The 144179-nt window shown below is 39.4% G+C and overlaps 2 protein-coding genes across 5 annotated transcripts; both read left to right on the forward strand.

The window, feature by feature from the left end:
* The first annotated feature begins 1803 nt into the window (after positions 1-1803).
* On the forward strand, positions 1804-120700 carry CCNY (cyclin Y). 4 transcript variants are annotated; one of them, XM_041408680.1, is made up of 10 exons: positions 1804-2351; positions 74596-74670; positions 80348-80382; positions 90929-91029; positions 94040-94075; positions 97863-97920; positions 98023-98142; positions 109117-109283; positions 111747-111909; positions 117722-120700. In XM_041408680.1, exons 1-10 carry the CDS (start codon positions 2198-2200, stop codon positions 117836-117838), a joined length of 1026 nt encoding a protein of 341 aa, XP_041264614.1. In that variant the 5' UTR covers positions 1804-2197; the 3' UTR covers positions 117839-120700. The 4 variants fall into 4 exon arrangements, with proteins under 4 accessions (XP_041264614.1, XP_041264615.1, XP_041264618.1 ...); XM_041408681.1 differs by lacking the exon at positions 80348-80382 and having other exon boundaries at positions 2287-2351; XM_041408682.1 differs by lacking the exon at positions 1804-2351 and having other exon boundaries at positions 94045-94075.
* A 14190-nt stretch (positions 120701-134890) lies between these two features.
* Positions 134891-138834, forward strand: GJD4 (gap junction protein delta 4). Its single transcript, XM_041408862.1, has 2 exons — positions 134891-134954; positions 137651-138834. Exons 1-2 carry the CDS (start codon positions 134891-134893, stop codon positions 138832-138834), a joined length of 1248 nt encoding a protein of 415 aa, XP_041264796.1.
* The last annotated feature ends 5345 nt before the right edge of the window (positions 138835-144179 follow it).

The following is a 144179-nucleotide window of genomic DNA, read 5'->3' on the forward strand; positions in this document are numbered from 1 at the left end:
TCTAAATAATAAAATAATAACATTTCTAAATAATAAAAATGTAGTGGGCTTGATACTGCAAGACAACAGTTGCCCAGTTAGCATTACCCAAAAAGTACCTAAAAGACAATGGCACTGGTGCCCTAGGAGTCGTGACACAGGTTGAAATGAGCACATGTCCCTGATTCTTACAGGAAGGTGGAATTTAACAGGGCAGGTCAGACCAGTCTTCCACGGAGATCTCACTGGCTTCAGGTCCTCTTGTAAGATGTGGTAAGACAGGTGTTTCAGTAACAGTACTGTTCTGTTCTATATATACTGAGATTACTTTATTCTTTAAAAATTGTGTTGAGATTTTCTGAGTGTTGCTTGTGCCAGTTTCAGATTTAACCTACCTTGCTGCCAGGTTAAGGTCAGGCCTGGTCTAAGCAGGCTCAGGCTCAGCTGGAGAGCAGGTGAGCTCCAGTGGAGGGCAAGCGATGGCATGGTGGTGGAAGGCACTAGGTAGCATGACATCCTCCTAGAGAACATTTCTAAACCAGAGCTCAGCAAAGACTTTCCTTTTGTCTGGATGTAAACTACTGAATACACTAACACAAAAAAGATGCTAAACCTATCCTTAATTTATCTTGAGTTACTCAAACACATAGGGATGATGTTAACTCCAAATCTACTGATATAACTCCAAATCTACTGCCCATCCATGTTTGGGGAGGGGAGTGTCCCAAAACTAGTTACAGAAGACATTCCCAAAACAGTGTGATTTTGAAAAAAACCTCACATTCTCTTTCCTTCTCCTTGATTCTTTGTATCCCACTAGAGTACATTTGCATCAATAAACATTCAAAAGGCAGTTGAAAATTAAAAATTTGATTTTCTTTGCAATGTGTGATCTGAAAAAAAGGTAGGATAAAAACTTAAGTCTTTCATGTAATCATCTGACTTGAGCAGATCTTGTGAAAACATCAGATATCATGAGATGTCTGATAGATTAAGTAATGGCTCCCTGGACACAGGGCTGTAAGTCAAAGCATCTTTTATAAACACAGAAAAGTGCTTTTCTGTTGTCAAATTATCAGTGTAGCCATTCAACTACCATGACTCAGACCTCCAGCAGTCAAGAGATTTGCTTAGATTACAAAGATTAAAAAAAAAACCAAAACAACCCACCAACAACAATGACTAATGAAGCCATGCACCATCCCCATCTTTAACATTACTTTGAATAGGGCAAAAGGGGATTTTGACTTGGGAAAGCCCTAAGCACAGGGAAGGTGGTACAAGGGGGCACTCAACACCCTCTCATTGCTCTGTGGCCTGTTATCTTTGGAACGGTCAGTCCACAGGAGAGTTTAACAAGTACTCAAAGACTTCTTGCAGTCCCCACAAATCCCTGGGACACCGGTGACTCTCTCCGTCTGGATGCGGGTCCCCACGGCGGGGGCAGGCGCGGGGCCAGCCAGGCTCGGGCTCCGGCCTAGATCCGGGCGGCCCGCGGGATCCCCGCCGCGGGCAGGAGCACGGGGGGTCCCGAGGAGCCCCCGGGCCTGCCGGGCCCGCTCCTCCGGCACCAGCGTGCTGAGCTCCCGGCTGTGGGAGAGCGTCCGTGCCCGTGTGCGGGACGCTCGAGTGAGGAGGGCCGGGGAGCCAGGGGCCGGCGCGCCGGGAGCTGCGCGGCCGCGGCTCAGGGGGGCTCCGTCGTGAGGCAGCCGGGGCGGCCCCTCGGCCGAGCCGGGCTCCGCCGCCGCTCCCGCAGCCCGCCCGGCGGGAGGTGTCACCGCCCGCTTGAACCGGAACCGGTTCGCGGGGGCCGCCCGGGGCGGCTGCTGCTGCCGCCGCCGCTGCTGCTGCGGTGTCGCTGCCGCGGAGGCTGCGACGCTGCCGCGTGGGTGCGTGCGCGGAGCGGGCCCGGCGGCTGCGCGGGGGCGGGGGAGGATGGGGCTGTGCCCCGGCGGGCCCCGCGCTGCCCGCCCGCGGAGGAGGGCGGCTTAGCTGCCGCAGCCCACGCCGGCGGGCCGCGCTGCGGGGCCGCCTCCGCGGATGAGCCGCCGGGGGGAACCGCCGGCGAGTGCAGCCGCAGGGCGCCGCAGCCGCCGCCTCCTCCCCCGCCGCCGCTCCCTCTTGTCGCCGCTGCCGCCCATGGCTTCCCGCCACCCCCGCTGACCGGCCGCCCCTCGCCTCCTCCCGAGCCGGGCCGGGCCGGGGCCGGGCAGAGAAGATGGGGAACACCACGTCCTGCTGCGTCTCCTCCAGCCCCAAGCTGCGCCGGAATGCCCACTCTCGGCTGGAGTCCTACCGCCCCGAGGCCGAGCTGAGCCGGGAGGACACGGGCTGCAACCTGCAGCACATCAGCGACCGGGAGAACATCGACGGTGAGCGCGGGCGGGCACCCCAGGGAGCCCCCGCAGCCCTTCCCTTTCCCTCCCCTCCGCTCCCTGCGGCGGGCACGGCTCTGCTCCGGCGGCTTCCCCGCGGGTGGGGCCGGTCCCGCTGCCCCGGCACCGTGTCCCTCCGGTCCGCCGCGGTCTGTGCTGGTCCCTGCGGCCGCGGGGCTCACGGGGATGCCGCGGTACATTCCGCCTCCAGAGCTGCTGCTGTCCCCGGGGAGAGCTGTGCGGGACCCTTCCAGCGCGGGCTGGGAGCATCCTCGCACCGCGCCGCATCCTCTGGCAGGATGTGCAGCCCCGGGTCTGCGCTGCCGAGACCCTTCGCCCTTCAGAGTATCGTGAGGTGACATTACGGGCAGTCCCGGCGGGCTCGGACACCCGGGGCTCGGCTGTGCCCCAGGGGAGCGTCCCTCGCCCTTGGCAGGGCTGGCTGTGCCGAGCGCACGTCACCTGCCGGGATGTCACCTGCCAGGCCTCTGCAGGGGTGAGCGTTTAAAGGACAAACCCTGCCAGCGATAAAAGTGGGAGAAATGTTTCCCATGACAACCTTCTCTTCCAGTGACTTTTTCTTCCGTTACTGTCATGATGAGGCGCAGTGCTCATCATGAATACTGCCTTGTCCTCTCTTTCTCTGCAGAGATATTAAAAAAGCCATGTTCTCTTGTTTTAGTCCTGGCTGAATGTGGTGCCGTTCGCCCTGGCCAGAATACAGCTTTATTTTAAAGATGTGGGCTGAGTTAATGTATACGTGTAATTTAGTTTTTGATTAGCTGAAGTATTTAGTCCTAAAACTTTACTTGCTAAAAGGTCAGCTATCTCATGGGTTTGTTCACTGAACAAACCCATGAGGCTTTTGGTAGAAAGCCAGAAAGAAGGACTTTGGTGCCCTTCAGTTTGCCGTCCACATTTTTTTCACAGCTTATTACATTGTGATTTTAGTGCAGAATTTAATGTTCTATCACTTCTTGACACTGGTAAAGTTGTGAATCCCGTGGAAGCATATAGGTACTCTCACTGGTTTCCTTCAGTGAGGTACATTCTAGAAATAGGAATGTTTTTCAGATGTCTTTGCTACATCCAGCTGAAAAATGGAGTGTAACAGGACCAGTAGGTGGAAAAAAATACATAATGGTCTGATCTGAGAAAGCCAGGGAGATGAAAGAACCAATTGTTGATCTGTGAATGATTAATTCTTCCAGCATCAGTGGTGTGCAGTGTAGCAGGATGCAGCTCTCTCTGATGGTACGGATTTCTCCATCTATAACAACACAGGCTGCAGTAAACTTTTTGGTCAGAGATGTGTGGGTTTTGTGCCTTGTTCTCAGTGTGCTTTTTTTTTTAATGGATTGGAAGATAAGCTTTGATGGAAATAGTAAGTGTGTGTGTCCTTGTTAAAATGTGCATACAATGTAGATAAGTTCTGCATCTTAGGTAGATATTTACAAAAAAACCCAGGAGATCTTTGTTGGTTGCTTGTTTCATTTGTTGCATCAAGGTACATGTATGTTCTGTCTCTCTTCTTCTGTAAACTGGCATGTGTCAAGTGTAGAGTTGTAACCTGTTGTTGGAACACAGAAAACACCTCATGCATTATTTATTTTTACGTTTTTTTGGTTTTCATGTGGCGCCACTGTCAGTGCAATGCCACAGTTTCAAATGGGCAAGCTGTCTGCAAATTTGTGAGCAGTTATGGGTTTCCTTTTTATGCTTTACTCCACTCTTGGCCTTTTTTATGGACAGAGTCTGAGAAGTAAGTTTTCACTGGGGAGGCTGATGGGTAATAGATGTCTGTACATTCAAAACAACTGGACAGACTGGGATAAAACAACTTTCTGAAGTGTGCTGTTTTGCAGGTCTGTTATCCTGGAGTCATGCTCATTGATGGTCTCTTGGTTAAAGATGATGACTGAGTATTAAACGTAATAGGGTGATTCTTTGTTTCTGAAATTTTATTTTGTATTAGATCAGCTATTATGTTTTTGTTGTTAGATTGTTTGAAGTTGTATGGCATACAGACATTTATGGATGTGCCAGTGGGATGGGAAAAACCCTTCACAGTAGAGAACTCTGATGATATTTTTGCCATTTTAGAATGAAAGAACAATAGTCTGGTTATCTGTGTTGTGAAGAGAGAATGCTGGGTGTTTATTCCTTAGTATTCCTGCAAGCCATAAGGTTTCTCAAATTGGTAGTGTTGCCAAATGTGCCTTTTTTTATTAAATAAATGGTGACAAAGACTAATGCACTGAAAGAAAACTTTTTTGACACTTCAGATTTATTTCTCACTGTTCTTCAAGTGAGAGCCCTTCCATCCTGCTTGGGTGTATGTGTCAGTGACAGGTCTCAAAGTGCAAATTCGTGTCTCTAACAAGCATTTACTTTGTCACTGGTACTTTTAGGAACTGTAAAAATCATGTCATGCAGTGTCTTAGTTACTGTGTTTTGTGTGGAAGTTGTTTTCATGCTCGTATTGATGGAAATTCAGGAAACATTTTAGTTTTTGAAGTGGGTAAAGCTACTTGAATAAATCAAGAACTTTTAGAACCTTTAAATCAGCTGTGGGCTATTTTAAGCTTTTAAGAGATGTGTGGTTTTCACTGTTCCAGGCCCTGTTTCTGACAGTACGAGAGAGAAAAAAAAAAAAAAGACAGGAGGGATATGAAATCTTAAAGAGTAATTTAACTGGAAATTTTAGTACTAGTGGAACTGTTTGACGTCTGCCTGTGTTATGTACTTCATAAGGAAATACTCATCCAGTCTGCCTTCAAAATCATGCTTTTGAATTTTCTAAGTCAAGTTCCATACCCAATCCATTAGTAGTTTTTCAAAAACAGGTGGAGAAATTATTTTCTGGTAGGAATTGGTTTTATAACAAAATACCTCTACATCATTGGTACTTTGCCAGAAAAACCTCAATTTCTGCAATATTTTACAACTGTTTGTAAATTGGTGTCTGAAAGAGAAGTGGAATTTGGAAAGAGTTTTGATGAGGAGGAATTTATCAAGAGGCTTATTCTGGAAAATAGTAAAGTTGAATTTACCTCTCTTCCTCTTTTTTCTTTCCCTCAAATTTCTAAGAAGGTAGTGGACTTCTACAGAAATCCACGGATGCAAAATTTCCTTTCTGAGTGTTGTGCAGTCACCAGAATGCTTTGTTTTTGTTTGTTTCAGAATGCTTTTTTGTTTATTTTATTGTTAGTTTCTACAGGCCCATGATAATGAAGAACACTTAACAGATTTGTAATGTTTTTCTCTTTTGAGGAAGAGCAAGAACTTAACTAACATACAGAGGTTACCTTCTGTTTTTGATGATTTATTGCTTAGGGTGAGCTTCCACATTTTTCAGTGCTTCACTTTTAGAAGTTTACTTTAAAAAATTGTGGCAGTGGATTCGAGCTTGTAGTTTCCCACATCTGTTTGTGATCAAGACCTCTTTTACAGCAGTTAATGGCAGCTATAAGTAAAAATGGTTGAGACCTTTATGTGCCAGATTCTGTATCTCTTTGGGTGCAAGCTTGGCCTGTGTGAGCCGTGTCAGCAGCTTGGTGTGTGCATCCTGTAGGTCCTCGCTGCTGGGCTGGCCACAGCCCAGGCTCCACGCACTCCTGACAGCAGCAGGGCACACTCAGAGCCAGCGGGGTTCAACGTGGGAAAAGGCAGCATGTGCTCAGGTGGGATTCCTCTGTTTGGAGCATGATTTCTGCAGTCAGCTTTTCAAGTATGGAGCTGTAGTGAGGCAGTGAAAGGGAACGTCTTACCACAAATATGATGGTGTGAAGCACAGCTGATACCGTAAAATGAAACTGGCCAAAAGGCTGTTCTTGAAACAGAGACTAGATGGAGAGTCTAGGCTATTTCAAGAAAAGATGGTTCTTAGTGTTCAACTGCTCCCCTTTTTATTCCCTTCACCCCACAAAAATCAGATTTATTTTTTTCCCTTGTTAAACTTCTCCTAATATCACTAGGTGCACTGCTACTCAGCTGATGTCCTGTGCAACTGTGCATCACTGATAAACCTTTTCAGCCCTTTTCGACTAGATGGAGAGTTCTAGGCTGTTTCAAGAAAAGGTGGTTCTTAATATTCAGCTTCTCCCCTTTTTTCCCCTTCATCCCACAAAAATCAGATTTATTTTTTTTCCCTCTTTGTAAACTTCTGCTAATGCCACTAGGTCATGCATTGCTAGCTCAGATAATGTCCTTTGCAACTGTGCATCACTGATAAACCTTTTCAGCCCTTTTCATAATGGGTTAAGCCTGTTAATTTTTTTTGCTGCATAGTGCACAAGCTCCTAAGAATGGACTACTTTTTATAAAGCTATTTATTTGTTCATTTATGTATTTTTTTTCCTCCAGCTTCTTGGAGCTGGCATAAGAGGGTCTCTGACATGGGATTAGTTACTATCTGTGTATTTCTTGTATGCTGGGTTTTATAAGAATGATGATAGAAGGAAGTTTTAAAATGTCTGCCCCATATACCTAATGGAATTTTGCTGAAAGGGAATACTGGTGTTTTCAAGAGCTGGGGCATGATGGGTTGCACATTGTGAAGGAACTGACCTACTTCACAAAAGTCAAGACATAAGCACTTCAGAAGCAAATTAAACATCTAGTGTGTTGCACACTGACATTCCTGCTAAAACACGGATGGTGAAAAAATTGCCCTTCTTTAAAAACAAAGCCTATTTGGTTTACAGGAATTCTCTTTCAAAGAATGTTTTTTTCCTTTAGCCAGAACTCCAGCACAGAGGTGATCTATGTTTCTCAGTACTACTGTTTAGGTATTTGGCGTTATCTACCTAAGCATTTGTCAGAGGTCGTGTATCAAGGTACCCCTGTATTCTGATGTATCAAAAATTAAAAATGCAGCTTGCTATGGCCTACATTGGTGAACTTAGGCCTATATTGCACCTTGGTAATGATGCCTCCTGCACAGCTTTCTTTTTCCTGTTACCAGCCTCATCTGGTTATTCTGTCTATGCCGTGCTTCTCCTCAGAGACACCATCGTGTCGTACAGAGCCTTCCTAAAGCCTCATTTTTACATTTTTCACGTCAAACCAATACATTCACACCCGGTATGAAGTCAGTTTTTTGATATTTAGCTGCAGAAACTTTCCAAGGCACACATACTATGGCTAGTAATATCTGAACTTATCTCTGAGAAATTTTATTAGTGCTACCTGATTAATATCTTCTTGGAGAGTTACACAGTCTTGGTAGGGTAAATTGGTACTTGAAACAGAAGGACAAAACTTAAAATTATAGATGTCAGAAAATGGAAGGACTACTGTGTTTTGAGTTGTTTTGGATATTTTTGAATTTATATTTGGATTTTTTTTCCCTTGGGTTTTATAATAAGAATAATGTATTTAAAATGAATGAAAACTTCTTCACTGTGTGGTCATAGCTGGTTTACCTAATTTTATGTGCTTACTGAAGGTTTTTCAGACTTCTAGGATATGTTTACTGCATCTTCAGGCCTTGCTCAGGTCAGATGATACAAAAACCAATTCTGGTGGGACACCATACAGCTGCTACTGACATTGTGAAAGCCTTTTTCTAGCTGCTCTTGTATCCTGAGGCTGGAAGGAAAATAAGTGAGCAATGTCTAGCCCTACCCGATGGCTGTCCTTGTCCTGCCAGCCAGCTGCACATCAGACATAGTCTAAATATCTTCCTTGCTTAAAATCTTTGCAAGAATATGAAATACACTTTACAAACTGAAAGCATATATATAGCCCTTCTCTGAACTTTCCATGTAGAAATGAATTGACATTACTTTTGCTTCTTTTCCATTCCTTTGGACTTGGATAAATAGAACTTTTAAAATTTATTAATTTTCTATGTGCATTCTGACATATGGAGTGATCTTTTTCACTTCATCCTGCAGAATATTTAATATATGTGCCATACCTCTCTGAAATGTATGTGAAGAGTGAGTAAGCATTAATAAATCTTTTAGATCTAGAACTACAGATGGACTAAAATAGATGGACTATAGATGGACTAAAATCCTAGATGGACTATTCCAAGCAGTGTGCATAGGTGGTGCCTTCACTGGAGTAGTTACCACTTCCTGTATCTTCTGTAAGAAGAACGGGCAGTTGGTAAGGAGTTTTATCTCTTTAAAAGCAAATATTCCAGAATTGCTGAAATGGACCATTGGGATGTTAATTTCCTTTGCTGAAGCTTTTTGCAAAATTGACCAAAGTTCAGAGATGGTTTTACTGAGCTCAACTTAAACTAGCTTTTGTTGCTGATTTTGTAGGCCCCAGTAGGAGCATCACCAACTCTTGTGCTGCTTCTGGGAGGACTGGTTTTAAATTTGGAGCAGTCAGTAGCCTGAACTGGGTTGAGAAAGAACTTAGTCTTCAGGCCAAAGCTCCTGCTTCTAATCCTTAACTAGTATAGAAACTGGCTAAAGAGCTGTGGTTGGTATTAATGGAAAATTACTAATGAAAACTGGTTGGAAAATTTGCACAAAATCCTGGTTTCCCCTCCTTTTGTTTTAATTTGTTTGTTTCCTTTCTCTTCCTTCTTGTTACATTTTGGGCCTGCAAATTGGAAAGGATTTTTTAGATCATTCAGCTAAGACAAGATTGTGAGATCATCAAGATTCACATTTTCCATGAACTGGTGTTAGAATCGTAGAACATCCTGAGTTGGAAGGGACCCACAAGGATCATTGAAGTCCAACTCCTATTTATTTACTTCTCTCTTTATTTCTTTGGAAATGAATAGTGTTTGTTTTAAGTCAGGTAATGCTGTAACCATGTTGCTGAAATACCTTTGGTATGACATCCACAGGCGCAGTTTGCACTGCAAAGCTGTGTCCTCCTCCTGTAGCTTATGGTGGTTTGAACAAAATGTGTCAATAAAATCAATGTTTTTGGTGCAGTGAGTGGCACTTTATTACTGTCTGTGTTGGTGTGAAAATGTTGCAGAAAACTGCAATAATTGGATGCTCAGGCAAGGTTATGGAATAGAGCTAATCCCAAGATTAGAAGCGAATTTTCATCCACTTTGTGTGACATTTCCCATGCTCTTTTCTACTGTGATTCTTAGAGGGAGAATCTGCACTGTAATATCCTTCTCTCTGCAGTCAGAAGAGTCAGCCTTCAACTACTGACTCCTAATTTTCTTTTAAATAAAAATCCACCCGGCCTTAGTTAAAGAAGTTGTATCTCAAACTTTTGGCTTATCTCTTTTTGTCTGCAGAATGATTCTTAGCTGTGGCTGAGATCCAGAAGATATCAGATGGGAAGTGAAAGTATTTACTTTCAACAGTATTGAAACCAATATGAGAATGTGTTGAAATTTTGAAAGATTGTTTTCTTTGCTGTGTTGGTATTTCATTAAGAGTGGTAACTGATGAATTGTTCCTTCATCTGAAAGTTGGATTGTAAGGAGACAAAACTTACAGAAGATACAGAGTACTCCAGGGCTTTGTAAAATCAGGCTACACAAAGTGATGTGATAAAGGTGCAGTATTACTAAATGAAGATGCAAGACTTAATGGCACAAGGGTTCTTTTCTAGATTCAGAATTGTATACAGAATTTAGAATTACTGGCATGCTTAAAATTGTTTCTGTTCTGCATTTTATCACTGCACATCAGCATTCTGGGAAGCGGTACCTTTTTGTTGCCATGTTGTTATTTGTTTAATGACATTTTAAGGGACACTTCCAACTGAAAAAGATACTTATTACCATCTTTGTTCCTGGAAAAAATACATTCATTTCAGATTTTGAAGGTAGCGCTGCATGAGAAAGAATCTGTGCTTGGTCAGCAAAGATATTTTGCAGGGCTATCCTACACTTTTTCACTTCTATGCAAGCTCTCTGTGGAGGGGGTAGTTTAGGAATTGTCAGTAGATGTGTGTGTGAAATGACTGGCAGTAGTTATGCTTTTGTGCTATTATCAATGGTTCCATTTTAAAGCTAAGTATATGGTGGTTTCTTTATCCTCCTTCCTGACCTTCCTGTGGAAGGACATTGCATTACATTAGAAGATTCAAAGTTTGGGAATTGTAGCTGATCCTGAGCACAGCAGACCATGCTTCCCTGCTTTGACTAAAAGAAGCTTTCAGGCTGTGGTCAGTGAGCTTTACAAGCAGTAATTACATCTCTGAAGTACTTGGTGAGCTATGTTGTGCTGTAAAGTGATGCAAGTGATCTAAAGACCTTGAAGAAGGTCTTTCAACATTTGAAGTGAATTAGATCTCTTCATTCCTATTAGATCTCATCTGTTTTTCTAGCTTGAAAAACTTTGAAAAACGGCATATCTCTGTGTTATATATGCCGTTTTCATTCAGTAAACTGTGGTCTCTACTAATTTGGTGTGGGTGTCCCCCCACTTCCTCCTCTTCAAAGAATGCTGTTAGAATAACCAGTGTGAAACACAGGTTGGAAAAATAAGAAGTTACAATTAATCCTAAAAGAAATTTTGATTTCCAGACAGTTGGTTTTCTTATTATAGAACTGCAGTTTACTGTGTGTTTGGGAGGTAGAACCACAGCTATTAGGAATTTGGATCTTTAAAATCTCTTTTTATTCCTGTTTGTTTTGCTTTCTCTTTATTTTGGAGAACTTTGAAAGACTCATTTTGTTTTTATTAATTAAGTTTATGAAATATATAACTGATATTAACAGAGTTAAAATTCATAATGATAAGTCCAGTGGCAGAATGTTTTGCCTAACAATTCATAGCATTATTCTGCTTTGTTTGTAATTAGGGAAAAAACAGTTTCAGATTTTATTAGAAGGAATTTTATTTCTAGTTGCTGGCAAAGTTTCAGCTGCTGCTATAGGCAGAATCTTAAATCTGTTGAATTTCCAAACTCAGTGAAATCTCTTGAGGACTACCTTTAATGTGAAATTCTCTGCCCTATTCACAATCACTTTTAAAATAAGGATTGTAAGTAACCACTTGACACAGTTGTTCATACATGTGGTTTGAAATCCTAGTATTTCCATTTTTAAATAGTAATCAGTGATTGATTTATTTGCATTTGGAGTGAACAGTTCCTAAAAAGGGATTCTGAAATTAAGATGCATCAGCTTTTTCTGGTTAGTATCATGATATTTCTTGTTAAAATCATATGCAGATTTCAAAGTTCAGATAGTAAAATAAACATCAGGGTAAAATCCAGTTTCACAAGTGAACAGCAGGATCTTTTGCATGTGCCTGTGCTCTGAGCTGTGTGTCAGTCCCACCTGATGCTCCCTGTGAATGCACAGCTCTCAGCGGCACCTCCTTGGAGCTGCCTGTTGTGACTGTTCCTGGCTGGCAGAAATCCATATGCATTTATTCAGTCAGCCAGTGGAGGCTGAAAGTGTGTGAAGAGTTTGGAAGTGCAATTGTGTTTTAAGCTTCCAAATCACACTTCTGCAGCTAAATGTCCTCCTTTCTTCTAGGATAATTCACTTGGGGTAAGTGTCTAGAATGCTGCATTCACAATATAGTTACTCCCTCTGTGTCAGTCATAGAAATTGTAATTGTATTTAGGATTTTCTGTACTTTTTCTTGGGATTAGGGACAGGAAGGATTCCTGTGACTGAGGTGGTCTTAGAGATCAAGTCTATGATAAAAAGAATAAGAAGTAGGAGAGATTTATTTGTTTAATGGAGAGAGAAAAAGAAAACAATACCGCCTTTGAAAGCTAAAGGAAACAAAAAAGTAATTCAAAATTCCATGTATAAGCAGTCATGCAAATTCTAAATCTAGAAAGTGGTTTCCCTTGGGCAAAAATGGATATTTAAGTGAAGGGGACAGTGCCAAATTAAATTGGACTGGAGATGAATGTTTTGTGAAAAGTAAGCTCTCAACATTAAATCACATTTCTTTTAAAAATATTATGGTAAAGAATTACTTTGTAACAAATATTTGAGTCACAGTTCATGCAATTCAAGCGATGAGGTTTTATATCACTACATGAGAACCTGAACTTGTGTTGTACAACTGCTCTCATATTTTCACCTATTTGGTTGTGGGGTTTTTTGTGGTTGCTTTTTTTTTCCTCCTTACTACATCTTTTAATTTTTGAATATAAATTTGCAGTTCAACAGCAGTGAAAATATGTATGACCGTGGATTGAAAAGGAGAAGAGAACTTAAGGAAGCACTTCCGTAGTTCTTTTGTCTCTGATTTTGTGTTGATTATCTCAAAATGGGCTCCCATGGATGTACCAATGTATTTGTTAATGTACAGATTGAGAAAATGAAAAAGAAAAGGAAATGTACTCATACTGACTGTACAGGGTGGTTATTCCAGTGAGGAACAGCGCTGGCACTGTGGCTGCTGCCAGGCCTTGGTGCTGCAGAGAAGGAGCTGGCAGTGGGTGATACCTGCACCAAGGAAGGGTTTGTGCATGTCCCCCTGTGCCCGAGTGTCCCCCTGCCCCTGTGTCTGTGTGTTCCCCTGTGCCCGGGTGTCCCTTGCCCCTGTGTCCGAGTGTCCTCCTGCCCCTGTGTGTCCCTCCTGTGTCCGTGTGTCCCCCTGCCCCTGCCCCTGTGTATCCCCCTGTGCCCGAGTGTCCCTTGCCCCTGTGTCCGAGTGTCCTCCTGCCCCTGTGTGTCCCCCTGTGCCCGAGTGTCCCCTGCCCCTGTGTCTGAGTGTCCCCCTACCCCTGTGTGTCCCCCTGAGTCCGAGTGTCCCTCTACCCCTGTGTGTCCCCCTGTGCCCCTGTGTCCGAGTGTCCCCCTGCCCCTGAGTGTCCCCCTGTGCCCATGTGTCCCCCTGTGCCCAAGTGTCCCCCTGCCCCTGTGCCCGAGTGTCCCCTTGTGCCCCTGTGTCCCCCTGCCCCTATGCCCGAGTGTCCCCCTGCCCCTGTGCCCGAGTGTCCCCTGCCCCTGGTGCCCGAGGTCAGCTCAGGGCCTGCTCTGGTGCTGGGTGACTGATGCCAGCCCAGCATGCCATTTGTCCTTGGGGTATCTGTGAGCTTCAGGAGGCTCTGGGTTTTGGTGGAAGAGCAGGCTACAGTTAGGTAGCAGATTCTGCCCCCAGTTATTTTATCTTTGTGTGTGTGTGGTCTTGAATGGAAACTTTGTTCTTAAGGTCTTATGTTTAATGAACACGTTGGAATATGGTGTTTTAAAAGTAAGAAGTTTATCGTTTTTTGGCATGTTGCTAGTACAATGGTAAAAGCAGCTTTGAGCTGAAAGAGAAATATATTCTTTTTTGATCATTCTTCCAGTGATTTTTGATGATTCCTCCATCCTTGTTGCTTTACCAAGACTATCTGATTTTTATCTCCTTTCCCTTCTTCCCCTTTGTTTTGTGTCACTGTCATAATCTGCCTTATTTGCCTCCTGCCTGTGCTCAGCCCAGCCTTCTTCCCCCCTCACCACACAGACATCCTGTCCCTGGTCTCATCTCCTCTTACTTGACCCCTTCTGTTTCGCAGCTCTTTTTGAGTGATCAGAAGTGCACAGCAATTACAGTTTGTTCTAGTGCTGGGTCAGTGAAGATTCCAGGGTGGCAGCATAACTGTCAACACTGAATTCAAAGCCCTGTATTATCTTACATCATGATTTCATTTCAACATTTGCTGCACATTCCTACTTTCCTCCCGCTCCTACATGTTTTACAGACAAGCAAACAGTCCTTGTTCTGTTAGATCTTTGTCATGGTTATCCACAAATTGGTAAGAGTTCTGTGTTTCTGCATTGTTCTTTGGACTTCCAAATGCATTTTAATATCTATAATTTCCTTAATATCTTTTGGAGATGTGTGTTTTATGATGAATGTATGTCCTGCATTAGAGTTTGGGATACCAAATAAACCATGGTGCATGAGTTACAGTTCTTAAAACAGGCTGTGAAGCTGTGTAGGTTTTTTTCTTTTTAAGGAATATGGAATGCATATACACTGCTTTCTTCTGAATAAAAAGCTGAAAAGAGAGTTAGTCGGTAGGAGTCTTAAGATCTGCATTTCATGGAAGAAATTTCCTGGTAATTACCATCTTTGTAATTGATACTCTGCCCATTATTCAATGTGTCCAGCTGTATGTAAATCTTCTCTAACCATGTGTTTTTGCATTTCTTTCCTCATGCAAATGAATAACCTTCTTGGTTTCTATTAGGGGACTCAAATCTGACTGATTTGGCGTGTCCTAAGTGAAAGACAGGGTCTCTTGCTGGAAAAGGTTTTCTTTCTGTTGAAGGAGTGGAAATATGCTTGGGCTCAGCATTGCCCAGTGGGGTTGGTGGCTGGCCTCTTCTGGCCAGGGGTACCTGGCTGAGCAGGTGTCACCCTGAGGGGCTGGAAGGGCAGTTGTGCTGTCACTATGGGGTCCTGGAGTCCAGCCCAGTCCTGTCCTGCCAGGTGATGGTGGCACCATGTCTGGTACTCTTCCTTCTCTTGGTTTTGTTGGTCTGGGCTCTTGGCCATATGAAGGTTTTTGTTTGTAGGTCAGAACAGCTCTCTATCCCTGTTGTCTGCTACTAGAAAGTGTTTTGCAGAAGGCTGCTGAAATGGTCATGTGTGCTTGCCGTGCTCCCCTTGCTGGCTGTGCCATCATCTCCACCGGCAGTTCCTTCATCCGTCCCTCAAAGCTGGGAGGAATGTCACATGCTAAGTCAGCACACTGTCAAATGTAGCTGTAGCTTTATAACTGGTCTTACATATGCCATAGAAATTATGTTTTATTGCAACTAGATTTCATGAGAGTGTGCTGACTTGCTTGAGCCATTGCCAGTTCTTACATGGAGGTTTTAATCCTGGTTTTCATTGAGGTAAAATAGCTTTGATGCAGGTTTACCAGTAGTAAGGTGTTACAGGTAACTGTCAAATGGAGGGTGGTATAACTCATGATGAAAATGCTTTGGCAGGGGTGCAGCAGTAAATAATTAAGTGTGAAGTGTCAGTTCAGCAGTGCATGTAAACTGTACACTCAAGTGCATTGCTGGCTGTGAAACACATTTGCAATGATAGTAAAGCATCTAAGCTTGTTGTTATCAAACAGTTAACTCCTATGATAAATTTTCTAACTAGAGCTCCTGTGAGAGTAAGTCTTGTTGAAGTAATTCAGAACATGGAACTTGCTCTTGCAATACTCTAAGTATTCAGCAAAGCACTTGTTGAAAGAGGATATTGCATCTGATTTCTAAATAGTCTTATTAGCTTCCTGTTGCTTGCTGCAGATCTCTTTCCTCAAGTAACTAAAGTATTTTTTTATTTGTATCTGATACAAAATAAAAGGGCAAGTATGCACTGATAAAACTTTATTACTGATGTCTTGTAGAGAGTTGGTAATATCTACTTGTAATGTGGAAAATAAATTTTACCCAGGAGCCTGATTGATCTCTGGAAAGATCTCTGTGGCATCTTTCAAGTAAGATTTGACAGTATTTACTTATTGTTTGCAGAGAATCCCAAGACTTGGTTAGAAAAGCCAGTTTTATGCCACTGCTAAGTGGAATTACTTGTCTATCTTTCTGTTTGGGTCTGGTGGTCTTTTTTCACATTCTAAATTTTTTTTGTATCCTTCTCTTTTGTCTTCTGTTTATCACTTTTTGGCAGGGTCTTTTGTTTTGCCGCAAGTAAGCTTTCTTATCGTAACAAGCTGAAGTTATTATCCAGGACTTGGTCACGATAGCAGTTTTTGGTGCCATAACTAAATTTGGGTTGAGTATATCTTCTTAATGGAATTTAAAATAGATGGGAGGAAGAAGTCAGAGTTTCCTTCTGATAATACATAGCAGCCATGTCCAGGCACATGCCTTTGTGTTTTAAATAAATAGCTAGTATATTGGTAGTTAGCATTAATTATTTCCATTAGCTTAATTCCTTTGGTTTAAAGAGATCATTGTCATCTCTGTGGTGCTACATTGACCTAGTAAACAATGGAGAATCAGAAATTACTTGCAAATGAAGGTTGTTGTTATGATGAACAACACTATGTGTTCATGCTTGTGCTTATTAGTATAATATACTAATAATGGGTAACTTATGTGTTTTCAAGCTGAGACAACAGTAAGAAATGTCCTTGGCTCTCTATTTATCAGAAATATGAAATTAAAAAAAACAGAGGGATTGGTGATATGAACAAAGAAAACTGAAAACTATTTGAATATCAAATAATTTGCAAATACTGTGCCTGACTCTTGGGAACAGAATTTATTTTTAAGTTAATATATGTTCTCTTCCCCTTAATGGAAATTCATTTATTTCCCTGATATGAAATATTTTTTAGAGACAATATCTTGATGCTGCAAGCTAGAATTAAAAATATCAGTTGGCATCTTTCAAGCAAAGCAATCTCCATGTCAACAAGTAATATTTGTGAGAGAATGAAAAGCCCTTAAAGCATGCTAGAAGACTTACAGTGGGTGGGGAAATAATTGTTTTATTCACTGGAACTGCAGACTGTAGTAGAAGTTGCAGCATCCCTAATTTGCTTGTTCTAATACCCTTCTCAGGGAATTTAGTGGAATCACATTTAGGAAAATTTGTCTCTTCATTTTCCAAGGTGATGTATCAAGGCAGCTCTTGAAGTTAGATCTGAGGTTTGGCAGTTCCTTCAGGATGTGGAATTTTTCAGAAGCCTGCAAGAAAAGAAATGGAGAGGTTTTCTGCCAGTTTAGACCAAAGAAAAAGTTAATCTAGTTCTTGTAGTAAAATTTATTCCTTGAAAATAAAATAATGCTGCAAGATTTGGAATAGATTTTATTCTAGGTATGAAGTTGTTTGTTTTGATTTTTTCTGTATACATGTACATATGTATCCTTGTATTTATGTATGTGTCTTTATATAAAATCCCTCACAATTAAAACATTTTGGTAAAGGAAATTCAGTGTTCTGTGTGAATGTAGAAACTCTTGGGACACAAATTCCTGCCAGGAACGTGTAAGCTAAATAAACTAATATCAGCCAAACACTCACTTTGCTAATTCCTTTACCACTCTGTACACTGTACAATTGCTCTTCTTGACTTCTATTGTTTGTTCTCAAAAAGAAAAAAAAGAAAAACAGAGAGGAAAAAAAAGATGAGAAATAACCTTCTTGTTTGCAGTCAAAACCAAGGTATCCTTTTGGGGTTTGGTCCTCAGTTCCTGGCTCATATAGGAGTTCTTCATTCTCACCAGTCCTGGCTGAAAATCCCTTCTCCTGTGCTGACTGTTAAGATGGGAAGGACACACGCTGAGGGGCGCCTTATGGGACCTGCAAGGTGAGCAGCATGTGCTGGGCTCACTTGGCTGGGATGTATCCAAGCCAAGGTCAGCAAGTTTGGTCTTCCTTTGAAGATTAAGTTGGCATTGAATTATACATTTGACTTGCTGTTTTCTTTTAGAGTGAAGTTCAGCAGTGTCTCTACTTGGAGTTTAATTTATAGCTGTTTTTATAATAGCTACAACCTTGAGCTGTGGAAAAAATCCTTTTTACTTTTTCAACCACCTGGGTTTTAGCAAAGGACAGATCTTTTTACTGTCTCAAATATTTTCTCTGTGAAAGTGTATTTAAAAGGTAGCTGACAAACTGGTCTCCTGTCTCCCTCCCTGTCTTCAGACTAAGGGTCCATTTCTGCCTCTGTCTTTTTCTGATGAGTATTTGCTATGTGCATTTTATGCTAAGATACTCACTAAATGAGACTGACTTTTAGAAAGCCAAACCTCTTGATTACTTGATAAAGTTAAAAAACAAATGCAGAATAAGCCTTCATTAAATGTTATTTCCTTCCATGAAGTGCCTTACATACTTGTCTTCAAGTGGTTGTGTTTGCATATAGCAGAGAATTTGAGAAATCCCTGTTGGCCAAGACAATGTCTCTGACAGCAGCAGCTGCTCAGAAAAAGTACATAGGACCATCTGCACTGTGCTGTGTTAGAAGAGCTTAACAGAACTGGAGAAGACCTGTAAACATGTAAGACAGAGGCAAGAATTACAACTGTCTTTAGATGCGACTCTTTTTTTTAAAGGGAAGATAGCACTAGCCTTGAAAAAAAAAAATCATTCCTTGTTTATAAACGTGTGTATAAGATTTGGATTGCTTCTGGTACAGGAAAGTAAGTTTGTCTGTGGGATTGTATTTGGAGTGCCTGTATTTCCCAGGCAGAAGGGCATGTGCTGGAGTCCTACAGAACTGTGCTGGTGTGTGAGCAGCAGACATCCTTTCATATTTGATACTTTAATTTTACAAGGCCTAGGCTACATTGGTGGTCTAGGAGCACACAGTGACAAGTTTTCAGATTTGACTGAAATAATTTTTTGTTTACTTAATTTTTGTTTACTGATAATTTTTTGTTTACTTAATTTTGTTCTTAAAAATATGATATGTTAATTTGACTAGAATGCTAAAACATACTGATAATTTTTTGTTTACTTAATTTTGTTCTTAAAAATATGATATGTTTTATAAGGACATCCAAATCAAGTTGAATTTTCAGTGTGAAATATGTTTTTAGTGCTTGTGCTGCACAGTTGCATGCCCATAAAGGCCGATGTTTGATTTGGACTTAAAGGGAGGAGCAAGGGGGTGTCTTTCTCAGTCAGCTATGGAAATAGGGTAGGCTTTCTAAAACTCAGTAATGAGTATATTTTAGCCTTGGTCTCCTGATTTCTGAAGGGGCTGTACACAGCCTTATGGTTTCTTTAGGTCTCAGCTTTTTTGCATAGAATGCTGGAAGTGTCTTGAATATTGCTTGTCCTATAATTACACTTTGGTAGGAATGCTGTGGGGTCATCAGCTGTGTTTCATGGTCTGGGTTTTCCTTGCCTAAGCAGTGTGTGAAGGGGAAAAGAAACTGGAAATTTGAAACTTCTGTTAACAGTTAGAGTTTTGCTGCTCTGTGTGTTGGGGAGCATTGTTAGCATACACTGAAAAGAAAACTGGATTTATATTGGGAAATACATTGCTGCTGGATAAAAGGAAGTGTTTTCTTCTAGAAAAGGTGTCTTCCAGAATATACTGTACTTGATTATATGGGCATCTTTAGTAATTGCCAGAATTGCGTACTGGAAAGGTAAGTAAAAGTCAGACGTTAAACTAAAGTTGAGGAACTAGCCACTGAGTTGTGTATATCAAGTCTGATGATGCCTTAAACAATAGATTAAGAGGAAAAAAAATCCTGTCCTCCCCCGTCCAGAATTCCATACTGCATTTTTTCAGAGGACAGATATTCAAGGAGGAAGCAATATTGCAATTTGAAACCGCAGCCAAGTGCTCATGCATTTTTGGCGTTACTGTTTCAGTTCCCCTTCATTTCCAATGAATAGAAAAAACTCCTGAAAGATTGTATTTCACAGAAAATTAGTATCCACAATATTCACTTTACAATAGTCAACAGGTGACATTCTACACCATAATTTTTATGGATTTTAGCTGAAGCCTATCCAGAGCACTGATTAAGAAAATACTTTTACCTTGGCGATTTTGGTTCAGTTAAATTGAAAATGTACATGTGTGTTTGCATATCTTGATTTGAAGCCTAATGAGGAACCTATTAGATAAAACCCATAAAATGTAGGTATCAGTATTTTCAAACTGCCCCATACCCAGTTCACTTTCTGAGGTTTGAAATCTTGTCCATTTTTAATCTGTTCTGTCACCATTTTGAAGCTGTTTCCAGTCATTACTGAAATTCCAAAAAAGTCTCTACATTGTCTGATGCTTGAAAAGTCTGGATATAAAAGTAAACAGACAGAAGGTGATATTATTCTGTGATCTCTCTGTTATTGCTCACTGCTATCTATTTGTAGTCACTGCCTATGACTTCACTGATGTCTCAGATACTCACTTCTGTTTGTTTCCTAAATGTAAATGTTTTTAAACATGTAATAAGCAACCATTTGGTTTTTTGCCATTTCTTGTATCTAAAGATAAGAACCAGCTGATCAGTACCTCCAGTGCAGGTGTACAGTGTGACAGGGGGTATTATTTGGAAAATGGGCATTTTAGCAGGGTCTCTGCCCAGGGCTGTTCTCTGGGGTGGATTCTCTATCTTGCTTTCATTAGCTGTGTGCAGCAGTGGCAGCTGTGTTGGGGACAAGGTACAGCAGCACATGTTGTGTTTCTGCCTGGAAGTGGCTATATTTAATTGATGGATGAACAGAGTCCACTGTTGGCAGTAGTCCTGTTATTGTTTTTTTAACTAGAAATTGTTCAGTGATGGGCATTGAAATTCCAATGAGGCAGATGGAAAAGCAGCAGAAAGCTTTTAGATTTAACAAAATTAAAGTCTGTTTTGGCAAGACTCTCAGTTCTTCTTTCTGTTTTAACTTTGTCATTAGGGAGGGGAAGAATGTTGCTCTAGTTTAAGAAATTAATTGCAAGCAGGTGTTAATATGGTTAATTCTGGTTTGTGTTGATCCTTTCAGCTGTATCTGCTAACAAAGCTGTATAAGCATTTTCTCTGTGAGGCTGCTCTTCTGTCATTTTGATGAGATTAAGTTAGCTCTTTGACTATTAGTATGTAATTCCAGTTTTAATTGTATTGCCCTTGAAATAGTATTGATGTATTCATCATAGATTTTCATGCTTAAAATAAAAAGTTCTGGTACTCATGAACACTGCTTGTTTTCCATTTCAGCTGGACTGTCTTACCTTGTTCTGACTGCTGTAGAAAGCCCTATAGACTATTAAAGAATTGTCAGCTTTCTGGATGACTGTTCTTGTTTCTACCTTGTTCTGAATAGTTAAAATATTCTGGTTTTGAAATTAATATATTTTCAGAAGTTTCTTGTTGCAATTGAAATCCTATCAATTTACTTATAATGTTTTCCATTTCAGGTGATCCTTTATAGTCCTCTTGATTATGTATTTTCAGTTTGTCTTTTCTCTGTTGTTGTGAGAAAAATGCCCTTATGCATAGGGTAGTTTTACTACGTGATGCTGTGGTCATTCTTGCCTTTTAAAAAAGATTGCATGATCTTTCTAGTAACAATGACATTCCCTACATATTCCTGTTTGTGTATAAATGTGTGTATTCTTAAAACAATGGAGAATCATTTGGGAGTTTTATTCATTTATACACTCCAGGATATTGAGATATATGCATAAATACAGCAAGAGGCCAAAACTATTCTTGCAGGGATTCTAAGCAGATACAGTGTCTCTGTCCCTTCCTCTCTGTCTGTATTACCATTGCTTATTAAATGGTTGATATAGGATGAATATTTAGAAAATAGATGCATCACCTTGAAATGTAAGTGTGCTAGGAAGTGAGACCAACAATGTTTAATTAATGTTTTAATGTTTCTTAAACTGATCCAAGTTAAGAAATAGATATTTTATTGTAATTTTGATTTAGGAATTGATGCCTAATCATGCAAATTAACTTTTTTTCACAAATATGCATCTGCTGGTTTTGCCATAAATGTGATGTGATAAGTTATCTGAAACTATAACTTCTATAAATAATTTAATTATATTCCCAAAATCTCTCTGGAAAGAGTAAAACTCAGATTGCCATCAAGAGCAAAGACAGTCTGGATTGGGTACAGAAGTTAGACAGGACCTGCTGTGCTTATTATTTTGTTTAAGTAACTTGCTGGGACGGCACTGTGAAATCAAGATACAGGAAGCCAATCTTTAAAACCTCTGTTACAGTGTTTAAATGTGTGAACTATTTGACTAGGTTATTTTCTTGTCCTCCGTGAAGAAAGCAAATGATTCAGTAGGCTTCAAGCATATGACTGAATAGCCTTTTTTTTTCCCCAGAAAATTTGAGATATGTTATTTTTAGGGAAACACCAAATCACATCTGTATGCCTTAGCATTTAAATGTTTAAAATACTAGTTTTGTATTGGTTAACAAAATTGCTGGAAACTGCTTTTTATCACAAAGAAATGGAGCTTCTCTTTTTAAGGTTGCTTTAGCCTGTTGCTGGATGCTGTAATGCCGTGATTGTTCCTTTTCTAGCTAAATTGAAGTCAGAACAGAATTGCAGTATGCTGAGAGCAAAACAGCTTCAGGGTTAACCCTGGTCTCTGTGGGCACATTGATCCTTTGGAAGGGAGTGTCTGTGTGTGCTTTGTCTAGTTCTAATCTTTGCTTCTTTAGTGGAGAAACATAACTGCCAGGTAATTAAGTTTTTTTTTTTGACAGATTGTTTTCCTTCACTGGATTAATTTATTTACAGATTTTAAACATTCTAAATTCTCCGAAGTCCCAAATTCTGATGCTAATTCCAGCTAAACCTGTGACACCTGTGCTCATTTATCTCAACCATGCAATCCCTTTTAAGGGCTTGAATTTTCCTTTCTAATCTGCCAGCTCAGATCACAGTGTCTCCTTTCAAAGCCACTCGTGTGTGCTCTGAAGTTGAACACTGATATCATCTGGGGCTGTGGCAGGCTGGAGCCCCATGGGTTTGTCTCTGTCTGCCATAATGTGCCGATAGTAGGCAAAATTTCTGGTATGATCATATTTTGTTTGCATTCTGAAAAGACTTTGTCAGTTGGTTTATTTCTAGGACACAGTTAACCAACAGGTAACCAATACAAAACTGTAATTTTAAAACAGTTGGTACAAAGCTGCCATGTAAATACTGGACTTCAGAAATGTGTGAGAGACTTCAAATTTTATAACATTTGGGAATTTGGGAAATGACTGCTGTTTATCAAGCAGTGGTACTGTGGGACATAAAAGGTACAGTGTGCTTTGGTTTTATCTTAGGGGAGTGTTTGCAAATTGTATATTTGTTTTCAGAGTTTTATGATATGAATGAGACTGTGAGCTTGAAGTCTGCAGCTCCATGAAGAATTCCGTGCCCCAAAGTGGAGATGCAGGAAATTTGCATCCTCTGTGTTAGTCCTGCTTCTTGGAGATTTAATATGAGGGTCTTTCAGTCCCTAGAAATATTAATTATCAGAGCTGGCTTTGAGATCTTGGCATAATTACATGAGGTTCCAGCATACTTTAAGAGAGAAATTGGATAGTCTTTCCTTACTTTGCATTTGAAAGCTCCTTTATGTTTTGTCTGTGAAGTCACTGTGTCACTTTTGCAGGAAAAGGGCAGTTAGGCTGGGTTTTTTTACCACTATGAATTGAGTTATTGCTTCTTTCCTCTGGGAATCAGTTGGGCATGAGTTTGAAATGGAGTTCTATGAAGCTCCAGCTTTAGGGCTTCCCATATCTGAGTCTTTGTCATAAGAGAATTGGGTAGGTTCTAAAGTTCCTGTAAAGCAAGAACAAATCCTAACCCGGTTATGTCTCTTCAGAAAGGTGAATGGATAACCACTAGAAGCTGTATTTAATTTTGTAGAACAACAGTCTTGACAGCCAGAGGGTGAATAATTTGTTTGAAACAGACATACAGCTTTCAGATAGCAAGGAATTGCAGTGTCCTGTTGAGAGGCAAAAGTAGACATGAACTATTAAAATATACAGCAGATACAATAACCAATGTATTAAAAACTCTTTAAACATTATATTGGGTTTGAGTCTCTTAAACCTTTTTTGTTTGTTTGTATTTTTTTTTCCTGTTGTGGGAGTTGTGAAAACAGAAGGATTCCAAAACCTTGGTATGTACCTGACCACTGAATTAGCAGCAGCATATGCCTTTTCTAAAGAAGAGATTTGGTTTGCATTTCTTTATATATTTTTGTCTTCAGTGTGTTAGAAATATTTTCAGAGGCCTTTCCCAAAGCAGTATAACACCTGCATTTTTTAACCCAGAACAATCGATACCTTGTTAAACATCAGCAGCCAGCTGAGTTTGTGGTTCCTGTAATTTCCCCGTCTGATTTGTGGAGTTAGCTTGTTGCATACATACTTGTTTATTTCTGAGATATTTCAGGAACAGATCCCCATTAGTGTTTCAGTTTCAACATCAATAAAATTTTAATGGTTTGATTGACCATTCATATATCATGGTATGTCACATGCTGAGAGAGCTGAAGTATGAAGTATTAATAATAATAATAATTAAGTATTTTCCCCCATTCTGTCTTCTGAAAACAGGAGTGCTCTGTAATTGGGCTTTAGGAGTCATCTGGTAGAGGACTCTGCATAGCTTATTCTTTAAATTTGACATGGTTGTTGTAATTTTTAAGAATGAGCAATTTGCAGCTAGGAACTGTTTCCCATAGGATGGGAGGAAAGGAAGCCAAATTCAGCCTTTTTGTTGAATTTATGTTTTCTACATGTTTTTATGACTGGGGAAGAATATTTTCAACTTATTTTCTGTTTGCAGAAATGCCTATCTTCTTTGTGTAAATTAGTTTAACATTTTACTGGGTGACTTTGAATAGGCTTCCTCCTTCTTTCCCTGTCCTCAGATAACCCGTCTTTCAAGTTTGGTGCATTTTAGCTTCATTTTTGCTATCAGGGTTTGTAAATAATATTATTAATTTCAGTGTTAAAGGGTCAGTACTGTTAATATTTTAACTTACTGGTCATGCTTCCCCTTGGCTGAACACTTTGTGATGGGAAAGAAAACCTTAATGTCTGTGCCTGGCTGATCCAATGGCCTGAGCACGCCAATATTCTCCTTTTTCATAGGGACATGCTCAGTGCTGTTGCAAGCCTTGGAGGCTTCTATTATGGGCTAATATTTGGTAACATCATCATAAGAATGTATGGGTGGCCAGTGGCAGACACGTGGGAGTTTGTCAGTTAATTGTATGTTCATAGGGGAAAGTGTCTTGTAAGAGAGAAGATGTTTGCTGAAGGAGTGTTTGTCTGGAGAGCTCCCTTGCTCCAGCAAATTTGTTCAGATGTCTGACCATTGTTGCAAATGGTCATCCTTCCCAGTGTTTGCTGTTCCATGTGTACAAGTTTATTTTTCTTTTGGGTTGAAATAAACCAAGTGTTGATTTGACTCTGGCTATATTTTCATTACCAGTTTTTTTGAGTTTGTTCTCCCCTCTGTTTTCTGTATCCAATTTCAGCAATAATGTGATGTTGGAGGAAAAAGACAAAAATATAACATTGCTTGCATTTTTTGTCTCTTGTCGTTTAGTTCTCTGGTTGAACTCACTGTTGATGGTGGATCAAGAACTTCTTCCTTCTTTGTCAGAGTAACTTGACAAAACAGAGGAATAGAAATGGATGAATTAAGATTTACCATTTTCTAGTATGGTAAAGTTGAAAACAAAGGAGGAATACATTTGTACTTGGAGGTGGAAGTGAAGGACTTAACCTTACATCATCTCTAAGGATGTATTTTACTGATAAGCAATGAGGTATGCCTGTAGCTCGAGGGCTGTATATAATATAATTCAGCATACATACATATTTCAGTGGAAACCTCTGTCAGACAATATCAGATATAGAATGCTGAATGTACTGTGTTATACATTAAGCAAAGACTTCTGTTTCTTCTTGGTCATAGCTAAACCAGTCTTAGGTATAGTTTTGGTTCAAGCGTGGCTCCCCTGCATGCAGACATACTCCCATGAGCCAACTACATTTTATTTTTTGTGGTTAAACCACAAAGTGTGTGGTAAACGGAACTATTTATCTTGGTTTCCTTCATACTTATGGAAATGTACTATGAGGATTTTACTACGTAAAAAGGAGGTTGCAAATTAAGAGGCATGTGATTCCCTAAACCTTTCCTGTTCCCCTCAAATGTGAGGGTTGTAGGGTTATGTTTAAATCATGTCTGAAAAGTAAAGATTTCTATTAATCCATGCAAACATCAATGTCTCGTCCCCCATCTTGAATAGGAAAACTGAACAAATTTGAAGTCTTTTTGTTTATCATCTGTCTGAGATTGAATGAAGGACTGTGAAGAGAGAGTCACAGCCCAGTAAATACAGTCACAGAGATAATGACAAGTTTTCATAGCTGGTTGAAAATAATTTTCCATTTGACAGGAGTTCTGGTATTTACTCTTAGTTCCTGCTGCTTTCCCATATGCAGTTTAACTGAAGTGGTGTTAATTATGATGCTAGATAATGAACATCCTGCAGGCAATGGGGTGGTTGTTCTCAGTTCCTTAAACTAGCACAAACGGAGACTTCTCCAGCTTTTAGCTGTGCTGTGAAGTTGTCAGTGCTTTGATTTTCCTACTGCCAGTCTTGTTCAGAGAAACACAGTTTCTTCTCACATGTCCTACTGGGAAGTCAGCTGGTCCAGATTAAATGAGATGAGCTTTGGTCATGTGTGGACTTGGGCTTTTGACTTGCATCTAGACTATGCTCATTTTATTTTAGACTTCAAAGTAAACTCTCAAATATCTTTCAACCCACACAGCTCCCACCATATGGATCAATAACATTATGTTTTTTGATTATTAGGTTAATTCTGAGGAGCTACGTCCAATAATTTTTCTCTTTCAAATGACTGTATTTCTGTATTTAGGGTTGCAAACTGACATAACGTACTTTAGTATCACAAACTGTTCTTCAAGCTTGAAGGTACTTTTCTAACATTTACTTTGGTAAACTTAGTATTTGGAGTTAGTAACTCAAGGTTACATCAGGGAGGTAGATGCTCCTTGGTGGCATCTTTCTTTTTATTCCTCAGTGGCAAATATGACGAGTACAGAGTGTTAGTATCCTAGAAGAAAGTGGAAGACATGTTACATATATATGATGAATGGTTTGATTTAGTTTTTTCCAACAGTCTTCCATCTCTTCCTCCTGGTTTCATTCCTTCTTCTCTGCGGCTTCTCTTGTTGTCACATCCTGTATTTGCTTTTAGTATTGCTTTTGCTTGTGTATGAGGGAAGCCATTTTGGTATTTTTAATAAAAACAGAGATTCATGCTTTCAAGGCCAGGTGCTTGAAATTAATCTCTTAAATTAAAGGGGCCCAATTCTTAATGTGTGTGCTGAGTGTATATAATTTCTGTGGAAATTGTACATGACCAGTATTCTATCCCTCTTTGATTTAGGATACTAATCTTAGGCAAGGGTTCAATTTTGAAACAACTTGCTATGCTTATCTTTTAGTAATATTGAATGGCAAACACATTTTTGTTCTTATTTTTAAAAGACATAAATACGACAAAAGCTAAGCTTTTAAGCATTTTTAAACTCTCTCTGTGATGAGGCTTTCAGTCATTTCCCTTATTTATCTAGATTTGATAACTGATCTCTGGGTTGTCTGGTAGAATTTCCTTAAATGTTAGTGTGCAGCAGGAGCAATATGTGTAAACTGTTAAGAATGATAATTTGCAGGCTAAGTCAGGAAAGCACAGACCAGCTTCTGCTGAATGGGACCAGGATGTCACCTTCTGTTCTTAGTCTGCTCTTTTTGTGTGTCAGGCAGGTGGCTGGCAATGTCTTTGGTAAGTGGTCTGCCCTCAAGATTGCAGCATAAACAGCTCCATTAAGACAGAAGGAGGAATAGCATCTTCTGTCTTTTCACAGTAACGTAATTTGGCTGTTACAGTTCTTTCTTAATGTACAGTCAGCTAGGAAAGTCTCCTAATGCCCTGTGCAGCCTGGGAATTTTATCTCCTCTCCTTTCTCATAGATTAATGGAAATGGGCTTTCCAAGAGCTGTGAAACAGATGTCAAAATCGCAGCACAGAGCAGTGACAAGCTCTGCCTTCTGTGTTTCTTGTTATCGTTGGATCTCAGCATGGTTTCAAACCAGGATGAAAGGAGCCACATCAATATAGCAATTCCTTTTGCTTGTGGTGGATGTTTGTTTTAAGTGTTGGCTTCAGAATATTGTTGGTACATTCAGCATTCAGAAATCTGTCTGTTAGAAGAGCAGGAGAGATTTGGTTTGGGTGCGTAGCTGCAGTGTGCTAGGGAGTCTCATGCCTTACAATTGGTAAAGTGCATGGTAGTGTGTAAGAAATCAAACTGCTGCCTGCAGTTCTCCAGCTTTCCTTTTTCCTTGGCTCTGGAAATAAAAAAAAAAAAAAAAAAGTTTTGTAAACTTTAAAAAATAACTTAGTTCTTAATTAGCTTACATTTTTAATGTTTATTAAAAGCTGTCATATAATTCCTCTCCCCTCCCCCTGAGATGTAGAGCTCAGATCTTAAGGGATTTGTTAGTCTGGGAGTTTGCAGTTTGGAAAATGTGCAAAGGTAAAGTACACTTCCAGTTTTCTTACTGTTAGGGAATGTTTTTTCCCCAACACCTTCTGCAGTCTAGTCTGTTCTTCTGAACAGACTATTATTCTGAAGCTAATGTTTTTAGGGCTTGGGAAAGAGGAAGATACCACCATAGAAAGACTGTGAAATAAAAACAGGCTTAGAAAGTATTCATAAGGAGCGTTCTGTTGTGAATAGCCTGAATTTGTATAGTGTCTTGGTTCATAGAACATCTACACATATGGGGCAGTTATGGAGTAGGTTAATGAAAGGTATTTTTATCCTCAGTGCCAATATTCATTGTCTTGTTTCTCTTAATAGTATCAGAATGGGTGAGTTGTTACACTGAAGGTGTAGCTAAATTGAGCATTCCTGCAGCTGTTCAGTTGTTTCATTATGTTCTAGCTAAAGGCAATTCCATTGCAATTTCATTTCTTTGCCATGACTTTGTTCATACTTAAATTTTTTCCCATTATTTTAAATTAAGGTGCAAGATTTTCTGAGCCTCTGTGGCTTATTTTTTTGCTGTTTGTATCAGTCTAAGCAGGCAAGGACTCTTAAGGAGTGTTTTGTTCAATGGAGATTAGATTGACGTTAATTTACCAAGAAGAAAAAAAATTTACCAAGAAGAATTTACCACCCATGCTTACTCTTTTGGCCTTCAACTGAAACAGAACCATGCTACTAATATGTTTGCAAAAGTTTTCAGATAGCCTGCAGATAAGTATTGGATTATTAAACAGGTTGTTACTTGTATCATGATTGTCAGTGGCTGTGCCCCTGTATTGGCAGTGAGGGATGTGCCCAGTTTCTACAAATAAAACATCAATTGAAAACATCAGTTTGAATTTACAGTATAAATGATTGTTTATACCCATTACTTGGATTTTTTTAAAAATTAGTTTCTAAATTCCTGCCTTAACAAATAAGGTTTTGAACCCTTGTGGCACAGTGAAATAGGTCAGTGGCAAATACATGGGAAGAAAACTAAAAATGTCTCATCGCTGTCTTGCTGTTGTATTTCTGAAATCGTGAAGCCACCCCTGCTTAGTCTTTCCTCCAGGGGGTTTGACATGTGTTGTCTTGCTGTTGTATTTCTGAAATCGAAGCCACCCCTGCTTAGTCTTTCCTCCAGGGGGTTTGACATGGAGATGCTTCAGTGATTCACTGATGCTATGCAAATGGTTCAAGTATTTTGAGGCACTTTTCCTTCAGTTATTCCATGCTGTGTGGCAGGTTCAGATGTTTTGAGACTGTAGGAAGTCTCCCCATCAGTTGAGAGGTCAAAAAAATCTATGTTGTCCCCAGGTACACTTCTCCAATCTGCAGTTACAATTGCAATGCAGGAAAGTACTTCTAAATTCACACTATTGGATGGAGAAAGATTTTGTGGAAACACTGTTTTAAGGTCAGTCCAGAGAATTTTATATTGCTCAGATAAAATGATTTATTTCAGTACTGGGCAAATCCAAGCATGTATTCTCATATATTCCTTTTTTTTTTGTTGTTTTGTTCTTAGAGCCAGCTGATGAAGGTGTTTACTCTTAACGTATAAAGGCATTCAACTTCAATTTGAAGACTGTAGTGAGTTGACCCTGGCTGGATGCCAGACACCCACCAAAGCCTCTCTGTCATTCCCCTCTGCAGCTGGACTGGGGAGAGAAAATATAACAAAGGGTTCATTGGTTGAGATAAGGACAGAGAGAGGTCACTCACCAAATTCTGTCATGGGCAAAACAGGCTAGAATTAGAGATATTAATTGAATTTACTATTAATGAAATCATAGCAGGATAATGAGAAGAAAAACAGACCTTAAGAACACCTTCATCCCTCCCTTCCCTCCTTCCCAGCTTTACTGTCTCTGCCAGTGGCACAGGGAGATGGGAATGGGGCTGTGGTCAGCTCATCGCATGTTTCTCAGGCTGCTTGGGGAGAGGAGCCCTTCCCCTACCCCAGCCTGGGGTCCCTCTCAGAGGAGAGAGCTCCCCGTGAACTTTTCCAGTGTGAGTCCATCTCATGGGCAGCAGTTCTCCACAAACTGCTGCAACACTGGTCACTCTTCCACAGGGTGCAGTCCTTCAAGGGCAGGCTGCTCCAGCATGAGTCCCCAGTCACAAGTCCCACCAGGAAACCTGCTCCAGTGTAGGCTGTGCTCTCCATGGTTCTACAGGTCCCTGCCGGGAGCCTGCCATGGGATCAGAGCCGCCTCTCAGGCATCCACCTGCTCTGGTATGGATCTCCTCTGTGGGCTGCAGGTGGATCCCTGTCCCCTTGTCCAGCAGCACATCCGTGTTGGAGCCAACTGGGATTTGCTCTCTTGGACATGGAGGAAGCTTCTAGCAGCTTCTCACAGAATCCACCACTGTAGCTGCTCCTGCTACCAAAACCCAGCCATACAAACCCAATACAAACACTTAGTGGAATCACCCCAGTAAATAAAATGTTGAAGATTAATGATCCTCACAGGTAAATGTAAGTTTTATCTAAATGTATTTATCACTGCTTCCAACTGTTATGTTTTATTATGGCTTTAATAATACATTCTATTGTATCTATTATGTAATAATGTATCTGTGCAATTTTCACCTAAATGTATTTTCTTAAGAATTTAATGCTCATCAAAATATTGCTGTTAGTGGTTCTTGGGCTCTGAGGTTTCTCACATACTCCTCTGACTGATAAACTTAATGATTGCCAGAGAGATAAATTATATTTTATTTATAGTCTTTTATTCCACTAAATAATCAATGATCAATTTGAAACCCAATCAGTAGTCTTGTGCATCTAGCCCTTTTGTTCAACCAGTGTTTTCTCCCACTTTTCCACTGTGTTTTGCTGTTTTTTGCTGTTTTTCTGTCCTGTTTGTTGCTGCTCTGATGGTAATAGATGGGAAGTTGTCCATCATACACCCTCTGGGACATAATTTAACCATAGTAAGACTTGCCTGTACTGTGGCTTGTGACACCCTGCCCTTCGTGTTGGTGCATTATATCTGCCAGGTGTGCCGTAAACCAGCAGAACCTGGGAGAGCTGTGACACCAAGCAACCACTCTGTTACTTTCCAGTTTGTAAACCAAAGGGAGCTGGAGTTTTCTAGAAGGTGATAATTTAACCATAGTAAGACTTGTCTGTACTGTGGCTTGTGACACCCTGCCCTTCGTGTTGGTGCATTATATCTGCCAGGTGTGCCGTAAACCAGCAGAACCTGGGAGAGCTGTGACACCAAGCAACCACTCTGTTACTTTCCAGTTTGTAAACCAAAGGGAGCTGGAGTTTTCTAGAAGGTGACTTGTAAATGTGTTGGGAGGGATGGTGGAGGTTGTGTGTGTGATGCAGCCGGGGCTCAGTGGGGAAGGGAGGAGTTGTCCCTCTGCCCCTTGGAGAGCCGTCAGCTCCGTTCAGCCATAAACACCAACATCTGAGATGACTTGGCAGGGCGAGCTGCCAAAGACAAGCCAGGCCGGTTACACCCCTCAAGGGCCTGCAGCCATCCACGATGTGTCCCACTGTCCCCTTCCAGCAGCACTCCACTGCAGGGTGTGCAGGTGGGTGGGGAGGGATGCTGCCCAAAACATTCCACCTGCCGTCTGTGTGTGCGTGTGTCTCTGTGCGTGTGTCTGTGTGTGTGTATGTGCATCTCTGTGTGTGTCTGTCTCTGTGTGTCTCTGTGTGTCTCTGTGTGTCTCTGTGTGTCTCTGTGTCTGTGTGTGTGTGTGCCGCCGTCCTGCGAGGGAATCACGGACAGCGGCTCTTCCTCTGGGGTTAGGCATTCACACAGTTAGGAAAGAATTCAAACACTTGGATCTGTTTTCTGGCAAATTGCCCTGCAAGGAAGTTTGGTATTTTAATGTTTTTTCTGCCTTAATTTGGAGGGAGGTTATATTTTTATCTGATTTACTGACCAGGTGGGAATTATTGTACAATTAAATGCAACAATATTGAGATGGCACAGCTTTTTTTAAAAAGAAAAGTAAAAAAATAGAAGATATGCAGTGTAAATGTAATTTCTATTTTCTTGGGTGTGAGGTTTTTTCCTTGTTAGCCTTTCATGCCATTTTTTTTTTCCTAATGGACTTTGGTATATGAAGAGTATGCAGCATAGGCAAGCTCAAAGCTTCTTGCTTTTCCTAACTCTGTGCAGTTTTCTACTATGCCTTGATAGACCTTTGGGATTAATTAGTTTTCTTAAAATAAAAAAAAAAGAATTAGCTATGCTTATTACACTAGGTTTGAATTTTGCACTGAGGTTTCATTTTAATAAGGTGACTGAGGTGTAGGAGTAAAACATCTGTGACGTCTGTCCCAGCTATGTTTTCTGTAAATACAGTTTTTATAGGGCTGAGCTGTAGATCAATGCAATATGCGTGGAATCTACTGTAGCAGCTATATTGTTTTTTAAAAAATAACTTAAACAAGAGCTATATTTTTCTTAAAATTTGAAGCAAGCTTCTGCATTTTGAGCATGCTTTCATTTTTCTGATTAATTTTGATATTTTTCATATGTCTTTGTTGGTTGTGTATGTTTGGAACATCATGATCTATAAATAAATGATACTTTACTGTTATGTGATTATGTGATCTCTTTAACATGGTGCTAATTTGGGCCGGTGATGTTGATGTTTTTAAGGTGTACATTAACTGCAAATGGATGGTGGTTGGTTATTCTGGTTTCTCTTACTTGCCTTGCAAATGTAACTTGAATTGGGATATTTCCTTATGATTTCTTAGTGTCACTGCTGTTGCACTGCAGGTGAGAAGAGTGAGGAGTGCTCCTTCTCTAGCACAGCAAATTTCTGTCCTACTTTGTTGACAGCATGCCTGAGACTAAGGAAGTACCTAAATTTTGAAAAAAGTTTGTCTGCTTTTCTGAAAATATTAAGACTCTAGTACATAATGTTCTCTCAGCAGTTGCCTTTCTGATAGATAAAAATAAGCAGGGATTCCTGAGGAGGACAAAAGCTATCATAAATTCCATTAAGATCTGAACAAATGCTTCTAAGTGTTCTTGGAAGTAATAATGCAAAAATAAGTCCCCTGTTACTTACCATATGGCACTGCTTTAGATCTTGCTGGGAGGTCTTGACTGGTTTATTGTAATGATTGCATAACCTCTCACTTCTGAAAGCTTGTTCACATTTAATAGCTGGCTAAGGGAAGCCTGGACCTTTATCTTCTTTAAAATGTATGCACTTCAGGTTTTAACTTTAACAGGATTCACTGCAGGAACTCAAACTAGCTTTCCTTCTCAGCTGTGTTGTTGGAGGCAGGACTCTTCATCTGACTAAGCAATAGTTAATTTGTTTTTTTTTTTCTCTTTTATTTTTCTGTCTCCTCCCTAATCAACAGTGGATTTATTAAAAAAAAAAATAAAATTCAAGGTCTGGGACTGCAATTTGCTTTTTTTTGCTTTTTTTTTTTTTTTTTAAATTTGGGATGGTTTGCATGGAGAACAGTTGGGATAATGAATGGTTGACTGCCTCTAAGGGCTGAAGTTTATCTAAAAGGATGAGAGATCAGAATGACATTTGTAGAAAATATTATTACCTGCCAGTTGTCTACTTTGCATGTTTTTGGATTATATGGCATACAGCCTAATTGCTGGTGTTTTGACAAGAACTGCTAATAAAGGGGGTTTTAGTGTTGGGTTTTTCTTCCCAAACTTCTCCTCCAGTTCAGGTTTTTAAATCTCTCTGGCAGTGGTATGCTCCCTTTTCCTTGGGAGCTTGTCGTAATTTTGAAGTATAATCAGTATTATGTTTCTTTAAAGATTTCCCCCAACATCTTTTCTCCAGCTTTTCCTCTACATACGTCTTCTCTAATTTAAACAGTGTTAGGAGTTGCCTTCAAGATTTTTTTTGTATACAGTGTAGGAGGAAATGGACTCCAGCAAGATACTGCATCTCTGTATGCTCTTAATTTGTACAGGAAGGACTGTGAGATGTGATTTCAAAGTCTGACAAGACACCACACTAATTGTATTTTTTGCTTTTAGACTGAATGGGCCAGTGAAATGCAGACAAGGTGATTGGGAGTGGGGCATTATGGGCTGGTGTCTGCAATTTGTTCTTTGGTGACATTTAGGATCATTTCTTTTTGTTCAGGGATGAATCCTTTGCTTCCATAACACAGATGCACATCAAAGCAATGTTCTCAGAAGTGCACTTACTGTATCCTTGAATTTTGTTGTTGGATTTTTTTGTGTGTGCAAAATATATAGCAGTGTAGGTATGTAATGCATTTTTACTTTGCAAGGTTGGTAAATCTGTCACTCTGACTCTTGCTGAATAATTAACTTTCTCAGCAAGGGTAACTTTTTTATTTATCTTATACAGTTTATTTGGTAAAAATACTTGCACTGTAAAATATTTTCTGAAATAATTAAACTTGCAGAAAATAAATCAAATAAACTAATGCACTCTTTCTTATATGGGGAAGATACTTCCTACAGGTCCTCTCCTACTGTCACATCTGGTTTTATTATTCTAATTTATCCATTTCTGTAATGCAATTTCATGATTGAAATTGTTGTGTAATTACACTTTATGTCAGTAGGGAATCTCTTCACCTCAATTACTGCCAGCTACTGCAAGCCTTTTCCCAGTTGAAAAGCACTAGCCATGGCACAAACACCAATAATAAAGCAGTTTAAAGATTTGGGTGGATGTACCATGGGCTTCTAAGTTTGTGTGACTGGAATTTTTAGCCCAGCACTAAATCTATGCTTCCTTTTATGTCTAGTAACAAAATTATATCTAGTAACAAATTGCATTATAGTATTCTTTTGCCACCATCTTAGACCTAGATTTAATGCAGGGGCATGTGTAGATGGAAGATTGATTTGGAAATTAATGAATGGAGCTTCTCCACTACAAAGTGAGATCAAGTAAACATGTAGTACTTGCTCATTGCTGGTTTTTAGCCCTGGGACTAAAATCTGTACTTACTTCCCCAGGAAGCTTCATGTTTCCTGCGTTTTCAGGCATGAGTTTTGAGCTTCTGGTGTACACACCATTAAAGTGTCATGTTTTGTATCTTATGTCTCAAGAAACTATTTGCCCTGGCTGCTCTGTGCAAGAGCTGTAGCCTTGTACAGCAGCTTTGTGTTGGACCTTGATGTCAGCTGACAAAGTCTGAGTCTGTGAATATTGCCATTGCGTTTGTCTTAGGCCTCCAAGTATACTGAGTCACCCAAGTCCTCCTGATGTGGAGATACACCTATTTTAGCTGAGTTACACAAAATCTTCAGTAAGTTTCCAGTCTAAGTAAGATGGTTTTCTTTTAAAATGCTGGATTGTGAAGAAAAATCAACATGAGGCAACCAGTGTGCAAGCATCTCATCTTGTAGACCAGGGGGATTCTTCGAAACATTCAGCATTCTTCTCTGAATAACCAAATACCTTTAATGGTACTTTGTGGCTTCCTGTGCCACAGCCTAAAGTGCAGGTAAGTATATAAACATTATATTTGTTCTTGTAAGACAAGCCTTAATTCTGTGTTTTGCAATCCAGTTATTTTCCCCTTCCATAAGGGTTATTTGGGTAACTAATCCTCCTTTCCTCCTCGTGTTCATAAATGAGTTTAATGCTGGGTGAAACAGACTGTGTAATGGACTGTGCATGAACTCACTTACTTGAACTCACTGTTCTCATCAGGTACTTATTATTATTATTATTATTATTATAATTATTTAAAAAAAGAATTGGAGAAATATATACCATGTTTGGGTATGGAATCTACTACTCTAAAGAAAATGCAAGAATCTTAATAGCAAGATAATAATATTAATTTCTTGATATTTAGAAATAATAAATTACAGTGAAAACAGTCAAAATAATCCTCATTTTTTTTTCTCTCATATCTTTTTGGACAGTTAAGTTCAAAGCTGTTCATTTATTTCTCTCTATGTTCTAATTTTATGTTTAGTTTAGTTTACTTTTTCCTGACTAAATCAGTTTGTGAAGTACTGCTTCCCCAAAATAAATGTTTTTTCCTGACATCTATAAATAAATATTTCATATATTAAATAGGTAGATAGTCTCATTGGCTTTTGTGCATTAATTAATTACAGTTGGTCTGTAGTGTTGCCTGAGTAGTGTCAGTGCGCTGCCAAGGGACCACTGCCAAAAGTGGACCTGAGGGGGTCCACAACTTACCTGAACTTGTGTAAGTTTTCCTGTGAATTGTTGTTTTCTGTCCTTTAATAAAAGTATTTGTGTTGCATAGAATGTATAGGAAAAGAAAGAATTGCGAGGACTCAGCAGGCTTCCCAGAGCTTTACTTCTGTCATTTGGTTTTCCAAAAAAGCTCTTCTTGTTAATGGTAAAGAACTGAGCTGCAGCAAATGTGTCCTGTGTCCCTGTGAGCCCGTGTGCACGGGTGTGTCAGAGCCAGTGTGGGCTGGCATGAGCTGCTTTCTGCATCTGCCTTGCCAGCAGCGAGGAAGGAGTGTTCAGTAATGCACTTTGGGGTTTTGGGTGTGGGGTTTTGGTTTTTTTATAGTCTCCAGCTCCTTCCTGGATAGAGGTGTGCCTGTTGTGCGTTTCTAGCAATTGTTTCCTATAAATACTTATAAAATGTTGTGTGCAAACAGTGCCCTTTTTATAGCTACTCTTCATTCTTTGTCTGTGGCAAAAACTTGCTAATCTGTTTTGCCTTTGGTTTGTTATTTGTCCCCATATCTTATGTGTAGTCTTGAAAAATTAAATAAGTGGTGTTGATAGAATTGGGTAGGCTGTGCCTTGGGGCTATGGATCTGGGGTGCTAGAGATGGTATCTATATTTCTCTTTGGTGTGGGTTCCTTGCAGAAGTGTTTCTGGGGAGTTGTCGTCCCAGAGGGGCTGGGTTTGGGCACTGCTGCAGGAGGCACTCACCTTCAGGGAGAGGTGAAATATGTACTGATATATTACCAATATACAATTTGGTAACTGACCATGCTGCTGAGATGAGCACAAAACACTCAGGTTCCTTATGTTGGCAGTTATTTGAAAAATTTTAAACAAACAAACAAACAAACCCCAGACCCTGTAAACCACCCACACTGTTTTTGCCATTGTTTTGAAGTCTTTGAGTGTATTCGTGGTCATTTCCAGCAGCAGAAGACCACAGTGGAAGTGTTCCTTCAGGGCAGCAAAAAGCCTCTGGAACGTCAGTCTCCAATTGCCTGCTGTGCAGGCAGCTCCCAGCAGCTTCAGAAGGGGCATCTATGTTCCAGTCTTTATTTTTTTTTCTGACTGCTTTTCCCTTTTATCTGTATGGCTGGGCAGTTCTTTTTGTCTCCCATTCTCTATTTCTCCATGGGTGCTCCCTGTTTTGTGGAGGGGAGGGCTCAGCAGGGCCGGCTGCAGAGAACAAGTGTGGGTGTTGGCTCTCTGCAGCTTATTGCCACAAATGCTTTTTGAAACATTTGCTTTCCTCTGCATTCTGGGTTTGATTCCCTTGGGCATTTTTCCATTATTAGAATGGTAATGGAAAATAGTTTCTGTCCTCTCCTGGTGAAATTGGTGTATCTTGAAGCAGCTATTCATGTCTTTCCTTCTTCAGGTTTTAGTAATTAAAGGTTTAAAGTCTCTTACATTGTGCTTCTCAACAAAATTTTTTGTGCTGCCTTTCTCTGATTTTCCTTAGATTTCCCTTGATACCATTCACTCCTTTGTTTTGGTAATGTACCTCCATTTTAGCTGGAATGTGATCTCTCCTACCAATAGCCCCAGATGTTTTAATCTACATTTATTATTTTGAGAAAGGAGCCTTGATTCTTGTGTGAAGGTTATTTGCAAAAACCACCAGATTTCTGTGGATAGATTTGTTTGGTTTCTTGCTTTCAGCATTTAATTGTACTTGAATAAAATGAGAAACATTTTATGTTTTAGTGTTGTTCTCTTTTGTTATAATTTTGATTGTGCAAGGCTCAATATTTTACTTCAAAAACCTATCTGACAAACATTGCGTATTTTTTATGTCTTGTATTTATAGTCAAGGATGCTTCTTACTCTGGGTCTTTTAGCTAGAGAAAAATTACCTTACATATATATTTGTGACAAAGATGTGTTTGGTTTATGCCAAGTGTAGTGTGCTATGGAATGGGCTGTGGTGCTTGTCAGGTGGCAGAGACACATAGAGGTTAGTGGTTCTTAAGATGGAATATATTAAAAATATTAAAATATATTAAATATTTTTAAAAATAAATGCTTCTGCTCCTAGAAAGGAAAATGATAGAGCTAGAACAAGAGGGATTGCTGGTGGGGATAATAGATATTTTTTCTTATGCTGCCTTATTTAAACAAGGGCTACTCCCTGGAGTTCATGTCTGGTGTATAAAGTGCATGGAATGTGCACCTTAGGTCTTGATTTGATTTTTACCTTTTCTTTGGTCAGTATAGATCTCATTAAAGTTATGGCATCCTTCTGCAGTACTGCAGAGGGACAAGCTGGGTTGATTTAGGTATTCAGAATTTGTCATTACTTTTTTGTATCTTTCTGTCTTTTAAATTTAGTATCTAATTTCTCTGTAAGTATATTCCATTTTCATCTGAAAAACTTTCCAAGTCCTTTTGGGCATCATGAAACAACTGAGCTAATTAAATTTGTTTTCATTCAACTTTAGAGGCACTCTTAGCTCATCAAGGATATTTTTCACATAAGTGGTTAATTTTGTTGTCTTGCTGTTTTAAGCAACCGGAGTGTGCATTTAGAGTAATATTGGTTCTTACCTTCTAGAATATAATGTTTTGTGGTTCAACAGTTCATCTCCACAGACTGGCAAATCTGCTATTTCTAAGAGAAATGAAGCTTAGTATAAGGACAAGGTTAAAGGAGTAGATTAAAAGAGAGAAAACCAGGTTGTTTTCTTTTGTTCAATGAGGCAATAGAAGTGATTTTTAAAAAATGCCTCAGAAAGGACTTGGCTGAACTTCAGTACACTGAAAGCTTGAGTCTCTAAAGATAGCTCTCTGAAGCAGTAAATTTGTCCTCTGTCCATGCATTTCACTACTTGGTCAACCCTGAGAGCAGGCAGTCTGGCTTTTGTAAGGAAAACTAAAGATTAAAGATTGGTGACGTGCAAAGTAGTAACAGATGATGGAAAGAATTAAGTCAGGACAGTTCAAACAAGGTATTAATAGAAACTTTTTTTTTTTCAAAATATGGTCTTCAAAATGCCTACTTTCAAGGCTTCTGTTTTTCTATGTTTATTTTAACTGTCTTCTTGAAGTGTTTTGTGAGATGAAGTTTTTAGCTCAGTTTATGGGACACAGCTGTCACTAAAGTGTTCTGCCACCCCCAGCAGAGAAGTAACATTCTTTAATCTTTGCATTTTGAATTGCTGCTCTGAAGGGTAAAAAGTTGCATTGAAATCACTGAAAAATGTATTTGATGCTACAAAGTAGTATTCTGTGTCAGGTGGAAATCCTTGCACAACCGGGTAACATTTGATCAATTTATTAAAATGTCATTGGCTGGTCAAGGCAAACTACAACAATAACTGAGCTTATTACAGTAGTAATACTGGCTTACAGCACTGCAGTTTCATTTTCTTAAGGTACACTGCTGCCTTTATCTAGCATTTCCTCTCATATTATGACCTTCATCTGCCCTGTGGAAGGTTTTCCTTGCTTTTTTTCCCTTTCATTTCTTTTTTGTGCAAATTCCCAGCTGTGGATAGGCACCCCTACTTGCCCATCTGCAGTGTGTGGGCTGGTGGAGAGCCCTTACTGCTCTCCTTGGTCTGTGTATGGGCTGTGTTTGTAGGGCTGCCAGTTTCTGGTGTATAGACCTTGCTAAACAGGCACGCTCTGACCCTAACTCTTCTGTGATTCTGTGAAATGTCTGATTTGATTTCACAGCACAGGCCCCTGGGTGTCATCCTGTAGCTGGCAGGAGTTGGTCGTGGTGCCATCACTGCCACCAGGACCGGCCGTCACGGCTGGGTGGCAGAGCTGTGTCTGAGCTTACCTGTGTGCCTTCAGCCTTCTGCTAACCTTCCTCACTGTTGTAGGGAGTATTTACTACAGGCCAAGCCTGCATGTATACTGCCCCCTATTTAATTGAAAATGTTATTTGAAATTTTCTTGAGGTTTTTTTTGCTGGATTGTGACTCTGCCAGAAGCAGAGAATAAGAGTGTCTCATGGAAGGGTCTCCTGGTGCTCTTGAAGAGAACAATTAAAACCACATTGTTAAACATGAGGAGGACAGGGACATTTTCCTTATGATAACCTGTTAATTAATTTAATTTTTTTGCCAACAAGCTGTTACACAATCACATTTCCAGTTTTCTTAATTTCTTGAGCGATATGTGTTATGGATAAACTTGGTCCAGGTTTCCTGTGCCTTGACCTGCTGTGGGTCCTTTGGGGCTGAGGTTTCCAACTAGTGTTTTCTTTTTGCAGTTTTCCACCAGTGCTGCTGTCCAGGTGAGGTCAAGTGGTGAAGGCTGGTTTGGGAGGGCATCATGTGTCCTGCCACGCTGTTTGCGTGCCTGTTGAGGGCAGTTATATAAAACCCCTAAATAAGCAGCCATGACTTCTGACACAGCCTTTTGCAGCCCAGGAGGAAGAATGTGGAATAAAGCTGATCTTAAGCTTCTGGAAGTATGTTATAAACTGCATAAATATACCTCTAGCAAAGAAACAGCAGAGGGACTCTGGAGCTGGCAGCTCTTCACAGCCTCAGGGTCACTTTGGGCTTGCTCTGCATTTTTCCCACTGACCCATGGTGGATTCTGCTTCTCAGTGTATATTCTCAGAGAATACCTGTGGGACAGCACTGTCTCTCACTTGCCACCTCTGTCACTGAACTGGTAACAGAGAAGCCACTTTTAGATTTTCAATTGGTGATTCTTTTCTGTAGGGATACTTTATTCTTGAAATTCCTTGCGCTGCTTCATTTTAACCCCCTGGCTGAGTAAACAGCCTCCTTTGCAGTATATATGGCATGACACAGAAGTGATCCTGCTGCTGTGGATGCTTTAGTTTCATCAGGGCTGCTGACCAGCTGCTACACAGTTGATAATTGGGATTGAATGGGAATAAAAACCATAAAAGTCTTTATTTCCCTCATAATTGGGTAAGACAAAAAAAAAGTTTTATTTTAGAAGATCTGTAAAGGCTGGATTTTTTGGTGGTTGGTTTGTTTTCTTTATAGGTGAAGTTCTGCCCTATTTAGTGTGAAAATGCATTTGACATTTATGTGCTTGTAAATATATATTTTAAAACATATTATTTTGAAATGAATGGCAGGTAAATATTCTGTTTTTGTGCCTTTATCTACCCTGCATAATGTGAAACATTTCTGTTCTGTGGTCAACAACTTTTGCCATAGGCTAAAAATGGTGTAAAACAGTAATTCCTTTTGCAGGTCTTAAGCATACCTCTTTTAATACAGAGTTAAACACTGTAAGAAAGCTCTTATTCTATTGCATTAGGATAAAAATTAATTACTGTCTGCTTAAAATAAATTGGGGAAAATATCCTTGCAGAGATCATAAGTCCTGAATTCATCCACCCTGAGGAGGTTGCACAAGGGCCTCCATCATCCACAGCATTATTTGTTTTTAAATGCACATCTGTCTTATTCAGAGTCTTTCTCACCTCTCTTCATTATGGTGAGCAGCTGTTTCAGTCTGCAAAACCTTTGCTGTTTTCATAAATAACAAACAATTATGTAGCCTCTACATATATTTCTTAAAAAATTAACTACTGAATTAATAATGAATATTGTCTTAGGGAGATATGTACCTTTCCTGATAAAGGTATTGTGACCATTTTAGTCACTTGGAGGAGTGTCAGTGTAGTCTTAAAGAGAAAATAAAATTCAGACTATGTATTTCTGTATTACATTAGTTATTTCCTCAGGAATAGTAGGGTCAGTCCCCAGTAGAGCTTTAAACTTCACTAAGATGCTTGTTCTCTTGTCTTTGAAGTGATGTTTAATAAGCTCCTGTAAATGCTTCACTTTTTTTCCCACTAGCAAACACATTAGAGTGGTTGCGAGTTCATAGGTGGCACATGTGATGCTTAATCCCTCATGTAAATCCTGGATAATACATGTGTAGCATGCAGAAGTGATAGCAAAGGCTTATCCTCAACACTTGGGTTTCTTAACTTGTTCTTCTGATTAAAGATTTTGGCCTGCAATATCCTGCCCAGGCTTAAGTTTTCATTCTGTGTGTGTTCTGTGGTACAGAACAGAAGAGTTTCTGGAGCTTTGTAATAAACCTAGGCTTGTTGTAAATCAAAGCTGAGTGTTGCTTGCCCTACAATTAGTTTAGAACCCTTGTAGGTGTAAACCTCTGTACTGTTTTCTTTCCCAGAGCAATTAGTTGTTGAGTACATGCCTTTTGAATGTGCCCCTGATGAGTTCACAGGCTGTATACGTGTGATTCTGTCTTGTTTGTACCAGTCATTTGTGCCCAGAGCAAAGAAGACATCAGTGACATAATGTGGGACTTGAAGGATTTTTCTATGCCTACATTTATGTGGCAATTTATTTTTTTTCACCTTCTGTTCAGTTTGTTCCAGCACTGAAAAGGGAAGTCTTTGGGGACTTAAATAGAACGAAGCTTTTTTGTCAGAACATCCTACAGTGATAAATGCCTTAGAAATGTTGATAGGTATTCTGAAAAACTGCCTATCACTCAAAAAACCATTTAGTTCTGCTCATTCAGTGGTGTGTAAACACCCTTAATTTAGCCTGATATTTACACACATGCCTTGAATATAGGATGCTGGGAAATACTATTGCTTCAACTTAGTGCTAAGAAAATTGGGGGAGGTAGTTCTAATAAGATGACCAAGTTGCAGTGAGTTGAAAATGGACAGCATTTTTGACAGGAATATGATCTAGTGTTTTGCTGTTTGACATGATTTTTAACTTGAGTGATGCCTGTGGAGGTGAGAACCTACATTAGCCTAGTCTTTTATGTATTTCTTATTTCTTTTGTCCATCTCTTTTCAGCTTCCTCTGAAATTTTTAGTGATAGTGTCTCCAAGATCAAAGTCTTGGTGTAAGTGGGAGTGTATCTGGTGGTATATAGCAGCTGCCTTCCTTAGGCTCAGGTATGTAGGGAGGGGACAAGCACCTGAAGTGTTTCCTAAACCATCTGTGTGAAGTGCTTGCCAAGACAGGAGACAGATAACAAAATTTATATCATCAGTTTATAGTAATTTTGATGCCTGTCTCCGTTTGTGTGAGATATATGCATTATATAAAGAATATATGCATAACAGATGCACTGTTAAATCAGATATGCAGTGTGCCATCCTAATGAAATACCCTTCTGTCTCTTTTTTACTTGTGCTGCTGTTTGAGGTGCCGTGCAGTACATGTGAAGGAGATGCACACGCTTGCTGGGTGTGTTCTAGCTTGCCAGGTATCCATGGTAAGAGTGCAGGCAGTGTGGGAAGACTGAGAGCTTGCTAGAGAAATCAGAGATGGAGGAGGCAAGGATCAGTCAGATCTGCTGGGAAGAAAAATGAAGGTGCTGCCAGCTGTCCAGGAGAAATTCAGCCATTTGAAGGGCCATGAGGATGGGGAGGTCAGAGAAGCTGCAGACCATGTCTGAGAGAAAACAGTATGCTTAGAAAGGTTGGAGAGCAAATCCCATTTCCAGCCTGGAACTCCTTTTCTCCTCACCTGAAATTCAATTAAGGCAAACCCAGGGCACAGCCATATGCTATCACAGTTTTTAATGTGCTTTTGCAAATTTACTCACCATCTTTCTGCTGCTAGTTCTGCAAACATACCAAAATAATGTAGTGGTTAATTCCATGTTAGTGAATTTTTATTTGTGTTAGTTTGATTTTTTTGAGGTAATTCTTCTCCAAATTGAGTAGATTTCCCTATTTCATGTTCAAATTTCCCCAGAATAACCCTTAGGCAATAAATTAGTCTCTGTCAACTGTGACGGGAGCCTGAGGTGACTGGCCTGTAATTTAAGCTTTATTTAGCAAGATGGGTTGACTGTGAGCCTTGCAAAATGATTTTATTCTTTTTTGGGGGGGAAAATTAGTAATATTTAAATGCAATTTAGTATTATACTCTGTTCTCTGGTCTCATGAAAGTTCTTAACTCTTCTCAAGCAAACTCCTTGAATCCTAGGCCATATCCCTCCTTTAAGCTGCTTTATTCTACAGCACATTTACCCTACATAGGAGTTTTCTGTTTTAGCAGCTGAATTTCTTGTACCGAAACCATAATGTGTCCTTTCCGTGTGAGAAAATTGATAACGCTTCCCTTGTCCCAGCTGCAGCATCTGTGTGGCTCTCCAAAGTTCCAAATGCTCCTGTTTTTTGGTACCTCATGGTGTCCTGGGTCATCTCCTCTCGGTCACACTGAACCTTTTTGGCTGCCTGAAGCCACGTGGCCCCTGCACTGGAGCATTGCCTGTGGGCTGAGTGAGCCCATGGGTGCCTCAGCTGTCACTGCCACCTCACCTCTTGCATTCTCGAACTGTTCCTCTGCTCTCCACAGCACTGGAGCCCTTGCGTGAGCCCTGCCACTTTATTTCAGACTCTGATTTTGATACTGGGGATCCAGGCAGCTCGGCTGCTATAGAGTGGGCAGCCACTGGTGCAGCTGCTTTGACTTTGTTTGGTGCTGCATGTGTTTCTGGATGGATGGAAGTGGGTAAAGAAAGCATAGGAAATAAGTAAACCTAGTGAAGAAATAGCTGAGTGCTCAGTGTTGATGTCAGGAGAGTAGAGAGAAGTAAAGTTGTCGTCATTTCTTTTCTGCTAAGGAAGAGAAAAGAAAATGTAGTAAACATAAAAACCAAAGCCCCAGGGCAAGAGAAATAAATCCAAAAGAGGGAGAAGATAAATTACGTAACTTTGAAAAACATATACCTCAGGAGGAAAAAACTGAACTCTGGGGCCATGGAGTGGAAAACCTAGGTTCAGAAAAAGAGATGTACACATAGATAATGATCTTATATTACTGTGGCATTACAGTTATTTTTGAAAAAGAACATCTGGAAAGTGTAGGAAAAAAATTCACTTTCCAAATTCATAGCACCAAGAACAGGTTAATGGGCATGGGGTGGTGTGATGTCCTGGTTGGTGATACAAAAGTAATTTATGTTGTGTACCAGCAACAGGGCACTGACACAGAGGAAAACCAGATGCCATTAGTTAAGATCTCCCATGTCGTTGCTTCTCATTGCATCTGGAGATTTTGTTAAACACAGATCACCTTTATGTCCTTGTTCCTACAGGATATGAGAATAACCATGAAATTGCTGTTCAGAAGGAACATTTGTATTAAATAGCCTAATGCAATTTGCCTCAGTTTTTCTAATTTGATCAGAACATAATTTAGCTTTCATCTTAAAATCATTAATGCCAGGGGACATATTTTAAAGATTGTGGGGAGCACTTAGGATCATTTTAATCAGATATGGATAAGTCCCATTAAACAATTGAGCTAATCTTCCTGCCAAGACAGAGCATAGTATGCTATATGCAGATGTATGTAGTGTTTCGTGAGCAGCAAGTCCAATGAAATTTCTCTGTTAAATTTAATATCTTTTTTTCTTAATAGTTCCTTGTAACTTGTATGCTGTGCTGCTCTGCCCCACTTCCCCCCATTTTCCTGTCTTTGAATGCACACAAGTGCTGGAAATGGCAAGTTGCTGGCCAGCCACCACATCTTGGGATGAGCCATCCCTACCTGCTTCCTTTTAACAAGGTCTTTGATGCACTGCCTTCCCTCACCAACCTTCCCAAAGTGTGCAGGTACTGAGCCTTTTAAAAAATTTGTCAAAGTAGGTTTTGTGCTCAGAAAATTTCAGGGTAAAGAGCTGAATGCTAGCACAGTTAGACATGCCTGATTTCCTTAGGAAGTTAGCTAAAAATAGTGTTATGCTTAGATATTTATCTGCAAGCCAAAACGCTGACATCTATTGTCTGCGAGCCCTGTTTGTGAACAACAAAAATAAGCAAGTGTGGCACTTACATAGGTGTCACTTTAGAAAAGAAAGAGCTGAAATTTCCTAACCTAGGTAGCAAGATTCTCAGTACTTTCCTACTTAATTTTTTAGCAACATGTATTCTATATTTTCCTCTTTTTTTGTTGTACTTTTTCTGGTTTTCCTCTTATTTTCCCCCTCTTTTGTTTTTTTTTTTTTTTTTTTTTTTTTTTTTTAATACATGACAACTGTTTTGATTCAGTCAAATGCATAGGCAAATTGTTGCATGTATAAATAGCCTGTAATCATTATTTCATTTTTTGGTAGACTTCTTGGGCCTTTGGGCAAGGTAGCGTGTTCTGTGTGCCAAGAAATACTTTGCCAAGTGACCTGAGTTTTAATGAAAGTGACTCTTTGGAAGCCATTTTTAGAATGATGATGATGATAATAATAATAATAATAACATATAACAATAATAATAATAATGTTGAAAACTGTCTGCAGATAGTTCATACCTCTCCCTGTTTGCTTTGCCCAAATCCAGAGCCACTTTGTGTACGTACCTACTCTGTCACCAAGATGGATAAAGACAGTTGCTGTTTGAGCAACAGTCCTTGTACAAATGCTTAGATTTCCATATAATTAGACTTCTAATGCAATATCTTCTATGAAATACCTGCTAGTTAACTAACAGTTGAAAAATTTTTCTCTTCAAGGGCAGTTTATATGAAATGCAGCACTTAGTGGAATAAGCACTAATGAAATACTGTGTCAGAGACAGATGATTTGAGTGGTTATTTTTATGCCCTGAATATTACTTTCATTTGTTGTTCCAATTTTCATGTTTTTTCTTCTTTCTTTTCTATGTGGGTAAGCATGTTTTTTAGTGGAAAAAACCTCACAGGGAAATGAGTGCTGATTGTTATTTAATGAAGAACTGGAAATTAACGAGACTAACAGCTAAGCTACTTTATATACTTGGTAAACACACCATGGAGTAGGAGAGCACACATTAATGAAGAGACAGCATAAAAAACTGTTCTGGCAGTGTCATGTGTTTTGTTCTTCATGCAGACCAAATGACACTAGTCAAACATTTCCCAATCTGAGCTGATGCTAAGACTTGACTTAAATAGTGTTTATTCAGAATAAGAGTCTGTGTAGTTATGTACTAGCATAGTATGTTTTCCCATTTACAAACAATTTGCAACTGTTTTAATGGACTGTGTAATTTATTTTATTTTTGGGAAGCTGTCAACCAAGTAACTTTTGCTGTCATGTGTTCCACACTTGAATTGTAAAGCAGGAACCACTCATTCTCTTGAATGTCTTGTTGCCTCTGACAGTAAAAATATATATTTATTAATTTTTGCCTTCTGGTGGCAATGAATAGATAATCTACAAAGAAATAAAATTTTAAAAGTTCTTAGAGGGTTGTACTTGTAATGAAGAATTTAAAATTCAGAGTAGTTATTTAATTTGTTAATAAGACTTGCTTCATTTTTTCCCCATAGTGCAGTGGGGATTGATTTATTTATTTGTTTGTTTTAATTTTTGGTTAAGAGTCCTTCACTTCAGATGACTACTTCAATAGAAGAAGTTTGCTAAACTGAAAAGCCAAAAGAGAAGTACCTGGTTTTAAAATGATACAGTGGTCAGCTGTGAAGCATAGTTCCTGTTCCTTTAAATTTTTTCTGTAAAGGAAGTTCAATATTGCATTTCTTGAACATGGTATGAAGCTGAAGTGGGCATCCTCTGTATGAATTGTATTATAAATAATGCATTAAAAAATACTAAGAGCCAATAATTGAACACTTGAAAAATAGGAAATACCAAGAGTTAATGTTGCCTTTTAAGTTTAATTCATCTTGTTATTCCCCTCTTGTTATGCACAATCCAGAAGTGTGGACACTTTCTTGCCTTACTCAGTAGCATTGGTCACCTAATGGACTGCTTTCCAGCATCTTTCTCATCTGTTTTTCACAGACCCAGGTCTCCTACTAATCAAATCTTTTTCCAAGGTAAGTTACACAGTAGTGCTTGTGGACACAAGCACTTTTACTTGTCTTCCAGGAGTTTTATCAGATTTATCCTTATACTCCAGATGGAGAGCTGATATACAGAATAAATTTGGAAAGGCCAGCTAATTTAGTGTTGTTTCTAAGCGCCCAGGAACTTGGTTTACTGGTTCTGTGCATTATGTTGCAGTTCATATTCTTAGCAAAGCTGCTGTTGTTGGTTGAGAGCTGCTACTTAGGAAGAGTTGGAATCCTTTTAATCCTTTCCTTCCTAATGAAACTTAGGAATCCTTTAGTTTGCACTAGACCTCTAAGATCATTGAGTCCAGCTGTTAACCTGATGTTGCCAAGTCCAGACATGCAGCACATGAGGAATGTGCAGCTGTAGATTGCCTCTGCAAAGTTTGGGGTTTGCCTGGCAGCAAACAAGCTCTGTCTGGAGGCAGAGCAGCCTTTTCTTCTGTTATCACTAGAGACTGATTTCTCTTTACACAGTCCACTGCACACCTTGTTTTCTGTGACGAGAAGAGATCCTTCAGCTAGCTGCTGTCTTCATTTGGTGCTGCAGGTTTGTTCCTACAGCTGCCTCTTGTGTGTAGTGCCTCTGTAACCACGGGGAAGGGGAAGTGTGCACCTGGGCTAAGTGAAGGCTGTCAAAATGAAGGAAGCCTGATGAAGGCTGCACACAGACAAGATTACTTTGGCTGAACTTCCCAAAGTCTTGGGAATTAGGCTGAAAGGTTTCTGGTCATGTTTTCCAAAGTTGTAAGTAGTAGGGCAAAATCTGCATATTGGAAACAAGCTTATCAACTGAGAGTGCTGAACACTGTTAGCCTTGCCAAATACAATTTTTTTTCAGAATTCAGTACAAATACATTACACTGCCTTGTATATTTGTTTCAGTTGTGGAACGGTACCTTGAACAAGTGATAAGAGTTCGCTTATTCTGACAAATAGGGATAGCAGAATATCTCAGCATATTTATGGAATAATTAGGGTAATGATTCAGGTTATTTCAGAATAATAGAAGCTGGCTACACTTTGAGTCCTCTGTCCAGTTCTGCGCCCCTCAGTTCAGAAAGGACATTGACATACTGGAGCAAGTCCAGGGAAAGGCAGCGGAACTGGTGAAGGGTCTGGAGAATAAGTGATATGAGAAGTAGCTGAGGAGGCTGGGATTGTTTATCCTGGAGAATAGAAGGCTCATGGGTGATCTTATCACTCTCTATAACTCCCTAAAAGGAGGTTGTAGCCTGCAGGTGGGGGTCAGCCTCTTCTCCCAGGCAATCAGTGACAGGATGAGAGGCCATAGTCTTGAGCTGCACTGGGGAAGGTTTAGGTTGGAAATTAGGAGGAAGTTCTTTTCAGAAGGGATGATTAGATGGACTATCTTGGGAGGTGTTGGAGTCATTGACCTTGGAGATGTTTACGGAGACTGGATGTGGCACTCAGTGATGCTGTCTGGATGATATAGTGGTGTTCAGGCAAAGGTTGGACTCAGTCTCAGAGGTCTATCCCTGCCTGTTTGATTCTGTGGTTCTTTGATGCCTACTTAACACTTTTCAGTGTAAATTGCATGAAAATTGTATTTTCACATGCAAATTATTTCTAATGACATTACTTTAGGTTTTCTTGGCTGCTTTCAGAAACTGTCGTGCCATGTGTTCTGATACTCAAGTACAGAAGAGCCACATGAGGACAGCCTGAGAGAGGCAGTTCATGGAGAAGGGGCAGGCACTGCTCTCCTCGCTCTGCTGACCAGTGATAGGACCCGAGAGAATGGCATGCAGCTGTGTCAGGGAAGGTTTAAGGCTGTTACTAGGAAAAGGTTCTTCACCCTTTTGAAGAAGGTGGTTGGCCACTGGAACAGGCTCCCCAGGGAAGTGATCACAGCACTGAGCCAGCCAGAGTTCAACAAGTGTTTGGACAGCGTCCTCAGACACATAGTTTGAGTCTTGGGGTTGTCTTCTGATTTCATTAGAATATCACTGGCAGCCTGATTGCCACATTTGTAGGCAAAATTTGCTATACTTCATCATATCATCAGTCTGCCAGCTTGGGAACTATTCTTTTGCTCTGTCCACTTGGTACTTTGTGGTTCAGGGCAGAATAACTAAATGGACTCTGTGGTAAAGTATCTGACAAGTCAAGGGAAGCGTTCTCCTGATTCTTGCCCTGTACTGAGGTGCTGACATTTCCAGCATAACATTCCTAACCATAAATGTTACTAGCCTTCAAGGCATTATATTTGCTGATTTATGTGCTGCATTCATTTAATTTAAGTAGAAAATATATCCATGTAATGACTATGTCATACATTAGGAGGATAAATGGTGTTAGAAATTTTGTTACAGAAGCAAATATTAAATGTGATTGTAAAATGACCCTTATGGGCTGTATAAAATGACAGACAAGCTCGCTTTTTTTGTTTTTTTTTTAATAAGGGAAATTGAAATTGAATTAATATACTTACAAAGATCACAAAATATATCTGGAGAACTGTCAGATAATACTGTAGGTATTTCTGTTTCTAAAGGCAAAAAGGATACAGGTTCTCTCTCTAGAAAAGAGTAGGAAAAAATTGAATACTTTCCTTTAACCTATCAACTGTATCTCTCATTTCAGAAAAGAACTTTATTTTCTATTATGGGTATAATACAAAATAAAACAGGTGTAATCTGTGAGAAATGCAGATGGGAGAACTGCAAAATGTTGAGTCTGGTGAGCTCTATCAGTAATATTTATTTGTTTACTATGGAATGCAAAAACATGCAGTTTGCCCTGCTTCATGCTAAGCATCTCAAGGTATTCAAATTATTATGAATAAACAATTTACATTGCCTTACAATATTTTAGGAATAAAGAAAACAAACAAAAAAAAATTAAACTGTGAGTTTTTATTCAAAATATTCATAAGTCAAGCTGTTAAACTTTTATGTCTCTTATGGAGTTCAAAATTATTGAGACAATAGTGATGTACTCTTATCTCTGTGTCATCTAGAAAGTTGTTTCAGCCTATGTATTTAAGAAGTATTTTCCTGGTTTGGCAGGAAGGAAAAAGGGTTGCTGTTTGCCTTACAGCTGAAAGTAGGAGGGTAGCAGCTAAAAGAAACAAAAGAACCAAGCTGCTTTTAAAGGAGCCAAACCCGCTGACTGTTTATTAATTATTCATGACTAATATGTTCATGTGAAGTCCTTCATTGTCTGAAGTGTCAGGCTTCCTGATGAAATATAATAAACCTCTTGGTGAAAGGTTTCTATTTATACACCTTCAAGCTCCAGAAGGGATGATTGTGGTAAATAAGACCCTGCATATTTTTAAATGTCTGATTTGTTTTTTTTTTTTGTGAAATCTGTTTTGTAACTGTTTTCCTTGATGTTCTTTTAGGTTTTTGATCTTCCAGCTAATCAACCAAATCTGTAGAATGACTGAGTGATAAAATTCTTAAGTAGTGTAAAATATTTTCCTAATGGCAGAAAGTTTTTTGTTCTCTCTTTTTCTTAAAAACAGCCCCTGTAAGAAAGTGAAATCATGTTGCAGGATTTTTGTGCAATGCCCATTAGAATGTTAATTTTTAGTATTTTTTCCTCTCACTTTTTGTCATACTGTATTTATTAGCATCTTCAACATTTTGTTTCTTTTAATATTAAAAATAATTAGGTCAAATCAGCTCCGTTATAGCTATCTAGCACCATGTCATATAAAAAAAAGATCAAGGAAGAAGATAAAGAAGGATAAGAGGGGAATGATTATGGAATTTCAAGCTCACTCCTTTCCTGAGTGGCTGACTACCCCAATTGCTGAGTTACCTCAAAATTCTACCTCCTTTTTCCCTTTTCCTTCACGTGCTTCAGTCAGTCTCTGTTCCCTGTGGATTTTGTTCCTCCTGCTGTTGCTGTACATTGCAGGCATCTGTCATAATTTTCCTCTTGAGCTGTCTTAGGGGAAAGCCAGACTTGTGGGAATTCAAGCAAGATGAAAAAGAGAACACCTACAGGAGGGCTATGTTGTTTTTAATTGAAAATCTTCTTGAATTAATTCCAAGGTCTAAGGACAATCCCATTTAAAAAAAAAAAAAAAAAAGGAACATCTTTCACAAGCTCCTTGTGTGTCTAAAACATTTTGGCAAGGGAAAAAATGAAAACAGATCAAGGTATCAAAGCTGGAAATGGAGAGAGTGTGATATTCATATTCACTTCCACTAATGGTTGCTGACATCTCCCTTTGAAATCTCCCTTTGAAATAATAAGCATCAATTTGCTTGTGAAATATGCAGCATATGTTTTTGTGGTTTGAAGCTAGATGTGTTTGCCAGTCTGCTGACATAGTCATTCATGCCATTGGTCATTGTAGCTTAAAACCATTGTAACTCTTCTCCAGCCAGTGCTGCAGTATGATGATAGAACAGGCAGGATAATGGTAGAACATCCATTCACTTGTTGCATCACAGGGAATTTAACTGTGTAATACCACCTGTAATGCATGATAAATTCAAAGGTGCAGTACAAGAAATACGATCCTTAATGGGAAGCCTTACTTTATATTATCAGCTATTAGTAGAAATTGATTTTGGAGCAGTTTGGCAGCAGCAGCAGTTGTACAATAGGCTGGATCTGTTTTGTATAGGAATGTTTTTTGTTTACCAGAGAAGAAAGATCTGTGGGCTAGATAAGCAACAGCATTAAATTAAAGATTAGACTGTATACAGGCCAATCTTTATATTTTTGTTAGAAGATGCTAAATGATACCTTTTTTATTTACATGATGATGAGGGTCCCCAAATGAATGTCACCAGTAACAATATGCACACTGTTTCAGAATAAGCTGTGGGATAATACCAAGGGTAGCTTCTAGTGGCATTTTGTGGCATTTTGTGTGCCTTTCAAAGGTGTCAGTAATGATATACACTTGAAACTGCTAACACATAGCTCACTTTAAATGTGATGTATGTCAGGCTCTGTTTGCTGGGATGTAGCTGCTGGTGTAAAGTACACTGAATTTGTTCCAAATACAGTCATCTACTGTTGTTTGGTACCCTCTGGCTGTCTTGAAAATGTATTTTATACCAATGTGGTAACTGGTTTATTTTTCTCAAGATTCTGCCCTAGACATTGATGCCTGAAGTTGAGGCCTGGGGACTTTTAAAGTGCACATGTTCCACTTTTCAGAGTGTGGTAACTTCTGGCTAAGATTTTGTTGCCTGTTGTGGTCTAGAGAGTATTTAGAGAGATATTATCAAAATGTTTTATTAGTCAGTAAGATGTGATCAGAAGAACGTTGAAAGGCTGGCAGCATTGGAAATTGTTGTGAAAGGATGTACTAGAGCACATGCTTGGATGGAATGGGATATGCATAAGAGGGGGGAACAGTCAAATAAGTGATGGGTGATCATCACCTGCTACTAATTAGACAGACAGTTATACTTAGAGATGGGGAAATTGTCATATCTGTTGTAGAAGGGGTTACTTTTGGTGACTTGGGTAAGGTCATTCTATTTAAATTTTTTGTTTGGTTTACCAAGGAAGTAATGAAATCCACTTTGGAGGGTAATTTATCCAAAACATGTTGCAAAGTTCAATTCTTTGCTTCTGAGAGTGGAAGAGTTAATTTTTCCAACAGTGTAATAATAGTTTTAGTTCCCAAAATAATTTCAATTGAGACAAATGTCTCAATTAAGAGACTAATAATCTCCTCAAGAGAACAGAGCAGACCCTCAGATGGAAGATAACAGCTGTGTGGGCACCAGGCTGCACCTCTAGTGTTGAGAATGTAAATATTTGCGGGAGATACTAGAGTGAACTAGAAAGAAGGTGTTCCATAGCAAGATATTTCTTCAGCCTCTGCTTTTGGTCTAAGTAGAAATCAAATTATAATGACACAATAGGTTCCTCTTTTAATTTAGGTTTCATCAAGGACCTTTACCAATAAACTGTATGAATCTTCATCTGCCTACAAATAACAAAGGCTTGAGATAACTGACCATGGTGGAATTCCATTCTCTGTGCACTGCTTTATCATTCTTAGGCCTTTACTACTCTTCCCTTTATGAATAGAAGATAAATGAAGCTTGGGGGTTGCCAATGTAGAAATGAGAAAGTTAGAAATTAAGTGAGCTAATGAGAAATAGGGGTTAGATTCTGTGAGTGCACTGGAGACTAGGGCAGCCTGGATTGCTGTGAAATATCATGTACATAAATTGACAGTACTAACTGCCTTATGGCCTCTGCAATGCATTTGCTCATCTGTTAATTTGGAAGTTTTTAAAACTTCTGTTGAGAGTTTTGTTCAGCAGAAAAGCATATGTCGTAAGGAAAATTAAAACTGAATCAACCATCTGCCTGTAAATGGTGAAATCTGTGATAATGCAGAGGTTATACATAGCTGGCAAAAACTTGCATTCATGTGCTTTTTTTTCATTTCAGGCAATATGAAGGTGGCTTTAAAAATTTTCTTGGTGCTGTTAATTTTCTTTTTTCTTTGAGAAATCCAATAAGGAAAAAAAGATGTTGGTAAAAGAAAGGGAGGCAAATAAACATATTTTGAAAGCTGTTCTATTTTATTCTAATTTTATTTTATTTTTTATTTCTTATTGGTTTCAGTGGGGGATTGAAGGGAACAATTTTCCACTTGATTGTATGTGTGTTACTTTATGACAGTTGCAGACATACTAATTCATTACTGAATGGCTATGAAACTTTTCTAGTGATAAGAAGTGGGAGAGAGGGCAGAGATATTTTTTTTCTTATGACAGTTAAAAATAATAAAAAATTTCTTGTGGAAAAAGCGTTTAAACAGAAATTTCTTACAGCTATTTGGAGACCAGCTTCTCTTTGTTTCAGTCATCTTGGAGTCAGAAGTGACAAAGCTGTGTTTTTGAAAGGATGCCCTCTGTAAAAACATGATTTTTCTGACACCAATGTGACCAGCTTGGAACAAAAAGTGAGAAAACAAGCTTATGGCTTACCAGAAGAAAAAGGTGTAATCCTATCCAATTTGCTGGAAAATACATAATAGTTTTCTGGTTTTTCAGGTTTAGAAAAATGGGAGTAGGCCAACATGGCTTGCCTGTATAGTGTCCTAAAGCTCCAGAGTAGCTTTTTGCAGCATCAGTAAGTGGAAACTTACTCAGGAATGACAGATTCACGCAATGGCAGAAACGCAGGAATTTTGATTTGCAGTGTGGTGTCTTCTCCAGAGTTGATCTGACTGGTCAGATTGGTGGAATTTACACTAATCGACTTGAACACTCCTCAGTCTCAGATTTCGGCAGTGCTGGGCCATCTGCTGGGCTTTTTTCTGCTTTCTATCTCAGGAAGCATTTGTATTGTTTCTTTCTTGGCACAGCTGAAAGATTTCCTGGTTTTAGGCCTGCTATTATTCTGTCACAAAATAGCCAGGGTAATACCCCGACTGCCTTCAGCTCTCAGATCTGTGCTAACTTCCAGGATATTCGGAACCTAAATATGACACTGTCCCAGATCTCCATCCGTGGCAATTTTCTGAGACATCCCATGCCTTTGGGGAGTGTGTTATGTGTCACCCTAAACTTTTGAACTATTTTAAGACTTCATTGCTTTTTAGTTACTGGTATAAATTACACACAGATTAGCGAAAAGTCTCTACCCTCTGGTCTATTTCCAATTCTGGAACTCTGCTTTGGCTCAGAAGGAAAATCCACAATTCTTTTGTAAGTGCACCGATATTCTCCCCTTCCCCATCTCAAACTTGTCCACAGCCTGACTGTGCCAGCTCTGTCCTCTTGGCTCATTTGGTATCCTCCAGTCTCATTTTCTTTGGTTGAAAAACTTTTCTTAGCTTTCTTATGAGTTCTTCAAATATTTGGTTCAAGTTTGAATGTTTTAGTCAGTCCTCTTAGTTTGGTGGGTACATACTAAAGTCTGCTCTAGAAAGGATAGAGCAGAGCATGCCAGGATATGGCAGCTTAGTAGCAACTTCTGGAAACCTGAAAGTTGTCATAAGCTCTGTGTAAGCTCTTCCTCTGAATCATTAGCACGTGGCTATTGATATGAATCTAGCTTGTGTTGCTTTAGTGCAGACAGTCCCTTGCTGACTGCTGCATGAGCCTTGAGAAGGTAAAGGGCATTCTTAGGGCAAGAAACAGCTGTTCTTCTGAAAGGCTTGCAAGTGTCAGTGGTCGAGCCATTAGGAATCCATGACAGTTTTAATGCTTACCCTGAATCTCAGGACTCCCAGCCTTTTGCCTCAACTGCAAACCTGCCTGTTGCTGTGCTGAAGAAAAGACAGTACTGGAAATACTGGTAGCTGATGGGCTGTTGGTCTGGAACACTGTGTGTGTACCTGAAGCCTGAGGCACCTGGCAGACTTTGGAGATGGGTGTCTCCAAAATTGCTCCTGTCTCTTCAGTCATCCTGCTGTTTTGAAGAACTGAAGTACTGTGAACTTTCAGAATACGTTATCCTATTCAGTTGATCAGGATAACTTACGGCATCTCTTATCATTGTTGGTGAAAAGTGATTAAGATCTCAAAAGATTTCAGAAATATCAGCTGTTTTCCACTTATTTGTGTGGGAGCAAATTGGTGACCAGTTGTGGAAGTTTCATTTGCATATCTTAAAGAAGAAATGTAAGATCAAAAAAGGTTAAAATGAAAACATTAATAAAGAGTTTTTCAGTATGCAGATATGATCATATTTAGGACAAATAGTTTTCTGCTTTTGAAGTCATACAGATTGGAGACAGCATCAAGTTTTAAAGCCTGAGAAAGAGAAAATAAAGATGATGCTAATGATTTCTCAAAGGCCAATACATTTCAGCTGGATTCAGCTTGCTAGTGCTTGTGCTGTAAAAATATGTCAAGTTGAACCTTGTCTCTTTTCTATGCTTTTCTTCAGTTCTGTGAGTCTTCAAACAGAATAATTGAAACTTTTCTTTAGACTGCAAAAGTGAATGTTGTAACTTCTTCTGTGGTATTTTTCAAAATTTTAGCCTATCAATGAAAACAGACTTTATTGAGAACTGAAAAATTGCCATTTGCCTGAAGACCAGGGCACACAGAAGAGTGATAGATGATGGGAACAGAAGACCTGTCTAACACTTCTGTCACTGGGACTACTGGTGTGGTACTGGTGTCCCTGAATGTTTATTGGAAAAAGGCTAAGGTTCAGCTGGTCCACAGATTTCAGAAGAAGCTGCCAGCAACAGTGACGTCAATGTCAGTTCTGGTGACTGTGTTTTACAGTGGCTGATGTGCTGGTATTTGACTGAAACCACTGAAGTTATTGGATAGTATAAATTGGTGTAAATCCATTAACTTTTATTTATGGCAGGACTAAGCTCAGGCTGTTATATGGATGTCATGCGTGTTGTAATTCTTCTTAATTTTACCGTCTTTGTGGCTTTTGGGTTTTTTTTGGTAGGTTTTTTGATGATATAGAGTGAAGGAACTCAATTGTGATTTCACCTACGTGGATGTGTACTTTGGAGAAACATGCTGTTGAGCTTTTGAATACACAAGAAGTGGCAGGTTTTCAGGCAAGCCTCCAAATCCTTCCCACATATCTGGAGATTATATAATCAAATTGTGTGTGTGTGTTTCATGTTGCTAGGACAAAGTAGAAACAGCAACTTGAAATTCTCATTTTGTATAAGGAGGCTGTGAGGTGCCAAATTTTGCAGCATTATTACAGCAGAAGTAGCAGGGAATTTTTGGGGGGATGGCAAGGATGAAGTACAGATTGGATCCAGACTGGTCACAGGCAGTAGGTAAAGCTGGTCAGAAAAGCCATTTTCTTCACAACTCAGATGTCAATGAGGGGCAGGCAGAGAAAGACAACTCTGTTGCCTTCTAGACAAGAGAGTTTTCTTATGTAGGTTCTCAGAGCCCAGTTGTGTCATTCAAACCATAATACAGCACTGTAAGGCAGTGAGGGAACATTTAAACATCATGGTTTGGGGATTTTTTTGTTTTGTTATGTTCCATTTCTAAATTGCCTCTCTAGTCAGCAATGATCATGATTTACAAAGGGTGGGAAATCTCTTAAAAATGTGTGTCAGAATACAAACCTTACATTGAACATTTTTCTGTATCTAATTTTTACAAACATGAACTTGTGGTAATTTGGAAAACATTGACAAAAATTATTTCACCAAGGTCTTGGGATGTTTAAAAAACAGTAGCAGTTTTGATCTGCATTTACTGGAGTGTTAAAAGTTTATCTGTGTCTCACTGAGCAGTGCTGTTCTTTAGGTGTGTCAGGCAACCTGGTATAGGCACCTGGTGAAGTCAGGATCCAGTCCCTCCATACAGCCAAAGCTTTGTTGAAACTTCACTTTGTTGTTATAGATGCATTATAAGCTGTACATTGAGTACCATGTGTAATAAATATCAGTAAAAGTGTTCACCAAGAGCTACTTCTAGATACTAACTCGAGTTAGCCTGTGGTTTGGCACCTCCCCTGCTGGGTAGGCTTTCACATGATAATAACCCAGATGGAAACTGAAATCTTGTGTTTCTTTCATAGGTTGGAAGTGCCTACAAAATGCTCTGCATTTAGTCCATTTTCAAAAAGAAAAAAGAAAGCAACTTAAAATACAAAACACAAAACCTAAAGCCTCCCTTCCTTTCTACCCAAAAGTAATTTTTTCTGCAGAACTTAGAAAATCTAGTCATTGTTTTACAAATGTTTAATCTATGGCTTTAGGGTAGATCTATACCAGTAGGAAAAAGAAGGTTCATGATAAATTCCTCTTGGGCTTGTCCAGATCCTTAGGCAGTTTGCAGTGGATGGATGTGTATTTAGTGAGGGATGGTACATGAGCATTGTTCCAACCAGAAAAACTGCAGCACGGCAGTGCACTGACCTCAGAGGTAACTGGGGCAGTAACATGGCCTGTAGCAGATCAATAATTGAGCCCTTACTGAACATTTGGTTTGGACTTGTTTCACTTCTGACTACTGTTTTGATTCCTGCAGCTGATGTACAAGACATGCAGTACTTCCCTTTTCTGCTGCTTTCCAGAACTACCAGAAGGACAAATGCTTCTGAGAATGAAGAGCACAGAGGTGCTCTCTGAGGGTGGAAGTCCATATGCTGCCATAAATCTGATGCTGGCTGGACAAGCAGTCTGATTTGGTGGACAAATTAGTTAATGTTAAACTGCGAGGCAGTGACAGCTTTGCTCCTTGCTTAAAAAGTACGTGCTTGCCTGATAAATTCCCAACTTTGGGTTTAGGAAATTCAGATATTTTGGTAGCTCTCAACAATAAAGGACTTATTTGGTTTAATTTAAGATGTTTATTTTACTGGTTTATCAGATTGCAATGTACTAGGATTTTCATGTGACTTGTCCCTGAAGTTCTGCCTGGCCTTCTCACCTGTCTCCTCCGTGAGCCAGTGGCAGAATAATAAAACAGGAACATAACAATATTTGCCTTAAGACTCCACCCTGGGCATTCCCTGAGGTGTTACTATGCACTTTCTAAATATTAGTGAATTTGTCTTCTGGGAACCTCTCTAATCCCTTTTGAACCCATTGCTACTGTAAGAACTTCAGTGGTGTGTGGAAAGTTGTTACACAACATTAATCTTGCTGAGGAGCCTCCTCCTTTTATGTGATTTGAGTATGCCCATATCTAATTGCATTTTTCCCCAATTCCTACGATGTATTTCTTGAGAAGTAATATTCAAAGCTCATAATATTGAAGAGGAATTTTGAATGTTTTTTCCTGTCTGCCCCAATTTTTGCATTTATCTACATCTACCATTTTGTCAACCAGTAACTAAGATATTTTTCACAGTTGATGCTGTTTGTGATGTTGTGTCCTGTTATCTGCAGACTTTGCCATCTTATTAAAATCACTTAATGGTTTTGAATGTATTGAAAAATAATAGAGAACATTTGTTGAAAAGTGGCCATTTCAGCCTGTGCTTTCTTTCCCGTCATTTTTGCAATTTGTGCCTGGTCTTTCTGAGCACTCAGTGTTTGCTTAATTTTAGAAGCAAGTGGCCTTGTTAATGCCTTTTGTTAGTCTTAAGCTGCACCAGAGGAGGGTTAGGTTGGACATTAGAAGGAATATTGTTGGAGAAAGGATGATGAGACTTTGTAATGGGATGCCCAGGGAGTTGGTGGAGTATTTAAGGAAAGACTGGACTTGGCACTCAGTGCCATGGTGTAGACATGGTGGTGGTTGGTCATAGGTTTGACTTGACGACCTCAGAGATCTTTTCTGACCTAACTGGTTCTGTGATTCTGTCTGTGTATCTGCCAGATCTTCCTTATGCATACATTTTCTATCTTGTTCAGGATAGGATTTCAGAAAGTCTGAGAGATGTAACCTTCCATTACAAAAGCCTGCTCAGTTGTCCTGCTCTGTATCTGGATTCTTTCAGTATCAGGACACCATTGTTAAAATTAGGTTCTTCAGAAGAGTAGAACCTCCAGGTAAATATCACATGTTAATTTTTCAGGGGACTTCTGAATATATGAAGTTGTATTTTTTTTCACTTTTAATGGGCAGTCAGAGTTGGATTTGGTACCTGCTTGTGTACATACAATACATGCCAGTAAAACCTCTCCTATGATGTCAACTGACATGTTTTAATGAAAATACCTCTGATAACATTTGAGACGAGGAGCTGCTGTCCTGAGTAAAATGGCTCACTGTCTCTAATTTTTTTATTGACAGATTAGACTTAGACCTTTGAATTGGAAAAATTTCATGTCTCCTTAGCAATTGCTTAAACATTTAATCTGTGGTGTGACTAGATGCGTTCCTGGCAGCTGTACAAATCACTAATGATGTGGTTATTCTTCCCTGTCAGTAGATTCCCTCAATAGATTGTCTTGGAGGAGACTTGATGAAATCAGTCTGATTAGCATGCTGCGTTAGGTATTCTCTTTTCTGATTTAATACATTGTCTTTCTGATTCTCTTTTCTCATAGCAACTCCTTAAACCAGTGTTCTAGGTTCACGTGTGGTGGTTTGAGCTGTTCTGTGGTAGCAATTCACTGTTGCTGCTTTCGGTGTGTCTAGTAGGTTGTGCACAGGTCTGAATTTGGCAATGAACATTTGAACACATTTAGGGCAAAAATAAAAGGCTCAGAAGAATTGAACTTGGTGAATTAAATTAGCATTTCCCTGGCAGGCAGTAATAGGAAGTGTTTGTTCAAAAATGCTACATTGCATATGGGCTGACATTTGAATGTATTTTTCCAGTAGCCTTGGTGCCTGGAACAGTTCCCATAATCTGGAAGTAAGATACTGCTTAATAAGTAAGCAACTCATAGTGTCAATGTGAGTAGTAAGAAGCATGACTGGGTTAGTGTAGTGCCTTATTTTATATAATTATATTCATATATAAATAGTGTAGTGTCTTATTTTATATAATATATATTAATTAATTTCCTGGTAAGTTTGTCAATAAATGTATCAGGGAAGATAAGGGAGGTTGGACTATGTCCATCTCTGAGTCTGAGGAAGTATAGAGACCAAATTGTTTGATGATCTTACTTGACATTTTAGTAGGTCCTCTCCTTAACCTGGAAAGCTTCTTGGGGCAGCAGGTTTTTCTAAAAAAAAAGGATCCAGATGTTCAAGCAAACTTAATGTATACTCATGGTTTTGAGAAAAGGCTTAAAAAATTAATGAAGAGAAACTGATTCTGGACCTTTCAAGATTAAACAGAGTCAAAGAAATTTAGTCCATCTTTCCCAGATTTCTTGTATGCCCATATGTTGTTTTTCAACAGGATTCCTGCCCTGCCTCATCCTTTACTGAGAATGGACTGTAAGTAATGCATCAGTCAGTGCAGAGAAGGAGAGCTTGTCTGTAGGAATCCAGTGTGATTTGTTGGTGAAATAGAGATTGTATATGGAGGACATCAAGAGAGAGTGGGATGTGAGGACAAAGAGTTCAGCTTCATTCATAATGCATAGTGAGCAGCCAGCAGCCTGTCCTGGGTGACTCAGTCAAATCATAAATCTCTTGGTTTATAACCAAGAGAAGAGTAATTTGTGTCAACCTTAGCTGACTGCATCTTGGTTTAGACTGAGTTTGTCACCACTAGTTCCATGTATAGACTGTGGAAGAGGGTCCGTATGTCCAGAGTATGTTGTGTCTGTTCTATCTCAGACATTTCTTTTAGGATTTTGTGAAATAGGTGCTAAACAAATGCACTTTAGAAGTGCATACTTTGTTTATTGAGGGGCAACTGGATGATTAGCTCTGAGTTCAACATCTAAAAAATAACTCTAAAGTTTGGACAAGATACTCCTGTGATGCCCTAAGTATGTGCTCTTCTTTTTCTGCCTGCCTAGATGGATGCTTGGAGTCAATTCTACAGAGCTGTGGGCTAAGTGCAGAATGGCACTGGGATTTTAATGGGGCATTTACTTTATTCCTTTACCTCAGTTCTTCATCTGTAATGGAAGTAGCAGTAACCCTTCAACTTTTTTGCCCATGCTACACATAATTTAACCTTGCTGTGTGACTTTTCCTTGTAGTTCTGTTTCACAGTGCCTCTTCCCCGTTTTACCAATAGCACAGGTACCCCTTTTCTGGGTTTGATCTGTAAGGTTTTATCTGCCTGGATTTAAAATGGCTGCATGATTTGATCAGGTCAGCCTCAAGACTTGAGTACTACATGTGATGGCTCCTGACTTGGGGGGGGAAAAAAAAACCAAATAGGAAATTGCTTTTATCCTTTTTTCAGTTGTCCAGGGCTTTTCTCAAGGGCTGGAGAGGTGTAGGATATTGAATCTCAAACAAGTTTCTGCATTGTGGCTGGGTGTTACTAGTCCTGGGCATTGGGCCAGTGTAATCTCAGAAGTAGTTTCATGTTTGGGACAAGGACAGAACATTTCTGTAGGATTTTGACTTTAAAGTAAATTTAAGACCTTTCTGTCATTGTTTAGAGCTATTCAGATATTCAGATTAATATGTTGAATCATGATAAAGATGGCAATGTTTGAGGATGCCATAAATTTCCAGCAAATAAAAAAATATATAGTTTTTTATCTCACTGGAAATAGTAGCTCCTATAGTGACAATTCATAATATATTCAGTTGTTGTAAGGTGCTTCCTCAAGTTCAGCACTTAATGGCTCTGAGCTGACTCTTCTGAGAGCAGATGTTTATTGAAGAACAGAAAGATTTAAAATAAATGTCGATTAAAGATCTGTATCTCTTTTCTTCAGAGTTCAATTATCAATTTCCTTCTTCTTGCTCTTTTTTGTGTGCCTGGTGTGTGAGATGCATGAGTGTGGAAGTTGCAAGGGTTTGGGCTTTAGAGGGTGTAGTGTCTGGAGTCTGGGTAACAATGACATGGCTGCATCAGAAGTGGATACCTGTTCAGGAATCAGTTCTGCCGTCAGCCTTCAGTGGGACTGAGCACAACAGCTCAGTAATGCACACGTATGCATGGGCTTTAACTGTGTATGTTTGTGGGCCTTTGCATACATTGACAGATGCAGAGATTCGCTGATAAGAGAGGTTTGTAATATCAGTTGACTTTCAGTTTTAGGTGATAATTTGTATGTGATTTTGACACTGTATCTTGGTAGCTTGGTGATTTGGTTGCCATGTGAATGCAAATCTGCAGGGAAAAAACTGGAAGCCTGTTATTGTAGTTTGCCAAATATCCTCCTCAGAAAAGATTACAAGTTATATTTTTGCATATTAAAAAAGCAGCTGCTGTCCTTGAAGTCAGAAATGTACCTTTGCAAGTGTAGTACAATACACTTGCATTAAATTTTCCGAGAAACCGGGGTCCATATTTTTCTCTTTGTATTTCACAGATTACCTACTTACTTTAACTTTGGGTCACACAGCTCAGTGGGGAAGGAAAAGAAAAGAAGAGAGCCTGGAAAGATGCCATTTTCACTGGCACTTCTAAAAATCATTTCTGTAAGGGAATGATGAAGGATATACTCGTCCTACCCTGCTGGGCTGGTGTGAGAGCTCCTCAGACCTTCAATCAATATCATAAGATGCCTTTTTCCAGATGTAGAGTTGAGCTGCAGCTCAGGCTCCTCTGCCCTGGTTTGCAGAATATAGTGAATCTTTAAAGTTATGCAGTTTCTTACTGATTTGTGTGGCAATAATGTCTGTCTTATGAGGAATGGTAAAATGCACGGACCTTGGTGCAAAGCTGCAGGTAATGCTTAAATTTAAGATTCAGACTCATAATATCAGCTGTGAAATGATAGTGATTATGCTACTAACTTTGTACTGATCTTTGTCTTCAAGCAAAATTGCTTCACTTTGCTGTAGGTTAACCCAACACTTCTGCTGACTGGTATTGTGTGTTTGGCTCAGTGACAAAAATCCCCTACCAGCTGCTAACCTCTAGGTTAAATTCATGGCAAGAGCACCTGGGTTTGCAGCCAGCCTCTCTTGGGGCATGGATGGCTTAATGTCTCTTCCTGTGAGAGCATGGTAATACTGTTTGAAACAAGTGAAATAATTTGGTATAGCATCAGCTGGTGTAATTTGTTTAGGTCAGTGATGATACTGTGTTTAAAAGATTTTACGTGTGTCAAGTAAGTATCATAATGAGTGGTAACTGAATCATAATGTAATTGTTTTCTGATACATTTATGTGAAGAAAAAATAACTTGGCTTTTTTTAATTATTAATGTTTTTAAAAGTCTTTCACAATGCTTTATGTTCCCCTCTGTCAGTCTGCCTTTGAACCTAACAGGGCAGAATAAATTAATTTTAAATTGGTGTCTAAAGTTAAGTAAAAGTGTGTTAGGGAAAAAGCATTTATAGTGCTCAGTGTAACTGGACATTAGAGAAATGCATAAATTTCAGTTTGGGATTAATAGGACAGTGGCTTAGTTCCTTTTGTTGCTACAGGTGCCTAAGTGGAGCATGAGTGATGTTGGCAAAGCAGGCAGTAGGTAAGGTGTTGATAAATCCTGCTGGAAACAGGTAATGGAGCAGTTCAGGTGGTGACATTCTGTTGTTTTTTGTAGAAATGTACTTGGAGTGGTGAGACACCAGCCTGTATTCCTGAAGGTGGGCACAGTGATAGGATCACATCCAGTGTGCTCTAGCTGGCACTTAAACAAGGAAGGTTAGTAAGAGAGAAGGTAGAACTGGGAACTTGAGTACTAGGTTCTCAAGTACCCACAACTGTGGTCTAGTAACAAAATGAAAAGGTTATCAGTGAGAAAATGAGCAGTGATGGGCAATGTGCAGCAAAGCCCAGGAGTGCAAAGCAAGACGCTATTAAAATGGGCACTGGAGCTTCTCTTCCCAGCCTACATTACTTGAAGGCAACTATATACTATATGATTACTGGGGGAAAATAGGTTTTGTGGAACTGTTCTTGTCTATATTACTTATAGAGTGGACCATGCAATATTTAGAGTGGACCATGCTTCTGAAACAATGAGAGCAAGCCTTAGCCCATGTTTGTACTCTAACAGCAGAACTGAAATGCCACACACATTCCTTGCCTTTTGGTGACACGTGTTTAGAACAGTTTTTCTTGGCTTCAGCTGTGTGTCCATGACAGTGTGCTCACCCAGATGGATTGAGGCAGGTGTCTGTTTGCAGTTCTGAGACCTTTGAGGGAGGCTGCTGCACCTGCTGGGTCTGGCTCAGGCCACCCCTGTCTGCTGGGCTGAAACCTGCTCTGTGCTCAGTGCCAAGGGGTCAGGAGCAATGGGAGCTCTGGTGTGTGATGGACTCACAGGACTCCACTTGCTGTCCCAGTGCAAGCTTTTCATTCCAAAAGCCATGTTACACAATCTCAGTATGATGAAAATGGTCCTAGAAGGAAATGACCCTCACTGGACAGGTCTTTAATTTCTGCTGTGTGCAAACCTTGAAACATGTTCCAAAGACTTGGAACAGTGCAAAAGGAAAAACTTGAAATTTTTATACCCTTTTTTTCCCTTTCAGTCCTTGCTTCTCTAGGGCTGCTTGAAAATTTGCATTCCATTATTTATATAGCTTACTTTTTAAAAGAGTTGAATAAATTTCAGTGGTTTTTTAAGTCTGTTTTGACTATCAGTTCTTCTTTGGTACAATAAGAAGAAAAAAAGGACTGAGTAATACACTTGAATTTCTCTTTTACCTTTTCATCACTAATTTCTACAGTTACCCAGCCTAAATTTATCTTGATCAAATTTACTACTAGGGTATTAATACAGGCTGAAAGACTTAAAAAGTTTAACTTTAAAAGCATACTTAGAAATCTTTCAAAGCAGGAGCATATATTCTTCCAGCTGATATTTGTTTTCACATTGGTATTAATATCAGTATACTTTTTACTTAGGTTTTCTCTATGATTCTAACTTCAACAAGAAATAGTATTTAATGTCTCCATCTTAAGACATTGCCATTCAAGAAGAGTTTTTATTCTCTTAGGTCTTTGCTATGGAACTTGGGTTGCCTGAAGGTCATGCAGCTGTATTTGAAGCACTGTCTTTGTAGGCTTCATTGAACTGTGTAGCCTGTCAGTGATAATACTGTCCCTGGAGATATCTTAAAGACTGTGCTTGTGGCACTTAGGGACATGGCTGGACCATCCAAGTGGTGGACTTGGCAGTGCTGGGTTGATAATCTTAAAAGTTTTTTCCAACCTAAGTAATTCTATGATTCAGTGATTCTATGTTGTTCTCAAAAGCCAGAGGAACAGTATTTGAGTATGATGGAAATACATGTATGCACAGTCATATGTGTTGTGTTAAGCACTTTTTACAGTGGACAGTTGTATTTAAATAAGGGGAATGCTCCTGATTTAACAATAGCTCAGAATTGTTGCTCTCTTCAGTCCTTGCTGAATTCTGCCTGTAATGGGGAGAAATAGTCTTTTCCTTTCTATTTAAGGAAGGGAATGGAGAAGTGTTTGCATCAGTAATATTTTTTCTTGTCTTTTTCTGTCTTACATATCAGTAATACTTTTAAAATTAATTTTGGTTACATTTAAATCAAAAACTAATAAGTGCAGTACTGGAATGTCTGAAAAATTTCCATGAGATGGAAGAGATTTATTTAATGTATCTTTCATGTTCCAAATGTAAGGAGACATTAAGCAAGTGACTCATGTATCATGTAATGTCAGATCATTTAATTTTCTCTTGAAATGTGTCTAGTTAGTTAGGAGAGACTGCTGTGTAAGGGAAAGCAAATCCTGGTAAGTGATACAAAACTAAAAATCCTGGATACAAACTTTGTATTTCACCCTGTGGAAAGTTATATCTGTGATTTGCTTCTAGAAGAGAAAATAAATATAGCTGTGCTCGTAAGAAGTGCTCTGGGCTGTCACTTGGCTGACTGGTCAGGCATAACTGTACAGAAATGAGCATTATTTGCCACAGAGGGTTTCTTTTATTGATGAAGTCTCTCTGCCTCCCTCGAAAACTGAGAGCAGAGCAGAGCCTGGAACAGTCACCATGTAATTGGAACTTGCTGAGAAATGTCGTGCCCGTCGTTTGCTTGGAATGGTAGACAGAGAATACCATAGCTCCAGGGTAGCAAAGATCACATCCAAGTTTTTCCAGCAATCTAGCCAAACCTGAAGGAGTTTATGCTTCCAGCCAATTGGCTCTTGAAAGCCTTCCAAATTCCAACTTTCTTTTCTTTTAATAATCCGTGTTAAACTGTACTGGGACATGATCACAAATATTTGTTCTTGCAAGAATACTGCATGCAGCTGAGAGGCATCTTCATTTGTGGTAGGTTGGTTGCTGCTTAGATTAGACTTGCAGTATTGTAAAAAGTTACTGCTGGATCTTGTGGTCTGATACTGCTGAATCTTTATGCTGTGATTGTGTGGTGTTTGAATGACAGGAGGTGAAACTTCTATAATGGATCTCACATCTTGGAAGTTTTAGTGTAAAAGCTGGTGCAGTTACTGTTACTAGCCAGCGAAGTCAGCCTATACAATTCAGTCTTGTTTGGGTTGAAAGTTGTGAAAACTTCTGAACAGAAAGCACCCCAGTGCTTTATTTATTTATCCCAGTGAATTGTTTTAGTCACAGTGTTTGGTGCATCCCACGTTTTGGAGACATTGATGTACAGAAATCTCAAATGGAAGCTTTATTGCTAGATTGAGTCATAGGACTTTCCAAGTGTAAAGTTGTATCATACCTCTTTTGTATAAATTATGGTGCTTTAAAATAAAATTTAAGATTATGGATAATAATGGTGAGAGTTTTTCAGTCTTGTTTCTTTACTCTCTGTTCTATTTTAGCCTTTGTTTTTAAAAAAGCTTCATTTGACTAGAGAAAGATGAGGGAGATCCTCTTAGCTGAGGTGTCCTTTTGACTCTTACCAACTCCTGAGGAAATGCTAATAACATAATAATATTTAAGGGAGTATTTTCATTGTTGTACTCATGGCTAATTGCTGGCAAGTGAGGAGAGCAGCCCACTAGAGTAAGAAAATAGCAGAAAGGCATAAGATGTAATGAGACTTTTGGAATTTATTTCAGCATTTTTTTTCTAGGTTCAGTGTTGGGGAAGCTTCTCTCCGTCTGTGCCTGGAGAATACTGTTTCTGTTTCTCTTCCACAGATGACATCAGCTCAGTCCTATGGGCTGGCACAGTGAGAGCAGGAGCACCAACCTCAGTCTCTGCCAGCTGGACAAATCACCCCTCAGGTGCTGCTGGTGCTGAGGTGGGGCATGGGCTGGGAGTCAGAGCTGTGCTGGGTCCCACCCGGGTCAGGGCACATGGAAAGCTCTGCCTTTGGCATCTCCTGAACGCTGTCCCCTTGGCTCAGGTCACCTGGGCTTCCCTTTCCCTTTGCTCCTGTGCTCCTGATTGTTTCTCTTCTGTTCTGACACACTTCCTTCCTGGGAGAGTGTAGGGCTTAGATATTACTCACGGCTTGCATTCTTGTAATTGCTCAGTAAGAACCTTTGTGGTGTTTTTGTTGTTTTCCACCCACTACAGGCAGTCACTGTAGTGTCAGGCTGTGGGTGGAAGAAAGATGACAAAAAGTAAAGAAATTTGTGTGGTGTCTGGTCAGCTCAATTTCCTCTGCAGCATGCCCTGGACAGGTCTGTTCTTACCTCAAGTCCCTTTTTAAGACTGTTTTAAAAACTAATCTTACAGGATGAAGAAACATGGATTAATTTAATTTTGAAGCATATGATAAGTCATTAATATGGGACACTATCTCTTTCCTAAATGGTAGTGGTGGCTGTGCAGTGGCAGTGATAGCCTCTGGTCTCAGGGGCAAAGGGAAGGAAGGAGAGAATTTCACCAGGTTATTTAAGAATTGAGTAAGACTAAAACCAGGGCTTTACTCAGCTTAGACTTTATTCTGTTATCAAATCAGTATCAGAGCTTTGGTGGTGCAAACTTACCTTTCATTGTTCAAAAGGAAGGAAATAACATCTTATTTTTCTAACAGAATAAACACATTTTCAGACCTGCTCCCTGTGCTGCAGCCCACGTGCACTGTTAGAAAAGCAGCGACTGTGTTGGTTTTTCCTGTTTGTGTCACGCAGAACCTTTGATGTGTATTGCTCAGAAGTTAGTTGCTACAGCACCCATCCTTCATTCTCTTGTCATGCCCTCTCCTATCACAGTAAGACTCATGAGGTGAAGAAGCAGTTGGGTTTTTTGTTGAAGTTTTACCACAAAAGATTTAGTCTCATCCTTTACTGTTTTTATCTTGTATAATATATTCTAACCACAAGTTTGAAAATGTACCTCTTTCTGAAGAATTGCAGCAGAGCTTGGTGCAGTTTTAGAAAGTTTACAGATGTGCCACTGGGATTTGCTGAGCTTTTGTGCTTAATAATTTAAATATTGCTATTTCTGAAAATTTTATAGACCTTGGGCTTGAGGCCCCTGGGATCATCTGATCTGACCTGCATATGAATCATAAGCAAGTAACTTGCATAAGTTATTCTTAAATTGAGCCCAAATACTCATGCTGGACTAAAGCCCAAAGATGTTTGGCTGAAGCAATCTTCTCAAAAAGGAAAACATCAAGATAAGTTGAGTGCGTGTTCCTTGGGTGTGGAGCTTCACTGCCTGATTGTCCTCCCTCTTTTATCATCCAAGGTCATAATTAAGATCTTTCTTTCTGCTTTCATTTTCCACTGTTTTTGTTATATTGTGTGCTAGATTGGAGAGAGCTTTCAGTAGATATCAAGTTTTATGTGAAAAGCAGACACCTCATAGTTTTCCTTTTTCTTCAGCTGTAGTATCAATACTCTAAATTGAAGGCATTTTCAGCAGTCTGTCACTCTGGAAGCTCACCTCTACACTCATCTAAATTTTATTCTTATTCTTTGCTCTTTAAAAAGTGCAAGCTGAGGCTGTGTTCAGTTAACAAGACACAAATCGTGGATTGGCGATCAGTAATGTGTTTTAAGATCTTGCTTTGAGATTTAAAATCTTGCCTGGGCTTTAGCCCAAGTCTGAAGCCAAACTGTTTTACAGTTTGCTTCTTTTTATGGCCATATTTGAATGCAGCTGCTGTAGCTTTAGGACTTAAGTGTCTCATAGTGTACAGGATGAATCTTGTTGGGGTCTTCTGGTGGTTGTCTTTAACTTCAGCACAGTTATGTACCAAATTAAGTTATATGCACAATCTACACTTTTTTTTTTTCTCAGAGTGATTTTATTTTGATGTGATGCATCAAAATGGCCATTATAAAAACTGTTAATATGGTTGCTGCTAAGCAAATAAGAGAATGCAATCTTGAGTACATTTGCCTGCATTTGTGTCTATTTTTGTCCAAATCCTCCAAAATTGTGTGAATTCTGTTAGACACATGATCTCTTATTTCAAGTGTGTGTGAGTCTGACTTTGCTTTGGCTAACCAAAAATTAGGTTTAATTTAAATATGCAACTATCAGCCAGTCTACAGATATAGATATGTGCCTGTGTACATGTATTTAAAGACACAAACCTTTGGTTCCTAATCTTTAGAAGACAAAAGCCGTGAAATTTTCATGGGGTACCTTTAGTAATGAAAAAAAAAAAAAAAAAGGCAAAAACCAAAACAAACTTGGAAAAGATATAGAAAAGCATTCTAATTCTGTTTAACAGAAAGGAAAGATTTGGACAATCTACGAGACCATGGCTTTTTCTGTTTTGGAGTGCTGGATAACTCTTGGAAGAAGTACCCACTGTTATTTCATTTGAAGGCTGTGATGAGTTGCAGAGCGGACTGATAGTAATGAAGAACATTTTTGTGCAGGTTTTGAGACTTAAAATTCTGGCTTTCATTTTTCTCTCTTTTGAATAATAGGCTATTACTTGTGTGAGTTTAAATCTCTTTTTATCTTTGTATGTTTCATAACAAAATCGGTAAACCTTTCCAGTTATGGCTGGTTTTCATGGTACTTTTCAAATACTAAAGAAAGAACTAGTAATAACTAAATGACTAAAGAAAGAACTATTAATAACTGAAAGAACTAGTAGTAACACAAAAGAAGTATGAATATCCTATTTTCTTTAGGATGGAGTTAACCTTTTTTATGGATAATGCACCTTTCCTTTGGTGATGAGTTACTAGCTTTAGATATTTGTGTATCATTTCTGTAATGTGTTTTGTAGTGACAAATCGGTCAGGAGTTATTGTCATATTCAAAAAGACATTTGTTTTAATGTTGTACAATGAATTAAGACATCTGAGAGCCACCAGAGACTGAAATGTTACATGTTGTGAATGATTCGTTGTAATGCTCCAGTGTGCCAGCAGTGGTGGTCTGGAGTGATGTGGTGCTACAAGTGGGATGCTTGGATTTGCCTAACCCTTTTTCCTGGAGGAGCTGGGAGGGGCCCAGTTGCAGGTGCACACCAAGCAGTGCTTGCTTCTGCCTTCAAGACCTGTGCTGTTCATCAGAGGGTGTGGGGAGCCAGCCCCTCTCAGCAGCATCTGTCCCCTTCTGCCACGTTGTGCTGGGTAAAACAGGCTTTGCCTTTGCCCATAACCATGTTCTCCTCTCCGAGTTCTGTGCAGGCAGTTTGAGAAGGACAGATGGATGTGTTGGTCGTTGCTGTTGCTGGGGAGGATGTGAGAGAAGGGATGTGGAGAGAGGAGCATGTGTGCTGCTCTGTAGGGTTCAGTGGTGGGAAGGAGCCACAGTTGCTCCCTGGTTGTGGACCATTGGCTCTGCCAAGATAATTAAAAATCCCTGGACTGTTCTCTGCAGCTGCTGAGATGGTGTTTTGCTGGCCTTCTTTCACCTCCTGTCAGAAGAATAACAGTTTGTGTAAGAGACAGTGCATTTTGGTAGTTCATGCTTTTTTCAGACAGACTTTTAAGTCCTCTGTTGGTTTACTGCTTCTGCAGAATAGCACCTTGTAACACAAACATCTTTGGGAGATGCGACTTGACTGTAAGATGTGGCAATTGGTTTTCCTTTCTTTTCAGCCCTGCAAACAAACTGTGAGCCTGTACCAAGTTGTTATTTTTGCTCAAGTAGATAATTTTCTAGGCTTGAAAGCAAGAAGTGCTTTTCTGGTTTTCTGTGTTTTGCAAGCTGGATTCAGTTTTGTGTTCCTGATCCTATTTTATTGACTGAATTTGCACTTGTGTACTTTGAAATGGTCGCAGAAAAAATATCTGTAGTGTTTTAAAAAAGAAAGGGCTCCTTTTTTTTTTTTTTCTGGTGATGTATTGTGCTGAAAAAAGATTAAGAGGTTGACAAAAGATAATATATTTTGCATTTTTAAGTGCTGATTACTCTGCATGTAAGGAAAAACATCTTGAATACAGCTTAACAGAAAAACCATCCTGAAATGGAAAACAGTCTATACCAGCATTGTCTATGTCAATGGGTGATTATTTTTTTCTTCTGTATGTCTGAATAAGATGCATAGAGTAACATGAAAACATTCTAGTTCATAGTTCCTTGAAGTCAGAACTCCTAACATAAGATGACATTCTTAGGATCTTCTCCAAACTTGTCTGTGATTTTTGGGACAATCAAAATAGCTTTCCCTTGAAATCCCTAGATTCTCTTTCCTTTTTGGCATGGATGATAATGATAATAGTAATAAGAAGACCATTTGCAATGGAGAAGTTGCACTTCTGCATTTCTCAGTTCTTCCTTGTAGAAAGAAGATCAGGTATTTTCCAGAAGCTGCGCCCAGGTTTCCAGCAGCATGTCAGGCTGCTCATCTCATGGGCTACAGAATGCAGGGAGGTGAAAAGGAAACCAAGAGAGCATGAAATGGAAAAATACAAATAGAACGTGCATTTGTAAAGAGGTGTGTGGTGAGGAGGAAAATGCAGGAAAGTGGAAGACCTAGTAAATTATTAAATAAAAGGGCAAGGAGAGCAGGGAAAGGAAAAGCTACAGGGAAAGCTGTAGACAGAAGAACTTGACCGTGGGGCAAAATGACTTGGTTTTGTTTTCCTAAGACCTGGGGCTTAATTTCCAGTTTTACTGAGCTTTCACAAGGACATGAAAGAGGAATGAGACAATTGTAGAAATGCTGGGATAATGACAGAAGATAAACATATCAATGCTCCTATGTAGTCTCACATAAATGCCTGCTTAAAATGCAAGTTGGAGATAGAGAGAATGTAAGAGCTAAGGTTGAGAAGGCCGCACTGGAAAGCAAGGAAGTGCTAAAAAATCATGTACTATTTTAGTAGCATGTTTTCCAGTGGATACAGGCCTGTAAGCTTTAGCAAATTGGTAGTAGAGTGGAATCTGGGGACAAATAAATTCAATGGATTTTAACATTGATAAGGAAAATCATTCATAGAAGTTTGTATAATGCATGATAGATTTGAATTTGTAACTGGTAAATATCTTTTAGGACTGGTTTGGGGTTTTTTGTTTTTTTTGAGTTCTTTTTCATAGTTGTGGGGTTTTTTTGTTTATTTTTTTAAAGTTGTTACGACAAAGAGAGTGTTAATCTATGGAAGTGCCATGTCTTTCTAATCTTGATCACATAAAACACTCTGACCTAGATTTTACTTGTTTACATTCAGTTCCAATAACTACTTTTTTTAAAATCATGTCTAATCTTGGAAACCTGTCTATATGTAGAGGGTTGTGCATTTGTTTGTAATACTTAATTCTTCAATAGTTATGTATAACAAGCTGTGTTTCTGTGCCAAGCTGTGGCTTTGGGGCATGGTGGGAAGAAAGGGATGGTAAATGGGAAATTCCTGACTTCTTGTGTGCCAGCTTCTCAAGCTGCTTTATCTGTTTTAATCCAAAAGCAGTCCTTAGAACTGAAGTCTAATCCCAAAGCTGTGTTGATGCAAATGATTTGTGTGACAAAAAGAACCACTTGTGCTAAGAAGGATAAAAAAGTGGACCTCAAGATGGATTCTGTTTTACAGTAGCTGCTTAAGTATGTAAACTTGGTGTTACTAAGAAGAATGAGAAAGTCTGTGTCTGGCATTGAATAATCATAAATGGTTTTTGTGCTGTTGTTTCTTTCCAGATTTGAACATGGAATTCAACCCATCAGATCATCCACGGGCCAGTACGATATTTCTCAGTAAATCACAAACAGATGGTAGGTTACTGAATTTATTGCAGTAGTTATCTCTAAACCCTTGGTTAGAATGCATGTGACAGTCCTTTAATAAGTAATGGCCCCCTCTCCCCCAAAAAGAGGCATTTATATGTATCATGTTAGAGTTTTAAGTAGTCACACCTTTAGCTAATTGTCTTGTCAGATCGGTAGTACAAATGTGGGTGAAGCTTAATATAATTGTATTTTAAACATATTTTCTCTAAATCCAAAATTTTTTGTGTAACTGTTTCTTAATTTTTTTTTTAACTCTGAACATTAGGCTTCTGAAAAATGTGTAGAAAATATTTTTTTAGAAAATGCCAGTTTATATTAGCTAAGAAGACATTCCAGGCTTTCTCTGATATAGATTATACTGTAAATGAGTTCAGTACTAGATTGTCTTAACAAAATAACTCCCATCCTACCCAAACATTCTGTCTTCTTCTCCTCTTGTTATGGATTTTATATAATCATGTTGGTCTGGAGTTTAGGTGGTTTTTTTTATACATAGACAAAATGATCTTTAAAATTAATATTGGTTAAACAAGCCTCCTGATAGAGTTAGTAGAATAGAAGCCATTTACTGTGGCTCTTTTGTTCCCTGTTGGACATGTATGATATGTTGGTTTTGAAATAAATGAATAATGGATACAAAACACATTATTTTCTAGCAGGACTTTCAAAGCAATTCCTGAATTTTAATTCTGACTGTTCATCATGAATTCTTTGTCCTCCTTTCTGCTGCCTGTAAATGCTGCTTTTGATTTACATAGTAAATTGCAGTGTCAAACACATCACTTGAAAAATAATGCAGTTTTCACTTGCTGCATATTTTTTGCTAGTTTTTGGGCATGACTAGAACAAAGAGGATATACATTTAGACCCTAATTGAAGAGTTGATTATGTGAGTACCTCCTTTGACCTTGAGATTGTCCTTCTGAATTCAGCCCTGGTTCTTTCAATGCCTCATTATTTGGGTTTGGATGCCATTTACCATACTAATCTGGTTTGGTAGTCTGGCAAATGAATATGGTAGTATTTCCATAGTTGTATTATGAGGATTGATGTCTGTTTTTAGTGAATTTGCTGTGTTTTGAAACTGTCTAATCCCATATGGATGCTACTTGTTTCTTGTTACAGCTTGTTGAAAGAAAGGACAAAATAGACCCAAGTTCAACAACTAAAATTTTGACCAGACTGGATGATTATTCTTACTTGTAATAAGAGCAGTTGAGTTATTGCAATATGGAGTTAATTTTAATCATTTTATAAAAATCTTTATACCTGTGCTAGAGTTGGTCTATGAAGCTTTGTTCTAGTTTAAGTAACGTGAAGAACATTATTTTGAGTAAGAGCAATGAATTTAGGGCAATGTTATGGAAGTGTTATCAATGGGAGTGTAAGATCTGTTCAGCTGTCCTTGATGCACTGGAAAAAATACAAAGGCTATTTTGTTAGTATAAAAATAAAAGGATTCTGCAAACATTTATCTACTGATGTGTTGGCAAGAACCATTGTGTTCTGGTACTAAGCATTTTGCTTGGCTGTACTTTGGGCCTCTTGTTGAACCAAGTGAGCTGTAGGAGTTACCACACTGTTCAAGGGTGTTGGCTAGCCAAAATGCAATAAAGTGCTTGTTAAGAGGAAAATAGAGGGATTTTTTAGGGCATGTAGGGTTGTCATCTAGCAGGTTGCTGTGGAATCTAGGGGACCCCCAAGACTTCTTCAGGTGATGCAGAAGAGGAGAGCTGAGTTGTGTTGAAAACAGCTAAGTTGGACAAATAACTGCTCCATTACTTGAATAGTATTGGGCTGGTAAACCTTCCTGTTGACTGTAAGTGAAAATATTTCTATAGATAAGACCTGTGGACATTTAAAATGCACATTATACAATACACAGAAAGTGAAGTAGCATCAGGATTCAGGGTTTCTTCCAGGATCTGTCTCTGGCTGTGAGCATACATCTCACAGTTTTACAGTGGGAAATGGCCAAGTCCATCACTAGGTGCTAGAGTGACTTGGAGATGTTACCTTCAGACAGTTCCATATCTGGCTTTCTAGTAGCCCTGTGCTCTTTGAGCCTCACTGGTAGTCTTTTGGCATTCCTCTGTTACAAGAGATGTGTTTGATCTGCTTGTGATCAACATGTGAGCCAAGAGCAGCAAATAGAATGAGACAGGATGTGGCATCTCGGTTTATTACGTGGTCTCTAATTGTCTTTGTTCTGTGAAGCCTGGATGCCATGCTAAGCATGTAAATTTTCCTGCCCTCTTAGTCACTAGTCTGAATGAATCCTTAATTACCTGAGCATTCAATGAATCTGTAGAAAAGTTAAAGTCACAATAAGTATTAATTTGATTCCTGGCTAGGTGAGATTTTCTAAATGTTTCCATCTCTTTTGGGGATTTTCTAGGTACTGAATGATATGTGTGGAATTCTTTCTATTTAGGGAGCTGGTACAGAGTATTGCTTGTTATGTTTTTAGCTTCTGTGAGTGCCTTATGCAAGTTCTCCATAATCTGCTGAACTTGGCCAGTGAGCTGTGGGTGACTAGAAACCAATTATTTAGTGGGTTTAATTATTTAGCACTATTTAGGGTGTGGATGTGGTTAGCCCAGGGTTTCCAAACATCACTTCAACAATGGAACTGCCTTTTCTTCATGGTAGCAGGAAGGCAATGTTTGCTCCTCCAGGGTGCTGGTAATGGTGTTTCCTGTCAGTGCTTCCAGCTGTGCCCCTCTCCTAACTTAAATTTTGCTTTACACTTTCAATGTACTGGCTAAATTTTGCAGTAAAGTCTGCAGTGCAACAATGGGCTTCAGACAAAAAAAGATTTTCAAGTTGCATTTTTAGGCAAACAGAAGTGGAGTAAGCTGCTTTTAGTCTTTAATATTAGCTGGGAGCAGTCTTCTGAATTAAAACAAAAATAGATGAGTTACTAACAATGGTTGGTAATTCCAACTTCCAAAACACAAGATGTGTAATCCTCAAGAATTTTGTTTTTGATCCTGATATGATTAACATTAAAATAAGTGTATAGAAATGGCACAGTGAAAGTTTTTATTACAGCACAATGAAAAATACGTATATACATACATGTACACATCAGTGCCTCTGTGTGTATTTCCTCACTCCCTTTTAATTTCAGAGTACTTTACTCCTATTGCAAAAGCTCAACAATAAAAGTTGAAAGTGTCTGCAGCAATAGAAATAAGTCATCGACTGTAGAATGAGGAAAACTGAGTCTATTTGGCAGCATCTCAGGCTCCACTTGAAGATTTCCATTACAACTTTGAAGTTTTATATTGTTTTAAAAAAAGTAGAAGTTGAATTGTTTAGACTGACTCAAAATCTGTTTGACTTCACATCATCAAAACCCCATGCCTGAAACAGAAAATCCTGGAGCTGCAGTTAGGAGTTTATGCTGCAAACACTGGTTACTTCTAACACGATGGTCTGGCCTGCTGCAGACCATGCTGAGTTGCGTGAGCAGCAAAGCGTTTTTAAACTGACTGAAGGCAAGTCATGGAATGACTCTTTACAGTCATTTTGCCCTGTGCAATAATTGGCTTCCCCTTGTTTAAAATGGGGATTGTGATTACAAAAGAATGGTTGTGACAGAATGGGTTTCTACTCTGCTTGACTCCCCACTGGATGTGTTCTGGGGAGAGGTGAGCCTTACACTATGGCAGAGTGAGCCAGAAGCACAGAAAGAAGCATCTGCCTTCCTGAAATGCCTCACCTGAGAGGCCAGGCTAACTGAATTTCTGTTATATGGGGAGATACGGAAAGGAGCTCAGCAGGGTGCTTGCAAAGATGTGCACAAGAAGTGCTTGAGCAGGCAAAAGGGAGGGGTGTGTATAAATATGTTAACATATTCTTCTGGAGACTGGAAATAGCAGATGGGATTGAGCTGTGAGTGACATTCTTGCTTTGGATAGTAGAGGATTGTACCTTCACAGGGGTTTGAATATGGGATACAAATACAGAAGAAAAAAACTAAGGGGAATAAAGGTCATTAAAATGGAATTTGGAGTATATGTGCCAGCTGTCTCAGTAGGATTTGAAGAACTTTGAATGTGGTATAATTATTTGTGATTAAAATTGTTAAATACTTAACTGTGTTCAAAATTTCAGTTAATAGGTGTTAACTTTGAGTTAAGCACTATAGCAGGTTTGCACACAGCTTATCAGAATTGTTTACTGCCTGTACATTGCAATATGTGATACTAGACAAATACTTCTGCTGTTCTTAGCAGTACCTACCATCATTTTGTTGTTCCCCTGTAGATGTCTTACATGTTTTGCTGGTGATAAATGCAGTGTGTGGAACGCAAGTGTAGTGCAGTGTTTTAGCAGGATTTCAAGCAGTTTAACAATTTACTAGATCATCAGAATTTTTCTGCTGTTCCTGTTTAATTCTATTTCTTATACAATGTCCGTAATTGTGGATTTGAGCATATTCTAAGTGACATGGCTAACATCTGTCATGTGTGATTCTCCTTTCTGCTCCCTGGGAGGAAAATTATGTAAGGATTTTTCAAAGTTTTTTCTTATTTTTTTTTCATTTTATGTCTGCATTAAACACAATTATTTCACAGTATTCACACATACAGCCTTGTTTATGTGAGATTGCTTGCTTATAATAAATCACAGATAATGGCTTCTCATCCAACAGGGAATGGACAGGCTATCCTACCATTGTGAACTCTTATTTTGCTAAGTGCATTGGTTTGCATAGCGTTCAAATCATGATGCACCAAAGTGCATTTAATCACCTACAGCATGCAACCATTATTATTTTAATCCTGCAGTTTGATTTATGTGGTAGTTGCCTCCAGAGTTGTATCCTAAATGCTGTGGTATTTTCACTGGAACAGAGCTCCGCAGGCTCTCTATGGGGTGAGTTAATTGGAGAAGTGCTTTAAAAAATGAAATAGAGTATGTATAATCAGCTGTAATAAGCATTTTCCTGACAATTAAGACTTTATACATCTATCTCCCTTTTTGTTGCTATTTACTTTCTGACTGTTTTGGCTAATTGTGGCTTTGACTTGCAACCATTGCTTGTGGTGACTGGTTCATACTCACCAAGGAAATAGATTTTCATTCTTACATCCGACATGAGTAATAGTTTCAGGCTTGTGCCTGATCATTATAGGAGGCAGTGGTGTCATCCATACGGTTTCAAGATTTCTCTGTGGGAGTTAGAGCACAGTAAACTGTGATAAGAATTTGCTAACTCCATGGTCTAGCTGTTTAGGTGCTTTCATACCTGCAAAGTAGTGTGGGCCACTTTGCAGCAAGGTACCTTGCATGAAGGCACTGGTGGCTCAGGAGTACCCACACAGAGAACTGGGGAAGAATGGCCAAGCCACTGCTACCTTGGACTGCAGCTTACTGCATATTAGCTTGCCCATGTGGACCAGCACCTGGTGAAGTATCCAAATGGATGAGAATTTTAACCCATCACCACGCTAGTGACCATAAATGCCTTTATGCATACAGATATGTGTTTCTTCTGTGTTTGCTATATAAATATACTTGGTTAGCGCAAAAGCAATTATAATGTTGCACATAGATAGTCTCCTGTTCTTTTTATTATAAATGGTGTATAAGAAGCTTAATCGGGAAAAATAGTCATGTAATATTTCTATCATATTTTGTGTTTTTGCAGTGAGAGAAAAACGCAAGAGTCTCTATATAAACCACGTAAGTGAAAATGCCTCGCTATGCAGCTTTCTCCTTGTTGTCTATATTATAAATGAGAGTTATCACACGTGATTTCCACATTGCTGAGAGGGTGCTTCACATGTTTGTTCTGCATCAGGATCCTGAAGTGTAGGCCTTGGCTGTTGAGTTAGTGAAACAAATCTGTTGGTTTGAAGACAGCGTTATGCTCACGACCAGTGTGTGTAGGTAACTGGCATCTGGGAAAAAGAGCTGCACACATTGGTATGATTTTTAAAATTACTACAGAATCTCTTATAACTTTAGATTACATTTGTATGCAAGTTTGCATTGGCAGGGAACTACTGCATTAGATATTTACACAGTTGTTTTGAAGTGTTGATGCAAGGTAAATGTGAATTGACATGTGCTACATGCTGAGTACGAAGGCAGGGGTTTGATATCATTATGTACCCTGGGCATTTTTCAATTCAGTTCTCTTCTGTTTGAATCAAATTCTCAGTGAAACTGAGAGCAAATACCCTGTAGCCTGCTTTGGGTACAGGACCAGGTTCTTCACCTCAGTTAGCATTGTTTTTACTGCTGAAGCACCTGGAACCAGTGTGGTTCCAAGTGTGTGAAGCCTTGTGCTGAAATATGTGGAGTCATGGCTCAGTAAAATTGAGAAAGGAAAGAACTAATTGTCTACCAAATGCTATTTGCCTTTAAGGTGAATGGGGAGAAGCTCTCAAGTTTTTCTCTATCTGGAAATATAAGCTGTCATTTTATTTTTATAGCACTACAGCTGCTGAAACAAACAGATGTGGTTTATACCCACTTCATCTCTGTGCTGAGGTGGACTCTTGTCTAGCTTCAGATAAACTGGATTGGGGCACAAATGCAGGTGGATTCAGCTGAATGCTAAAGTGGGGCTCCTAATTGTGATTTACTGCAGGCTCACACCTGCAGAAAAGGAGGGAGCCACGAGAGCAGGAATGAGCTGCTGTGTGGGGTGAGAGGGCAGGACTGCTTCACTTGTTGATAGAATGGGTTGGTGTTGAGTATTTCTAAAACTACTGCATGGCTTTCAAAGCAAGCTGAAATTTTCAGTTTCCCAAGAGATTCTGAGAAGTCATGGGATACTGTGAGGCTTACAAAACCCTTAAAGTTGCCCTCACTAGGTTAGCAGATGTTCTTGGTCCTCATCTTCTATTCCCCTATAAAACATTCCCATTGTTTGTAGTGCATGTGAGGCTAGTTTGCAGAGCAGTTGTCTTGTTATAAAATTACTTGGAAAGCCAGTGTACTGGGTTCCTGTAAAGTTTATAATGTGTGCTCAGTACCAACAATTTCATATGTGAAAATTGTGTTGTGAGTTCTGATTCCTCCAGCAGATTAACAAAGATGACTATTACAGATGCTGCTGGAAGCACCCTATTGCAAACCCTGGTATAAAGTGTTTTTAGGTTAGGCTGGACATACTGCAGAAAAGGGAAGGGTGATCATATCACTGAGGAGTTGTGTTGTTGGGAGCTCACTGTAGCATCATATGCAGTTGATGTGCTAAGTGCAGTACCTCTTCTTAATTTGTTTTGGTTTTTTCCCCCCAAGTACCATTCAAAATATTGGCTGAGGTTGCAGTAGTATAAACTTCCCTCAGTGGTTTACTGCTACCTTAAGTCTTTGTACTTATAAAGTACTTCTTCTGAATGACGAAGCTAAAAATAACCTTTATGAGGCTGCAGTCCTTGTTATGTCTGTGTCTTTACGGGTCAGTTACGCTTTTTAGGCAATACTCATAGATAAACTGTATTTTCAAACATGTCCTGTAATATTTTAAGTTGTTTCTTCAGTGCACCTATGAGTATTCATTCAGCACCTCCTAAATCTTCAGTGTGTTAAACCTGATGTACAATCTGGGTGATCATTTTTGAAGGGGTAGCTGTGACTTGTAACTGGAAACAGTGTTTACATTTTCTGGCTGCAGGGAACCATAATGTTTTTTCTAGACCACCTTGTTGGAAGAAATTGAAGGAATTATTTAGATTTAACAGTTGTATGTGACAAATGATGGGTTTTATTTGCATGGCACAATGGTTTATGATATACTCTATAGATTGATCAATTCTTTTCCACTGTTTCTGAGTGTGTACTAACAGGAGCTATTGCTACTCATCTGTTTCCCTGTTGGTGTGAAGTGCTGGGTCCCCACATCTTCTCTGGAGGAAACATTCCAGAGCACATAAATTCTGTAGTGTTACTATTTTGTCTTTTTTTAAAAGAACTCCTTACCATAATGCAGCACTTTTTTCTTTTGTGGTTTTTCCATGGTGTCATCTTTTTCATTTTTGTTTTTCATGCTCATTCTCCTTTTGTGATAAATAACTAAGATGAGCAACAAAATATTTTTATCTTTTTGTGCAGTATCTGCATAACTGGTTATTTTGCAGGCAGGGTTGAATTTCTCCCAAGTGATATGGGGAGCTGGTTAGAAAGAGAAGTGTCAAGAAAAACTGGGTGGGTTTTTTTTAACTGCTTGCCAAATTCTGTGTAGCAACAGATGAGAATGATGAACAAAATGTAGTTTTGAAATATTACTTATGAAAAAAAAATTAGTATTGTCTCTACCTCATTTAAAAATGCACTTTCTTAGCATGATCACACCACTGTTCTTTTCCTTTCTCGCTTGCTTTTTTTTGGTAGGATATTTTATTTGCCTGAGTAGTTTCCTGTGATCCCCAAACACAAATGGTGGGCTCCTGCTTTGATTTGTTACACTTTGTCAAGAGCTGACAGTTGACATGTTTCAGATTCACCTTGTCAGTCGGTGTGACGGAAGAAGCCAGCAGCTGCTCTTTTTTTTGGGGTGGGAAAAGAATGAAAGGAGGGAGTGAGAGTGCTATGGAGGAGCTGCCATCTCCCAGTCTTCCCACAGAGCCCAAGGACGCACGTGACAGGTTGGGAGTGATGGTGGAAGTTCCTACCTCCAGTGTACCTGATCTGTTTGCTTTCTTCCAGCCTGTTTTAATTCCTAAGCAGCAGACTCTGCTTCTCTTTCCCATTGCACTAGCAGCCGCTGTTTTTTGTTATTTTATGGTTTTTTAATGCTGCCTTGGTGTGCACATGTCTTTTAATCTGCTTAGTCAAGCTGCTGAGAGGGATAAAGATGCAGACTGAGATAGGGGCATTTCCTTTCTCAGAGAAGAGAGATTGCATCAGTGTCTCTGCCTGTACAAGGAAAGCAAACAGGAAGACAGACACGTTTTGTGTTTTTAGAGGAGGTGGAGAAAGAGTGAATCTTTTATTATTGTTGCAGTAGGTAATTCTTTTTACTGTGTTTTTTTTGTAGAGGAAAGGAGTAGGGCGAGGGGAGAAAAGAGGTTGTTTTCTCTTCCAAGTTTTTCTAGAAATGTTCCCTTTCAGACAAGGAGAAAATGCTCTGTTAGCCCAAGTAATTACTTCTCTTCTAGGCAAGATACACATAAAATGAATCTATGTATAGGAGCAGTAATACCCTTTAAAAAGAAGGGATACCCCTTAAAAATAAGGGATGAAAGGAAAATAAGGAAGATAAAGGGTAAGAAAAGGGAAAGAAAATAAAAGGAAGTAATGTCTCACTTTTGCATATTTTTTATTCTGGAGACTCTTTGCCAGCCTTACGTCCTTTCATCATTGTCTTTTCTAGGGATCTGGACATGGCTTGCACTGTTTGCTACCTGGCAACTGGATGTTAAATTCCAGCAAACTAATACTGTTTTTATCATCCCAAGTAGAACAGTTAACATGTATAAACCAGACTTTTTTTTTCATTATCCTGGGGAAAAGTTACTGGGCAACACCCATGTCACAACCCTGGTCTTTATAAGTGACCCTGTGGTGGGTGCTTCACATCAGGGGGAGCTTCTCCCCAGACACAGTACTGGGGACTTGCAGAGAGCAGCTGGGTCTTTTGCTGTACATGTTGAGGCAAGAACAATTTCTATGAGCCTTTTTGCATGCTTGGAATGATGTATGGCACTCCTATGTAGCTCCCAAATTTTCTTGTCAGAGATTGAATAAAGAGGCTGTTCTGCTCCCCTGTTCTAAAACTACTGGACATGTGACTGATAATCAAACACTCTCAACTAGTGATTAATGAGTAAATAAGATACATACTGAAATGGGAACATAGTCTGAAAAGTAGTTTAATCTGTGAAAGCAAAGCACAACATAAAACATGAAATGCTGTTTTCAAGTAGACTGCCTGAGGCTGGCTATTGTAAAGGCTTATAATTGCTGTCCAAATTCCTGAAGATATTTTAATTGACATTCCTTACTTGAAGGGAAGAACAAAATAAACTGAAAGATAGATTAGAGGCTTCTCAGGTGCTCTTGAAGTTCTCCTAGAGATTGCTTAACGTGGCCTTTGCTCCTCTCCGTTGCACAATCACAAAAAAAGCAGGTCTAGAGGGGGCCTTTAAAGGCCACCTGGGCAATTTAGCAGATTCCCTACACTGATGCCATTCCTAATAGATGCAGCTTAAGATTCTTTCCAGGCATCTAGTAAGTTAAAATTAGCAGGTTTTCTTTAATGGCTTACCTAAATTTACTGTTTTAAATGTGTTTTTCTAAAGTCTTCTAGTTAGCTTCTTTTCCTGTCTTCTAGGGTGAAGAATTTTACCTCTCCTGTCAGCCTTAAGGCACTAAGTTATATGAAGTGATAAACTTTTTTACAGGGAGAAGCAAAAGCTAACTTTTGAGTTAGAATGAGAACATGCCTGACAGCTTTTTTACGAGGGGCTATGTAATACTTGCTTTGCTGGGAATGTAATAAAGTCCCTCTGGTGAAATTGCACAACAGTAGCAATTACACGCTTTGTAAATATAAGCCTTTGAGCTGATTTTAACAGTCAAAGAAATATTTAATCTTTCATGTTTGTAGAGCAGGGTGCTTTATCAGTGGTTAAATAGGACCTGCATGTGCTGCAGAGCAGTTTATTGGTGGTTCTGAGCTCCTCAGGAGCTCAGTAGCTTGCTGACATAATTTTCTGTAGTTGACATGAGTAAGGACAAGCTTTGAGAGCCAAAAACTTGCAAGTACAGATCTAGTCTAAGCTAGGCTAGTTTTGCACATTATCAAACATTGGTGAAACAGCTGAGAACAAAGTTGAATCATGAGGAACAAGGGGTATTACTTAAGAGTAGTTGGACTGGATTTTTTTTTGTAATTGTAGTTGTTGACAGAGGAAGATGAACATACAATGGTGCAGTTTCCTATTACTTTTGTTCTGGTGAATATATCTACACCAAAAGTAGACACTTTTGCTGTGTTGGCATTATACAAGATGAAAATAACCACAGAGCTTTGCAGAACCATGCAGAGAATTGTGTTGCATGGTTTTCTTGATTTGGGAAGCACTTTGTTGACCTGTAAAGTCATGTTTCTTCTGTGAAAAATGTTGTCAAAACTAAATCATGTCCTGAAGCAACAGAAGATCCTCAAGATAGGAACCTCCCTTTTAAAAGTCAGAAGCAGTCCTGGTATTTTTGCTTACTGTTATAATTTGGCTTCATGTGCACTTTTATGTGCCAGTTTTGCCTTTTAGCATCTTGGCCAGCCTTTACTGCCTGGAAGCTCATGGGCACGTCTGCGCAGACAGGAGCAAGCAAGGCTCAGTTTTTCCAGGGGGGAAATTATTATTTAATAGGACCTTTTAAAATTATGCACTAACTTACACCTGGTTCGCAGGAAGCAGAGAAACTACTGTCATTATTTACAACAGAAGCTCCAAATTCTCTTTTGATGGACAAGTGCAGAAGAACTCTGGAAAAGGCTGAAGCTGCTTTGCCACACTGGAGGCTGACTGGCTGACGGCCAGCGCTGGTACAAAAGCTGTATGGCTTCATTAGGGGAGTGTTTGCCCAAACAAAGGAATCCTGCTGAGCATCAGGGCAGAGAGCCACCCTAGTGCTGCTGAAGAGGCCAGAGCTGGCCCTTCAGGTCAATTCTGAGTGTGGGTTTTGGGCAATGTGCACCATCCATTAGTTGTTTCTACACAAAACCCCTCTGAAGTGCCTACTTCAACAAAAGAAATAGTAACATTTCTACATTTCTTCTTTCCCCACAAATTTAGATTTAATTTCTAAGTGATGCTTCCTGAGAGAAATTGTCTCTTTAGTACATTCTTTATGTGAAAAAGTTAGGAATTCATTGTGATCCCTTTCAAAGCAGGTACCTTGAAGCAATTCTGCAGTGCTTGTATGATTTTGATGGCAAACCAAGCCGTTAGATTTCTGATAAAATGTTTTTATGTAAACTTCAAGTAAAAACCTGTAGTTCAAACATCTTAAAACACACAGGATTTGGAAAATTGGAAAGTGTCAGGAGGAAGCTGGAAGAAAATAAAGCAGTGATATTTACTTAGTACTTGCTGTACAAGGGGAAAAAACTGCTAGTCTCAAGAGCTAGGAACACCTGCATTATTGGAAACTGAACCTTGATCTCTTATGGCTTTTTCTGTAACACATTCAAAAACATAGCACATTATAAAGCAGAGTTTTCTGTTTTATCTTCTTCTGTTAAGACAGAAATTCCATGCAATACCTATTTCATATTCATTGTGACCTATAATGTCAGCATTTCTTAGTGAATGTCTTTGGTTCAAATGAGAAAAATAGCAACTGCTTCTGGAGTAAAGAGCTAAGAATCCTCTCCACCAAATGACAGAAGATTAGTCCAGAATTCATCTCAAGAGCTTGTTCAGTCTGGTTTCTTGTCCAGAAGCAGAAGCCTGTGTCTAAGCTATTCCTGGCCTATGTTTGTTTTATCTCTTCTTTACTCTTTCAGTGATGGAGAGTCTATCACTGCTCAAGTAATTTAAGGTATCCCTGGTATAAGAAAAAGGTGGTAGCTTGGGTATTTTTGCCATCACCTCTTCTCACACTTAATACAATCTTAATTTTCCATAGTTTAATATAAGCCTGCTCTTTCTTATCCCATCGACAAGGGTCATGGAGAGCAACACCATGCCATCACCTCTTCTTTGTAACTTCCTTCAACATGACTTTAAGGCCATTATTTTTGCTTTGTTTCTGAAGAAAACCTTTCCAGAGTGCCTTTACAGTCCCTTGTAAATCAAGTTTTTCAAATCTCTGACTGATGTTGCTTCTCCGCCCTCCAGACTCTGAAATAAATTCATCTTTCTTGAAATACAGTGAAGCAGAGTGGATGGGTGCTCTACTCTGTTGTATACATGTTAACTCTATAAATTCTATTGATATATTGCATTTTTTAAAGAAAAATGTTCTCTGCTAGTTAATGTCTGCTGCAAATTCAATAAAAAGTACTTTGATACTGTGATCAAAGCTTTTGGTCAGTATTTTATGTGGAGCTGACTGGTACCTCTGTAGAATGTCCCTTACTTATACCTTCCAGTTTGAAAGTGATCCCTGGCTAATCAGAATATAATTTTCCAAGTAGTTTTTACCTGCCATGTTTTCCTTGGTTTGCCCTTTGGGAATTTTATGTGAGATGAAGTTGGAAGTCTTGCTGAAGTTGAGAGGCATGACATCTATGGCATCTCAGCTTGGGTACAGAAATAGTACTGTAGCTACTGAAAATACCTGCAAAGTGAGTCCCACTTCATATCAGTGAGGTGCATTGAATTAGTAAATATTTGTAATAGCAGAAGTTGTCAAGGCTTCACATGTGTCCTATGCTCATTTTTGCATATGAAGATTTACAAAAGGAGGTGTACCAGTCTGTCCTTCTCCCTGTGCCAGCCTTATAGTGGGATAGAACCATAGAAAGATCTCATTAGATAATTTGGCTAATTTTTCCAAAAGCTCTATAGTCACTCTCGGCTCTTTTGGTTTTTTTTCTTAATTAGAGCCTCTCTGACTTGTCTAAATGGGAGCATTTTTGTGGTCAGCTGTGATGGATTTCAAATACAAAGGTATTAAGCTCCTGTAGAATTTTGGTCACGGACCTATCCCATTGAAATGGACACAGAAGGGAATTTGTCTGTAGGACAGCGCTGAATGCTGAGCTGATGCTCAATAACCTCTTTTGTCCTTGGCAAGGATGGAGAAGGTTCCTTTGCAGCATTTTATGGGGGCTCAGAAAAGTCTGTTTAACTGAACTGTGTGACTTCAGATATCTCCCAGCTTACTCAAGATAAAATATGAAACTGAGGGTGTTTTCCAGCAATTGGAAAAGGCGGAAAATCTGTTACCTGCTGTATCAGATGGCTGCAGTTGGACATCAGAGTAGAAACTGATAATGTTACCTCCTCACAGGTCAGTTATTCACATGGCACAGGTGTGTGTATATTTACCCAAGGATGCAGCTTTATACTTGGCACCATTCTTCTGAGTGGCAGAGGTGCTCCTTCCTGCCAAGTTGTTGTGAACAGAAAGTGAGGCATGAGACACCACATATTTTCCTGAGGTGTGAAAAGTTCCAAGCCTAACGAAGTGTGATGTGGGCTGAATATCCAAGAAGAATTCTGTGATGTGGTAGTTTCAGAAATAAGGCACATTGCTCTAATTATTGACGTGTGCCAAATGTTAGAGTGCTGTTTACATAGGAAAATTTAAATCTGATAGTGATGTTGCTGCAGAGTTATTTTCTGTTTTTTAATTGTGCTTGCCTTGAATGAATCAGGTATATTTATCTTAAATTTCATCTAAACCTTTAAAGCATGTTGACACTTATTATGCAAAAAGAAAACTTTCCATGTGTTGGGTTTTTTTAATAACAATTCTGAGATATGTGTACATCTCCCTTTTTTTCCCCAGCCACTAGAATCTCATTTTTGTTGGTTTTAAGTTGCTTTGCATTTATCATGCCTTCAACAGACTAATGCAGATATTTAAACTCAACTGTGATAGAATAAGGCCTGTGAGTCACCAGTCCCCTAGTAATTCTCTCTGTGTGCATCAATGCTAGATAATAAATTTTATGGCATTAATATTCACAGTACTTCTAGTTTTTCTCTTTCTTGCTTAACATACAATAGCTTGGAAGGTAGATGGATTGTCAGCTTGCAAAGTTTTACAAAATACCTTTCCAAAGTTCTGAAGGATTTTTGAAAAGAGGTGTTTTTTATTTTCTCAGTAAACTTTTTCACTTCCAAGAAAAGCAGTTCAGCCAACAATTTTATTGGTCAAATGAAGGACCTTGATAGAATTTGTTGGTAAGCTTTCAGATAATTTGAACATAATGTTTCTACAATTCTCGCAGCTTCAGAAGATGTTGGGTTTTTTTTCAATTAACAGGAGACTTTGTGTGGTTTTTCACTCATGGCTGTGAAATACAGAAATATGACTTAGACGTGTGTAGGTTTTACCAGGAGTCTGTCTGTCTGGGTAGTGAATGCTGTTAAGAAGTCAGCTGCCTATGGAAAGTGGAACATTGGTGAGCTGATGGATGCTGGCACTTGTAATAATATCTGTTTTGGAAAGTGGGCAGGGGAAGATGTACTGAGGTAGGAGTCACAGGACTGGATCCTGGGTAGTCAGTTGCTCTGAGCTGGTAAATACCTGTGAATTCAGCTGATGGCATTGACATTGATCCCTCCACTGAAACACTGGAAACTACATTAATTGTAAGATGAATTAAAATTTCCATGTTGATATGCCAACTGAATTTTAAACCTATTCTGTTGTTGAGTCAAATGTGTAATTTGACTGATCTTCACTTTCCTGACCTAGGTTCTTGGTCAAGTTATTTGCTAGTGTAGATGGAATAAGCAAAGATAGAATCAAAGAGGATTATGGACTCTGAGAGCTATTAGCTGATGTGATTGAAACTGTTCTCTTTAGTCTGGTGGAGTGCTGGCTGCTCTAAACAGCTGATGGAGAAGCTCTCTCAGCAACAAATATTTAGAAATAGAGTTCTCAAATTCTCAAATGCCATTTTTTGGGCTTAATTTTCCAGTGTTTTTCTATGGTAGTACAGAAAAAGGATTGAAATATGTTGAAAACCTTTTCTATTAAGAGATTTTTTTCATTTGCTTATACACTTTTCTTCTGTCCATTGATCAGTTTTCTTCCTTTCTGATAACAATCTATTATTGATAAATTATTTTTAATGAATTCTCCTTGTTAATTTTGTACTTCTACTGTAAAGACCTGTTTCCCTTACTTCATTATGTTAGGAGCTTTTTTTAGGGTTTTAAATGTTTTTTTCTGCAAACATGGTTTTATATATGTTGCTAAACTAGTCTTCATTGCTAACACAATTTCTTTTTCACTCTTCCATTTACTCTTTTGGAATGAGGACAGAAATATAGGTCTTATTAATCTTTGCTTTCCAAGTGTATGTATGTATTTGAGTAAGCCTGCAGAAAAATTTTGGCATGGTTTTGGGGAAGGAGGGACACGGGTTTGGAACTTGAAAGCATTAGCAAGTCTCAGGCAGGGATATTTGTGACTATTGCACTGTTAATTATTTCTGAACTTTCTGAAATCTTTCAAAATGTGATCACATTACTGTGTGCATCATTGTGAGAGACAGGAATTTGTCTTTCTTAAATTCTTACATTTCCTCAAAAAAAATGCTTTGGTATTACATAATTGCCATTGTTCTTTTGCTTGTTTTTCATAGCATCCTCCTGGGCAGTTGAGAAGGAAGTACAGTTCCTGCTCCACTATTTTCCTGGATGACAGCACGGTCAGTCAACCAAACCTCAAGTATACCATCAAATGGTGGGTTTTACAGTTTATTTATTTTTGCTAGCACTTACATTTTATGTGTGTATTTATGTATATGTATTTCTGAACCATTACTAAGCAAGCTTCAAAGGTTTTGAAATAATAAATTTATTTAATCAGTCATGCTCCGGAGTTACTGGGTTATGTGTCAGATGAGCATTTTAAGTTTCACTGGTGCTTTTTTACTTTTGCAGAGAAATGAAATTGATATTTTTAGAGTATTGTTCTTTATGTTTTGTACTGCAAGGGGAAAATAGAGGCCAAATGCTCAGGCATTTTGTGCTCTTTTTTAATGGTTGCTGATAGCCTGTCTTGAGTTGGCTGTAGGTTGGTTACCTTGGTGTACACAAATGCAAAAATTTATTAAGACAGTATCTCTGCTGCAGAGGTGTTACATGAGAGACAAATCTATTTAGACTAACACATCCAAAGGAGTTTGTAATGTTGGTAACTAAGACAGTCCTTAATTTTTCTGTTAAAGGAAAAAGAAGGGAGAGGAGAAAGGTTTTGTAGTTAAACTGATGCCTGATTCCTTGTCAGCTCTTTCTGCCTGAAATATAGTCTTGCTTTTCTTCAGGTTTCTGTCACTAGTAACTTAAAAATAGTTCTGATTAACACTTGAAAAAGGTTTTCCATTTCTGATGTGTTTTGCCTTTTTTCCTCCTTGAATCTCATACTCTTCTGCTCTAAAATCCTTTGTATGCAGAATAAGTGCAGCCTTTTAGGTGGGGTTTGGGTCTCTTTTTGCATTAGAACTGCCATGGCTCGTGGGAAGAAGAAATGGGTTCAGGTGCAGCAGCCAAGAAGTATTTTCAGGACACAGAAGGATGAGCTGATAGTTGGGAAAAGGGGTGGTGTGTTTGGGAGAGGCTCAGGTGCATGGTGGGGAACAGAAGAGCTGGAAGAGCCAGTGCTGGGATTGGGCAGGAGTTGTGCAGGGCTGAGGCCAGGCTGCCAGCATGGGAAGGGTTGGAAGTTGCAAGGGCTCACAGGGCTTGAAAAGGGACCACAGAAGGTGAGAAACTGAACTCTGGCACACAAAGTCTCTGCATCTTCTGTCCAGCTGCACATTTGGCAGGTTGAAGGGTGAGGAGACAATAGGATTATTGCTTTTGTAGTACAACTTCATTTTTTTCCCCCACACCTTACAGTCTCTGCAGGAAAATAAGTATTGCACATAGGTAAATATAAGAGGGAGGCATTTTGCTCAGCTCATTTATCTCTTCTAGGTCATGTTATGCACTGGTGTGTTTAAAATATTACTGTATGCACTGCAGCATCTGCAGCAGTCAGGGTGGCTGGAGCAGGGTGATGGAAAGCTCCATAATCATCATTTCAGCACTCTTAGTGCCAGCTGAACCAGTGTATGAAAGGTAGAATGAAACTTGGATGAGTTACTCTTTTAGAGCCCTGAGAGACTTTCAGATTCTGATACAGATTTCTAAATAGTAAATATTTTATAAACTTAATTTGACATTTTGTTACGAAGGCACCAAGCAAAGCGGTGCACATAGGCTCTTGCATCTGCTTTCATTAAGTGAACTGGAGCTGCACGTGTGTTCCTAGGGGCATAATTTAAAATTAAATTTTAGGATTAATTCATTTTGTGAATATCTTTCTGTCAAATCAAATTCATTCATAAATGTGAGTTTTTCTTTTGTTCAGTAATAACTGTGGTCTTCATATGTCTGTGGTATACCCTATCTCTTGAGTCCTTAAATATGTGTTTGTAGAAAAAAGCCAAATTTAAAAAGCATGTATGCTCTAAGAACTTCTAATAAAGTTAGGTAAAAGCTCATAAAAATTTAGTAAAATATATTTTCTTTTAATGAGAAAAATATTTTCAACTGTATGGCTATTCAGAAAAAAACACAATCAAACCTGAAATAATTTAAAATTCTGTTAGAGTTTTAGCTCAAACATATTCTTTTCCTAACATGCAGTATCTCAGTTTTCATGTAAAAATTCTGTAATAAAATCAGAGAGCAACCAAATTGACTCTTAAAAGGTATTTTAGGGAAAAGGGGGGAATTTTGCATCAGTATAAGACATAAATATCTTACAGTGAATCACTGATGAAACAAACTGTCTACAAAGAGAATCAGTGAATTCTCTCCTCCATCCTCTTTCCCCTTTAGCTTAGATTGGTTTTATGCTGCTGCAATGAGTAGGGAGAGTGCTGGCTCGGCTTCGTTCTTCAATAAAAATGTATTGTGACTAAAGCAAGAGCTGGGAGTTGGAAACTGGAGGATAATCATAAGAACCTATGCTTTAATTTTGTTCCATCTCAGATGGGAATGAGATCAGTTAGTTGTGTATGTAATCAAAATCTTAACTTTCTGTGAATACAAGGACACTTTTTGTCTGTGTGCAGAATATAAACAGGGGTGCTTTGGTGTGTGGTTGAGAGTAGGGGAAATGCATAATGCAATAAGTTACTCAGGGAGTCGTCTTTCCTGAGTTAAAATAAGTAACTTGATGCCATAAAGCTGTAGGAGCTTGGTGTTTGAGTCTGCTGTTTGAGCAGCTATATAAAGACAGACACAAGCAATGCATTTAAATATATAATCATATGCCAATGGTGGTTAAAGCATTTTGTGCTAACCTGGCAGCCAAACTAAAGAGAATGTCCAATGGCTGTGATGCTTTGTCTTCAGCCTTGGAAGTCAGTAGGGCTTTAATCACTGGGTTTAGTGGAGTAGGGCATTAAATGGAAAGTATGTGCAGCTTGATACGTGAAATAAGAAGATAATATGAATATGATTATAATATGAAGTAAATTACTTAATTACTAGTAAAAAGGATGTAGTTGGAGCATACAAAACAAATATTATAAAATTGTCTGTTTACAGTTTTCCTGATAACTAAGAGTGAACAAAAGAAAATGGGCTAGTGACCATATACTGTTTGTCATGCTCTTTGCTAGGTTTTAAATTTGCATGCAATATGACAAAAAATATAATATGGCAGTCCTGAGATATTAACTCTGTATTTTTCTTTACAGTGTAGCTCTTGCAATATATTACCACATCAAAAACAGGTATGTGAATAGTGGAATCTTGTACTGAAAATATCTTTTATTGAAACAAGTGAACTGCTCAAACCCTAAAAATCCATGCTTAATTTCTTTTAAAATGTTTTTGGGTACTCATTTTCTTAACTTACAGGCTAGCAATAAGAAACACTTACATTTTCTATATGTATTATTTTACATAGAAAAATTAAAATTGGAGGATTAAGTACTGCAAATAATGGAACTATAGCTCAACATTCAAAAGCTCTGATGATTCAGTGTTTGGTTTTATATGCATTGAGCACTTCTGTATTGTTGCATATGTTGCACTTACATGTAGAAAAATCTGAATGGTATCTTTCAGTTTTATGTTTTTAGCTGCACCTTTGTAAAGTTAACTGTGTATATCAGTGATCAGTTAGGATTTTGAAATAAAACCCATGAAGTATACAGTAAGAGTGGCATTGTGAACAGATGTAATTCAAGATGCCTCAGAAACAGGGCAGGTCCTGGCTTATCTCTCCTGGTGTAGTGTGTTTCAGATCTCTGCTCAGTCAAGTTGATTGAAATTGAATAGAAAAAAGGTTCTCTAAAAAGTAACTTGGCACATATATGAGTTTTCTTCATGTTGAATTGTGCTTTTGTATCTTAAATTCCCTGTCCTCATGATACGTCACAGTATCCTAAAATAACATTTCCTGACATTTCTAAGGAGAGGTTGTATAAATAATTTAAGTGACTTCTGTGTCCATGGTTTTTCAATTGGCCTTTTCAGAGAACTTGGCTTAGATCTTGATTTATCAAGCCACTTAGACGTTTTTTCTTCTGGACTATAAGAAGTCCAACTAGAACAAAAGGAATTACTCATGAGTTTAAAGTTCAGCTGGTACGTCATTCAGGACCATGGTTCAGGTCACTGGAACCCATCACACTTCTTGAAACAAGGCTGACATCTCAAGAGAAACCTTTACATGTGCACAAGGGCAGAAAGGCTTAGGGCTTGATTCCCGCTCAAAGCTCTTGGAAGACTTTCTAAGACCTTGGACTGAAACATGGCAATATGTAAAGCAAAAGTTGGAGTGAAATCTTCTCTCAAACTTCTAATCTCATTTACCAGGAAATAAGGCATGAGTGCTCATGCTTGGATTACTTGTTTATCCATCTGTGGTTCCTTTTCCCCCCTTTTTCCATAGTTCCTGGATTAGTTTGGTTAGCTAGTGGGTTTTTGCTATGCTTGACTAAATAATAGAGATCTCAAAGATAATCGGGCTCCAAAGTTTTGTGGAAATCAATTATTAATTGTTCTGCTAAGTACCATGGCAGCTGAGTAAAAGGCTTGAGAGAATGGGGCACATTAGAGACTACAAAGGGTGAGAAACCTCAGTAAGAGTTTGCCAGTGAGCAGGAAGAATCCAGAGCCAGGGGCACCCAGAGCCACAGTGTGCCAGACATGGCCATCTGTGCTATTGCCATGGAGCTGATCCCTGTCTGCAGTAAATTATGCCCATTCGTGGGCTTGCAGAGCCTGATGCAATTGTGACCTACAACTGGTAGACAGAGACACCAGACCTTTATAAAATGAAGAGTACTGTGTCAGCATCTTGAAAACAAATGCATTCTGACTGTTACTTTCTTGGGAAAGTTGCTATCTGTCCTTTCACTTTTGGGATGGAGAGGTGATTGATTCAGGAAACTGCTTGCTGCTGCTTTCCCTGGAATGTGCCTGGGGTGGGACAGACAGTCCCAGCAGTGATGCTGGAGCCAGGCCCACGTGTGTCAGAAACTCTGAAGTGAGCGATGTGAAACAACTGTTGGGTCTTGGGTTCTCTCTGATTTGGGAGTGGAGGGACAATGTGATAACAGCACTCAGTTGTGCTCGCTGCTGAAACAGCAAGAGCAAAACATATGTTCTGTTTCCTGCTATTATAGGAGAAAAGGAAGCTGATGTGGGAGATTTTGGTTCATGTGGGGGGATGGGAAGTATGAAACCACTGTGACTCTTTGACTCAGGTTCATTTTGACAGAAAATGAGTCAAGCATCTGCTTTTCCAGAGAAGAATTCTTTTTTATACAGTATTTAGTTGGTCCTCTTCTCCTGCATAGGAAAACTTCAACCAAAATTACTTCCTAATGTTTCAAACCCTCACCAATCTAATTTTTTGAGAAGCTATGCATGAAATATAATATTTCTTCACGTTTCTCACATTTAATTTGATTGTAGCATTTTAGTTATCATTCCTTCCTTTCCCAGTGTCTCCTATCATGGTTATACTGATCCATTTTCTTCATGTTTTGATGTCTTAGCTACTCAACAAGTGATAAAAAACTACACCCATCTTGTTTTTGAAGGAATGCATAAGCATTGGTGAATTTGCTAAAGAAATAAAATAAACCCCAGCAAACTGACCATAAAGAATGCTTGAGTAATCAGTAAATGGTCCATTTTTGAAAGAGTACAATGTGTATTGTAGTGAAAACAAAAACCTCTCAAGTTTTTTTTAAACAGATTTTTGAAGGCAGTCAGGTGTGACTTCATAGCATATAGCAGCTACATCCTGAAGAAATAAAATAGGAAATTATTTGCATTGTCAAGTGCCGTAGTTTACTGTAGCACACCAATCATTTCAGCAGGACTACTTCTGCATTAAGATACTGGGTTTTTAGGTAGGGTTAGAAGAGTCTGGCCTAGAATCCTTGCTGATAGGAATTTTCTCGTAATTACCCCAGTCCAGGTTTTGGTTTTATTTATTTATTTTTCTTTTAGTTTGTTTGTTTGTTTTGTTTTGTTGGTTGTTTGTTTTAATTTAGGTGCTCTTTTTCATATTAAAAATGTTTCTTTCCAGTATTAGCCTCCATTTTAGTAGAAAAAATGGCACCTTCAGATGTTGAGTTAATAAATGTATTTTGCAAACATGAGTCCACTGTAAAACTTGTGGTTTGCATGCTCTGAGAGACACGTGCTGCTAAGTAAAGATAGAAAATATATTCAGTGGTTTGTTTGTTAAGAACTGTATGATCAGAGTACCAGGGATGCTAAAAATAAAGACAGAACTGTAATAAGTAGGTCACAGGGATGCATCTGTCCATAAAGTGCCTGTTCTGGTACAGTTATACTTCTTGGTTTTGTGTTTTTAGTGTCCTTGCCAAAGTCACATATAGCAAAAATCTTACATTGCATCCTGGATGTTAGGCTTGTGAAGTTACATCAGCGTGCATGCTGATATTGAGCTACAGGGATTTCAGGGAATCATCTAATAAAACCAATGAGTAGGAATATTATTTTGTCTGAATTTTTGTTTGTATGTGCTTCTTTTGGCTTTCAGAAATCATTCGTACAATAGGGTTTTTCAAGTAAATTAAAAGTGAAGCATGTATGTATTAACTAGAAGATTACTGTAAAAATAGCATTGCATATTAGCAAACATTTACAATGTTGGTAATAAAGGAGGAAGAGGAGTTGAGAGACTGCAGGGGTGGACATGAGTAAGTTAAAAAAAGGAGAAATGGAGAGTAAGCTGTGCTGGTTTTATCAAGTTTGCAGTAGTATTTCTTAAGCCTCACAGTAAAAAGCAGTTTTGTATCTTTGCCACAGAAAGCTGAGTGTTTTAGCATGTTTTGTAATATTAATTTCATATTACATGAAGGCCTTTTGGCAGAGTATGTGCAACCTCTATTTGCACATCCCATTTCATCAGTGGTTCTAAGCACCCCTCAGCATGGGGAGTGTTGGAGTTTGAATGGTGCACTTGTGTCTGTGAGGGTTGTGTGCTGCTGTGTTCAGATAATGACAGTGCTTTGGTTTTAATGCTTTTAGGGACACAGACGGAAGAATGCTCTTAGATATTTTTGATGAAAACCTTCATCCCCTTTCGGTAAGTTCATCTGCCTCTCCTTCCCTTTCATGTGAACTGTCTTTTTTTTTCTGTCTGCTTCGTTTTGTTTCAGTCACCTATTTGGAAGTATTTCTTCCTTAGAAATCCGAAGTGCCACCAGACTATGACAAACATGACCCGGAGCAGAAACAGATTTACCGCTTTGTCCGGACGTTGTTCAGTGCTGCTCAACTGACTGCTGAATGTGCCATTGTCACCCTGGTGAGTGTCTGAAGGGTGACATCAGCCATCTGACAGACCCAGTTTTGTTCTCAAAAGTTGTATTTGTATGATTTAATAGATCTAGGTGCTGCCAGGGAATTTTTGCTCACTGTGGAGGCCGAGGAAATTTCTTGATGGGAAGAGATGCCACAGTTCATTTCATGGGTAGAATAAGTGAGGAAGAAGAGATTGGGTAACATGTGACACGAAATCTGGGGTCCTGTCCTTGGCAGAGTGAGAGTGTTACAGGCCGCCAAGGTGACTCATAGAAAATGTAGGTGGCATGGATGGTCTGAACATGAGGGAATGTTAAAAGCAGAAAGGCTTCTACTTTTGGGGGGGGTTTCTGTGTCTCACTGTAGCTCCCAAGAGAGACTTGGGAACAGCTGCAGGTGATTTGATAGCACTAATAAGAATTGACTGGCACATGAAGGATTCAGTGAGTGACTGGGACATGTTGGCTCTTTTCTGCTTCCACTATGCTTGTCATGGGACTGAACAATTGTACTCAAGTCTGAGGTTTAGCTGCTTAAAAATAACACAACCCAAAAGAAGGTTCAAATTTTCAGCTGGTGTGGATCAGCAATGTGGATTAAAAGAGCTAAAGTGATCTCTACCAGCTGGGATTTTCTTCATTTTCTTGAAATTTATATCCTGCCAATACTGACAAGTCTTTTCAGCTTTCAGTCACAATTTTGGCCATGTTCTTGGCTCAGAGATTCTAAAATAACAAAATGGTTTTTTACCACTACAACATGTGGTTTCATGACAGCTTAGTTATGCATTTTAGGTGGAAGAAGGGGAAATTGGAGAAGGTGAATTTTGAAGCCCAGGCCTACTCATTTCCTCTGTTAATCTATTTCCCTTGGCTTCCAAGATTAGTTGGCAGGCTTTTCTTCTTCAGACAGTCAGAATGAATTGTACTAGCCAGTAAAGAACACGAATACGAGAGAAATAGGGCAAGAAACACCCTCCAGTGCTCCACCCTTCCCTTTTGTAGTTTTACTCTACCTAGTTGCTTGACAGCCAATATTTGTTTTCTGAGATGACATTTTACCTGTCTCTTTTACATAATTGTACTAAGTGCTTGTTCTTCTTCCTTTTCTTCATAAGCGTTTTCTTTCTGGAGACAAGATATGTTGTGTGAATCAGTATGTTCTTCTGTAATTTAATTAACCCACTGTCAAATACCTTGATGTATTTATCTGTTATTCAGTCTTGAGTTATTTGATAAGTGAGGGCACTGTGTAGTAGAAAAACAGGGGGCTTTTTTCCCCCTGATTAATAGCATTACCTTTCTGTTACTGCAATGCATGGGAAGTTCTTTCCCACAAGTCTTATATAACTACTTCCTTGCCTCTTCTGGTTCTTGTATGGTTCCCTTCCAAGTAATTCTTTTGAAGTATAAAGTTTTTAGTTAATTTGTTATATTGCAGAAGCAGCTTCCATAGATGTTAGTGCTTGAAAACTTAGGTGACTTGGTTTGTTTTTTTTTTTACCCAGTACAGGGGTAACAGGAAAAGGTATTGTAGCCTAGGTCTCAGAGCAGCCATGCAGATGTTTATGGATAGATTTGGTGCAGCCAATTGATTTGGTGATCACTGTTTAGCATTCTACTATTCTTGCCTGTGTTGTCAGGATAATAGCACCTGCCTGACCCCCCTTTCCAGAAACCTTCAGAGGTTACACATGGTGTTTTACAAGTGTGAAATTCTGCTGATGCTGTTCTCAGTTTCCTCTGTACTTCTAGATCCCATTTTTTTATTCGTTTGTGTCATCAGGAGGGGCCCCAGACACAGATTGTGTTGTTTTTGAAACACTCACATGTGGAAACTAATCTGTGAAAAAGCAAGTGACCCTTTCCCCCTTCCCGCACTCCTGAAATCTTAATAATGTTAATAGTGCTCTTTATGAACCTTGCAAGTGGTTTCACTTTTGATATCCTGTCTAGAGAAGGAGAGATCAGCATCCCTGCTGGAGCTTGTGTTTTGCCATAGTCTGGCTGTCCGTCAGAGAGCAATCTGATAGCCCTGTCTGCCGCTTGTTCCTCCTGGGAGGGCTGCCAGGAGGCAAGAAGTGTCGGCATCGGGACATTTTGAACAAGATGCTACAGTTTTATCTTTCTTTCACTCACTCTAATTATTTTTAAACAGTTCTAAGCACCCTTTTTACTGCCCACATCATTAACACGGTCCGACGTGCGGGGTTGAATGTACCCACTGTTTGTCTTGGTACCTGCATTAACCAGGTAAAAGCAGCAGTAACAATTAGTTCTACATCAGTCTGTGTTCAGCACAGGAGCTGAGTAAATGTGAAACTCCAGACTCTGAGATAAGCTATTCTGCAGCAAAAAGCTGGCATTGTGTGGCTTCAAGCACTTAATTAAAATATTTCAATTAAAGCCTCCACTATTACAGCAAAACCAATTTATAATTAAACTAGAAATTTAATTTTCACGTAGCCTCCAGAGCTGCCAAGAGATTTCCCATACTGATAGGTGGAAAATTAAAACCTCAGGTTGAAACAATTAAATACTAATTCACATTATTTATTTATAAAATAATATGATAAGAATAAAATTAGTTTTAAGAATTGTTTTGCTAATTTAAAGCTTGTGACTAGTGGTTCTAACCCCAGTGATCGGCATAACTGTATTCTGTGACCTGACTTACTGAAAAAAGTCTCTTGCTCCAGAGTGTTCCCACCTTTGCTAAAACTGAGAAATGCCTGTCTCCTCTTTAACATCTCCCTCAGTGCAGAGGTGGGAAGCTGTACTTGTGTTAAGCTACTAATTGGATGGCAAATAAAAATGTGAACAGGAGTGTTACCCCTACGAACAGGAAAACAATACAGTGTTTGCATGTCGGGAGAATTAAATATTTATGCTTTGTTCTTTTGTTCTGTGGAAACAATCCTATGAACTGAAGAGCAGAATGGTCCAAGTTTTCTGCTTTGCCTTGGCATGACTTTCTGAGTTTTTTGCAAATAGGCCAGATTAAGGCACTTTTAATATACATCTGTGTCCGTAGTGGTTTCATTTTGCATTTGCAAGCATGCTGGGTCTGCATACTGTAGACAGATCAGATACAGTGATATGTAAATGCATGCAGTACACAAGCTGAATTATTCAGAGAAGTTCAGAGGAGCGTGCTTTCGAAATACCTTAAAGAGTTTATACTGTGACTGAGGGGATTTGATATTAGCAAATTTGAAGTATGTGAGAATAAATTCTCCTTATGAAAAATAGGGATTTAATTAAACCAGCCAGATATTCCTGAGCTTTTACTGTATTCTTTGGTCACATTTTCAACACTTAGGTAAAGAGAGAATACTGCTGAGCTGTATTGTGAAAATTATTGCATTTGCAGATAATTTTGTTTTGTTTTCTGTGTATTTGGAGGAATGGTGAAAGTTTTTTCTATTGGTTTCCTTTCACGAGGATGTTTTTATTTTTGAACGCTGATAAAATACTTTATTTAAAAAGTATATTTCAACTGATGTGTAAAAAAATCTGATACTTGTTTAAAAGGAAAGGAAAACACAAAAGGGTGTCCAGAGTGCATAGAGACACTTGATCTGCAGAGGTCCTTTTCTGCTGGCCCAGTGTAACCTCCAAGCTCTCTGCAGCTGATGGAAGATGCAGATTTCCCTGAAGACCTTGGAGTGCCATCCAAAGCAGTGCTTGCTGCCTGGTGTGACTGCGAGGCAGCCTGAGCGTGGCTGGGTGTGAGCCAGGCCAGGCAGTGAAGCCAGGCTCTGTCTTGTGGTGGGAACCCACGAGGAGAGTTGTGTGTACCCACTGGTGTTGGTGTCCACCTTTGTCCTGATCTTCAAGCATTCCCGGGGAGGTGCCAAAGCCCAGCACTTGGCCACATCAGAAGAAGATCTCCAAGGTGTAGACAGAAGGTCCCTCGACCTGTGCTGTGGATCCTGAGCTCCTTGGCAGCTGACATGGCTCAGGGTGCTCTGGGTACTGGCGGGATAAGAGATTCTGGCCCCTGGTTTTAGGGCTGTTCTTATCTTTTGGCTGCGGTCCCATGTACAACACATGAGTGATTATCAGTTAATACTTACACATCTACTTAGTCAATTCTTGCCTTTGAGTTGCTGGGATATGCACTTAGTGAAAAGAGAACCATAGAGGTGGGCATTGAGGGGGAATTATTTTTAAATCACAAGGGAAGAGGACTTTCAAAGAGTGTGTATCTGCTCATGCCTCTTAGGCTTCTGTGTAGGCAAAGAATGAATGCTGATCCCAGTTTTAGACTGGAAAGTCAATGTTGCCTAACAGTTGGAGTGCATTTGACATGGATTATAGGTATTTGTCTTAAAAAGAGTAATTTTGGGGGCAGACCTGGAGATGTGTGACTTTTCTCTCAGTTCCATTTGTCCTTTTTATAAATATCTCTAATGGTACTTTGCAGTTGTTCACCTTCTTTTATAGTTCTGTGACTGCTTTTGTTACTTCTTTTTACCATTTGGTCTCAGAAATAAAAATGGGATGAACTTGCAAGGACCACAATGCTTTTCCAACAAATGTGTGGCACCAAACCTTTATAGAATATTTTAAATGCCCAGCTGGGCAATTGCAAACCACAGTTATTTCTGGAGAGTCGTGGTAGGGAACTGGCTGATGGCTTAGAACAGAGCATATGGCAGTTTAGTGATTGGATTAGAGCCGTGATTTGGCTGTGTGAGACCCGCTACCAATTATAATCTTTTCCATAAAGATATCATTTCAGTTTCAAGGCGTTGTGACACACTGAAGTTTTCTCATTAGAGAGAGATGACTCTGTATTTCTCCATAATATGTTGGGATGGAAGTGTCTTTGTTAGTTACTCTGTGCTCCTGCAATTTACAGTGTGGATTACCTGATGAGGGAGGGAATGAGGTGTTTGCAAATAAAGGTTTATTTGTAGATTCTCAATTATAGTAATTAAAATAACAAAGCCATTTTCTCCTTTCTCTCAATGTTAATCAAGTGAGAAATAATTTAAGCCACTAGTTTTATTGGTAAAATAGAGATGGAGTTTGACATAAGGCCATATAAAAACCACGTGGGAGAAGATAATATTTTGCTCTTGCTGCTGCCTCAAAATTCAGAATTATTCTAGTAATTTCAGTGACATTCCTCAGTGATTGCCCATTGCTTGAGTGTGCTGAGACTCCCAGTCAGCTTCCTTGGGGGCAACACACAATTCCTGACCTCTTAGTGTGGCACCACAGGAAATTCTAGTACTGCATACAAGTATAATTGTATAATAATTTCTGTTGGAAGGGACTTCTAGGGGTCATGTCTGGTTTGGCCTTTTCTCAAAGCACAGGCTGATCAGGGCCTGACCAGTTGAGTTCTGAGTTTCTCTGAAGATGAAAATTTCATAACCTCCACAGAAAACCTTCTCCATTGCTTTAGGGAAGCCTAAAAAAAGAACAACTGTGTTTTTAGTGCTTAGACTGCCACTCCAATGTAATAAGAGGTATCAGTGGGGTATTGGAAGTTAATGTTGAATGGCTTCAAGATGAAGTTACAAAAAGAAGCAAAACTTCTATAAGAACTCCATAGTTTAAAAAAAAAATATGAGTGTTTTTTGGTTGTGAAATACTGAAATGAAATTATGTGACACTTTCGTATTTGGTATATATCCTCCTGAAGAGGGGAAAAAAGGGAAAGATGTCTTCTCCAGTATTTTAACTTTTCTTTCTACTTGAGTGTATTATATAATGTCCAAAGTCTGCTATAATAGCCTCTGAGATGGGAAACATGAGATGCTGTTTCACACTAATTAAAAATGAACTCTTCAGTGCTATCTTTAGTTTTCAGTTTCTGCAAACGATTTATGGTCTGTTGATTGGGATGTTGTGTAACCAACACTCTGCTATCCAGGATCATGGGGAGCCTGACATCTTAGATAACTGGGGCAGCACAGGATACTGTGGATAGTTACTATTAAACACCTGGGGAGAGCGGGGTGGATTCACCCACCTGCAAATAACCACCCTGGGGATTAGCTGAAGCTCAGCAGTGGCCCTGCTGGAGCAGCGCTGCTGGGCCTTGGATGCTGTTGCTGATCCTGATAGTTTGTGCCATGTTGCGGTTCTGTGTTTGGATAAAAAAGCCCCCCAGGACTAGTGGTTATATTGGATGGCCTAATGCTATTTAGCATGCCACTGCAAGTCCAGGTCCTGGGAGTCAAGATCAGAGGCATCCAAACTAGGTCAGCATGGAGTTGTTTCAGGTCTGGCAGATTTAAGAGCTGAAGATATGTGCTGAAACAAATCAGTTCTGTACTTCTGCTAGACCTGAAATGGCTTTGCAAGCCATTTAAGTACATTCCTGCGGTGCTACATCTAAGCTAATGAACCTCTCCAGAGTTCATGGAACTTCCAGCCAATTTGGGATTATCTATACACATGGAGTAGTAATTTTATTTAATTAGTATAAATAAAGTCTCCTTCATTCAGATAAATGAATTTTTAACAGAGGCAAATCACCAAATTGGTTTCACTTATGGTTAAATAATAATTTGCTAATACTCCAAGTATAAAGGTCAGTCATTGTGAAAGCTTGGTGTTAGTCTGTGGGAAGAGATGGAAAATAATGCAATATTGCTCCTTTGAGATCTTAACTCCGTGCACTGTGCATTCTGACCTGTGCTTAGTTATTAAAATGTCCCCAGTGAGGTGCAGCTGTTGTCCATCCAAGCTTGTTAGACTGACAGTCATGTGAAATCATCTGATTCATTCCCAAATGCAGAATGTAGACTAATGGTGGTGGTATAGACTCTGAGGTATCGAGTCTGGAAATAGAAATGTATGTACAGACCAATGGCCACTGGCGTTTTCCCAATCAGAATTGTATTTTCATTTCAGCTAGGATTTGAATTACAGTACAAATGAGTTTTGAATATTGTAGTGCTGTTGTTACTAACACTGAGTTGTATTTGTTCTTTGCAAGCTGGAAAGAATTCAGAAGTGTTTTGTTTGACTGAAACCACTGAAAGTTTTGCTTGTGTCACATCAGTAACTTTAATCTGTATAAGTAGTCTTGTTATCATTCTGTAAAAAATACCTATACATACAGCCAGAACTAAGTGGGCAATGATAAATGTGATGAAGATGGCTCTTGGATGCTATGAAAATGCTTGAGCAGAACTAGCTGTTAAATAAAAGCAGAATAAACTTGACTCTTTTGAGAATTCATCTTTTGAATGTTTTATAGAGAAGTACTGAAAAGTTCTGCCTCAGAAGCTTACTTTCAGGCACTGCAAAGGATGAAGCAAATTGGAAAAAAGTAACAATGTTGCAATAGCTTCAATTTGTTTTCAGCTTTAGTTCCATTCTGGAGCATGGATACAGCTGTTAAAAGTTGGTGGAGGCAAACAATATTTTAACCTCTAGACACTAAAAGCTCTTTAGTTCTAGTTCCATGAAGGAACACCTGTCAAAATAATCAAAAAGATAGTTCTTAGACTTACGTTTTAAAAAAAAGAAAGAAAAATAGCATTTCTCACGTTGTTTCTTCTGCATTTTTTGTCTTTTGCAATTTATTCCAGCATTCTGAGATGGAAGTTGTAATATTCTTCTCTATTATGACCTTTTAAAATTCAACTTTATTATATTACTTCATGGCAGCTAGTTCTGAAGAATATGTCAAAAGTGTTTTGCTTTTGAAAATTAGGCCAGTGAAATTCATTACAAGAGAAAAATACACTGAACCACATAGTACACTCAAAATCCCAGTCTGTTTGATACAAAACCCGTATTTAAGAAAATGACCCTTGTGTTTAAGACACTGTTTAATGTTTAGACATAATTGCATACAAATGGTATTTCCATATCTCACATTTACCATTACAGGGCCAACATTTTCAGTGATTTTTTTTTAAATGAGGTGGAGCATGCCTCCCTGTGTGTGTGGGAAGACTCACTGGCTTTTGCCAGCAGAAGCAGGTGGTGTTCTCCCACCAGCAATGAGTTTGTTTGGGATGAGTAGCGTAGTGGTTAACCACCCCACCAGCCTTCCTCTTCAAACGGGCTGAGAGCCACCTGGCTGTTCTCCAAAAGTCTCTCCTGACTCAGCACATCTTTGCAGCAGCCAGAAGCACCCCCTGCAGCAGTGAGTGCATGGCAGACCCTGCCTGTCCTACTCTGGTATCCCATCATGGGACATCGTGGGCTGGTACTGTGTCCCACTAGGGCCTTGTGTATTGAAATGCTCTGAAATGAAACCAGCTCCATTTATCAGAAATAATGAACTTTGGGCACGTTTACACTGGGGACTGCTCACTTGGCTCCATGTGTGCTGCTATTACGAGGTTGCTCTGTATCAGCAGGGCAAGAGCTCAAGTATGTACCAGCCTGAATTTCCTGCTCTGCAGTCAGTGGGTTCTCTCTAGGAAAGAGACACGGGAGAGCTAGAAGAAAGACTGTGTGTGTGGCTGGGTGAGCTTGATTAAAAGTTGAAGACTTACACTAGTGTCTCCCAAAGGTACACTGATGATGTCACAAATCCTAGATTACAGTGAGTTCTCACACTGACTGAGGACTTTATTAAACTTTAACAAGTGTTTGCTGCTAGAAGTTTTGTTCTTCTTCTGTTTTCTCTTGCTCGAATATATACTTAAAACCCAAGACTGAGTAAAGGAGGTCACAGCAAGTGAACAAAATAAATGCTCCTTTAAGGCATGTTCAAGAAAGGAGTTGAGTTGAAAGCTACACTAAGTGCCTTTCTAATGGAGAGCTGTTTATCATCCTCAGTTTTAGTGAAGTATGATAAAGAGCCTCGTTCCAGCAATCAGTGTATTTGGAGTCAAGCCCAAGTTATCACCAGGGAAGCAAGAGTGATTTTTCACAACCCTCAACATACTATTGGAAGATGCATCAATATGGTAATGAAGTAGGTGTAGCAATAGAGTCTCATCAAACTCCTATTTAATTTTTGATTCTGATTTCTCAAGTGTGTGCTGGTGGGAAAATAGTGGCAAGTTTATGCTGCCTTTTTACTGAGGTGTAATTTCATCTGCTGTGCAGATGGACTTTGACAGGCTTGAGAGGCTGGCCTGTGCAATACTCATGAAGTTCAACAAAGCCAGCTGAAAAGTCCTGCATGTGGGTCAGGGCAATCCCAAGAACAAAATGCAGGCCAAACAGAGGATGGCTTGAGAGGATGGCTTCCCCTGCCAAGAAGAACTTGGATGTGTTGGCTGGGGAGGAGCTGGACGTGTGCACTGTGCTCTCACAGCCCAGAAAGCCAAATGTGTCCTGGGCTGCATCCAAAGCACTGTGGGCAGCAGGGGGAGGGAGTCTGTCCCTCTGCTCTGTTCACCTGAGTGCTGCATCCAGCTTTGGGCTCTCTGACATTAGAAGGGCATGGATCAGCTGGAGCAAGTCCAGAGGAGAGTGATGAAGCTGATCAGAGCGCTGGAGTACCTCTCCCATGACAGGCTGAGAGAGTTGGGGCTGTTAGCCTGGAGAAGAGAAGGCTCTGGGGATGCCTTGCAGCAGCCTTTAAGTACTTGAAGAAGGATTGCAGGAAAGCTGGAGAGGAACATTTTATGGGGGTTTTTAGTGGCAGAACAAGGGTTATAAATGGCTTTAACCTGAAAGAGGTTAGATTACATGTTAGGAAGAAATTCTTGACTATGAAGGTGGTGAGACACTGGACCAGGTTGCCCACAGAAATAGATGCCCCATCCCTGGAAGTGTTCAAGGCCAGGCTGGATGGGACTCTGAGCAACCTGTCTAGTGAAAGATGTTCCTGCCATGGCAGGAGGGTTGGAACTAGATGGCTTTTTAAGGTCCTTCCAAGCCAAACTATTTTATGATTCTATGTCTGTCCTTCCAATATAATTCTTTACATTTTCTTCTTTAAGTGCCTTTGAATTTCAGCCCCCACAAAATCCTTATTTAGTTGTTTTTCTCTCTCTTTTTCTAAGCTAGAGCTGTACATTAGAAAGGATATATTTTCGGATTTTTGTATGCTTTATGTATGCACTATAAATGTGGCATATTCATTTTAAATCTCCTAAAACTGGATGTGAAAAATTGAGATTTAAAAGGTTTGCATTAACAGTAGAGAGTCAAATTCTGTATTGATATGAAGGAAGTTAAGTTATCTGCTAATTTGATTGGCATAATATTACGGCTTCCATATGCTCTCTGCTTATGAAGCTCCCAGCATTAATGTATTGCTTTAAAGAAGTTTTCTGCTTCCCAAGGATGACTCCAGGGAATGCTGTATTTTCATTATTTGAGCAGCAGTTTTGCTTGCAAAGTTGACAAATTGCCTTTGTACGTACAAATTGTACGATATAGAGTGTAAGGAGTTTGTTTACACAGGCTGTCTGGAAAGCAAAAGACAGTGTTTTGCACAGAACCCCCAGGTAGTGCAGACATCAGGGAGATCCATGTGTCACCTTCTTACTGAGCTTTGTGTTTCTGCAGGCTCACCATAACAGATTTTGTACGTCAAAGTCCTTTCAGAATGATCCACTAAGTAAAAAGTCAGACTTCCATCTTCACTAATGGGCTTGACACATAATTTGAAATTCTGTTCTTAAATAACAGTTTGCCTTCCTTAAGAAGGAAAATAAATTTTTTTAACAATTAGCGATATTTTGTTTTACAGTATTATAAGATAACATTATGGTTTTCTTCAGCTTTGGGATGGCAGGCAGGGGGCAATCACAGCTAAAGAAGAAATGGTGTGTTTAGGATTCTGGTGTCTGACCTCTTGAAATGGGTAATAGGATTGGAAGGCAAAGGCCAACTAAAGTGGATTTATCACATCCAGTTTTGAGCCTGGCATTAACATGCCATGTATTTGAAACTACAACTTTTATAATAAAATAATCTTCTTGAAAGCATTTTTAACAGCATACTGTTTTAGAATTGCTGGAATGGGAATAGTTTTCTTTTTCATTTCTACTTGGTAGCAAAATAGATCAAGTCTTGATTTCGTTGTGTTTCCACAGGTATATCTTGAAAGACTCTTAACTTATGCAGAGATAGATATTTGTCCAGCAAACTGGAAGCGAATAGTACTGGGGGCAATTCTACTGGCATCCAAAGTTTGGGACGACCAGGCAGTGTGGAACGTGGATTACTGCCAGATCCTGAAGGATATCACGGTCGAAGACATGTGAGTGAAGTTCGTTTATCTTTGTCAATGAATGCCAACATCTGTGTCTGTGAGGGTGATGGGAAATTCTTTCATAAATTGTATGAAGTTTGTATATTTGTGTTGTATCTAAACATGGTGAGTGCTGATAGATGGCATGAGGTCAGCTTGACAGCCGCTTACATAGAAGACATGAATTATTTTTGTTTTCTGGTTGAAGTGTATTTTACCACTGGATATTCATGCACAATAATGAAAACAGATCAACAGAATATTTAAATGTATGGTTTGATAAAATTCCCCACATCCAGTGAGCTTGCATGTATTCACTTCAGCATCACTTACTGTCATGCTAGTTCTCCATGCAGAGAATGGACATGTAAGGCAGGAAAGGAAGTTATCTTAATGACCTTTAGATGATCACCCAGTTATTCATTGCCATTATTTAAAATGGATGCTTTTGAGTTTTGATGTTTTCCCCCTGGTATACTGCTGAATTAGTTTTCAAGGTGTTAAAAATCCAGACAGAATGAGGTTTCCAAAATAAAGAGGGAGGTAAGATGAACAAGAACCAAAATGAGACCCTTCACGTTTCTGTGTGCAATAGTATTCCCTGCAGAATAATTTGCTAATGGAATCTAAGTGATTTTACAAAGTTACTTTTTCCCTTGATCCTTTTCTCATGCTTTTTGAGTATTCAGTAGTAGTGATGGTCTCCCTCCACTCACTTCTCTTCCAAGGCAAATCTGGGTGCTTTTAAAGTGTTCCTGAAGCTGGGATGTGAGCTGAAGTTCTGAACAGCTTGAAGCAGAGTCACAGGTTTGACTGTGCCATATGACAGCATTAATCAGGAATGGTTATAAATGTGAGGTTTGAAATTGATAATTATCTCAGGGCTTTTCTTGAAGGCGGTGTGAAAGGAAACAAAAAAAGAAGTTATTGTTTCTGACAAACACATGTGATGGTTCTACTGTTAGAAGCTGCACTTGAGCTATATAGCACCAGTACTCACATGGCAGACCTGTGCTCACATCAGCCCTTTTCTACACTGCAAATTCCCTAAGCTAAACTGTGATGAGTCCTTAAACTGTGATAAGCCAAACATATAGAATGTTTGGCTTAGCTTGCAGAATGTACAATCTTGGCAGTATAAAAGGACATGTAAAGGCAATATTTTGTTTCTATTTATTGACATTTTTTACTTGGATTTTTAAGTTGGAATCTTCAGCAATGTGAATTTAAGCCAAAGACTCCATATCCAGCTTTTAGTTAGTCTTTTAGTATTAATTAGTATTTATCATTATATAAACGTAGAATTTTGGCACAGAGAGTGAGGATAAGGAAGGACAATGCTTATGATGTAAGAATTATATAAGGGTAAAGAGTGAGAAGGAGAAAAATAATTCAGTGTTAAAAAAACTACTGCACCAGTACTTTTTATCTTCTGATCCTTCCTCTTCTACTGCCAACTGTGCAACTTCCATTTCGTATTCCTTGCACATTTGCACCCCAGTCAAAATGTAACTTAGAGACAATATAATCATCATTCAATGCCCACGGTAGCACAGCAGTGCAGTCTCTGGGCTCTTCAGCAAACATTGGTAGCTTTCACCACCCATTGATTTTATTTATTTCTCATATCTTGAAATCATTGTTTTGAATGTATCATGCATAAGTATTAAGTAGGATATCTGAACAATTTATGAAAATTTCCAGTCCTTAATTTGGTTAGTTGCCTTATTTCTCAATGTACTTTTTAATGTATTGGTGTAGGTAATAATGTATTTGTATACCAAAGTTTTACAGGGTGGGAGCTCAAACAGGAGCTCTGTTCCTATCAGGTATTTTGACAAACATGTTTCTTTTAAATGCTGGAAAACACGTGCTCACCACCGTGAATTTTGGTTGCACATCTAAGGGAAAAATTGCTTTATTCTGTTCATAAAGAGAGTATGATGAAAAATTCAGGTTTCCCGTGACTAATTCTAAACAATTTATTATGAAGAGCTGCAGGGAGTAAATATGTTCTTCAGTAGTTTATGTGTTAGAATAATTTGCAGCGTTTATGAGAGGAGCCTGACAAATTTAGGGCAGGGGTGTGTGTGTGTGTTGCGGCATAGCTGTGTATGCAGACCCACCTAGTGGAGGTAAAGTAGAAACTACGAGAAATTTTTTTTCCCTGCTAGGTTTTCTTTCCTAAATTGTGTTAGCTAAACTGATAAAGGTGCCCTTTCACTAGTAAAACTTTGTGTCTGGGTTTGATTGGCATTGCAGTAGCAGCTGCAAGGTGCAGCATCTCTCATATTCCTCACTGGTGTGAGTACACTGATAGAACTTGGTAGAGAAGGTCAAACTTAGGCTGGGATAATTGCATATGGCAAGAATAAAAACTGAACTTGGTTTATACCATTTGCAATTTAAAGTAAAATTACATTCAGAATTCACAGTCTGAAATATGTTTCCATGTTTATCTTCTTTCCACAGGAATGAGCTGGAACGCCAGTTTCTTGAGCTGTTACAGTTCAATATTAATGTTCCCTCCAGTGTTTATGCCAAGTATTATTTTGATTTACGTTCCCTGGCAGAAGCAAATAACCTGAGTTTTCCCTTGGAGCCCCTCAGCAGGGACAGGGCATATAAACTTGAGGTAAGACTCTTTAGATTGCTCAGTGTTAAATGTATAGGGGGATTGGGAATTCCTGTGCTGTTTCTCCCTTCTACCATCTCTTTCCAGATACTCCCATGAGATATTAGAATATCATGAGCCTGATTTTCATAATGGTTTTGTTTATGCTTTGAGTATTCATGGCTGTGGGGACAGCTTTTTGACAGTTTTCTTCAAACCTTACATTGCTTTCCATTTCTTTTCAGTTGCAGTTCTTTATATTGACCTTGTGAAAGTACCCACAAGTTTTATAATTATTGTATTCACAGTCTAGTGTTGTTCGTTCATTTGTTTTCTTAAATCTGATTATCCACCTTAAATGACAGAATATTAACAAATGTTGCTGAAAATAGCTATTCCATGTTCTTCTGCAAGTGCTCAGTTTTGTGTGGGTCCAAGTTTGTTATCTCCCATGATGTTTTCTCAGTAAAGAGAGAACAGAAATGAGCACATGCCTTCAGTGAATAAGTCATGAATGCTTATGAGATGTGGATCTACCATATGCCAGAAGCACTGTTGGATGGTCTGGACCTGAGAAATGCTGGGCACTGTGAACACCACGGACACAGGAGGAATTTTAATTAATTAATTAATTAATTATCAGTTAATTGGGGGCCCTTTGCAAGACTGCAACATATTTTTTCCTCTTCTTTTGGATATGTATTTCAAATATGGGCATTATTGCACTGGGTGTGCATTTTGTTAGTAATTTTGAAAATTTTCATTAGATGCTGGTTGCTTTTAAGAGTGCACATCTTTAATTACATAACATCTTTGCACTGGAGGTTGTTTGCCTGTGGGTTAGACCAAGCTTTGCATGCTCTGAAATTCCTAGTGCTCCTGTAGAACAGGCAGGCAGTTCTATGCACGTTTTTGTGGGGGGAAATGGTGCGTGGGAAGGTTAATTGCCTTGTTTGTGACTCTAATGGGAGCTAAAAGTGGTGGAGAAAGAATCAAAGAAAATTTCACTTAAGTTTTATTTCCCATTCTTTCTAAATATTCTTCCTAAATTGCACAGGTTGCTCCAATAAGAATGTCATTCTCTGTATGGAGTGTGATCTAAGTTTGCATCAGATTTTGTTTCTATTGAAGAGAATATTAAAAAAATACATTTGGATTGTAATCTTACTTGAAAAGAGGTCCTTTACTGAGTTATGGGAGTCTTGATAGTAAATGCTATTACATTTATCAAAATTAAATTAATTGCTTTTTGATTTAGCCCACAGTTTCTTAAAACTGTCCATCTATAACACACACAATGTATAACAGCATGTTACAAATGAATGTAACAATGATAGCTCCCAAAACCTTAGAAGAAAAGAAAAATGGGAAATGACAGTAAATAGCCAGAGAATACCGGTAATTCTTCTGTACTAGCTAAAGAAAGGGCATATTTAAAAAGAACTAATGGAATATTTTTTCACTAAATCTGTATTATTAAAAGTTTCCCCATTGGGCATGCTTTAAGCTGCCAGCAGAAGTTGGCTGTAAATAACCCTGCTAGCCAGGGGATGTTTCAGGGTAGAGGAGAGTGTCTGCTGTGAACCAGCTTGGTCTGCCACCTCCTTGCCTCTCTGTTCTGTGGCCAGAAGGAAGGGAACTGCCTTGTTCCCTGGCAGTGCGTGGTTGTCATTAGTGTGCCCTTGAAACTACTTGACAGCATAATTTATAGCCCAGTTCCTGAGCACAGTTAAGCATTTCACTTGCCAAGAGTCATCAAAATGCATTTGCAGCACTTTTGTAGTCTCTGGTGTGCTGTTCAGACCAGAGTTCTCTGTTTTAAAACAGTTGCCTGGATTGTCAAGTGGAGTAGATGTAGTACCACACAGGCTGTGATATTTTTGATACTGAGAGAAGAGCTGCAGTCTGTGATGAAAGACAACAGCCTCACAGCAAATGTATTCATGCAGTGGAAGGATTTGCCTTGTGCGATAAACTAAAGAGACCTTGCTCAGTCCTAAGATTAAAGCAACTTATGGCATTTGAGATCACAAAAGGTGTTGCATAGAGAAATAGCTATATTATATGATATTTTTGCTCTTTTTGCATTTTTAGTCTATTTTATATCTAAACCAGAAGCATTAGATCTGACATGGCAGAATCTGCATTGTGATTTCTGCAAACATCATGAAGTTGACATGCCCATGATGATGAAAAAACCCTAAAAAGACATAAAAGGATGAGGCTAGTAAGAAATGTACCTCATCACAGGGAAATGCTGGACAAGATCCATCAGCTGAGAGGTGTTACGAGAGATTGCAGTACTTGTTAAACATTACATCACTTTCTCAAGCATCTGCAGTGGATGTTTCTTCTTATTTAATGTTCTCAGAATTGACACTTAAAAAGCAGCTTTGTCTTCTAAATGACAAAATGAAAGTAATTTTTTTTGGTTTTACCTTTTAATTATCTGTGAACTGAAGTGTCCTGGATTTGTTATACCAGTCCACCTAGTAGCCAGAAACCATTTTTATGAACCCTCTTGGCTTTTTTCTCCTGTTCCATGGAATCAGGCAGGTTAAAAATGGCAAAGTAACTTTCATTAGATCATCCAGTCTGTCCACCTGCCAATGCTGTTTGTTCCAGACAGCATATGTTATAGTGTGTTTTGTTCTTCCTTTTAATTATGTCAGATGTCAAGGCTTCCTTTGCTTTTCCTGAGACCTGTTTTCTAATATGGGAGAATTTTTTCTGCCAAGAAGGTTGTTGGGCATCCAGCCTTAATTCACTCTTTTGTCATTTTCTACTCTTGCACCTGGTTTTTCCCCCATGTACGGAGCTAAACATGAGTCCGATTCTCCTCTTTGGTTAAGTAGACAAAATGTGTCTGTCCTATTGCTGCTTGTGATCTTCGCACTGTGCCTGTTCCAAGGTTAGATTTTCTGAGAGCATTCATTAGTGCACTCCCAGTTTAACTGATGTTGTCTTAGATCTTTATTGTTAGGATGGTACTTGAGCACGTAGTTCAAACCCTTTGAAATGTGTGCTGTTTTCTTGACCCTAAAGAGATAGAGTCCCGTAGATCAAATGGACAAAACCAGCAGAAAAATATGTAAGTTACAAGCAGAGAAGTGTCTTGATATTTCTTCAGGTCTCCAGTGGCACAATGACTTGATTGCAGTTCTGTGTGTTTGTATGTTCACAACCCTCAAAGCCAGGAGGAAAAGGAAGAGCAAAACAGAGCAAAACGCACCTTTTTGGGTCTTAGGAGTAACCATTTGTGCTTTTCTCATGCTTTATATATTAAGGTGAACTACCTGCTCTTTGTCCCCACTCAGTTTCCTCTGGTTTGTCAGTTTTTGGAGGGTGTGCAGCGCTCACAGTCTGTGCCTTTGTGCATTCCTGAGCCCATAACCAGCCGTGCTGGTTTCCTGCCCTGCACAAATGTGCCACAAATGTGCATACAGCCAAAATTTGTACTGCTGCTTCTACTATTACTACTACTACTGCTGCTACTACTGCCATTCTCCAGCCTTTGTTCTCCTTACTTGTCCCCTCTTGCAGTGATGGAATCTCTAGAACTAGAGTCCTGTAACTCAGCAGAGGAACTGACTTTAGTTCTGTATGCATGGGTATAATGGAAGAATATATATGTGTATGCATTCTAGCTGAATACCTACATTACAGCCACGTCCAACAAAATTTCACATGATGAATTAGTGTTGCTGGTTTTTAAGAATGTTTTGATTTGAGATGAGGAATGGTCCCTTGCTGTCAAAAATTGGTTTCTGTCAAAAATTGGTTTCTTTTTCTAGCAATAAAAGCAGCAGAATTATCAGATGATAGAAAGGTGATTATAGCTATTTTGATTTATTTTAACTGAAGGACAATAATAAATATTTACCATTTTCTGCTTTTCTTGTTTCCCCATATGTTATACTAATGTTGACTAACTACCTTGCAAGTATGCTCCAAATGTTGGTTTTATAACTTACTTGCAGATGAGATGAAGAGGCATCTTTAGATACTGAGCTGCTTTAAATGGCAGTGTGTTTCTTATCCGTATGATTCATCAGCATAGCCTAGAGATGCCAAATATTAAGTGCCACTTCCAAGCAACATTTCATTTTGTCTGACCAAGTGCCAGAACAGAAATTTTCCTGTGTCACACGGGCAATTTTGAAGTGATTACCTTCTCTGACTGTTTGATGCCTAAGGTAATAGTCTGATTTGGCAGCTGAAAGAAGCTGAGCTCCACCTAAGTACACCCCTTTGTCATGCCATGCCTTGGCACATTATTTCATGGATAAACATTTTTAACCCATTGAATTTTAAATCTGACTGAATTGCATAAACTCTCTTAGTTCATCAATTTCCTGGTTAAATTAAATAAGATTTTATTGAGCAGTTTTAAGTGAATGAAGTTACAGTCTAAGAAGCAATATTAATACCTGTTGTTCTCTTCATGTGTACCATGAAGGAAAACAGTGTTCAGGAGTAGTCTTAACAAAAATGTACAGTTTTCAACTAAAAACTAGCAACTGTTCTCTTGGTGGTGGTAGGTTTTATGTTGTTCTGGGTTTGGGTTTGTTTTGTTTTGTTTTCTAATTTAATGATGTTTTGTGGCTGGCTTGACCAGAGCATTAGGTGAATGTGCTCTCAGGTGTATGAATTGTGTGCTTCTGCCATACCTGCCCTGGTCTTTGCAGGACTACTCAAATTAAAGGACTCTTCACTGCTACAACTTGCTGTGCTATAGAAGTAAAGATCAAGAGAGAAAATGATGATCCATCGAGTCAGGATGTTTAATTATTTGTAATGCCTTGTGTGATAATCAAACACTTCTACTGGGTTTGTTTGTACAGTACTCTTTATTAAACATCTTATCTTAAGGCACAACTTGAAAGCATTCCTGAGTAAATAAAAAATGCTGCTTTAGTTTGTCGTATTTTTGAATTTGACCTTGAGTACTCCTTGCAGTGAGCTTTCTCTGCAGCTCTGCAGTTTGATTGCCAGAGTTAACATCTCTACTGATGCCAACCACAGCCTGTCCCAGCCATATGAACTCTAATATACAGGCTATTTTAGGGAACAGTAAATTCATGCATGTGAGGTCCATAATAAATGCTATTTTTAAACTTGGCTAAAAACAGTAGAACAAACATCAAACATTAACTCCAGTATAGTATAAAAGGAGTTGACACTTGAACAATGTTTGTCTCACTCTTCAAAAGGTTTAAAAATGACTATGTATTTATAATGTGAATTAAATTATTCTGAATATGAGTTTCATTTCCCTATATATATGGAACTATATAAGATAGCCTGGTCACATAGAAATGATCATCTGCTTCTGAAAGGTGAGTTAACATCAGCTCAGGAGCCAAAGCAGGATGAGTGTTCTGCAAGACCATTTCTCAACAGAGAAAAATATAATTACTACAAGATTTTTAGGATATAAAAAAAATTAAGAGCGATCTGATTTTTAAATTCTCCAAATACACTTACAGTTTCTATGGTTGTTTTATTAAGTTTTCACCTATGAAGGATGATACACCAGTTACCTTGTAAAAATGGACAAGCATTGTCAGCTCCCTCTGTGAGGTTTGTGATGGTTCACCTGCAAAGACAAGGCTCGGGGTATGCTGAGTCCTTCTGAAGCTGCCATGTGGGGCAATGCAAACCTTCCTTCTAAGATGAATGAAATGAAAACTGGGATTTGAGGAGAACGTCTTCATGTGTTTTGCTTAATGAAGTGACTTTTGTAGTTTCACCTGTATGTAGAAATCTGCATTTAGTCTTGCTTTACCTGGACAGCTATGCCACTGAGGGGTTTTCACCTTTTCTCTTGCAGGCCATTTCTCGCCTGTGTGAAGACAAGTACAAGGACTTCAGGAAAGCTGCAAAGAAGCGGTCGGTCAGTGCTGACAATCTGACTGTGGTTAGATGGTCCCCTGCAATTATCTCCTAACAGGAGACTGGAATATTCCTATGGACGTACTGTTTCATCCATCCATTTTTTTCAGAGTGGGCTAGGGGCGGGGGGGATAAAGAAAAAAAGACTTTTGATTTTTTTATTTTTAAATCTGTCAAGCTGCCTTTACAGTGCCTCCCCATTGTGTAGCACACGAGTGAAATACCTAACGGAAGGAGAAATGGAGAAATCGGTGTTCGGGAGAGAAGATCGGCAACAATTATTTTCTCACTTCCACTTACAGCTTTACACTTTTATGAGGAAACAGAAAATCAGGTGCTTGGAAGAAGAAACAAAAAAATGAAGTAGAGGCAGAAAAATATTTAAGAACTCTGCCATTTTCTATTGTACTCATGAAGGGAAATGGCAGCATGAAAAAAAACCATGTAGTCAGATGACTGTGCACTAGAGGAATGACATTGGGAGAGTTCCATCTTAAAGGTTTCTCTTAATATCTTTTTTTTGTTGTTGTTGTTGTTGTTGTTGTTTTGCATTCCTCATTGCTGCTTCCCAGGATAAATTCTTCCCCTTGCACAGCAGGAAATACAAAGTCTGTATTTACAGTAGCACAAGCCCCTGAATAAATAGTGTTGGGTTTTTTCACTGCACTTTTCTCTGTAACCTGTCTTATTAGCATTATTCTTCTTAATTATTATGCATATGTTACATTTCTTGTATGCCTTTTATTGTATTTCAAAAGAGAGAACTTGACCATAGTGCTGAACCAAAAGTGTGTACAGGGATCAGAAGATCTTCGTAATTTCATGATGTGTTTTATTTATAGTATACTTGGGTGCGTGTGCCTTCCTGAGTTCTTGGAATCATTTATTTTTCCATAATATAAAGATACAGTTGTTAAAGTCTTGAGATGATGATGATAAGACTTGGGCCAAATCTCTGAAATTTGCAACAGATCTTGTGATCCTTTTTGCAGATTTTCATAACATTAGAAGTTTAGCAGAATTCATCCATTTTGAAGGAGATTTTTTTTTTTATGGCCTGACAAGTTCATTCCTTCACCTCCAGGTCCATTGTTGCAAGCAATATTCTCAATTTTTATATGTTTACTTTAAATCAAAGTGAGTCTGTTTGTATAAAATAAAAAATAATAAAAAAAATTGTTCCAATGAGAAGGCCTGTAGAAGAGCAGAATGGAAATCTTAATAAGGTATCTGTCACAAGGAGATTTGATTTGGAAGCTAAAACACAAACCCTCATGTTTTTCAGTGTAGGTGCTTATAGAAATTAAAAGTAACTGAACTGTGAATATAATTTCCAACTTGGATTATTAAACTCCTCTGTTGTCATTATCATTTCGCTCTTACTGTGGCTGTTCCCCCCTTGGCAATTGTAGGAACCTTTTATACAAAATAACTTCTCAGTGTAAGCATATTTGCTTCATAACACTGCAGAGTGATTCCCCCCCCCCCCCCCCCCCCAGTTTTTGTTTTTTGCACAGTTTAGAAAGATACAGCTGAAAGCTCTCAGTTCCCTGAAATCTGTCCTTGTGACTATCGCTGAAGGGAATGGCAGCAGATGTCCCTGATTTGTGCACTACTGTTGTAACCCACAAAGATTCCGTGTTTGTTTTGTTAAGCCCTATGGGCTTGTGGCTGCCTGGGGTCCCGGAGCTGCACCCCTGACTCCCAGAGGGATGCTGCTCCGGGGCCTCCGGAGGGCAGGCACCCACAGGATGGAAGCAGTGAAACCAAGCGGTTTCCTGTTAGCTTCCCAATGTGATTTGTTTTGTTTGAGACATGAAGGCTTTGTCCATAAATTCTCCTGATGTTCTTTGGGCCTTTAAAATAATCTAATTCTCATCACTTCTTGTTGTGCCAATGCATCAGAACTGTGAGTATCCAAGTCCATTTTTCCCTTGAACATGGAATGTAAGGCAAGTGTTTATAACAAATTACAGCATTTGAAACCTCTTTACGGATAGTATCAAAAGGAACATTTTCAGAGCATTTGAAATTCATCCTTTATAAGCATAAATTTAGGCTTTAAAATATGTAAAATATTTTGATTTATCAACACTTTGCTAAACTATTTTCCATTTAACTTGATATCAGGAATATTGGTTTTTTTCCATTTCTGGGTGATAGAGATATGAACTTTGGATTATGTAAAGATATCAATGCATCTACTATAATTTTTGTGAAGTTTATTAAACTACTTTAAAGATTGTATAGTCTATTTATTGTATGTATGTACATACAGTCTGATACTTTAAAAAGTGGATTCCGTAAAACCTGGCTCAGTCTTGTTTAGACTATTGAATATCGTTTTAGCCTTGTGCACTGGACTCTACCTCTGTATAGGAGAATTTTCCATATTCTTAATTAGTACTGATTCTGTGATTAACTTGGTTATGTTTCTTGCACTAAGAATTAAAAAAAAATCTGCTGTAAGTGTGGATTTTTTCTTTAGTTTTACCATATGAATCCTCTACATTTAGATGGATGTTTCTTTCCCTCATGTTTATAGAATAATTCTTTGCTTTTTCTTCTGGTTTGTTCCAGGGTTGCCAAAAAATACAGTACCTGTCAGTAAATCTGAAAAGTGTCTTTTGTTTGCAAGGTATTCTATACCAGGTAATTAAAAACAAATTATTATTTAGGCTTATGTTGTGTTTAGTGTAGTTTTTTCAGCATTACTGTATGGAAAATACCATTGCAAAGTTAGAGAATCACCGAAGATGTAAGAAGGGAGGAGAACCATATAACATTTTAATTAACAGCACAAAGACATTGTATTTTGCTGTAAATGTTTTCTGGATTAAGGTTTTCATTATTGCTTTGGACACCGGCTCAGAACTGAAAAGGTGTAGGAGATATAATAAACCTGTCCCTTCAAGTATCATTGTCTTAATGAATTATTTTTATTTGTTGAGCCAGTGGGCCACTTGTTTGGTCATTTACGTGTTGGTAATTGGATCAATATTTGAAAAGGGCATCTTGTAAGGGTTTTAATCATTCATCCATATGCAGCCCAGAGTTCTTGCCATAATTCCTCTTTCCACCTGCATACCTCTTTATATTTGATTTGCTGTTTGCATTTCATGGTTTGTCAGTGACATGTATCATTCTGACAGACACTGTCATATGGGACTGAGAGCACTGGAGTCATGGGGTGAAGTGCAAAAACAAAATGGTCAAATCACCTTTTTCCACCTTCCACAAATCCAGTCAGCTCTTCAAATGATGCATGTTTTCTATTGCTAAAAATATACAAAATCCTATCCTATAGCAGGGTCATAGTTTTGTTTTGTTCAGGATTTGGGGATTTTTCTTAGAGAAATTAGCATATACTGCATACTTGCTGTTTACATTTATGGAGTCTGAACGAAGACATTGTGTTTAACACCTTTCTCTCAAGCTCCCCTAATGCCAGAAACCTTAGCTATAATACAAAGATTAGAAGTAACAAAAACCTCCTCAGAAAAAGGCAATGGTGTATTGGTGGCAGATAACAAAATGACATCTGGTAGTGTTGGCTATATATAAAAATAGCAGTATGTGGGAGGGGATAGAGGAACTGAAAGAGCAGAAAAAAACCCCCAAAATCTTACCACCTGAAGCAACAAATTATTTACAGTCGTCCTTAGTTGGTAATGAGCATTTCATTTCCCAGTGACATGTTTAAACTCCTAACTGAAGTGCTGCACATCCACTGCAGCCTCGTGTTGCTCTCTGCTTCTTCTTGGTCTTCCTATGGAATCCACTCAGCATAGCTTTTAGCACTTTCCTCACTTCTGTGTAAAATATGTCTCTGTAATCAGACCTTTTTATTTTTGATGTTGAATTTGCAGTTCTTGGCAACATTTGCCTACTGTGCAGTGAAGCTCCCACTTAGTTCTCTAATGGGTTCTGAGAAATCAGCTCAACTATAACCACAAGCATACCTGTGTGAGTTCACCTAGATGTACGTGGAAGTGTACTACACCCAGAGTGCAGTGTGTGTTTCTCTGCTCTTTTTGTCTGTCTTCTCATCAACTGAACTCCATCTTGAGGAAACCACAGAACTGGTGAGACTGAGCTGCATGAACTAAAGGTAATGATGGCAGATGTGTAGCGACCACTGCTCTGTGAAAATGATTTAAGAAGGCAAACAAGATTTAGAAGAAAAGCTGCTGCTAATGAGGAAAACAATAATGATAGCAGATGTAGATTATGATTGAAAAGGATTGTTTCATAGTGTGTGAACCTGCTTTTCTGGATCTTATGAGAATCAACAAAAAGTAACTGCTGAGTTGCAGAACCACGGCTTGAAAAGGACTGAATGCATTTCGGGCATTGAGGCACTGGAACATCCCTGGAAGGATTCATGGCAGGAGAATTTGAACTAAATAATCTCTAAGGTCTCTTCCTAATCAAGCTTTTCTATGATTATAGCCAAGAAAGCCAGGCTCAAGTTTATTTCTTGCCTGGCCTGGATCACTGCGCTCTTCCCACTGAAGAAAGAAGCAAGGGGCTGGCAAACTGAAGAAAGGCAGGTGACAGAGCAGGACAAATAGACTGTACTTCTTGTGTTCCTTCTAGAATAGTTGGCTTGATGCAATTTGGTGTGAAAAAAGAGTTGTTATTTCATGCCCTTCACACCATGTGTAATGTATTTCAGTATTATCAGCAGAGGCTTTCAGCTGTTACACCTGTAACAGCTTCACCTTGTTAGGTGAAGATATGCTAAGCAAGTTTCTTGGTGTGGTGAAATGTGGCTGTATACCAATGAGTTGTCCAGAGCCTCTATTAAGAGTTTGTAAAGCTCAAGATGTCAATGGTCACTACAGATGGAGAACAGCAAATAATAACAAAATGTCAGAAATTGTATTTTGTAAAATACAATTTCCTAATGTACTTAGATAATTTACTTAATGTACCTGATTTAGTTTCAGACCTTTTTTGCTTGCATCTCTGACACATAGACTGGGGTACTGTGGTAACTAATGCAGTAAAACTTTGAAGGTGTAAAATCTCTGGAACTAGCACTGCCACCCCCTTGAATTCATTGGCAGTGAAGTGAATCCTCAAAAAGCAGATGAAGACTTACTCATGTGACATGAGGGTTTCTCTAAACAGGCATTAGAGTAAGATACCACCTTCATGTAAGAGATTCCACAGCACACTTGAGTATAGAGCTAATTCTTCTCTTAGCTGTAGGTTTCCTTGCTTCACTGCTCTGGGTTTTCATGCCCCTGTGCTTTAGATGTTAATATAAATTATTCTCCATGGAAACAGTATCTTGGGAACTGGCAGCTGTGATACCCTTGCTGTCTTATATTTAAACAATGCAGATCATCCTGTGGCCACATACTTCTCTTTCATGTATTTCAGGCAAGTGAAGCATTCTGCTGTAGAAAAAGGAGAGGCCAAAAAGATGGGGATTGGTGTGCTGGAAGGGCTGTGAGGCACAATTCAGTGTGTGTATTTTAAAAATAATCCAGGAAATAAAGATGGAGAAATGTATTTGTACTTTCTACACTGTCAATGCCAAAAGGCATTGATGATACTTTGAGAAGTGTGATGGTGTTAAATCCCTTGGGCAAAAAGTTTAAGGGATTATTCAGTGGGACAGGATATGCAGAATGGTTTTCATTGATCTGGGGACGAGGAAGACCAGGCTGTACTGAGCAAAATGGTACAGAAGAGCATGTAAAATACATACACCAAATAATCTTGAACATCAAGCATTAGAATGGCAGAACTAGCTTGATGCTGGTACATGATTTCAGTGTTTGGAAAGTATTTGTGGTCACCTTACTTTCATAATAACATCCTTTTCCTTTTGTGGCCTTCTAGTACAGGGTCATCCTGTGTAGGCAAAAGCTTAGTACACACTGTTAATTATTAGAATGTAGTCAGTAATACTTGAAGGTAGACTTTAGAAAAAAAGTTAAAATAAAAAAGTAGTAAGAGTTCCTGGTAAGAACAAAAGCTGCGGGGGATAACCTGATACTGCTGTGGGGCTTCATCAGTATGAGCATTTAGTAATGAGAGTCTCCTGCTTGTGACAGCTCTCAGTACATGACAGTCCCACTTCTGAAATCACAGGTTGGGGATGTGAGAAGAATTGTGGAGAACAACCTCCTACCCTCCACGCCCTGGTAGTAACAACCCAACCCCAAGTCCTGTGCAGTTGCAGTAGTTTTGTACAGCAGAGTTTTGAACAGAGATGGAAAATTATCTTCCAACTTACACCATTGCTTTGCACAAAAGTAAGAATGGTTTATATGTGTAAATCACAACCAGCATTTGTAAAGTTAAATATTTAACTTATTACTGCCATCAGGTATGTACCTTACACTGCCATAGGAATGAGTCCACAGTCTGAATGTGTTCTCTGCCAGTGCTTCATAGGGCACCTATTCTAAGTCTGTCCTCTGAGAAATTGGAGGAATGATTCCTGTAACCCAGGAAAATAGTTGGGTGTAACTTGATAATTTTGAATGCTGTCAGGTATGGTGACCTTCCAGGTCTGCCTGTTTCAAGGCTTTGGATCAATGGTTCCTTCAGCTGAACAGAAATAAATGCTTCAAAGCATAAAGTGACAGTACTGACTTCATCTAGAGAAATTGTGGTCATGTCACCCTGACGCCAAGCTTCGAAGGACTGGCCTGATTCTTCTGCTTCCCCATTTAATCATGAGTCTCAGTGAGAACATTGTCGGTGTTTCTGACCTGTGAGAAATCTAGACTATGAAATTGTTGCTTTTCTGTGGTGGCCTGTCATTGTGGTACATCAGAAAGGCTTTTTTTGTTCTGCTCTGTTTTGCTGGCATGTGGCAGAACAAAGTTGTTCTGCCCCTTAAAGTGTGCACGTAGCTGAACCATGTGTTAGCTGAAATTGTGTGCTCAGACATCTGATTCCCAGCTGTGACACCTTCTCTTAACCTTCTCTAAAGTAATTTTCTCTTAGAAAAGGGAACCAGGGCAAGTAATAAGTTTTCTCCAAAATAGATAACAAATCAGCATCTTAATTTTTCTATTTCAAATTTTTCTTTAGAATTTCAGACCTGAGCTTTTCCTTGACAACTCAGTACATGTATGCATGTGAGCATTTATTTTTTGTTCTAATTGCATTAGATAAGGAATGTCTATGGCACTTGCTAATAGAAAAAGCAATTATTTAAAATGTCATTTGAACCTGTTGTTTGCCCCCTGAGGAATGCATTTATCTTTGACTTACTAAGAATAGGTAAATCCACAATCCAAGATTGCAGATTTTTGCCCTGTCCACTTCATCATCCTGTTACATGAACAATGAACTTTTAACCATTTTCCAGTACTTTTAAGAAATTTTACATATTTCTAATACTTTCAGTATAAACTGAGAGCTTCAGAGGAGTGGGGTGCAGAGAACAAATGAAATCTGTAGCTTTGATTTCTTGCAATTAGAGAAAAAAAATTAGAGCAGACTCTAATATCTATCTCCCTCAGCTTTATTTCTTAATAAAGTGTCCCTAGAAAGAGCTTCAGCATCTGTTGCCAAATGTCCTGTTCTCCTGAATGCAGGATTTCGCAGGATTTGAACAGAAAGCCCCAACCCCATCAATCCTTTAAGACCTGAGGTGCGTTTCCAGGGACATCAGGCTGAAATGCAGTATGAAATGGTGGGTGACACAGGAGGGTGGGGGAAGGAGATGTCTTGGGGCAGTGGAAAAGCGCCCTTGAGCTGAGTCAGGACTGAGGAGCTGAGGTTTCCCACCCCACAAGTTCCTTACCCTCATCCATGCACCACAAGCCTGAGCTGCCACTCTGGGCGTTGAAATGATTGAATTCTGTGGGTCTGCACTGGTTTGTGTTACCAAGTGTATGTGTATGGGACACAGGTAAGTGAAATGGGGTCGGTGTGGCTGGGCAGCCCCAGTGCATCTCACCTAACACACATTTGCAGCTGTTTTCCCCTGCATGGATCTCGTGCATCAGTCCCTGTATCTTGCCTGGCCTCCTGCTGTGCTGTGCCTGTCTCTGCAGGCTGTGCCAGTGTCTGGGATCTGCCTGCTGGCAGAGCTCCTGGCAGTGCTAAACACACCTGGCTGGGCTTCCTCCCTGCTCCAATACGTGACACTTGCATCAGCAGCAATGCCCCTCTAATTTTAGATTACACAGGTAATTGGAAGCCATCATAGAATGGTTTGGGTCAAAGGGAACCTCAAAGATCACCTCACTCCAACCCCCCTGCCATGGGAAGGGACACCTTCCACTAGCCCAGGGTCCCTTCCAGCCTGACCTGGTTTTGCTGGTTTATCTGCACATGCTTCAGCAGTGTCTTTAGTGAGGTTTGTGCATTAAATCAGTGGCCAGGCAGGATGGAAACCTCATTGTTTACACTTGTGTAACAACACCTGCCCTGAGAGCAGAGGCAGAGCTCACCTGAGTGATTTTGGGTTACTTTATCAGCATTAGAAAAGGTGAAACCTCTAAACCTGAGGGATGAATCATATAATTGCTGAAGGCAGGAAGGAGCAGTAGGAGACCACATTACTTGAACTGAAAATTGCTTTTGCCTGTCTGACCATCACAACCTGGGACAGGAATTCCTGCAGAACAGAAACAGGAGTCTGCGGGATTCTGCCACAAACCTCTAACAGGAGAATTAGTCCATACATGAGTAGCTGTAACATTAAAGTGAAAAATTTTGTCCTTCTGATTCTTTCTATGTGAGAAATAACATTATTACTGTGGGAAAATGCATTTTAAGCATGTCCTGAAGCACTCATGCTAAATTTCATGTACATAAAATAATACAGTTTATTCAGGAATGCAGATGTATCATATACCATTATTCTGTTTGTTGGTTTATCTGCACATTCTTCAGCAGTGTCTTTAATGAGGTGATTTATTGGATTGATTCGCCAGAAATGAAAATATCATTGGCAAATTTTGTGGGTTAACGTACTTAAACAATTGCTCTTTGAGGTGTTTCCTATGAGTTTTTTGATGGCCTAAATATTTTTTCCCCCAGGAAGGGAAGGCAGGCAAAAGGGAAAGCAGCAAAATGTAAAATATGTGGGGGAAAAAAGAGGAGAAACTGAAATAGTAACAACAGTTAAGAGGCACAATACAGGTCACAGGGGAATATATCCATAAATATCTGAGGCCAGTTATCCTGAGTTTGCCAGTGCTCAGCCCGCTACACCAGTCAAAAGAACTAATGTAATTTCTAATAGTGTCAGGAACACAGTAATTGGTAGCAATTTTGTAGATTAGATTGAAACGGCAAAGTATCTGTTATAATGCAGAGGAGGCAGAAAGATTGAGCTAATGGCCCCGTTTTGGTTTTTTGTGCTGTGTTTGTGCCTTGCTGTGGTAATAAAATTTCGTTTCTGTTACTGGTACTGAAAGAATTTTCAGTGGAAGCTATTCAATATCTTGGAGTGACAAAATCACTTTGCCCAGGTGGTCTGAAAGGTTTGCTGAGGCAAAGGTGGTTGGCTGGAGTGTTTCTCAGTTCTGGAGAGGAACCACCTTTGGAAAAAAGCTTAAGGAGAGCAAGTGTAGAAATGGGAGGTGGTTTATTCTGTGTTTGTGCTGGCACAGTAAACTGAGAGGCTGAATTGTGGTGAAAGGGATGGGTGAGTAAACAGGGTATAATCAGTAATCCCTGCTCTTTCATGGAAAATAGACTGTCAGACTATCATTTAAAACAGACAGGGCCTAAATTGGTGTTCTTCCCTCTAGGTGCACAGTTTGTGGTGATTGGGAGTGGGCTGTGCCTCATCCCCAGTGGGCACAGCTGTGAGCAGCAGGAGCAGCACTGACAGCAATGAGCCATGGAGTGCCCAGGGGCACTGACCAACACCAAAGGGAACAGGGGGCACACAGGTGCAGTGCATGAACATGGGGGGTATAAAAGGTTGGGCTAAAGAACAAGAAGGGCAGATGCTTGCAGCTCTCTGAATTGGTAAGGTGTTGGTGTGGATGGGTTGAAGCTTTCTGAAGCTGCGTGGTGACGCTCTGTGTATCGTGGCAGTCCTGACTGTGCCGTGGGTTATGCTGTGACACTTCCCCATTTCTGCTGTGTTTTACCTTCCTAGAAAAATCTTACTGCTCTCTGCTTTGACCTAGTAGGATGTTTGCCAGTGCTTTTATCCATCATGTGAGATTTCCTTGCCTCTGGATGACACTGGGAGCTGCTCCAAGGTAGGGAGCAGTGCTGTGTGTTCCCAGCCTGCCTTGGGGATGGGTCCTGTGGGGAAATTCACTCTTGATCATTCCTGTCTGTTTTCCTTTGCTCTCTAAGACATTGGAATAAATCCTTCAGGGTCCTTGTTACCCTTTTGATGTTGTGGTAAAAATTTTCAAAGGAATGAATGACAGTTGAGTATTGAACTCCTATAAATTTTACTAGGGACTGAGCCATCGAGCTGAATTTTATGATGCTTTTCTCTTTAAAACAAAAAATCCTGGTTGATAGAATGCATAGAGTGTAAATACTATTGTAGTTTAATGAGGGAATTCCTTGTGTCCTGCCCAGTATGTGCTGAGTACATTAGCAATGATTATTAAAAATTGCTCTTGGAAGAAAACAAAGCAGAAACCATGGCAGCTGTAGGGAACTGGCATGGTAGGACTGTATGGTAAAGTAAAGGTTGGGGGTGGAGGGTAAATTCAGATTTTGAAATAAAAATTTGGGGTAATTTTTCCTAATGTTATGGAGGTTGACCTATTTGAATTTTGTTTAAATGACTTTTTACAAGGCCACACCAAACTTCAATAGACAGACTATTAGCAGGTCACAGTTTAAGATCAAAATAAACCTCATAAAACCATGAGGTGATGTGGGCCTCCTAAAGGTGAGGTGCAAAAACTTAGTTTTGTGTTGTCCTTTAAATGGCCAGATATACATACATAAGTTGTACATCCTGATATTGATACAAGAAATCCAATAATTCTTTTGTCTAGTAAGCTGTGAGTAGCAACTATGAGGACTATTAGATTTTTCCTTTCATTGTTCATGAAACACAGCTGAAGATCAAAATTTCTCATTCTGAAGCAGTATGATAGATGTGCACATTCTTTTTAGACAGAAGTACTCTTCTGGATGAGGATTTTATTATGCACAGGATACAGCTTTTATTTATTTAAAGCCATGTTTTCAAGATATTGATGAGATTTAATAGAATGACTTTTTGACTTCTGCATAGGAATGAATTTGACTTGAAAATGACATTTCTTTATGTGTTAGAAGAAATCCACAGTTAGGGCTGCCTGCAGAAGTTCCTGAAGTTTAAGTTGTATGTGAATTACAGGAGGGAAAATCCCTTTTCTGTTTTCAGCTTCCTTCTTTCATTTAGCATTTTCCCCTGTGCTTGATTTCATGACCACATAGTTACAGTGCATCTGTCCACGGTGAAAGAAAAAGCAGTGTCAGTGTTCAATAACAGAGACAACAGTAAAGGGTTTGTTTCTTAAAATGATCAGCCATGAAACACAAGAAGGTGTAAAGAACTCTTATTTTACATGCACAGTGGCTGCCTGTATGTTAAATCTAAGATGACAGATTTATTTACTGAAATCCAGACCCAGCACAGTAGCCTCTTTTGTTGTGCATGGTGCAAACAGGGATATTTGCTCTCCACAGCTCTAGCAATATTCACACTTGAAAACCAAGTATTAAATTGAAAACATGGTGGCCCAAAGATTTTCTTGCCGTCTTCTGTTTATTATGAAATCTGTTTTCCAATTACCAAAGGCCTTTTCCTTATTTAAACAATTTCCGTGGTATCAGCTCACCATGCTTTTGCCTGTCTGACCACTGCTAGGTGTGGACCTGCTTGAGGGAAGAGCTCCTAAGTGCTGGATGTTGGGCACTCATAAAACATGGAATCACCTGCTTCATCCTAAAATACAGGATCCTTAAACATTCCAAACTGTCAGTTCTGTGTTTGGCACTGGAAAGAAAGGTAACTGTAAAACTCTGTGTTAAATGTTAACTGCAAAATTTTAAAATGAGCTGGAATCTCTCTTATACAAGATTTTTTTTTTTTTTTTGTGTTACAGCAGAGCAAATTCCAGTAATAATGTCATGTGCCCGTGTAGCTACCAATTTCAGTAGGAGTTAAGCAGGTACTAATAATGTGCTTTTGAAAATCCAGTGGAATAATTTTGTACTTTTACTACTTAAATGAAATACTTTTGCAGAAATTGGCCCTGAGCTCCTGAATGAGAATATATTTTCCGTTACTTAATTTTCCTTCATATCTTTCTTGAGGTGTTCAAAATTCTTGGCTGAGTAGCTGTAAGGTTTCTGAACCAAAGTCTGAAGAAGAGCTGCTTTTTCAATTTGTCATTGCTTCCTCTTAGAAGCAGGTTTCCTTTAGGAATATAGAGTTCTGAATATTCAAGCATTTAGAATACGGGACTCTGTTTGAGACAATGTGGGAGAATTGTCTAAATCCTTAAGAGCATGCAGTAGAACAGTCTTTTTTTAGGTTTACTAAATTAGTGGAGGAACAGTGAGACAACACAACACATGTGAGGCTCTGAGGCACCAGGCTTAGGCATCCAAGAGGGCAGAGCTGGTGTGGGAGTCGGCAAGGTTGAATCCAATAAATATGAGCTGAACTTCACAGTTCTGGGTGTCCTTCTGGGCTGTTTTAGACACACATGCTTTGGCATATATGTACATTTGGGCATGTGTGCATGCAGCTCCTCCCTGGGAATGGAAGGCAGGAAGAGATGGGGAAGAGGGAGCAGCATTTCTTGGAAGTTTCCTTTCCTTGCACTCAACTCTGCTGCTTCTGGGGACTGAAGAGTTAGAGGCTGAGCAGTGGGGAACAGGAGCACACTGTTTAAGCTCCCACAGAACACTTCATGATGGAAAACGTTGACCGCTCCCCTACCTCGGCGTGTGTGGGCTCTGTAGCCCGAAAGCTGGAGCTGTGATTGCCTTGCCTTCTCCACGTCTCAGAAGCTGTGGTGGCTGTTCTGGGCACAGGCTCCTTTTGAACGATTTCTCTGCAGTGGCACCCTGCACTGCAGGCAGCTGGACAGAGGTCCCAGGGGATGCCAAGTGTGCAGTGCAAACAAAGGGATTTCCATGCTCTGCTGCCTCCTTGGCTGTGTGAGTGCTATGACGATTTACATACCTGTGTGTCTTGAAAAGAGCGTTTGTTCTGGACAGCTTTTCCTACTAATTTGCTATTGTCCTTCATGGCTAGCTTGTTTCTTTCTCTCCCCTTTCTGTTGTATTTCACAAATTTTAAAATAAGGCCATCAAGATAAATTGCCTTTTAACATTTACTGTCCCTTCCAAATAGATTCCCCCTCTCTCCCTATTCACAAATCACCTTCAGAAGAGCTAGATTTACTGCAAGATTCCTCACTAACACAATTTTTGCTAACTAGAAAAATTCTAAGTAAATTTTAAACTTAGACTTTAAAATATGTATCTGTGTTTTTTCTTTCTTAAATTATGATATGCCAAAGGCCCTGGACTAAAATGCCAGATCCCTTTGTCTGTTAGGGAAGCTGCTATGCTGGCCTATTTTGCCTTGACGTTAATTAAATTGGTAGAGAGATGTTCCTTCATTGCCAGCTGTGGTAGAGGGTGCAGTCTCCCTTAGTACCTCACTTCTCTTTGGTGTCACTAGTGTAGGTCTTGACTGGGTAAGACAGATGGGTTTGGGATTTGCTAGGCCAGAGAATGCCTTCATTTTCTGGGAGCTTTCTTGATGTGTGATGTAGATTATGGCACCATTCAGGTGACAGATTTGATCCTGAAGTGGCTTCAAGCTAACTCTGTCTTACCTCTGGGTGTCATTCTGAGCCAAGGACTAGCTGAGGTGACCTTGCTCTGTGAAGCAACCCGGGTCTAAGCCTGGGGATGTGGCACAGGCCCACACTGCAGTGAGATGCAGTTCCAGTTGTTCAAAATGTTTCAGTGTGTCTCTCACAGTGATGGAATCTGTATTTTTGCAGGATCAAGCCCTAGACCTATGATAAGGGATTATAAATGTGGACAGCAGTTGTAAATTTTAAAATAGATTAAGTTGTGTCTTCTTATGTTTCAGTTTGTCTCTGAAAGCTTTCCAGTGGCTTTTAGGGCCCTTCCTAAAATGAGATGTGATGAGGTACTGCTGGGTTTCCAAGTTGAGCTTTACCCAATAGCATGTAATTTTTTTCTACCTTTCTCTCTTTTTAACTAGGATGCAGTGCAAGTTCACAGATTTGAGAGTCTTTTAGGTTGGGAAGAGTTGTTTGTGGGATTCCAGAGCTGGAGTGTGTGTGGAGTGATGGGGCTGTGCACCACATGCCCATCCTCTGGTGTGGGAAGTGGTGCCAAACCCACTGGTGGCACTGCAGAGCTGGGGTCCTGTGCTGCTACCCCCATGTCTGTAATGTGCTATCCCTATTTCTTTATAGTCCTTACATGCCAGCAGGGAATACAGGGAACAGCTAGAGATAAATAATAAATGAGGGGGATTGTCTGGTGAATACCTTCAGCTATGATGTGGAAAATCTTCAGATGGGAACCCTGCCTGAAAGGCTTTAGTTTCCTCATCCCTTTGCTCAGCACTATGGGTCTGTGGAGACCAAATATTTTATAACAACCAGCACAGACTGGAGCCCAGTGTGGACTGATGGCAGAGGCTTGGGAAGAAGACACACCACAGAAAGGAGAAGCACTGCATTCAAGTGAGATATGAGCTGTCTAGAAAAGCTAAAACTAAAAAAAAGCTAAAGTTGTCTGAAAGACCTAAATTGTAATTCAAGCTTCCTGACCTAAGCTAAGCTGCACTGTGACTCTGGAGGGTGCCTGCTTTCTTTTAGAAAAAAAAAAAAAAAAAAAAAAAGGCCATCCTATCTCAGTGCATCCATGCTGTGGGATCAGATGTTGTTGCCTGGTATAGTTCCTCAGGCAACAATCTGGGGGCTTAAATTCTTAGCTGTTATCCCTCTTCCACAAATGGTAGAGGTCTCACAGCAACGACAGGCAAGGATATTTTAACCAACAATATTGACAGAGACAATTTATAGCCTATTGTGTGGATGCAGCTGCTGAGCATTCATATCCTGCCACCATCTTGGCATTCCTGACTTTATTTTTGACAAAGGGTGTTTAACCAGGAATACCTTCATACCTCAGCATAATTCATATCTTGGTTGTTTGCATCTTTGCTCTATTGACTTTCTCCTGCTTTCCTTCCTTCCCTTACTTCTCACACACACACACACCTCTGGTTGAAAAAAAAAAAGAAAAAGAAAATGTGTGTGTGCAAGTAAATGAAGCTAAAACCATCATCACAAACCATAAGTAAAACTTGGTAACAGAAGAAATGGCAGTCTGGAAAATATTTTACATAAATCAATTCTGAAACCAATAACATTTCTGTATTTACTATTGCAATTAAAAAAAATCTTTTTACGTAGATAACAGAGAAAGGGTTTTGAAGGGCCATCTTTTCAAACCCCGCTTTTAGGGTTTCCTTAGGATGGTGCTTATTACCTCAGTGTGTTGTGCCAAGGCATTGCCAAACCTGTGAGCAGAGGACTGGGGAGAAAGTATTTGTGCAGGTATATTTTACCATATGAAACTATTAGTTTTACCTTTTACTCAGGTAGGATGTGCTCAGTCTTAAAGCTCAGCCCAGCTGCAGTGCCCCCAGGTCATGGAGCATCTCCATACAGCTCCCTCTGAGCTCCCCTTGCTCCCCAGAGCAGTCGTGGCTTGAAGCACACAAGCAGGGCTGCAGTGCCCAGCCCATGCCTGGGCTGTTGCCACCACACAGGTGTCAGGAAATCACTTTTTTCCCTTGCTAGATCACACACAGACTCCTTTTTCAGCTGCTTTTGTTGGGATTGTTATTATTTCCTGACTGAATTTTCACAGTATGTTCATCCTTGCCACAGCACAGGTTAAAGAGGACAGTGCAACCTCCCAGAACTGGTGGAACAGTGGCTGGAAGATGGTGGTAGATTATTTTCCCCAAGGTAACCTGGGTGAAAAGTGAGGCAAGGAACAAAAAGGTGAGAGTCTTATTTTCACCCCTGCTTTTTCCTGGGGTCCAGCACAGTGGCACAATGTCCAGGACATGCTGTGCAGTTGCATCTTGCTGAGCCCACAGGCATTCTGCTCCAAGTGGGAGCTCCCTTCACTGCTGCTGGGTGTCAGAATGATGGTCAATCACCCTTAAGATCTTCTGAGTGATCTCCAAGCAGTTTGAGTGAAGTACTAAGCAGTTTCGGCCAAAAGGACTGATATAAATTAAAAACAAGTGACTTGTGACATCTTGAAAACCAGCCCCACACTTAGGATTTTTATTTTTTAAAGCTTGTCCTGTTTTTCATCTTGTCTGCAGGGAGGCTCAGCCTGCTGGCTGGCTCAGCACACAGAGGAGAGTTTGGTGTGGCTGTGATTGACAGGGCCGTGGTGTTCTGTCAAGGAGGTTTTGATTTAAAAGCCAAGTGGTTTTGGGAAATTTCAATGGAATAGCTTCCAGTGACCTGAACTGAAGTTGCCTTTCAAGCACAGGGATGCTCATCCTTTTCTATCTCCTTTCCTTCTCTAATTCATCTGCAATTCTTGTGGGGAGACAGAGGGGTCTGTTATTTCCTGGTCTATGCTATTTTTTCCTCTCTCCCTGTCTTTCACCACTGAAGTATCTCAGCAATGCCAGGAGGCTGGTATGCCCTGGGAGGGTAAGAATAGTCTACAATGGCAGAGGTCACTCCTGTTGTTGCCTGTCCACTTGCAGTTGCCTGGACAGAGGATCCACACAGAGGTAGGAGCAATTGGATCTGACAAGCCAGAGCTGTTGTAAGACAATGTGTTAAAGCCTGAAGTTTTGAATGTGGTATCAGCATGGTGAGCTGATACCACATTCAAAACTAAAAGTCCTGTTCAAATCCTCAAATTCAATTCATTAACACATTGTTTTGGCTGAGTTCCTGATTTCTGTCCTTGACCCTCAGCAAAAATTCCTTCCTTTTATACTTTTTCTTCCCTTTTTCTACCTGCTTTCTTCCCTGTCTAGGTCTAATCTCCTTTGGAAATGACAAAACTTTTAGGACATCAGGCGCTGGAAATGTTTTGAGCCTGTTCAAACATGGAGCACTGGGACTCACTTGGATTTTTGATAGTCACACTCAATTATAATGTGACTATTGTAGGTAAGTAGACCTCTCTTCTTTCTTTTGCTGCTTCATATCCTGAAGTGCCCTACTGATAATCAACTTTAATTTCAGGTTCTGTGATCTGTGCTGTTAGTTGCTTTCTTGATACCTGATAGAAGAGATTAATGCATTTATTTTCTTGTTAAATAGATTACTTCTCTCTCTTTGATTTTTCATACACATTGCATAAAATATTCTGGCAAGGTTTTCAAATTTGGGTCTTCTTGATGCCAGGGCTTCCTGTCAGCTGGAAGAAGGCATCATGGTAAAAACACACAGAAGTAATGCTGAACTTATTCCACATAAAGTGAATGGTAGAATGTAGGCAATAGCTTGAGTAACAAATCACAAAAGTTAAAAAAGAGGACAGAAGACCCACTCTCTTTCAGAGGAGGAAGTTTGTTGTTACTACCATTGTGGTTAATTATTTCTTTCCATTCTTTATTTTTTGTAAACAAATAAGGATCGTATGCATTTTAAAAAAAAGCAAACCCCAGCAAAATGCCATTGTCTTTTCCTTAGCTAGCTGTTTGCTGCTTGTTTTTCACCCATGTAATTTAAATAAGGTTCTGTTCCTCTTTCATGGGCTACAATGAACAAAGTGTGAGCCAGAGAAAAACTTTCAAGGGCCCTTTAGAGACTCTTTGCCTGCAGCAGTTGCTGTAGTTTATGCTGTGTGCTGCAGGGAGCATCCAGCTGAGCCCCAGCGGGTTGCTGGAGAGGCTTGTTCTTGTGTGCTAAATCAAGATTGGGCCTTTAGGGACAGGGATGCATGGAGAGGTTATCTCTCAAGTGTATGTCACACTAAACTACTTCCTAAGGAGCCATTGATTTTTCTTAAGCAGTACTCCCCATTGTACATGTTCAAATTAAAAATTTATAGTGAAATAGCGTGTAGTATTTTGAGCCTAATTAACTAATGAGCTTCAAACACTTTGAGGTCCTCAAAGGGGAAAAAAAATGCTACCAAAGGATGAAACATGGTTTGCTAAAGATGATGGATTCTGTAGAGCTGGTGTTTCCCATTGACCCACACTGTGTCAAAAAGTGAGTAACAGGGCAGCCTGCCAGCAAACACGGGAAGCTGGAAACACAGCAAAACCACCACTACGACTCAGGTGATTGAAGATAAAATGGAAAGGCCTCAATTTATTTACGGTTGGATAATACATTATTTTGCCAGGAGCAGCAGTTTCTCTGATGATCTCTCATAAACCTTACACATTCTTCATGTTTTTTCACTACAGAGTGCAGTTTTGCTGTTCTAGCCCATAATCAGTCTACTGGCCACAAATGGATTTTAGAGGGCACTTGAACTGTATGTTCAGTACAATAATAGGTATCACACAATGTTGTGGAAATATTTGAATATTTTAAATTAGCACCAACTACTGGGAAATAGCTTTATGGGAAATACAGAAGAAAATTCTCCAAGGCAACACCCATAAATAGTTGTATAGTTTATAGAAAAATGCTTTGTGATATTTTTTTAAAGCCTTTATAGTGTGTATTGGTGCTATTTCACAGATTGCACACAAAACCTTGTGTGCATGTGAGATGTGCATTCACTGCTAATGACTTGATTTTTCAGTACATTTCTCAGCCATTAATTCTGTCTAATATACTTCTCTTTAGTCACTCAGTCTTGCTATTTCTCTGCTTGTGTTTACAATTTGTGTCTTAAGAATTCTGTAAAACAGAACTAATCTTATAATTCTTTTATGTGGGTTCCCCCCCTTTTTTTTTAACTGTGTTTTTCCTCTTTTCTTGTAGAAGATTATTAAATTGAACTACTTTTTCAAAACTATATAGGGAATTGATGACAAGATTCAAAAGAAAATGTGAGAAATTCAAATGCTAAACTGAAGTTCAGATGTTGAATATGTGTTTGTAAAGAATGCATTTTTAACTTTTGGCAACAGAATGGTATATCTTTAAGTCTTCCTATCCTGCCCAGGAAAAGGTTTTAGATTTTCATAGAATCATAGAATAGTTTGACAGAAGGGACCTTTAGGTCTGAGTGGAGAAAAGTTGCTCATGAGGTGGGCAAAGGTTGGAAATCATGGCCAAGATGGGACAACCAAAGAAGCAACAGAGAGAAATGTCTGGGGTGCACATTTGCACAAATGTACGTTTGTAGAACACTTTGCATAAGTTTGTTAATAATAAAAATAACTAACTGATGGTTGCTAGTAAATACCATTCTAGACATAACAAAGATTTTGCTGGCCACAGTGAACTTTACATGCAATGTCATGGCCAAGACCAAGAACAAATACTATGTCATGGAGCAATCTTTTCTGCCTAGATAAGTCTCATACTGTGTTACCTGAACTGTATTGTTGAAATAGGACAAAATTCAGGTGCAGGAACCCAACAACAAGGAAAAACTGTGAATGAAATGTATTATTTAGTCAGTTTTGATCTCTTTTTATCAGAGTGTTTTCATTAGGTTTCAGTTGGCATGGCTTATTTTGTGTTTAACTCCTACATTGTCGAGTCTAGGTGAAGATCATGGAATATGTCAGCTACACATTTTTCACTGGATTTTCAGCCCCAGTCAAAAAAAAAAAAAAAAAAAGGAGCTAATAAGAGGGAAGATTGTTTCCTCAAATGCCTCATGTATAGAAACAGTATCACTGTATGACCTTTCTTCTCAGGATCTGACTCTCTTCTCTTTCCCTCTCTTGCAGGGAAGATCTGGCTGATGTTAATAGTCCTGCTGCGGATGGCAGTGGTGGTGTTAGCAGGCTACCCCCTGTACCAGGATGAGCAGGAGCGCTTTGTCTGCAACACCCTGCAGCCAGGATGCTCCAACGTTTGCTATGACTTGTTCTCTCCCGTGTCTCACTTCAGGTTCTGGCTCATTCAGACCGTGTCTATCCTGCTGCCCTATGCTGCATTCAGCATTTATGTTTTGCACAAGGTAGCTATGTACATTGTAAGAATGCACTGTCTGGTGCATGGGTGCAAGAGGAACAAGGGTTTATCAAGCCCTGAAGATGTGAAGGAGCTCTGTAGAAGTGCAGTTGTCAATAGAGAAGATGATGGTGCAGACAGCCTAAGTGTCCTTAATTTTTCAGGGGCATATACCATTCATCTTTTTATTAGGACCCTACTTGAGGTTGCCTTTGCAGCTGTACAATACTTTCTTTTTGGATTTTTTGTTCCTGACCGCTTTTCATGCTACCACTCACCTTGCACAAGCACTGTTGACTGTTACATCTCCCGGCCCACTGAGAAATCCATCATGACGATTTTCATCTGGGGGGTCAGCAGTCTGTCCTTTCTGCTCAGCCTTGCTGATCTCGTCTGTGCTCTCCAGAGAATGACAGCAAGAAACCAGAAGAGCAAGCAGCTGGCAAACCTCTGCACAGAGAAGGAGTGCATGATATATCTTCCCCCAGTCCAGCACAGTAGCTCTTCTCCACCTCAAAATGGGGATGGCCCAGCAGCAAACAGCTGTCAGGCCAGTGATGGCACCTGCTCGCTCCTCCCTGACGAGGAAGAAGAGGCTGTTCCTCATCCTGCAGGTGTCCCTCAGCAAAGTGCCAGCACTAGCCTCAGCAGCAGCCATAAGTGCTGTGTACCAGGAGACCTTGCTGTTAAACATCAGAGCACTGAAGAACCCTTGTGTGCCAGTGACCACCAAGGAGCTCCCTGCAGCCAAGTGAGACCCAGACTTCAGCAAGACTTCATTAAAGATACTGCCCTGGCTTTGAGACCTCAGATCGAGTCTCCCTTTGGAGTTTCTTCCTCTGTTATCCAGAGCAAGCTTTTAGGGTTCTACCCTACAGCTGAGCTAAAAAGCCCTGATGCACAATCGAATTATAGCAGCACAAGCTGCCTGAGGTCAAAAAAGTCCGAATGGGTATAGAAGCCAGAGTGAACACTGTGCTGTGACCTTGACAGAGCAAATCATTGCAGCACTGAAGAGGCTTCAGGGAGTTTCAGCTGAATCCCTTGGCTGTGGTTATGCTGCAGAGACTCTCTACTCCATTAGAGAAGAAGCAAAAACTTTGGATAAGAGTTTGAAGGGTATTACATTAAGGAATATGTTCTTTAGAAAATGTGACATCTTTGGTTTTTTTGCATGTAGATGGTTTAAAAAGGCTGTGGACTGTCACTGATGTGACTGACCTGGTTTTCCAGAAGTATGTGTGAACACTTGTTTATTCTAACCTAGTTTTATTGCAAAAGATTGAGCTTAGCAAAGACAGGTTTTCTACTCTCAGAAGCCTAATTTATCTCCTCATACTAAATTCTCAAAGCCCACTCTAAGACAGGATATTCAAGAAGACTAGGCAGTGAATAAAATAAAAACACTTGTTTTGTAGCAAAGTGTTCATTTATTAAAGCCCCTGGATCCTATTGCTTGAAGGCAATACCCCTGTCCCAGCCAGCAGTGCCAGGGCAGCACCTTCTTCTGACACTGATGCCAGACTGCTCTCAGTCTGATCACACCTGAGATATTCAACTACAACATCTGCCAGTACCTGAGGGGCCTAAAGGAAAGCAAGAGGGGGACTTTCTACAAGGGCATGTAGTGACAGGACAAGGAGGAATTGCTTCAAACTGAAGTAGGGTAGGTTTAGATTAGATGCAAGGAAAAATTTTTTTGCTTGATGGTGGTGAGGCAGTGGAAGAGTTTGCCCAGAGAAGCTGTGGATCTCCTGGATGTCCCATGCCTGGAGGAGTTCAAGGTCAGGTTGGATGCAGCTTTGAGCAATCTGGTTTCATGGAAAGTGTCTCTTCCTATGGCAGGTGTGGTGGAACTAAATGATCTTTAATGTCCCTTCCAACTCAAACCATTCTATAAACTACAATAAACTCCAAAACAGAGTGGCTGCATCTGCATTAGCTGTTGGGTGTTGGGGACTCTCTGTGTGTGGAGGGATGAGGCTTGACTCCATTTCAGAAGGCTGATTTATTATGTTAAATATTATATTAAAATACTACATTAAAGCTATACTAAAAGAACAGAATAGAATAACAAAAATCCTGTGACTCCTCACAGCCTTGGCACAGGTGGCTGTGATTGGTTATCAATGGAAAACAATCCACATGCACCAATCACAGATGCACCTGTTGCATTCCACAGCAGCAGATAATAATTGTTTACATTTCTCTCCTGAGGCCCCTCAGCTTCTCAAGAGGGGAAAAATCCCAGCAAAAGATTTTTCATAATATCATGGCTACAGTTGGGCATGGTCCTGTGCTTGGGAATTTCTCAGGAGACAACAAGGAGGTGCGAGCCAGAAGGGTGTCAGAGAGTGCTCCAGCAGCTTGACAGGGACTGAGCAGCAATGCCCATGCTCTGGCTCCACTGACACATCTACAGGGTGTTACTCCTCAGCCTTAAATAGTCACACTGGGCTCTCAATTTCAGGAGGTGGGAATGAATCACCTGACCTGTTTCAGGGGTCTCTAAAGGTAAGATGAGTCACTTTCTAGATATACCTATTTCTCCCACAATATGATTATCTCATCATTATCCCTGGGTTTAGGGAAAATGGTTTCTACCCTGAAAGAAGGATATAGTGGCAGTGTCTATATCAAAGTGCTTGCCCTCTTTGTCTGACAGAGTTATAATACTGATAATTTGAAAACATGTCTAAATTGAGTGAATCACAGAAGATTTTATTACAGTTATGCTTTGTGCTTCCCTTCATTGTTAATTCTGTCGCATTTGCATAAGCGTGGTCCAGCACTACAGCGCAGCAGAGCGTGAGATGAATTTTCTTTCAGCTACAAGTCCGTGGGGTTTGAAGGTTGCACATACCTGCAGATCATCAGTGGGAGTGGATGTGGAGGAGCATGTACCCAGAGAAATGTGCTGGTGGTAGTGTCTTATAAAACAAATTATTCCGAGGGTGTCAAGAACTGGTATTTGTAGATCCTGCTTGGTGCTGGAGTCGCTATGATGCTGTTTAGACCAGGCACAGGTCAAGGCTTGCTCTGGTGCTGCCATGTAACAAATTTCTGTGATAACTCAAGGGCTGGCTCCCAAGTGCAGGGCACGAAGGGACAACAGCTTTCACAGTCTACCTTTTCTCTCCTATGGGTGCAGAAGTCTTCAAGACAGGCTCACCTGTGTATTATTTCTCACATGCATAAGGTAAAGACTAGCAATTATCCCTTCTCTTCTGCATTCCCCTAAAATTAGGTGGCTTTAATAGGTAGACAGAACTGCTCTTGGGATCAGGAGCAAAGTACTTTGGGATCCTGAGGTAGGCTATGGCCATTTTTAACTCCTACCTTCTAAGTAAGATTTTCCTCTCCACTAGCTCTGTTTGTTTCTTTTATTGTGCATGCTTGTTGTGTGATTTGTCATTTCCAGGGTAGAAGCAGCATTAATTATTAAACTTATCATAGGCAGAAAAACATTAAATATTTAAAGTTCTTGTCCTCCAAAGCCTCTTTAATGGGGTCTGTGCTGATTACACATGCCGTGACAAAACATTGCAGCAATGAAACCTTTTATGATTCATTGCATCTTCTCAGATGTGAGAAGAAATGCATGGGGCAAATGTGGATTCAGCCTATTGCATACATCCCACAGCATGAGATCTAAATAGGGTAGAAAAAATAATAAATGCATTGTGGCTGGACACAGTTTGGTTTTTTTCTCTCTGGTAAGACATTTTTTAATGACTGAAGCGAAGCGTCTCGTTTGAAATGGGAAAGATCCTCTTTGCGTGTGAAACGGAAAGTGAAATTGGTGGATGTCTTCTTTTGTCTGCAGAGACTGTGGCCTTTGGGTTGTGCTGCATCTCTGCAAACCTGGCTGATTTTGGGACTTGTAGGTCCATTGACCCACAATGCAGGTCAATGTATTTGTAAAAACTGCATATTAAAGGAGAAAAATTTGGTATGGAATTTTCCCTGGGGAGTGAATAGAAACCTCTGGCATCAACAACCTGCTCCTAGGGCAATGACTCAGAGATTTTACTACTATTTCTCCAAGTCACATGTATTAATTACAAAGATGCAGCAAGGTCAGCTGATTTGTCAGCAAGGGAAGAATGAAGGGAAGAAGTGTAAAGGAAGTTTGAACTGTTGTGAGCTTCCAGAGCTCAATGAAATTAAAAGTGATGGTTGGGACAGACATCCACAGTGGGGAGGAGAAAATAGCAAAAAAAGATCTGCTTGAAAAAAACAAAGATCAGCTCTAAGTTCCCCTTGTATTCAATATCACTGAACATGGAGGTGCTGTAGACACGTCTAGATGTCTTAGAGTGAGAAAAGAACTGATAGATGTGAAGCAGAGAAGTAGCACGGCTTTCTGCTGTTAAAACAAAAATTTAGTCTTTTAAACTCATGTACTGGTCTTGTAAGTCCTTCCAGAAATTATTGCATACTCAGAAAAATATTGCAAAAGTTTCTTATCATGTTCAACGATGTGTCTTTAAATGATTTCTTAACCTATCTACTTCAGAAAAGCATTTCAAAGATGGGTTGAAAGCACAATACTCCTCAAAGTGCCCTTGGGGAGCTTTGTCTTGTGCTCAAAGTGCAGGTGTCGCTTGCACCCTGAGGTGGCTTTATGGAACAATACAGAAGATAGAGATTTTTTTCCCATCCAGCCTCGTGTGGTGCTGACCATGAGATTATACAGAAAGAATTGATCTCCCTGGAAATAAAAGTTAGAACTGATCAGAAAAATCTAGGATAAAATATTTTTCATGTAAGAAATAAAATGTTTATTGGAAAGTTATAAAATATCTTAAAAATTTTTCTTTTCTTAGTATCTTCAATTGCACTTCAATAGCAATTCTCTTGCTAAATAAGTATCTAGTAGGCTGGTGGAGGCACAGAATTTTCATGTTTTCTAACATGCAAAATCAAGTATCACTGGAAGTTTCTGCAGTATGAAGATGATTGAAAGAAATTTTTTTTTTTTTGCCTCTAATTAAAATATATTTACATTTTTCTCTAAACAAATATTTTTTGGGTTTTTTTGTAATATATTTTTAAATACCCAAGTCAAAGCTAAACTAATTTAGAAGCCATGATTCAGTCAGTTATAATCACTTTATCCTTTTCTTGCACTTTTCAGGTTGGGTCACTTTGATTTACTCTCAGCAGCATAACAGAAAGCTGTGACTCTCTTCTCTTGTGCAAGACACTGTAGACAGGTGTCTAGGGAATGCATAATTTCCTGTCAGCAGCAGTTGTTCTGCATGAATATCTCAGTTCAGCCCAGAATAAGTATTAGATCTGAAGTTAGCAGTGTAGAGACATCCTCAATGTATTCTCTCAAGTTATCTGCCCTTACATGGTACATCATTATTTCAATTAGCTTTCTAAAACAAATCCTTAAAGAGCATATTAATTGAGCATTATATTATTGTAATGTCCTGATTACAATGGAGAACAGATAAATTGTTACTGCTTGTAGTATTTTAGGACACTAAAGAAATACACCTCAAAAAATAGGACAGTGGAGTAGTTCAAAAGGCTGTTCTTTAACTTCTGTCTTTTGATCTGCTTTTAATAGCCCAATGTTCTCCACTGACAGAGAAGTAATTTTACAACATAATGTCTTACATTGTAATTGAGTTGCTAAACTGTTCTGCAGATTAGATGGTCTCTGCTCACTCATAGCATGAACTCTTGGCCTGTGATACCCAGCAATGCTGTTCTGAAAGATGAGTTCACCGAGGCAGAAATGTGATCAGAATGTATCAACTGCATCTCTATATTAAAATTATCCCGTGTCCATGTAGATAGATTACAATCACAGTCTGCTTCACTAGCTTCTGATTTCTCCCACTTTACTGCCTGTTTCCTTCCATTTGGTCTGGCAGGCAGGAGGTCCCAGGCCACCTCCATGGCTGTAATTTACTCGTGGGAGTCCAAGAACAGTTCTATAATCCTGTGCTGCTCACAGTGCTGTGGAAATGCCAGGAGGTAGAGAGCTGTCTCCAGTGCAGTGTCTGCAGGTGACCTTTATGCTGAGTACTGGATTAGCTCTGAAAAGCTTTCACTGATGGACAATTTACTGAGTGAGGATGACTTTTTGAGCTTGTTGTTAGAAACTGAGGTTTATACGTGGTGCTCTCAAGAGTGATGGGGGATTTGGGTTCAGCAATCAGAAGTAATTTCTTTCATTTCTAGCTTTCCTATGTGAGTAACATCTATTTTGCCAGTGAGACTTCAGGCACCACAACATTTTCTGGCACTGAAAATGCTACTTTTAGAAAAGAAATAACAATACCG

Source organism: Onychostruthus taczanowskii, unplaced genomic scaffold (assembly GCF_017590055.1).
Source record: "Onychostruthus taczanowskii isolate IOZ18803 unplaced genomic scaffold, ASM1759005v1 scaffold3, whole genome shotgun sequence".
Classification (NCBI taxonomy): domain Eukaryota; kingdom Metazoa; phylum Chordata; class Aves; order Passeriformes; family Passeridae; genus Onychostruthus; species Onychostruthus taczanowskii.

What these genes read in the sequence shown, in the direction of transcription:
- GJD4 (XM_041408862.1), top strand. Translation starts at nt 134,891, where the DNA reads ATGGAGCACTGGGACTCACTTGGATTTTTGATAGTCACACTCAATTAT. An exon ending in TTATAATGTGACTATTGTAG is followed by an intron (nt 134,955 to 137,650) that starts GTAAGTAGACCT and finishes CCTCTCTTGCAG; the next exon opens with GGAAGATCTGGCTGATGTTA.
- CCNY (XM_041408680.1), top strand. Translation starts at nt 2,198, where the DNA reads ATGGGGAACACCACGTCCTGCTGCGTCTCCTCCAGCCCCAAGCTGCGC. An exon ending in CGACCGGGAGAACATCGACG is followed by an intron (nt 2,352 to 74,595) that starts GTGAGCGCGGGC and finishes GTTTCTTTCCAG; the next exon opens with ATTTGAACATGGAATTCAAC. An exon ending in ACAGGGCATATAAACTTGAG is followed by an intron (nt 111,910 to 117,721) that starts GTAAGACTCTTT and finishes TTTCTCTTGCAG; the next exon opens with GCCATTTCTCGCCTGTGTGA.